The 109486-nt window shown below is 38.6% G+C and overlaps 3 protein-coding genes across 5 annotated transcripts; 1 reads left to right on the plus strand and 2 right to left on the minus strand.

Moving 5' to 3' along the window:
• Positions 1-17800: 17800 nt before the first annotated feature.
• On the minus strand, positions 17801-85065 carry tnfsf10l (TNF superfamily member 10, like). Its single transcript, XM_042512437.2, has 7 exons — positions 84496-85065; positions 50838-50987; positions 24756-24792; positions 24565-24672; positions 22828-22991; positions 21869-21979; positions 17801-21767 (listed from the first exon to the last, which is right to left on the minus strand). Exons 1-7 carry the CDS (start codon positions 84742-84744, stop codon positions 21582-21584), a joined length of 1005 nt encoding a protein of 334 aa, XP_042368371.1. The 5' UTR covers positions 84745-85065; the 3' UTR covers positions 17801-21581.
• Positions 85066-93562: 8497 nt separating this feature from the next.
• LOC121962196 (uncharacterized) lies at positions 93563-97752 on the minus strand. The gene is made up of 2 exons (XM_042512413.2): positions 97713-97752; positions 93563-95331 (listed from the first exon to the last, which is right to left on the minus strand). The coding sequence occupies exon 2, from the start codon at positions 95323-95325 to the stop codon at positions 94465-94467; it is 861 nt and encodes a 286-aa protein (XP_042368347.1). The 5' UTR covers positions 95326-95331; positions 97713-97752; the 3' UTR covers positions 93563-94464.
• Positions 97753-100821: 3069 nt separating this feature from the next.
• Positions 100822-107215, plus strand: ccnb3 (cyclin B3). Of its 3 annotated transcripts, none has more exons than XM_042512443.2 (13): positions 100822-100987; positions 101167-101304; positions 101523-101606; positions 102201-102257; positions 103518-103630; positions 103740-103908; positions 104008-104106; positions 104258-104350; positions 104659-104796; positions 104889-105044; positions 105164-105313; positions 106335-106465; positions 106571-107215. In XM_042512443.2, the coding sequence occupies exons 2-13, from the start codon at positions 101221-101223 to the stop codon at positions 106638-106640; spliced, it is 1344 nt and encodes a 447-aa protein (XP_042368377.1). In that variant the 5' UTR covers positions 100822-100987; positions 101167-101220; the 3' UTR covers positions 106641-107215. The 3 variants fall into 3 exon arrangements, with proteins under 3 accessions (XP_042368377.1, XP_042368378.1, XP_042368380.1); XM_042512444.2 differs by having other exon boundaries at positions 101170-101304; XM_042512446.2 differs by lacking the exon at positions 102201-102257.
• The last annotated feature ends 2271 nt before the right edge of the window (positions 107216-109486 follow it).

Raw genomic sequence — 109486 nt, forward strand, 5'->3', positions numbered from 1 at the left:
GCAGCATTTTGGCTCTATAAAACTGCTCACAACAAGTTCTGTGGATTATCTTGAATAACGGGGTCATGATTTCTGGAAAGAGACATTGCTGAAAAATTTTTCTGAGATTTTTTTTTTTTTTTTGAGCACCACAAGCCGAGTGCCATCCAGTTCCATTATACTGGAGAGAAGGTAGACATTTCTATGGCTGAAATCTCCAATAGTCTGCAACTCACACCAAAACAATGTAGACCGATATATAGCTCTACAGGTAAGAGGAGAAATATGTAGTTTTGATTTTGGGGTGAACTTTCCCTTTAAGTTTTGTAGTTATGTACCTGTGGACAGGTGTGGAGGAGCATGAGAAGTCTGGTAACCCAATAATGTTAATTAGAAGAAGCTACCTAACCAGCACACAATAACAGCCTCATTGCCTGGTAAGCAGATTCTGATTTTGAGGTTAAGAATTTATAACTCTTGTGTTAGTTTAAAACGTATAAAATACAGACAGACGTGTTAAAGCTACCTGCTGCAACTTAGCTGTCAAGCTAAAGTAGCTAACCTTAGGCACGAGCTAAGTGCCACGAGCTAAGTGCTAGCGTTAGCGACGTTAGCTTAGCAGGTGTTCGTGATGTTGTTGGTGGTCATTTATTGAGACAGAAAGACGTTTTCCAACTAATGTACATGTTTCCCACGCAGTATAACGTGTGACTGAGCAAACAAAAGGCGAGTTTGAATATTTTAAACATTGAACTGCATTGTTTTGAAGGTGATAGCATGTTATTTTCCACCATTAAGGATTGTTCAAGCTAAACACTCAAACAGAGCTTTGAGCCAATCTGCAAAATGCTTCCGGAGCTACCTGCAGCTGCCAAGATCAGGGAGACATCTGGTATGTAAATTGAATGTGTTTTCATCCCCTTTATTTTGTTATCACAAAACAGGAGAGGCAGATAGCTACATGATAGAGAGATTACATTAGGAAACGTCTTACTCTTGTTATACAGCATAATAAAATTTAAAAGGTTTCCTTGAATGTTTGACCGGGATAAAGGCCAAATGTGAAACATACTTTACACACACTATGAGCAGAAAAAGAGAAACATCTGCACACTGTAATTCAGTCCAGTGCAAAAACAACTGCAATAATTTAAACTTGTGCAAAACTTTAAATACTACACTTTTGTTGAAATTGTGGTTTACGTTATATGTTTTGATAAATAGCCAATTTATCAAGCATTCACATTCATGGATGATATTTTTACAGCATGAAGTAAAAGAAATTTGCAGAGCACATTATGCACCAGAAGTAACTTACTGTTGTGCGTGTTTAAAGTACATTTGTGCACACTTGTCATATTGCATTGTTAATTAGGTTTCTTATGTGATTTGTGTGCTAACTAAAAAACATTTCATTTATGCTTTTTGTGAGCAAAAAATGCTCTTTAGTTTTATATTTTTATGCTTTAATGTGTATTTGTTAAATGTTGTTGGAGTGAGTTGTTTGGAGTTTGTTTTTGTAGGGTGTTAGTTATTCTGGCTAATTAGATCTCTACTCCAATTAAAGTGTTGGTAGTTATGTGAGACCCACCAGACTCCATGCATATACCAATAAAACCATAAAGGAACAATTTGTACTTCTCTAAAAGTTAAAAGTTTAAAAAAGAAATGTCAGAGAAGTTGAAAAGTTTAATCAGCCACACATCTGTGTGGGCTCCTACTTCAGTTAGAAAGCTGTACATGTGATAATAGTTATTTTGTACACAGTGTTACATGGTAAAAGGATGGGTGGGTTAGGAGTCAGTTTGTGTGTATTTGTAGTTGTTTTGCCACATTTGGTAGTTGTAATGCATCTCCTTGTACTTTTGTGTCTACTGTTGCTTTGCATCGCTTCATAATCATTTTGTGTCACTTTATGGGTATTTTTCGTAGTCGTTTTAAATCTCTGTAGCTATATGTATATTTTTCCCCTTTTTTCTTTGGTGTTGTGAGTCTTTTGCAGCTGTTAAGCATCTTTTTATAGTTGCTTTGTGTCTCTTGTGATTTTGTCTTGCTTTATGTTTTTTTTTTCCATTTTACTCAGGTATCGCAAGTCTCTTTGTGGTCATTCTGTTTTTCTTTTCACCCTTTTCTGTAGTCCTGAGTCTCGTTTTGCCCCCCCTCTTTGTTTTCCTGAGTTTCTCCCTGTCTCTTTGCAGCTGTTTTGCATCTTTCTGTTGTTGCTTTGTGTTTCTTTGAAGCCATTTTGTATCTTTTAGTGGTTGTTTTACCTTTTTCATAGTCATTGTGGTCTTTTTTTCCCTCATTGTAACAGTGTTGCATCTTTGTGTAGTCTTTTTGTGTCTCTTTGTAGTTGTTTTATGTTGTTCTGTGGTCATTTTAGGTCTTGCCCTTGCCAGTACATTTCTCTTTGGATGACATCTTGCAAGGAAAGGCCAGTGGGGGGAAATGGTAAGTAACCATAAGGCAATCTCTTAAAAGAAAAAAAAGTTTCTTTACTCATTCTGTAGCGAAAACTTAATCCACAGACACCCTTAAAATCACATTTAACTTAAAACATCTTTGTTAGCATTTTTAACATTCCTCAGAATTGTGTGATGATAATCAGAGCAGTTCATTTCTTGCAAAAAAAAAAAAATAAATTTTTTTTTACTCAAAAATAATATTGGCCAACTCACTATCCTACTCTTGATTATACTGCCAACTTTATCGCTTGTTTTCATCTTAGTCGAAACACTGTTAAAGTGTTTTGAATGTACCCTGGAATACAGTTACAAAAACAACCACTGGACTTTATTTGTAGCAGGAACCGGTCACGCCTGTCACTCAGTGAATAAACGCTGCCACTGTGATCCACTCTTTCACTCTGCATGCTTCCACATCCATTAAATGTTTGAACACACCCCACATTCATACTGTAATAGCTGTCCATCAGAATATTGACAAGAATTTTAATCACACTTGATTAGTTCCAATATGGCTGAAAGTCTACACTGAAGCCGTTTTCTGTTCGTTAAATATTTTTTTGTATTTTCTCAAACTTTCCATAATGTGGCCCAGATTGCTATCGCAGTGACCTCCAGTCAAGTTTATTTTCATATCCAACGCCATGCTACAGACACTTCAACGCTCCCCACATATTGATCCCATTCTCAGTCTGGCCGTTATTTAGCCTTTCCAAAACCCTCTGCAGATGTGGGTTTTATTAACCCAAAGTCCAGTTGATATTTGACAAAGGATTATTATAGTTGTCATGGATTTATAGAGCCCGTATGGCTGGTTAACTAGAGGCCTGTGCAGGCATGCATATCCAACAAAACTTTGTCCATGTTTCCATCATATTCTTCCATCTCATTCAGCGTTTGATTGTCAGGAAAATCCCTTACTGTCTCTCCCTTCAACCACAAAGATAATGTGATTTAAAGTTTCTCCAGAGAGCTCTTTCTTTGTATAAACAGCACCTGTTATGTATTAAAGTGCTTTTTTTCAGCTTTGTTAACCTTGATATAATACTAGAGCACAAAAGTTATCTTCTTGTGTTGCGTGTGGCAAGCAGCAGTGTGGTGCCCACCTTTCTATACTAAGATAAGATCCTTTATTAGTCCCACGATGGGGAAATTTGCATTTTTACAGCAGCAAGGTGTGTACAAGATAAGCAAGCAAACAAAAAGAATAATATAAATAGTTAAAAAAAAGCAAGGTGCAATAGTCAAAAATAAGGTGCATACTCTACTGTGAAAAAAATTACACCAATTGCAAGTGAAAGATAATTGCACTTATGAAAGATTATATAAATCCAATTGGTATGTGTGTGGTCTACTGACAGCTACTGTGTTTTAAAGAATAACCTCACTTCTCTTTTTATTCACACTTGCTAGAAGCATAATCGAGGAGCGCTCAATTGAGAAAAAATATGTGCCCTGCTTTTCTGTTCTATAGTTTTCCTGAATTAACTAGACAGTGAGACAGTAAGTAAAACAAAGCAAAGTTTCCAACAACGTTTCTCACAATTCTTAATAATAAGATAATAATCTTGTTAATTTAGAAAACAGGTAAAATATTTTTGTTCACTTTTTTTCATAATTTTGAGATAATAATCTTATTAATTTAGAAAAACAGAGCCAGTATTTTTTTTTTTAATTCTTTTTTTCCCAGAATTCTTAGATAATACTCTGGTTAATAAAGGAAAACAGGGTGAATATTTTTTCACATTAAATTTCTTTTGGAGTTATGAGATAATAATTACGTTAGTTCACAAAAACAGAGCAGGAATTTTTGTCCATTATAACTTTTCTCATAATTCTGAGATAATCCTGTTAATCCCTTAGTAACTTTCCTTGTGAATTCAGAAATCTTTTTGCAAGTGATCTGTGTTTGTAAAGCTTTTTTTATTTTGTTTTGTTTTTGTTGAAAACTTCTGCTGCGTCTGGAAATAAGTTTTTTAGGGCAGAAACAGTGAATCAAAACAGTCACATTTTGTGGATAAATCCAAACAAAAAGCACTGAGAGACTACCATGTTCACATTATACACAATCATTTAATCCATTCTTTACACAGAAATATTGATCACTTCAGCTTTAAATTATCCGATAATGATTCACTATTTTTTTAGTTAGTTAGTTTTTGGAATAATAGAATATTGACTTTGATTATGTACTGAGTGGGGCTTTTTGGAGAAATAAACACGTCAGTTCTCTCTGGTGGATAAACTACAATATGTAATAGTTTATTGAATTTTGGCACACTTCATTGTGCGTTGTTAACTGGTAACGTATTTAAAATGTTTGGCATTTCTGTACTGCTATTTCTTGTTGCTTATTGGCCAACATATGCATGCACGCTGATTCAAAAACATCAGCAGCCGTCTGTAAAGGATGATTTATTAGTAGTTCCTCTTGTCATCTCACCTGCTTGATCCTTCTCTGCCTCATACTCCTTTTTCTGATCATTTTTGAGTAGTTATCTCTGCTTTACCTGCCTCTCTTACCAAGATTCATGCAAACAAGTGATAACATTATTCAGCTTCTACAAAAATTCTCAGTTTATAGTGATTTTATTTGACTAGAAAGTGTCCTGTTAATGGAAATAGACATTTTTCAAATAGAATATTTCGTTTCAGTTCAGTGCACAATAAGATCCATTCAGTGAAGCTGATATCTTTGCTCGCCGAACTGTCTCCATTTCCAAATCGACTGTGGAACTTTGATTTCCATGACAACCCTCTTCACGTGTGTGTGAAAAAGCAACAGCTCTGAGCCACACGGCTTTTCATTTTCTCATTCTCCACGGGTTGTTTCCTGCAGCTTCCTGCGACAAACCCTTTGTGTGCCAAGAGGGGGCTGCTTTAAAGACCTTATCAAAGGCTTAATAATGTTTGTTGCTTTATTGTAGGAATAACTGCATTGTTTAGGTGCCCTGCAAGGTATTCTGATCGCACCACTCCCACTGATTCTGAAATTCCCATTCCCAATGGCCGGTAGTTGGGGCCGCAGGGTTTACACAGTAGTATTGTTCTCCTAAAAAAACTGTGTGTGTGTGTCAGGTTGAGCGCTTGTCTGGCCCCACTTAGTCTCTTCAGGATGTTTTGGGTTTTGTGTGTGTGTGTGTGTGTGTGTGTGTGTGTGGGTGTGTGGGTGCGTGCATGCTTGTGTGCGTGCATGCGTGCGTGCGCACGCGTAGTGCAGCTTTATGAAACTAATTTCCTGGCTGGTTCTTAGGAAAACACAAAGTGTGTTTGGTAATAATGCAGGAGACGTGGAGAAAACGGCAGCACTGTTGATATGAAGGGTGTGTGACAGCGCCATGATGGATGGGTTGTGTATGTGTGTGTGTGTTCGTGTCTGTGTGTGTGTGTGCACATGTATGTGAGAAAGGGAGACGGAGGGAAAGCGGGTGCAGTATGAGGAGAATGCTGATATGGAGATAACCACTGTATGTAGGTGGCTGGGTGGTTTGTGTCAGGAAGGGTGGTTCTGTATTTTGGGGGGGGGGCAGGTTAAAAAAACCAATAGGTCTTTTTGTTAACACTCTTATAAAAACACAGCGGGTCAGAGAAAAGTAGATAAAGTGTGTAGTATGACCGATGGCCTCCATTAATCAGAAAGTCCGTCTGGGCCCTGAAAGTAAAGCAGACGTCCTTTGTTAGTTGCATGCAGTGTTTCTGAAGGTGATGGTTGCATTTGATTACAGTGTTATTTGTTTGTTTTGCATCTCAAAATACATGTTGGGTTGTTAAGAGAATAGTTTACCCTAAAGCAATAAAATACTCCCTAGACTCTCTGTGGTCCCAGAAAAGGTTTTCTATCAAATGGCATAAGGAGAGCTGAGTGCCCAAAAAGTGAAAGTATGTCGCAAGTAGTGCAAATACACTACTTTGTCATTAGTTCCACACATAAGATAAATTATGACATATTCAATTTTATGAAAGAAAAGACATTAGTAAGGGTACAAGAAATTTCCTGAAAATTAGAACACAAAAAAGTAAAAAAAGCAAGGAAATTACCTAAAAGTAAGTGCTAAAAATCTTTGTATCGCTGTAACATAATTTTAGATATATAATTATAATGATATAATTTTACTTTTTTCAGGTTATTTTTCTTGTCACCCTTTGGTGATTTCTTGTAAGTTGCTCATTGCCCTTTTACCGTGTTTTTGAAAGAATTTAAACAATTTTCTCAAGTTTCAAATATTTAAAATGCTTGTGAATGCAGCATATGAAAACATGTATCAGACCAGGTTTCACCGTGTTAATAAGTCAACTAATACCAAGAACAGGGCAATAAAATAGTTTCTGTTGATAAATGAGGCCCTTATCAAAGTCTGTACCTCTGTACTAAAAAAGAAAGTATGTTTTTACAAACTTGGCATGTTCAGGGGTCACTTGTGGTCCATTCAGAATGGACCTGCGACCTACTTTTGGACTGCGACCCACCAGTTTGGAACGAAAGGGTGATAAAACGTCTGGAAAAACTTTCTGAAAATCCCTGTGCAGCATTATCCAAGTGTGTCGTATCCATTCACAGACTCATGGCAACACAAACACAACTATTTTTCGCTAAGCTATTGCCAAACAAATTATTTCCCTTGAAGGAATATGCAGGAGGATAATCCAAAAATGCTTTGTTAAGCAGTAGTTTGCATTTGGTTTATAAACTTTTCCGCTATCTTTTGATTGGCCTCTGTGGATTTCTGTTTGCACTGTCAGCTTTCATTTTTACAGATGCTCCTTTCACCTCAACTAACCTGATGAGCCACATGGTTTATTTCACACTACTGGAAACTGTTTGGAAAAGAGCCGGCACTTTCAAAAAAGAGATTGCTGATTGCTCTGTGCAATCAAACGTAGATTAAAACCTTATGTCGGAGAAAGGGAAACAACAGGACAGACAGGAAGGCAATCGAGGCACTCCAGAACTGTAGAAAACGAGGAAGGAAATATTTAAAAGCTTTTATTGTAGTAGTGAAATCATAACAAAAGCAAAAGTTGTTTCGACCATGACAGATCGTCGACGGAGACCGGTTAAAAGTCATGAAAAAAGACCTGCAGTGGGCCAAACATGTTTGTGACTCTCATCAGAGCTGTCCTAACATTAACATTAAATTTTACAGTACACCATATTGAATTAATCTGATTGTGTTTGCTTTTGAACCATGTTTCAAGTTTGTGTTGTGAAAATTGAGTTAATACAACATGCACAAACAGGTTAATTTCATTTAAAAGTAAAATAGATATATGACTTCATCAACTGCCGTGAGTCAAAAATAAAATTGTGAATCATTACTAAGGTTGAAAAAAAAAATCCAGGTTTCATTATTTGTCCACACCGCCCAGCCTTTACTGAGCTTTTGTCTGTGTATTCAACTAGCTACAACCGCAGTATTTGCTTTTTATGATCTAGCAAAGGCAATTCTGAAAAAAACTCTTTCTTGCAAAACTTGTCACCCTCCTTGACATAGTGTTAAAAATAAATAAAAATTGTATAAAAAATAATAATAATTATATAAAATTATGTCTTTCACAATAAAGAATTAGGTATATAATTCAAACCCAACAGTGCCTTAAAATACAAACACATCCATTAACTCCTGTAGTGCTGAGTCAAGATGTAAATTCCTATGATGAGCTATCAGGATCAGAAAAAGGTTTATTGCCAAGTAGTTTCCACTTAAAGAATTGTTTGTGTTTTTGGTGCATAAATTAAATACACATATAAAGATATTATAGATTAGATAAATAAGGCAAAGAACTGCAACACTCGAGAACTTAAATATAAATAGATTTTTTTAGTACTATTACATAAAAAATATGTTAAATATAGTAGTTTCAGAATAGAATTAGCTATACAGTTGTGCAGGATTTGAAAAATAATTAGTCAGTGGGATGTGCAACATAATAACTGCAAGACCTTGACAGAGCAACAGCCACTTTTTCCAATAGTAAAAATCTCATTTATGTATACAGCATGAGTAAAAATAACTTAAGATGCAATCATTCACATGTACACACATCTTCCTCTTCTTGCCACACACACACACACAAACACTTCTCTTGTTCCAGTTTATGTTTAATTCGTGTGACGTTATCATGGATGTATCTACACGCTGCCTGTGCAGCGGAGGACACGCACACGTGCACATACTCTGCTTAAATTACACACATTCTTATCTCCTCTGCAGGATAATAAAACTGAACCTTCTTTACGTACACTGTCCCTTTGTTCACCAAATCACGAGGAAAATCACTTTTTCAGCGTGTTTGTGAGCCCTCTGTATTACTCTCTCAGTTACTTCATCCTGGTATTAATTGTGTTTTGTGGACATGAAAACAAGCCTGTCTCTGCTTGTTTATTTGATAAGTTGCAGTAGTTCTTGTATCTTTTTTATGTGGCTTTGACTTTATCCGAGAGTTGCGTAGATTGCATGGATCTGGTTTATGATAATACCCATTTCAACATCAGCAAGACATTAAGTTAAGCCAGAGCTAATGTTAACTGTATGTCAATCTGCATGTACCAAGTCATCATAAGTCCTTTCTTAACCCCGGCCTTTGGTGTGGATCCACATGTGATTCTTTATTTATTGAAAAATAAAAGCCTGGGTGGGTCATATGAACTGATGATCGATTGGCTACAGGCGTAAGTGTAAGATGTGAAGGGCTTTATATCTTTAACTGCTATTTTGTGTGCATCCAATGAAAAACACATTTCACAGAGAAAAAAATCTGCTGTGTTACAGTTTAGGTTGTATTTTTTTAAGCCTGTATGCCATTGCAAAAGAGTTTTATAAACTTATCATTTTAAAATGTTATCCTTACCATTGAATCAATTATGTTTCTGGGTTTTACATTGTGTGTCCCCTTCTTATTAACACAATATGTGACAAGAATTTTTTCAAATTTGGCGCAAACATCCACTTGGATTTATCAATCAACAGATTAGATTTTGATGGTTAATGGTTATTGTGACCTAGCTATCTCATTCATGATATCACAGGAACGCCATAAGAGAGTTTTTTAAAATGTGGCACAAACGTTCTCTTGGACTTAACAACCAACTGATTAGAGTTTGGTGGTAAGAAGTCAAAGGTAAAGGTCACTGTGACCTGAGTCCATTAGATTCTCTATAACTCTTAACTCTCACAAATGCCTCGAAAGAGTTTTGGCGCAAATGTCCACTTGGATCTCAACAATGAAGTGATCAGAGTTTGATTGTTAATTGGTCACTGTGACCTTGCCAATCTCATCCTCATGAACATGATTTCTCAGGAACAAAATTTAAGGGATTAAACTCACATTTTTACTAGCATGATTTTGATTTTTACATGTTAACGAACATTGTTGTTTTTGCCCCCTCTGTAGAGCTCCTCATTGAAGTCGATCAGAGGGCATCGAATGCAACTGCTGCATCTTAGATAGGAGGTAGGTGGTTATTTTGTGTTGTTGTATACATAACATAACCAACTTACAGATGCTTTGCGATTCATTCACACCCACACACACCCAGAGCGACACGCCTAAGAACACACTGACATTGTTAAGACCACTGACGTGTTTTTGGCTTCGGTCCAGAGAAACACAGCTGCTGGTTCTGTCTCTGACACAGTACCGAATCTGATCCACAGACACTTAAGTTCTGAGTTTGACAGGGAGATGTCGAAGCAGTTTTGGCCCCCAAACCTACTCTCCATCTCTGCTCCCTCCTATTGTTCTGCTTTTAGTCTTTATGATGTTCAACTTTTAGTGAAGATTGAATTTTTTTTAGCAAAGGGATGATTTTTATTAAACATATCAGACACTTTAAGCTTGTCTGTTTCTGGTTTGAATTAGGAGAAATATCACATTCTCTTAATTAAAAGATGAGCTGATAAGCAATAAATGCACCCATGATGCATGCACACTCTGCTGTTACAGTTTTACCTGTTCAGGTACGACTGGTGGCTAATGTTGGCCAGTGTTATCGACTGACTCATTGTGCAGTCTTTTTTTCTTGTGCTATTGGGACATTGTAGTCAGCGGTGGAAGAAGTATTAAAATCATTATCTCAGAAGCAGTAGTAATACTACAGTGTAAAATACTTTGTTATATGTAAAAGTCCTACATTTAAAAGGTTACGTAAAACTACAAAAGACTTAGCATCATATCATCATATCATATACTCAAAAGTGCTAAAAGTAAAAGCAGTCATCAAGCAAAATAGCTCGTTTGAAAAAAACCTGCATTATGATTAATGCATTAGTGTGTAAAGTCAGCATCAAGAAAGCATCAGAAAATGTTGCAGCTGGGGAAGGTGGAGCTAATTTCAGCACCTTTATAAACTGCTGGGTTGTTTGCATTGGGTGATTTGAGGGGGGATGCACCCCCCCTTGATAGCGAAACAACAAAAATGCATCTATCTTGTTGACCTGCCGTCCTTCTACATCCTCTAAGTCCATTATTGATACAGTCCTTATTATATATTTTATATTATTTTATCTCTCATTTACTCTTCTCTGTACTTTTTACCTTCACTTACATGATTCATAATCAACTGTCTTATTATCTTATTGTGCCTTTTGCTTTTGTGTTGCATCTTTATTATGAAGTACTTTGAGCTGCATCTCTTGCATGAAAAGTGCTCTATAAACCGAGTGTATTATAATTATTATAAAGCAGGATTGAAACTGTAGTAACAATACTCGAAACATGTCTGTTCAAATTTAAAAACGATAACAAAAACAAACAAAAAATAAACTCTTCCAGTTTTTTTTAAACAAAACTGCTGAACACTGAAAAATATCCCAATAACATTACTCTTATTTCTAAACACTAAAGACACTCTCCTTTATCCATTAATATTCCAGAATTTGCTGCATGTTGAAAACTCACAAACATGCAAAACAAATTTTTATCTTTACAAAAAAAAGTGCCAGTGAACATGCATAGTACCAGTGACATATCAACTGAAGCCAAGCCATTTATCTATAACCAAACAGTCCTCAATTTATAAATAATTTAATGTATTAATTTATTAAAAGGTGTCTCTTGCTTTGTTAGTATAATGCCAAAGTAAGACATGCAGTGACTGTGTTTTAAGCTTGTAAATAAATGGAGTTAGAAGCAGAGAAAACAGCAGAGGGCTCAAAGGTTTGAGACCTATTTGTAGGGGATATTTATGATGTTACTTTGTATAATAATGATGAACTACCCTCTGAACTGAATGGCAGCGATAGAATAAAGCCAAGTCTGAAATTCACAACACATTTCATAGAAATTGTTTGTTTGTTTGTCACTACAAAACAATGAAACACGTGGATAAAGTGTTCTAACATTTTCTGTTTTTGTTCCTCTTCATTGGTCTCCATGGAGAGGCACACTATTTGTAATATAAAACTTTCCTTTATTTATTTCACTCCTGCATTCACATTACACAGAATTAAAATGAAAAAAAATCCTGCCAAAGCCGAATTATAGCTGCAGTCGATTTGAGCTCAGTTTGCACAAGAGCAGTATTATCATGAGACCTCCATCTTTACAAAATTATCGTTGGCAATTTGCGCTGGAATTTTTACTTGACAAATTACAGACATGGTAGATTCACATGGGGTCAAACGTACTGACAGTTTCTGCATTTTTCACAAATTAGTGGATTTCCCCAGAAACCAAATTTCCTGCAAGACACAGACCAAAGGTGTGCTCCAGTTCTGGATTAACCTTTCAACTAGGCCAATTGATTAAAAACACATTTGTTATTTAAATGGCTTGGGGGACTACTTGTCGATACAGTAACACACGTTAGTGTATGATTATAGTGCCAAACTTTAAGTTGAGAGAGCGCCTGTAGTCGATCACAGCTGCTGCCTGGACTGTTTTGGAAAGTTGGTCCCAAAATAATTTATTTCGAAGGTCCCATGTTGTAAAAAGTCTGATTTCCATTTCTTTTTAATATAAAGCAGGTATAGGTGCTATATAAATACTATGAGAGTATCAAAAGGGTCAGTCCACAGAGAAATACACACCGTATCCGTATTTCATATTCAGAAACTGCTCTTGTGACCCTTTGAGGCATTTTTTTACCCATGTTTTTATAATAAAATAATATATTAATCTGTATGAATACGGCAAGTTTTCAAGCTTAAACACACAGTGCTTACCAGATAAGAAAGTTTTACAGTATAAAAGATCTCAGAAACCCATGTAGCCCCTCCTCTGCCCCCTTATGACATAACCAAAATTAAGTACAATAACAACATTAAAACCCAAATGATACAATAACACTGTATATAACTCAAACCTAACTCAAAGCTCAAAATACAATAAATATGTTAGTAAAATGTGGATAACAGAATTAAGTTCATATTAGCAGATAAAAAATTAAGAGCAAAAAAAATATAATAATAACTGGAAAAAATGTCAAGGAAACGATTCTGAGAATTGAAATCTGAGCATTCAGTTGCTTGTTGAAATCTCTGAAACAGCTGAGAAACTGTCAGCAGCCGAAATTAAATAAAGCAGTAAAACTGCAGCAAACAAGGTATGGATGTTGATGTCTGAGTGGTTTAAAATTGCATTTGTGACATGTGTTACTACTCATTGTGTACTCCATGTGAGTTATTGTCTAAGTTCTTGCCCCCTTTTTGAGTATGTTTATGCTTTAGGCTTTGATTTAACTTTAAGATTAGATTCCCAAGTATGTTTTCACAAAGCCAATTATGTTTTTCTCTTTTATTCTGAAATAAAATGTTCTGGAGGGCTTGAGGTCTGGATTGAATTTTCCGTCCTTCGGTGGTCGAACTTTATAAGTTAGCCAAATGTGATTACGCTGACAAATACTTTGTTTTTCATTTAGTCACACTCTTTAAAAACTGGCGACAGGAACACATTAAAGTGTGAGTAAGTGTTGGTAATCTGGTCCTGATGAGTTAATATGGTGATCCATATCAATGCTAGCAGCATGATGTCACAGCGCTTTTGTCACGGTCCAAGCGTTGAACGCACCACTAACAGTTGGGGGGTGGATTTATCTCTTTTCTTGCTTTCTTGCTTTTTTTCTTGTCATTTTTGCTATTTAGCAACAATAAATTTTATAAGCTGCACATGTTTTTGGAGCATATGTGGAGGCAGAAGAAATGTAATTTTCCAGTTGCACCTGGAGGACCTGTTGATCTGCTTTTATAGCAAAAAAATAGTAAATGGGCAAAGCTGAACAACCAAAAAGGAACAGTAATTGAATTATAAATACAATATCAGAGTGAGATCTTTTTATCCTTTGCTAAGAAATGTAACAATGCACCAGAAAAAGCCGAGACAGTTGAAGGATGTTAGTTGGCAAACATAAATATAAACACCGAAGGTTTAAAATGTATTAAAAAATTGGTTGGATTCTGGAGATGGATTCTGTTTTTGTCTTAAAAGATACACACAATTTACTTTGGTGAGAAACAATAAATGTGAACATAACTTTGTTAATAAAAAAAATCCACAGGGTACGTTTGACAGTTGAATTATTACAGACAAACGTTGGTAGATAAATCTCTGAGCTACATTTTTACCACCAGTAACCAACAGTGGTTGATTGGTGTTTTTTTTCCCCCAGCCTCTCCAAAGCCGAAGCAAAAGAAAGTATTGTTGTTGGACAACCAGTCTGTCAAACTCAAACTGGGATTTTGATGTATTTCCCTTGGAAATATATAATTATGTTCAGCAAGCTGCACTATTATTCAAAATATAAACACAGCAGGGTTCTTGGATTGAACTCTAAACAGCACAGAGCTGGAAACTGCTCTCAGTGCTGATTTATGTACGATTCACAGTAAGTGCTCAGTATCTTTTTCCAGCTCTAATGGAGAACAAATGATGAACAATGTGTGCAACTCGTGGCCTGGCGATTTTTAAGGTAACACAACTGTAGAAATGGAAAACCACCTTTGTGCCGAGCCGCACACAAGACGTATTGACACAAAGAATATTTTACATAAATGTGAAAAACGGGCATTATTCAATAAGACAAACAGAAGTTTAGCAGTATGGGCTGTGACATTGGATTCACAGCAGACCACTAACTGTTAGTTTCAAATATCACTGCACACACATACACACACTTCCTTGCTCACATATATACAATGACACTCCTATAGGCTCTTTTGTCCAGCTGGTCTGATTTTAATTAGCTGTTTTCCTCTCTATCATGCATGTTTCAGTGCACTGCTTACATGAATTAAAATCAAATTTGTTCACCTTGGTTGCAATTTCTTTGGGCCACGCAGTGGTTAGCAAAAAGAAAGGTCCTGGATTTGGATCTGAATGGAAATTTTGGTGCTTGTTTGAATTTTCCTCTTGTTTCTTCATGAGTTTTCATGGAAATTGGAGACTTCAGTGCAGTTTGTTAACTCTGACCTCCAGCACACTGAATCTGAAATAAAACAGTCTTTAATTTGAGGGTGTTTACATCCACATCGGTTGAACACTGTTAGAATTGCAGCCATATTTTTTCACAGTCTCTGAATGTTCAGGGACTGGAAGTAATTGGAGAAGTTAATATAAACTTACATTAAGTTATTTTAGTAAGTATTTTGTTCGTAAATCCTGTCAGTGACTCTGAGGTCTATGACCACTTAGGTGATACATTGCATTGTTGCAAGCGTCTCTCTCACTTGTTTCAGTGGTTTTCTGCCTTCAATCTGGTCTTCCGCAAGTAAATAACTGAGGTTAGATGGTCAGTCGAGATATTCCAGATTGGTTGTAAAAACTCCTATACGGTTCACCAAATATGGATGTGTTAAAGGAGCAGTGTGTAGGATTTACTCATATCCAACGTTAACTCGTTAGAGATCCTTTAGTGTTCATAATCCAGGAGGTTTTCATCAGGCGCCGAATTATCCGCAGAGGTCTCTTCCTCTCCAAAACAAACGCATCTCGCGATTTAACCCTTTAGACCCTGGATTGACATTAGTTTTGTTGCGCTGGGTTCAGACGCATTTAAACCTCCGGAATCTGTGACATTTCTACTGAAAACATGGGAAAAAGGCAATGAGCAACTTTGCAAGAAAATTGGGGGGAAAAAAAGAAAAAAAAATCGTAAAAGGTAACATGAAGGTTACTTGAATATTAGCTGTTGGGAGATTATTCATTATTATAGACAAAATAGGGAAATTTCTGAAAAACTACATTCATAACTCTGATATATACATATATAAAATGATTTTGTTTATTTTTAGCGCTTTTTAATGGTCATTTCGTTAATAGTTTTCATTTTTTTAGGTGATTTTCTTGTAACTTTAATTACTTGTTAGTTTTAGCCAGAGTAGAGAGTCAAAACAATAAAAACTCTGTTTTAGTGCAACACTTTATATTTTAATTGCTGAATTTGCTTGATGATGAACTGTGTTTTTTGCAGCTTTTGATTTACACATCTCCAATTATTTCGATGATTTGGGATGACATGGCCACATACTTAATGTGTTAAAGAGCAAACAGAGCATGGCACTAAAACAGCATGTGTGCCTGTAGCTTATTTATTTACTATCGAACAGAAAACGACATTTTGTGACAGTTCTGCGGGAAGCTCACTCTGCAGGGTGCTCCAGATGACAAACATTTAAAATCCAAAAATTTAATTAACGAAGCAGCTGGAGTCATGAGACGTTAACAAAATGATCTTTGGTCTCAATTCCAGCAGAACTGCCAATTATTTGCAACAGTGGGATACTTTATGGATCTCTGGAGGCATTTTCTTCACGTCTAGGCCAACTGCTGCACAAGGAGGTCAAAGGTCAGGAGTCGGCTGCAGACCAGGAACTGTGGGGTTCTTTCACTGTCTTCAGCAGGGCGTATGCGTCCTTTATGAGCATGAACTTGGGGAAATTGAAGTCTAGTTTAAAATAACATTTAGATCAGTTTGTTCCCTAACGTTTTGGCACATTACCACTTTAAATTAAAGCAGCGTCTGCTTGCAACTGTATTCACAGGTGTATCCAATATTTTACAAAACACAAAGCAAAGAAGAGGGAAGAAGAGGATATCCCCGGAAACAAACACTAATTTATCTAGTATATCTTTGTTTTTTCTATTTCCTTTCCCATTTGTTATTTTGTAATCCCTCAGATTCCTCTTGTGACCAATTTGAGGTGTCCTGACATCCAGTTTAGGAACAACTAGATTATAGATTATATACATCCAATGTTCGTAAAGTGTTGTAAAAGCTACACGACTGTGAAATTCATAACCATATATTTAAAAAAAAGTCATCAAAATGACTTCAAAATAATATTTTTTTACAACTTAGATGTGTAAAAACAGCCCATTCGCAAGGAGAAAATGTTGTCATTGTACGTTTCTGCAAAACATGAATATGTTACGTTTGTTTCATATATATCATCAGTGTTTTGAAAGTGACATTATTATGATTACTTCTGTATGAGCTGACTTTGTCATCATCGAGTGAGGGGTATTGTGAATGGCATGACACCTAAGTGAGATGGATGCCGAGCCTCAGACCACTGCAGACCGACAAACAACAAAAACAGGTGTTTTTTAAGCAAGAAATAAGCATGATCTCCAGCTGTGATCTTGCCACCAAAACTGGGTGTTGTTTAGTGAGACATCAGTGGCATTTTTCAGTCGTGACTGTGGCACCAAAACCAGGTGTTTTCAATCAGAACATCTGCAACAGTGATTGTACCACTAAAACCATGTTTTTAGTGAGACATAGGTGACATATGCTGCTGGAATTGTCCACCAAACCCGGATATTGTTTTGCGAGACGTTGCTGGCATTTCCAGCTGTGGCTGTGTCACAAAACAGAGATTTTTTTTTATCAAGACATTGGTAACATTTCCAGCTGTGATTTTACCACCAAAAACTGGGACATTTGCAGCATTTCCAGGCATGATTTTGGCACCCAAACCATCTGTTGGTTAGCAAGAGATGGCAGTATGCCCAGCTGTGATTGTTAAAATTGTTGTTGTTTAACAAGACATTGGTGGTCTTTCCAGTCCTGATTTTGGCACAAAACCACGTGTTGTTTAGTGAGTTAGCAGTGGCGTTTTCAGCTGAGATCGTGCCACAAAAACCACATTTTTTGTGAGACTTAGCATTTCCACTTGCAATTGTGGTTCCAAAAACTAAGTATTTTAAGCCAAAACAGGATCTATTCCTCACCATAACCAAGTGTTTTTTTGTGCCTTGACATAACCACAAGTTAACCACAAGTGTTGAAATATACAGATCAGATGGTCAAAAACCGTGCTTACTGTAAAGCCTGCACTCCAGACGAGCAAGTTGTATGTTGTTCTCTTTGCTCACTACATCACTACACTGCAATACTGTAAATCTCGACATACACAGAGAAAGTTCAAATATTTGTTTATTTTCTTTGCAACAATGTGCTACACATGTTCACAGCTACAAAACTGTCCAGTACAAACACTCCTCAGACACATTCAATTCAAAAATTTTCCCAGCTGGCCCGGGGATTTACTGTAGGCTGTTGTGATATGAGTGTGTGCGTTGCATTATCATCGTGGCTGGAGCTGCTTCAGTGGTCTGTTTGTGTTGGTCGGAGTGCAAGAAAGAGAAGGCCACATGATTGTTGAAGTTCACCCTGGATAACAAACTGGCTAAGGCTCAAGTTTACAGAGGGAGGGCGAGTTCGGTATGTGTGATGTGATGGAGTGCTGGTGGGCTGAGAAACCGAAACGTGACCAGGTGCATGCCACCCAGCAAAAAAGCAGCTAAAACAGCAATCAAACACAAAATGAAATTTGCCCTCAATTTTTACGCTTTGCACGGAAAAATAACCAGGATGTGTTGTTGTGTTTTCATAGCTTTGCTAACAAACCTCAAAGCATTACGTGGCCTTGCATAGAGTATATACACAGGTGTGTGTGAACCACAGTGTGAGAAGGATGGGCTTAGCCTGGATGTCACCTTATAAATGTGTGTGTCAGTTTATAAATCCTCTTCTCTCAGGGAAAACAAATGAAGGAACACAAACAAAGACAAGTGTATATGTTAGTTTGACCTCATTTTATGAATTGTTAATGTGAACCGAGCCCTTTGAAAAAACACAAGTGCACACAAACACTCCCTGCATGCTTGCCGACTGATCTCTGACAGCTACCAGATGGCACAGGGAGGCTAGACAGTGTGGATAAATGAGTGTGTGTATTTGTGTCTTTACCCTGGACGTGACACTGGATGATGTGTGTGTCTGCAGAGCACAGACTGGCCTGTGGATATGGTGTGAGGTGATGTGTGTATCTCCTTTATAGTGCAAAGATGTGCGTGCCAGAGAAGAAGGCGTGCAGGGGTTAAGTCTGCGCTGGTTGGTGCATGGTTTATGTCTGTGAATATCCGCTCTTGATGCTTTAAAAACTTTCGTGTGTGTCTGTGTTTTGTTACTTAATCTGTTGTGCATCATTCTTAAAGTAACCTTTTTCTGTGCTCGCTTGAGGAACTTGATGAACGGGACTTTGCATCATGTATGTGTTTCCGGCGCAAAAATGTTTGCTTGTGTGTGTATCAGTGTGTCCAGTTGACTGGCAGCCACATTGGAGGGACTCATCTGTTGTGTCTGAAAGTACAAGATGTGCACATATTTAGCAAAAAGTTTTATCTGGCTAACAGGTGGCTAGCGGTTGAATATTAAAGGAATCGTTCAACATTTTGGGAAACAATGCTTCTATGCTGTCATGCAAAGAGCAAAAGGAGGATGTTTACACCAAATGGTTTAGCGTAGCTTAACTTAACAAGACTAGCTGTTGTTTTTTTCTTTGGCACCAGTTTAGCACTCATCCTCATCTAATTCTTGGCAAGAAAGAGAATAAGTATCTTTTCCAAAATGTCAAGCTATTTTTTGTTAGTTAATGGAATACTTCACTCACAAAATGATGATTTGTATATCAGTTATTCACCCCATGTAACGCTGACTCCATGACAAAGACCTTTTTTTACTGCATGCTTTCACAGTAAAAGAAGAATCCAAAATGGGGGAAATTTTCGGAGTAAAAGGGGCCTGTAAAACTATCATCCAAACATCCATTTTCAAACTCTCACACCACTCGTGCAATATAATCCAAGGTTCGTTTATCTAGTTGTATGCTCAGTACTTCCCAAACACGTGCATTTTTGTTCCAACTGTATTTTCTAAAACACTTCAAACATACAAACAATAAGTCTGGCAGGCACATGTCTGAACTCTGCTCCGGCGAACTTCTTTTCCGTGTGTGAGACTGTTTATGCAGAAATGTTTTAATAAGATTTTTAGTGAAAATGCATCTGTTTGGGAAGTACTAAGATCATGACTGGATAGGTTAGACTTAGATTATTATGCACGATTACTGTGCAAAATTGTAAACTGCTGTTTTGATATAATGTTTCCAATTGTTAAATTTGAACCCCTATTACAAAAAAACAATCAACAATTTTCTACATTTCTGGATTCTTTGTGCACCAGAGGCATGCGAGAAAAACAAAGATTTTGTCACAAACTCAACGTAACACAGGGAAAGTAATTCATGACCAATTATCATTTATCAACACAGCAAGTTTGCTCCAATTTCATGTCATTCTCTTTTATTGTCCAGATTTTATTTGTGTGTGTGTGTGTGTGTCTGTGTGTGTGTGCCATCAATTCTCCAGTGGACCAACTTTTATTTTCTGGGTTGTGATAAAACTCTGAAACAACTGGTATCAGTGATTTGCAGGACAAATAATGTCTTAATCAAAATGCTGCACAATTTGGTGCAAAAGTGAAAACTGTTTTAGATATCAAAGTCTTTAAACAACTTGTTAGTGAGTATATGTGTGTGACGCAGGTTGAAACGTGAGAAAACTGTGTTTTATGCAACTTAGACCTTTTTCTTTTGATTTGAAAACCACCAACACTGTGCTCTGCAAGTGTTTTTAGTGTTTTAGTCTGCACGTGTGTGCCTTCGCGTTCCCATGCGTGTTTTCTGGTTGATTGCATAACCATTATCCTTAAATTAAATCTGAATGCAGCTTCACAGGGTTGACAAGAAAGACAAGATATTAAGTTCTTTACGAGACAAAAGATTGCGAGGGAAAGTGAAACAGAGAAGAGAGATCAACAACACAGACAGGTCGGGCTGCATACCACTGTCAGCCCCTTTCGCTCTCTTTCCTTTTATCTTCTGCTGAGCTCACTCTTATTGGCATTTACAAAAGTTTGCCTCGTCCTCCTCCTTGCTTTCATTTCTGCTTTGTTCATAAGGCGTTCTATAATGCTTCTCACAGTCTTATTGCTGTGTCCAGTACAAAGAAACAATCTCCTCTAAAAATGTCTTTGCATAAAATCCGTAGTTCTAGTACTGTAGAGAGGCCTCAGTAAAATCCAAGTGGTTTTAAGTCCAGTCACGGTAAAAAATACATATGAATTACTTTAAAAATTACCACAGTTCATTGTCTACATCTCACTCTCAGCCATTCATATGTACAGTACTCTCATGGCACGCTGTAAAAAAGTTATATTCCACAATTTTTTTGCTTTGGTTTGATCATTTGACTTTCTTCTGCTACCGCTCCACAGTCCTTCCTCACATCTTGGATGCAGAGGATTTATCATTTGTACATTCTTCGGTCTTGAATCCAAATCTGAGGGGTCCAATTGCTTCCCGCAAAAAGGCTGCTGGCATGCGAGATATACTAAGATTCATGTTATTTTGGGGTACAGGCACCAGGGTGGCCTAATTATGTGGGCGATTCTCATCTGACAGGAAGGTTTTAAATGTTTTTCTGTGGTTTACTTCTCTTTTTGACATCCAAAAGGCGATTTCTTCCCCCGAAAGTCAGCAGAAAATTGATATCCTCGCATTTATTTTCGCGTGATTGCACATGTATCTTTGTATATCTTGCCCTCGACAGTTAGGTTTCGCCTAACGGAGAGTGAGGGAGTGAAATCCGCTCTTTTCTCTTTCACTCAAGCGAAGCCTTCAATCTTTTCCATCCTTCAGTGTATCCAAGCAAACTTTGAGGATCCAGGCCCACATCCCACAACTCTGCCTAAATGACACTTTTTCCAATAAACGGATATTCCAAAGGCCCCTAACTCATTGTCTCCAGCCCACCAATTTATTCATCTGTTCCTTTTTTTTCTTCCATATTTTACTCTCAGAGGTCCAGGCGAAAGGCGCCGAAGTAGCTGGAGGAATCGTCCGCATTGACCATCGTCGGGGACGACACGGACACAAAGAGCTCGTCGCCAGCCCTCAGCTCAAACAGTCCTCCCTGGTAGACAGAGTGGAGGGCGTACTCGGCGTCTGGAGCCCAGCACTTTGTTCCCACCCCCTTCAGGAGCTGGACACAAGTGAAAATTAAGGTAAAAAAGTTGTTTAAAAGTCTTTATCAGGCAAAGTAGATGTACTCTGTTTAGTGTGTAGTGCAGAGGGATAACATACCTGTATGGGGCTGGGGTAGGAGGTTTTCTTGTAGACGCACTGCACCAGCTGGTGGCTGACGCTGCGCTGGTCTCCGTCACTGGCTGCTGGGGATGGATAACGAAAATACACCTAGAGGAGGCAGAACAGAGAAATGATCAAAATGAAGCAAAATGTTAAAAAGCATGCATCTAAAACACTGAGAGGTATTTTAAATCAATGCTTTAATGATTATGTGATTAGTTAAGTTGCTGGAAAATTCAAAACATGAATTAATTTAGAACTTTAACAAATGTAACCAAGAAAGCATAGTTTTTCTATATTTGAGCAGTATTTTTCTTCAAGATCTTGTTTGTCATATAAAAACATACAACACATGATTTCTCTAAAAAGACAGTAAACAATATATAGACTCGAACAAGAATGTTCCTATTTTCTTGATATATTTTGGTTTGTTCGGGGTGTTTCTTGGTGTAAACCTTTGGGCAGTTGTGTGCAGCCCCCGGCCAATAACAGTGAATGGTTTGAACTCTGTAAAAATGTAGCAACCAGCCATCTCTCTCCTCTGTTTTGTAGATGTGAGCTGCAGGTTAATGGGTTTGAAAAGGGGCACATTTGCGAACCACACACACAGAGCAGAGAAGCCAAGCGGACAGGATGAAGCATTCGCTTAAGCTGAATTCACACAAATTCCTGCAAAGAAGCACCCTCCTGCAGGGTTGTGCAAAGGTGTGGGCATGTTTTTTGCCTTACGTAACATGAAGTCAAGTTGTAAATTCATCACTATAACTAGCATGACTTCAGCAGTCCTGTAATTTAACAAAAAATATATATGTGCAATTGTAGTAGTGATTCTATAGTAAACAATATTTTTTTTGTTTTATTGTTAAAATCCCTGTGTGGAAAGAGACACAAGTTTGTTTAAAATCTACACAAAAAAATACGAATACTGTCGAATACTGAAATTATAGTATGATCACCTGTGAGTACAGATAGTACCGCCCATCCTGAGGCACTCGTAGCTTCCCGTTGGACAGGGTCATGTTGTGCAGATGAGCTCCAAAGCTCTGATTGGCCCATGTGCGGACAACATGGCGACAGGACTGGTGGAGACCCGGCGTGGGGATTGGGTAGGGAGGGAACCCTGTTGGTGAGGAGGAGAAAAAAGCGGTGAGAAGAAAAATAGGAAGGATGAGTCGCACACCAGCGGCTCTCAGTCTGTCGAGTCATTCACATCCGCAGACGCAACATAGGAAAACCTACAGGATGTTTCAGCTGCAGTACAGTAATTGCTCACATCATAGCTACTTTTCTATCATATTTCAGATTTGTAGACGTGTGTGTGTGTGTGTGTGTGTGTGTGTGTGTGTGTGTGGTTATGCTCTGGCTTGGCAAACACAGTATGTCCCTCACCCAACTTAAAGATTATAGGATTTTTTGGAAAAAAAAAACCCATCAAAAGTCAGCCCTCAAAGTCTCCTGCTGCTGTATTTCCTTATGAGAAATCCAGACTGAATGTGTGAACCTCACCCTTTCTTCCTTCTTCCTCCTTGCCTACACTCACACACACACACACACACACGCACACACACAAACACACACGCACCTACACAACACCATCCTCTCCCTTTGTCAACTCAATGGAAATAACATCAGTTGGCCTTTGCCAGATTGTCAACACCCTTCAGCTCACACGCCAGTCTCAGATGTAATGATACAAAGGTCTGGTCAACACACACACACACATACACACACACGAAAAACACATTTTTCTTACCGGTAACGCTGTCCTAATAAATATCTGTTTAACTGCCGCACACATTGATATACCTTGTGATCGAGCCAGTTCATAGAGCTTATTTTTTTCCCAAGGAAAAGCCTCTGGGAGGAAGTGACATTTATTTGAAGTAGAAGGTCAGATAAAAGGAATCTGAAGCATTTAATGTACAACTAAACACTTCATATTTGAGATTAAGGTGGAATTTGCGCAGATAAATAACTTAATTGATAAATTAACTGAATTGATCCTTTGTACAGCAAACTAAATTTTTACGCTCCTCAGCTTGCCCTTCTATTAATGATTAAGGGGTTTATTTCAGCGAGCAGCCTGTTCCCTAAGGGAAGATAAATTACATTTCAGTTATCTGGCAGATCCTGAGTTTATGTTATAGGGCATGTGCACTGACAGAGAGATGATGCAATTTGAAAAATATTTTGTGCGTTTACCACACCTGCTCCTACTATCCACACTCAAATGTTTGCTGTCATGCATCATCGCTTGAGTCTTACATTTCTCCTCCTAAAGCAGTAATGCAAAGCTTTTTGAGGGAAGTTTTATAACATAATAAATGCCTCACTCCAGCAGTTATTAGTGTTATTTACCAATGCTTCTCCGCATATACACACAAATCAGCACACTTGGTGTTTTACTGTTGTTCCCTCCAGATGTCTGCATCATTCAGACAGACATATATAGGCAAGGAGTGAATACTGTTTATTGCATTCGTTCTTTATGGTTTAATTGCTTCACACACAATAAAAAAAGGTGTATTCCAGCTGTCATAAACCTAAGCTAATAAACATCTAATCCTGAAATACGTGATAACACACAATCAAAAAACAGCCTCTTGGATTTTTCAGTTTACTTTACTTTTGTCTCTTCCTTAAACCCTTGGCCTAAAAATAAACCAGCCGAACCCCTGACAAACATGTCTCACCTTGTGAGCTGGTGTCTCTGAGGGTCAAGTGGGCGGATGGCCTCTGGGCCACCGAGGTCATGAACTTTGACCCCGTGTTGTTGAAGGAGCGAGGCATAGTTCTGGCCTCTGAGAAGGAGAGGAAATGAAGGACTGTCAGACATGTTTGTTGCTTTGTTTTCTTTGTGTGAGAAGTAGAAAGAGAAACTCACCTATGAAGGTTTGTTTGGAGATGATGTTCTCTGTCACCTGAAGGAAAGTGAAAACATGCAGGTCACCAAAAAATAATCACCAGCAGTAAAGTTAGTGGCTCAGATCAGTCAGTACAAGTTAACTGGAGTTGAGAAAAGTTGACTAGAGATTTGTTTGCCCTCCTGTATAGGGCTTTCTTTAACATTTAAGGGAGTGAAGTTAATTATTAACCTGCAATTGTCTTGTTTTGTTCTTCCTGGGGTGATTAAATAGTAGTTGCTAACATTGCTGGTGTTGAAATCATTTCGAAACAAATCTTGTTGTTTTATGTTTTTAGAGGAGACATACAATGGGTGCGACAAATTAAAAACTTTGTATTATGTACAGTTTCTTTCAGTATAATGCATCTAAACTGTACATTTTTACTTTTATGAATACATTTCACAGAGTACTTTTTTGGCAAATAGAAATAATTAAACACACAAACAAGAATTACTTCAGCGCTTTTGTAACATTGTTTTTTCCATTTTCTTGCAGCTGTGAGTAGCTCCTTCCTTTCTGTTATGCTTTGCATTATGGAAAAACAGTGTCTGTCAACACCACTCTCAGTCACTTTAATTTAAAATGTGGCATTCAAAGTCTTTTTTGTCCTTTTTTAGTGTAAATGTGCCAAATGTCACTCTGTACAAGGTTATAATTGAGTGTAGTTTGAAGTTGGAATACAGGCCACCTCCTCTCCTGCCTCCTTCAGTCATCACAGATGTTAACTTTCCCTCTTTTCTTCTCTGCAGCACACATCTCCTCTCCATCCTGTCTCTGTTTTATTTCCTCCCCTGTGTCATCCCTTGTTCTGTTTCATCTTCCCCAGATGTAGACTCATCACAGATATAAACCGACACACATACACACAGATGCATTTTCTTACTCTCACACACTCAATAATTCCCTTTTTCTCACACACTTACATGTTATTCCTCTCTGTGCCAACTGTTGCGCCTTGTTTTTGTCTTTCTCACTTTGTAAATCAAACTTGAGTCATGGCTTTGAATATATTTTCAGCTGTCTTTTATTCTTTTCTAACATCCTGTTTCTCTCTTCTCATCCTTTCATTTTAACTCCAGGGTTTAACCTTTGTCACTTTATTACCCTTTCGTTCATACATATTGTCCAAATCCCAATACAACTCTTAACCCTCAATTTTTCACGTTGTGGTCGAGGGGTAGGGGTCCCTATTCTTGTTGGAATAGATGGATAGGGTGAAGTGTAACAGCTACATGGCCCTCCTAACGGAGGTCTTTCAGAAGCCCCTTTTAGCCCCTTTCATGCTGCCTGTTCAAGGCGGGAATATCATGCCGCCCCACACATATAAGGTACGATTGCAGAATGGGCGGACAGAGTGATCTCAGCCTTAAGCTGTCACGGAGGTAGTAACAGCGGCAAAATGAACAGGACACAGAATGGGTGTGATGCTTTGACGACGTGTTATGTATGTATCATGCTATTGTTTTTAGGTCATTTTATCGTAACTTTTACTAAGTCTTTGCTAATTTTGGGAAATTTTTTGTGACGTTGCTCATTGCCTTGCTCCCATTTGCTCAGGTTTTAAGGTGTTAAGTTGTGAATGAATCCTGAATGTCCTGCCAACAGAAAAAGGCTGCCTGTAGCCCGTGTAAGAGAATCACCACTGTATAAGACAACATATTTGCAATGTCTGGCGACACTTGTCGTCCCATTGGTTGTCCCATTTCATAGAGGAAGTTTTCAACCACTGTCCATTGTAACTGTTTCAAGAGGCAAGGAGACATCCAAATTGAGGTGAAAGGGTAAATTTGAAATGGGATTTGGCCTTATTCCTTACATGCTAACCTTACACATTCTTCACTTTTTCCCTCATTTTCTAACATTTTTTCTGTAATCTGTTTCTCTTATTTTTTATATCTACCTTTCTCTGGGTCTGCTTGCCTTTTGAGCAAAAGGTCACAGGTTTAATCACCTGTTACTGGTCATGAGGCCTGTCCAAAGTCCCTGAAGCAGAGCACTGGAACCCCCTGTGGTATAAATCCCCGATTAATTTGCCGAAATGCCACAAAATCCTGAATATGATTAATTTCACCAGTGTTTTTAATGGTCATCCTGCTCGAACCGTGGTGTTATTCTTGGCAGCTGCGCTCGTTTCTCCTGCATCAAACATTCAACCCAACCTGCAAATTGGACATGATCGCTCTGGGGTTTGGCGTGTGTGTGTGAGTGTGTGTGTCTGTGTGAGTGCAAGCATGGGCCCCCCTCTCGTGTATACCCTATATACTCCAAGGGGAACTCAATACAGTAAAGTACACAGCACAGACTGGGCTGTGTTAGCTCGTCTCACTAGGCGTGCCGGGCCTGCCTCTGCCTCACGTTCCTCAACTCCTAAAAGCAGAAAATTACCCGCACGCACGTGCACACACATTTGAAGAAAGAGAGAAAATTAGCAACAGATTTCTGCCCTGCATGTGGCTGTAGCCGAACAAGAAAAGTAAAAAAGAAAGGGGGAGTTTTTCGACTCCCAGACTCGCTGTGAGCTATCAAGCCTCTGTCAGGGACCTGCAGAAGTGCATGTTTTCAATATACAAGTTCAACATGTCTGCTGTCTTTAAAGCTTAAACACTCACATGGGAAAGCAGTGGATTGCTAATGAGTGAAATCAGCTGTAGAGGCTTCATGCATAATTTATGTTCCACACAGCAGTGGAAGCTTTCTGTGGCATCCTGAGAGACTTCGGACCAGCTGCATGTTTAAAGGTAAATGCGGCTGTCATGGAGTCCATTTACAGTGTTTCTTTACTCACTGTTTTCATCTGGTTTGTATTTAGAGCACATTGCATGTAGTAAGATGTTTGTACATTTAGAGGAAAAGGCATAAAAACCTGCTGGAAAATAATTGCAAGGACATTAATTAGCGAAATCAGTGTGGCAATATGAGAAATAATTTCCTGGAGGAGACTTTCATGGAAACATGATCAAAATAGTACAATTAAATTGAGATAAAACAGAAACTGGCTGTAGTAAATTACAGTTAGCCTTCATTTTAACTGCAATAAATAGTTGTGGTTTTAATAATAATCAAGAACAAATGGCTACAAACAGACAGCCTCTTCTGAAGGGAGGAAAATGGTTCCTGATATTCAAACACAAACATGCTTGTAGTAATCTTAAAACATATTCTCAGCAGCACCACAGCACATGACTCTTTTCATCGGTTGTGTGGAAACGGTGCACTCTTGGCTGCACATATGGCTTCAGTGGGATAAATTCCTAGTTTTGTTAGAAAAAGTAACTCAAACTACGTTGTAAAAAAAATCAAACTGACCATGTACATGTGAAACAAAATTCGAACAAAATATAACAAAAAAAAAGTCATAGCAAAGTTATGCCGTTCAAAAAGTGCCCACTTATTCACAGGTCATACATAAACCAGAAATAAAAATAACTCTTCTATTCATGGGAAAGTGCAAAAAATGTCAACTTTAGCTTTGCATGTAGTGTAGTGGTCAGTGACCCTTGACATCTCAAAACCGATGAAATGAGGCATTTTTTTGACACTCCAGTTGTTGTAGCATGCATACCTGTGGGGCACCAAGATGACCTCTGATAACATTTGCCCCTGACATACGTTTCTTTAACACGTCCTCTTTTTCCTTTTAGCAAGCATGATAAGAAAGCAAAACATAGGTCAGATTTGATGCAACACGCCTTTCTCTCTCTGCTGTGGTTTGATGGAGGCTCCGTCCCCATTATTGACATCAGTTGTTTCATTATTCTTGCCTTCACAAAAAGATTATTTATCGGATTATTAGATAGTACCAAAAAAGGAGGGAAAATGTCCAGGAAACTATTTATAATTCTCTTAATAATATATTTTAAATTATAATATAATAATAATTATCTTACAGAAAAGGGAAAAAAACAAAATTAAATAATAATAATAATAATAATAATAATAATAATAATAATAATAATAATAATAATAATAATAATAATAATGATAATAATAATAATAATAATAATAATAATAATAAAAAAAAGAATAATAACAATATAATTTCTTTTCACACTTTCTTGAGGTAATTTTCTTGTTTTTTTGCTTATTTATTTGTTTGTTGTTTTTTTTTTTACTTTTTTGTTATTTTCTAGTCATTTTCCTATATGTTTTTACTAGTTTTTTGCTTATGTTTGGACCATTTCTTCTTAAGTTGCTCATCACCCTCCCATGTTTTTGAAAGAAATCAAGCTAATTTTCTCAAGTTTTAACAGGTTAAACAGTCATAACATTGCCACTCAGTGAAATGCTTTCTTACTTTTTCAAAAGCAATAAATGCTGTACATCAGACTTTGCCACATGGTTATTCATAGTGTGCTTCCATGTGGACTAAAGGCCTCTGATCTGGCTCTCTGCCACCAGGAATAAGTCATGTTTATGTGTTTTTTGAGCTTTGCCCTTAACGAGAGTTTTAGCGATTGTCACGTGATGGTTTTGTACTGTGAAAAACTACACTCCTGCCCTCGTTAAGTGGGCCACTTTTGTTTCTAGTAAATCAGCCTGTAGCCTCTGATGTGACAAGCTTCGAAGTTTAAGTTCACTGCCATCGTGACCCTCTGAGTGTGCATGTAGGAAAGACCGACACCAAGGCACTGTCAGAGTGTGTGTTTCTGATGGCTTTATGGCAGCCTGTAACACTAGTCCAGCTGCAATAACACCAACAACAAATAAACCCTGAACTTTCCTCTTTCACCCTGTTTAGAGCAACAGACGGAGACAAAAATAGTCTGATGTCTTAATATTTTGTCTGGCCAAAAGCTAAAAAAACAAGCTTAAATGAGAAAAAGAGATGATGTGAGTAAATCCTTAAAAAACCTTGGAACTCCAAAATACTGATGTAACAGCAGGTGTTTTACCTTAAAGATGCACTCTGGAAACTGAGTCACTGCACAGCACACTGACCAGCAAAAAAAACATCCGACTGATGATTCAAATCTTTGACTTTCAGGGGGCAGCCCTAGTGACAGCTTCACAACTTTTTATGTAATTTTTACTTTCTCCTGCAATTTCACTGCAAAAAACCCTAAGAACATTGCAACATGCATCACAATTTTTTAGGAAAATCTGCTGTGAAATTTAAGGCTGCAACAATCCCAAGAACAGCCCGCAAAATTCTGGAGGGACTTGTGATATAATCCTTGACAACTGAAATCAAAGAATCATACATCAAACACCATTGATAGTTCAACATAAACTACCGATATTTCTATTATTCTGCTTTTGTGTCCCAGTACAATATTTAAAATATCTTATAAAGCTTTTTTTGACTGCACAAGTTGCATCAACTCCTAAAGTCATTTGTATAGAGATTAAATGTGAGTCCCAGCATGCAGAGTACGTGAAAGTCCTGTGCCAAAAATCAGAAGTTGGTGGGAAAACCAGAGCGAAAGATGATGGACAATTATGGGAAACAAGAGAAGAAGAGGAATGAGGATAAAAAAAGTTGGGGAAACACAGAAGAGAGTCAGAGTGGACAAGTATGGAGAAAAAAGAACAGGAGGAGGACTGAAAGAGAGGACTGAGAGAGGAAAAGAGGGACAAGTATGCACATGAAGGAGCGTTTCTTCTGCAGATTAGCAGTAGCTGCAACCCAATACTTTAATATGCTGCTCGACCCCGACAGGCCTGGACTAGCCGTGTGTGTGTGTGTGTCTGAGTGTGCAGTTCTTTGAGCTACGGCTACCAACTCTTATCAACACTAATCTGGTCTAAGAGGCTACTCATTCCTCACTGAGTGTGTGTGTGTGTGTGTGTCTGTGTTGTCCAGTTTTGGAGTGCGTGCAAATTTGATTTTTGAGTGGGGGGAAGCAGTCAGTTGAGTCGATGTGTACCAAAGATGGAGACGAAATACCTGCGTGTTTGTGTGTTTAATGGCTAATGGTGCTCCATTTAAAGCTGGACTGATGGCTAATAAGTAACTCAGACTTTGTTTAAAGACAGATTGGTATGTAGATTTGGAGAAAAAGGAATGTACACAAAGTTATTTTTTCTTAAAATTGGCCTTGCTTTTCTTCCTCCTAAGGCCAAGTTCCGTTTCAGAGTGACATCATCATGAAACAAAACCTCAACAGTTGGGTGTTTTGAAGGGTTCCTTGCATATTTGGCGTCTGCATCAACAATCAGTCTTGTTTTTCTTTTTCACTATCTCTTTCCTTTCTAAAATCTCCACTTGAGCCAGACTAGTAATTGATGCTTAGTGGAAAATCTGACCAGAAGTAACTCTCCATGAACACATCTGGAGTGATTAAGTTAGCTGTGTCAAAGTCAGGAAGCATTGTCTACTTTGGCCTTTGAATAATATTCCAGTCCAACAAGGCTTCAGAGACATGTGTTGCAACTAAAGGTGGTTTTCTATATCAGTTTTTGCAGCCCAAAAAATGTTGGCATTGTATGTTTCTGCAAACCACACATATATTAAGTTTGTGCCTTTCGTAAATGTCACAATAACTCTGATTATATGTATATGAGTTGAGTCTCTCATCAAGAGGACACCATGGCATGGCTGAAGCCACAGGTCAACAAAACAGAATAATGGGTATTTTAAATCCCAAAATGATCTTTTCCTTACCATAACTAAGTAGTTTATGCCTAAACATAATTACACATTAAGCATTGTGCTGTTGAAACTTAAATAAACCTAACGCTTCAACATATCTGCTACATAATAATGTACAAACTGTTACATATCTCTGGTTTGCAGAAATGTACAATGCTAACATTTACTCTGGCAACTGAGTTGATTTTTGAGTGTATACAACATCACAAAATACCGTAAAATACCAATTGCAGTTTCCTGGAGCACAAGGTGATGCCTTTGCATTGCTTTATTTGCCTGCACAAAAGTCAAAAACCCAAAGAAATTCAGTTTAGTTGTTGTGCAGGATTTAATGGCATGAAGCATTGAGGTTGAAGAACTGAAACTTCTGTGTGCCAAGCGTATGGAAAAACGGTGGCCAACGTTAAAATGTAAATGGCCCTTTAGAGCCAATGTTTGGTTTGTCTGTTCTGGGCTACTGTAGAGACATATTCAACATATTCGATTCAATTTCTGCTAAAAGATTCCCCTATGCTGCACACTGGACCTTTAAAACAATAGAAACAAAATTTTCCTATTTTAGAAGTTGGAACAAGCAAATGTTGATGTTTTTGCTTAAACAATTAACCAACAAAAGTATTGTTGATTAGTTTAAGGCTCACAGTTTTCAAAGACTACTCTGCCAATGCAGGATTGCAACTTTATATCACTGTCGAACTGAAGATGGACAGTGGAAATAAAAAAGGGCGTGAAGGCCACGAGATACGGCAGAGAATATACAGTAAAAAAACTTTGTGCTAAGAATACAAAACATTGTTTTACTTCTCCATCTCCGTAAATGCGCCATTAATGCCTGGACTGTGGAAAACCTTAACATTTTCTATTATAATCTACAATGAAAAAGAATATTTGTTGTACCAGTGTGTTGGGTGATGGACCTTTTTTGCTCTTGTTTCACTCACATGAGCAGCTCTGAAAAGCATGATTGTCTAAACATATTACAAAATGCAAGAGTTATTTTATATCCCTCTGACGTATCGGTCTTGTACATTAAAGTAAGAGCGATAGTGCCAGTCTTGTGACTGTGATTTACTCTGAGACTAAACAAGAGTCACCCATTAGCAGTTTATCGGTAAGAAACAGCCAGTAAAGGTTTTATGACAGGTAACGCACCAGTGGCTGACTCGATGCCAGTCACTGATAACTGACCTGTTTGCTGTGGGAGTTTCCTGCCAGACAAATGTTGTGTACAGCTGAGGAAGCAGTTGGCTTTACACACATGAGAAAGAGCAGATTGATATCACCCTTTATTGCTTTTCGACTTCAGTTCAGATGAGACTTCAGGTTATTACCTCGGTTCTCTTCCTCGGGCTCTTTTATCGATTTCACCACACAGGATGAAACTGTTTATACACAACAAACAGCACATTATTGAGTCAGTTCTCACATTTACCTTCCTTTACGTGTTTGTTTGTGTTTCTTTCTGTATTGTTCTCTCCGGTTCCTCTGCAGGAGGACAACAAACAAACTTCAGGCAAGGAGGCAGTTTCTACATTGCTGACTACTGCATTAATTCTGTAATTCTCTTCTGTCTCTGTCCCTCTCTGTGTCTCTTTATGTCTCTCTATCTCTGTCTGTCACCCTTAATCTCTTTCACAACATGGTTTTACTCCTAAGAACACAAACAGCATGAAACTAGGCCAGGGGCGGGGTTGTTTTAACGCCTCAGTTTTCTGTTCCTTACACTCTGAGTGTTTTAAGTTTCGTTTCACACAAGCAATATCAATATCAATATCTATACAAATACCTGTATGGGTACGTCATAACTAACACAGCGGTTTCTGTAGACCTTTATGTCAGCCATGATCTCCAGTATGAAAAAAAGATGAGACAATTTAGTTGTTTTTTTTTATTCCCATAATTGATGTTCCCAATTATATTCCTGATGTTGTAATAATTAAAAATATTACTTAAAATATAGTCAGTGAATATGGTTATTTGGATAAATGCTTATTATAACCCTTACATCAAGTTATTGCTGCAAAGTTTGTGTTAAATTGATTGAATCCGTTAAATGAGCTATTCCTATCAGATAATTCTACAATGAAGTGGATGTTGTGATTGAGATATCCCATCAGAATAATAATACATAATCTCGTTGTTCATGCCCCAATCTCATCAAAATATTGTGACTTGAGTCATCAGTGCTGATTTCTGTGTCTTTCTGTTTCTGTGTTCCCAGAAACACTTGCATAAAAACATTTATGATTTCTGCATGATAAGTCACAAAAACAACAGTGTCCCTGATGCTTGCCTCAGCACTTCTCATGTTTGCATGTAAATATAATCATTGGCCTCTTTTGCTATCACTTTTTATTGTTTCCAGTAGTACTTTGGCCGTGTCGGTTGGTGCTGACACACCAAAACTTAAAGCCGTTAGAGGAGTGATGTATGAAAATAAAACCTAGTGCAGGAATAACAAACTACTACTGCATTTAAAGTAGTATACAAGCTTTGCATGTGTATCATTACCCCGTTAATGTGTAAACATGAGTGGCATCATCACAGAGGTTCAGTGGACTGGCTATGTCACATAGATGCATGTTTGTAATCACAGGTCATGCTGTACATATTCTGATGCCAGTGAACTTCACACAGTAGTATTATGTTTATTTTGAATCTTGAATTGTGGGTGCATTGTGCTAAAGTAATGATCATATTTAGTTTTTCATTGCCCTCTTACTATTTTTTTTTTTTAAGAAATAAAGCCATTTCGCTCGAGTTTCAAAGAGTTAACAGTGCAAGGATATTTCCTGTTTCCAAGCATCACCAACTCTCCAGAATAGTAGACATTGTTAATACAATGATTTCCTGGGTCGGCCCACGCTGGCAACTTAACCCTGGCTGCTTTTTGGCTGTAAGTCACGTCCCATGTGGGGCCACAGGTGCTACAGGTGACACAGCGTTACATGATGTGACCAGTGTGTGATGCACATATAGTGCAAGCAAAACTAGACTCTCGTAAAAATATAATACAGTGAGCAAATCAGCTGACAGTGACTCAGTGTTTTAAAATAACTGTCATACCTGGCTGCTAAAGAGAAACCAATACGATGATCAGTGTCCAAACTGTATTAGTCAAAGTGCAAATCAAGAGGGAGCTCTCAGGCAGTTATTATTCATTTCCTTCAGTACCTTACATTTAAGGTACTTTACATTCAGGTGTCTTATGATATTTGCAGTTTAGTTTTATAGAAATACTGTTTTCAAGGCATTTTATTGTAATGTTAATTAGCTTCTTTTGCATGTATACTAGGGTCTGTTTCATTAATATTTTGCTCAGCCTAGCAGTGATTTTGTTTTTGCAGCTTGACTCTGGCAAATGTGCAAAATAAGTGCTTCCATGTGTATGTGGTGTATGCCTATATGCATCCGCAAACCAGTCAAATTGCAGTTACAGTTTGCATCTTTCCCCCGGCAGCACAAAAGAAAGATACAATAAGCAGTTTCAAGAGGCACCCAAGATTTGTGTCACCAATTCAGTCTCTGGCCAAATGTCTCCCTTTCTGTTCCTGGAAATGACTTTGAATATTGGCCAGAAAAGTGTTTTTTATGGATTATTATGATGTCATTTGATGATTGTCATTTGAGTGAAACCTTCTCCTAATTAGTGTATGAATTATTGTTTTACTGCCTAAAACATGTCCCATGAGGTCAAATTTGCTGAAATTTGCTTTTTCTTGATGTATTGCATTCACACAAATCTGTTCATTGCTGAGTCCAAGTGGACGTTTGTGCCAAACCTGATGAAACTCCCTTAAGGTGTTAGATGTGAGATATTGCATTCACAAGAATGAGACAGACGAGTTCACGGTGATCTTGAACTTTGACCTTTTAAAACCAAATCTGATCAGTTTATCCTAGAATCCAAGTGGATGTTTGTGTTGAATGTGAGGAAATTCCCTCAAGGCTTTCTTGAGATATCACATTCACACCAATGAGACGGAGACAAGGTCACATTAACATTTAACATTGTCGACCAAATTCTAATCAGATCATCATTAAGTCCAAGTGTATTCTTATGCCAAATTTGAGCTATTGTGTTAAAAAGAATGGGATGGACGTATGGACCTTCGGACGACCAACCCGAGAACATAATGCCTGTCATGGTTATCGCTAGCGTGTAGGCATAAGAGCACAGATTCATCTGTAACATATGATTCATAAACTTCCAATCCAATGCCTTCATACATCTGCTGCACCTGACAGGTCAAAACAAAGTTTAAGATCTAGTTTGGCCCACACTTGCTTGTCTGTGGTTCACAATAAAACATCTCGTAAGACCACAGCCTCTTTTGAATATGCTCGGGGGGAAAAAAGAGTGCAGCCCTTATGAAAGATCTATTATTAAAAAACAAATTTTGTCAGTCTCTCTAAAGCCTGCAAGGTGGTGAGCCTCAAACGCTTATTGTTTAGACTGTCAAAACCATTTATCACTGGTTTCAGACTTTCTGCTTATAGTCACTGTGATGACTTCATAGGAGTTGTGTGTTTATTCATTTATCTCACAGTCGTGTTTATGCCAGCTTTCCCATTTTTTTTTCATGCTGACAGCAAAAGCAGACTGTGAACCAGGAAGTCAGTGCACATCTAGGGTATGGCTATAAATAAAAAGAGATAAAAGCCCTAGCCAAGGAGACTGTGTGGTCAAGAGATGATATAAGACATGAACACAACAGTTTCAGGACTCACAGAAACACATCCTGCGGCCGGGGGGGTGGGGTGGATGGGACTTTTCCACAGAAACGAATTCAATAAAACTTGAATCAACAAATGCATCCTTGATCGCGTTAATGGGACCATGACTCCATCAGACGCAACCAAAATGTCACATTTTTAAGGTTGCATAAAAGCCTTGTTTAAACGGAGACAATGTCTGGCCTGTTTGTCCCAATAGATCTTCTGTTGATTTTCAACTGAAGCTAGAAGCCAAAAAAAGAAAAAATGTAACAGTATAACAATATTTGGTCTGTAAACCTTTTCCATCCTTATAAGGATTTACTAGAGCTGTGTTGCCTGATTCAACCCATTGAAACCTGAGAAAATCATCTTGATTTCTTAAAAAGAAAAACATGGGAAGAAAGCAATGAACAAGGAAAGAAGAACTGACCCCAAAAATTAGCAAGAAATTGGTTAAAAGTACAAAAAAATTACTTGAAAATTTGTAAAATAAATAAATAAAAAAACCCACAAAAAACCCAGACAACGAAATGACTTTTTAAAAAATGCTAAAAAAAAATCTGGAACATAATTTTAAATATGTAATTATGATAATTATAAATACAGTTTTTTTCCATAGCTTTTTCTTTTTTTTTTGTGTGTACGTATGTTGTACATACGCAAACATTTAGAAATGAGGCCCCTAGTTATTAAAACACTAATGAGGAAGTTTCAAGTTAAATAAATCAGTGTTTTTGAGACAGGCTCTTGCTGCTAACTATGGTGGCTGATGCAAAAACCCAATTGGCTCTATGAAGAGCCAGTGTTTGGTTTGTCCATTCTCAGCTACTGTAGAAACATGGCAGTGCAACATAGTAGATTAGGTGGTTGAGGACCTGCTCTCCATGTAGATATAAACGGCCAATTCTGAGGTAACAACACAACAATTGTTTTTTTTCCAGCTGATATTTACACAAAAGAAAACATCTTATTACATTCCATTCTAAATCCTACACACTGGACTTTTTTTTGGGTGAAAGCCCCTTATTTCAAGAGCCAAAAACTCAACAGGCTAAGATTTATGTTCTAGATAAAACACTGAGCACATGTAGCCTATCCATGTATAAGTCCATGATAATAAAAAGCTTTTGAAAGTTATGCAGAACTTGTCAGTGAGATTAAGATGTAAATGTTAAAGCCAATATGAGCAGTCAGGAGAACTTCATAAATCACAACATGCTGAATGCCAGCGTCTGGCTCCTGTTGGTACATTTCCATCTCTGCCCTGCTTGTTTTCAAACCAGAGGAGGGAAAGTGTTGATGTGGAGAATAAAAGTCACATGAGGCTTCATGCTGGAGTTAGAGTTGTGTAATGTGATGCTTCACAGGTGCATTTATAATGCTGACAGTGAGCTTTATTGTGAGTTTTGAAATACCGCAAGAATGCGCCGTGTGTATAAATAAGATTGAAAACATGCAATAAATTCATCTGATGGGAGCGTTCTGCTTTGTGGAAATTCCCTGAAGATCATATGAGTCCCACATTTAATCAAAGTATCGTGACCGCAGCACTGGTGCTTCTTGTCTTCTGTGTTGAACAGCTGATGCAAAAGAAGCTACAGAAAATATCAGAGTGAAGGAGCAGGGATGCGAAGATGGAGGTAGAGGAGGGATTTTTTGGTACAGGAACTGAGCCTGAGGGATGAATGAGGAGAAGGAGGGTGGTCGACGCCAGACACAGAGGTCTTTTGTGTTTGAGTATCAGCTGGAAATCACTAACAACACTGCAGCCCTCCACCCCTCCCTGTATGTGTGTGTATACACAGCATGTCAATGACTGACATTTGCTTTTGAATAGCCCACTGTAGAAGAGAATAAGATAAGGAATTGTTGCTCAGAGGCCGACTTGTTTCTCCAGCATGTGTTCGTCACTCTGAATAACCATGTTAGTACGGTTACATCATTGCATCTCTTCATCATTAGAGCGCAATAACAGGAGAGTCATACATACAATATTCATTTGTGTCTTTATGCCTGTTAATATTATAAACTTCACCTTGTGCTACCCTCAACCAAAGCACCACGTTTTTATCATTCCTGAAATCTTACAGGATAATGCTGCGTTAGCATGGAATCTGACAGAAACCATTTTAGTGGACAAGAGCAGGACAGTAAAATTATGTGAGGCCGGCAGTAAGTATGGTAATATGGCATCGTCATTCAAAGTTATAATATTTGAACTTTCAGCCATCCTCCACAATCAAATCCACAACTGGAAGTTATGTAGCTCCCTCACAGGAAGAAAACACAGATAATCTGGACAGTTAGTGGACATTACTACAGGGTTCCCACTGTCATGAAACCTGGAAAAAAGTCATGGAATTTCATAATCTCATTTTACAGGCCTTGAAAAGTCATGGAATTAGTAAAAAACATTGAAATACATTTTTACAGTAACCTTTCAGAGATTACCTTCTATGTAATGTAACAGCGAATTTATTTCCTGTAAGATAACTGTTTACGTAACGTAACTCAAATATGCATCAACTTGGGGTCACACAATATGTCACAATTCAGCATCGACACAACGATGTGCAGTAGTTGTATCAAAAGACGTACATGTCAAATAAGGCATATTAACTCAAAAAACTAATTTGCTGATTGATACAAGTGGAAAACTTTCCATGACTAACATGACATCTGCGTGTGTGAAGATAAGATATGGGAAGACACAGTGAAGCACATGCTTTTCCAAAATTTTATCATGCGTCCTTGAAAAGTCACGGAAAAGTTTTGAAATTTTGTTCATGAAAGTGTGTGGGAACCCTGTTACCAGAATAATTTCCTAAAATTATAGACACATAATAATAATTTATATTTTATTCCATTCTTTGTAACAACATCACCATCCCAGCATATCGTCATGTATGTTTCATTTTACTGTTCTGCCATACCGTTACTGTTTTTGTCTGTTTTTGTGTGCCGACCACAAGGTTATTCGTCTGTCATCGATTATCTGTCTGACCGTTAAAACAGAATGTCTCTTAGGTTGTAACTACAGACCTTTATTTCAGGCAACTGACCCCCTCAAAAAACATTGACTGGGTTTTAGAACAAATTCCTGGAGCAATCTATAACAGCAGCCTCATCCTTGAAGTGCACCACTTTGGGGTCATGGTGCACTACTTTCTTTGAAGTCTGCTACGTGTCCATCCACACCCAGACCAGTGATGTCAAAACAGCTGTTTTGCATCAGCAGCCAAAAGCTAGATATTTGCTATGACATCACTGCTTTGACACGAAGCAGATTTAGAGATATGGCACCCACGAAACATCTAGTATGTGAGCTAAAGTAAGTGACCTTTTGTTTGGAAATAACTTACTGGAGCATGAAAGGGCAGAAGCCGAAAGCCCAGATCATCTTCATCTTTAATCATTACCAGCTGCCACAATGTCGCCACAGCTGGTATTGTTTTCACCTCATGAGTCTGTACGTGTTATCATGGCAAAATGTAGTCCTGGTGACGCCTAATGCAGAGGGAAGTACCACAGAAGCTGGTTGAGTAATTTGGTGTTTGTATAACTGTCTTTCTGTGGACAGATTTATGTCAATGCGGTAACGCAATAACCATACAGCAGCCGTCACAACCTGAAGATGCAGTCATGAAAATTTAACAACGTTAAGTTGAGATCGGTATGACGTTTGAAGCCACCCCACTTTAAACATCAGGTTCACATTCACCTCAATTTACGAATTGACTATCGCAGCTAGATTGATCCCATCTCAAGAGGATCTAGTTATTAATATGATTATTATATATTTTTGTAAAAATCACACAACTAAATCTGTTCTCGGATAGAATTGTAAATTTGTACTTTGTTTACTTATATCAAAGTTGATTCCTGAACTTGAATTATAGTTTGACAAAACAGGTGAACCTTTGGTTTGTATTGTCTTATCAAACTACACTTTCCAAGGTTTACTGAGGAAAGGTCATCTGCTGATAAATGTAACTGATACAACTGAAAGCCCTGGATAAGATTTTAGTCCAGTATTGAGCTGGCAGTAGAGAAAAAAGGCTGCAATGTAACCACTCCACTCATGTCCACTAAAAGTACTTGTTTTTGCCACAAACAGGCTCAGAGTATTTGAACTGTCTGACCACTAATGGAAAGGATCCCTACAGAGATACCTCTTCATGTTAAAGAGTAAAATCCTTTCTTTCCTTTCTTTAAACTAAACCTTGAAGTGCCCATGGTGGAAAGCAAACAGTATTTTTCTCCTTTTTGACTAGTCAATTGAGTCGTTAGGAGCCTTTATCTTTGCACATGATCCTCGTCAGCTGTTGCAGTTTTTGTCCCCTCGTAATGGAAATGTAGGCATACAAATTTCGATGATGATGAAGCTCATTTGAAATAGTCACAAGCTTTCTGCACAGCTTCTGATGTTGACCATGTGAAAGGGTGTAATTAAAAAAAAAACTTAAAATTTCAAATGTTCTCATTTTTATATTTTATGACATTCAGTTGATGAAATGTAGAAATTTCAGTACCCTGCACCCAAAATAAGGGTCTCTTTTTCTCTCTTTTCTAAAAGGCAGAAAAAATTTACCTAATAAATCCAAAGAGCGGGCAAGGTTCGAGTTTCAGCTGCTATCTCTAAGCCTTGTCTTACTCTGGCCTCCCTCAAACAAAAAGGTAAATCCCTTTTTAGTACTTGGAAGCCAATTCCCAACCTTTGACCTAAACTGGAGGGAGGAAAAACAGTCTTCTTCAAACAAAATAACTCCTGTTCACTGTGGCATCACGCCATGTGCACAATCCAATACATGTGGTAAAATAGAAAAAATAAAAATCTTGGACAACAATCACAGAAGAATCACTTAGACAAGTCTGCCAAAAAGACAAAAATGTCCTTTCAGTCAGATACATGCATGCAGCCATTATTTACCACATTGATCTGTCAGTACAACAAACCACAGCTGAGACCCTGGAGAGGACGTTTGATCGAGCGATAATATGAATTCCTGCCGTGGATGTTTTAACCCCCACCCTGTCTCTGAGCGTTATCCGTCACGGCAACTGGAAGCTGAGAGTTGATGAATTGGCAATTTGTCTCAGCAGGTGCAGATGTTACGGTGCAGTGTTTTAAACTGTAAAAAAGTTACTCTGGTCTCCACAGGGGCTGAGAGGTCAAGGCTGAATACCTGAGCTTAGTTTCACGCATGCCATCCTAAATCCCCCTGGTGCTATCCCATCACCCTTCCTCTCTCCTGCTGATTTCCAGCCTTTCTTATAGCCTTGTTTGTATGCAGTACAAAACAATTACTGCACGTGTGAAGGGACTGACATAACAAACGTGCTAGTAGAAGATCAAAAGCCTGAGAGGCTGAATTCTCCAGGAGAGCACAGCTTCCTCTTCCTGCCTCTTTCTTCCCTGAAGCCTCACACTGGTCGTTTTCCAGAGTCTGCCCCATTAACTTTAAAATGTTTACACTTTAACAAAGTATATAAGGTGTTTCTAAACCGAGTTTCCACCTCATAGGAAGTCATTATGAGTACAGCTTGAAAGACTGAGACTTATAATCACATATATTGACATTGTTTTCATACAGGAAGCTACTGAAGTCAGAGAAAGTTTTGCACAACTTGTCGACTGGGTCTGATTTTCTGCGTGTGATGCAAGACAGTCTTTAGATTGGTTTTCCTCTAAAAATAAGCGGACTAATGGTCCACCACGACAGCTAAAAATATACCTCAAGAACATTTCATGCTGTCTGCAGTTTGATTTTAATGCTGTAATAAAATAAACTGAAACCAATGGCTTCCTCGATGGGGTGCAAATCATTTTAAATGCATATGATTTGTAGTTAATGAGCTTTAAGTGTGAAAATCATCAGTGCAGTCATTAAAATGTTGTTCGTGCACGTAGTCACATGCACGGACACACAGTGTGTCACATACAGTAAATCAAATTTTAATCTACTTTTTTTGACGTACAGTTTAACTCAGCCAAAAGGACTTTTTTCATCCCTCTTTGCCTTCACACAGTTTATATAATTAAAACCGCATGGTTAAACATTTTATTATTTTGTGGCCAATACCAACTCTTTTTCTCTTGTCATCTCTACTTCTTTTCTACGTCCCTTCAATGTGCCTCATATCCTTTTTTTATGTTTAGTTTTTCAAGGTGCAGTCTGTAATTCTTTAAAAAGATAGTTGATTGTTGAGTCTCATTTCCAGGACCTCAAAGACCAACGCTTTGGGTTGGTGGTTCGGTCCGACTCCCAGCCCAAGGTCTTCATACTGGATGATCTGGGGATGAGACTCAACAACAAACTATCTTTCTCGAGAGCTACATGCTGAACCTTTAACCTAAGATGAAGCTTTTATGAAACCATGTGGAGCATCTTTAAGAGTTGTAGTTGTTTTTGTTGAGGCAGGGTGATATGGAGAAAAACAAATATCACAATATTTTAACAGATACCTTCATATTAATATTTTGCGACAATATTGCAGGGTTGACTGTCAGCAAAATATTATCAGAAAGACATCAAACTTTTTATTCAGACAGAAGTTTAATTTTGGTTGAATTCAGGGTGACATTATTTTAAATGTCTAACATTGCATACAGTAGCTCATTGTGTTGACGTTGACATTATGACGTTTTGCAGATTTTGTGTTTTGTTCTCCCTACCTACCAGATGTTCTTAATCTTAGTCAAGATGATGTTGGCATGAGACGTTTGGAAGACATTGGTATTTGGTTACTTAAACACAACTTAAAACCAACAAAATATCAACATCCCAATCTGTAGTAATCAATTGATGTTGGCCTTAGACGTCATCTTTACATCGAATTTCACAACCTACATTCAACCAAATATCAATGTTGACAGACATTGGTGGTCAGTTTACAGTCTGATGTGTTGAGAAAATGACATCGCTTTACTGTAATGCAGCCTGTAAAACCAGGGGGGAAAAAACGCAATATTACCGAAACCTAAGCCGATATCTAATCTCTAGATTTCTATTTTGGTTTGTTTACCTGGACTCTTTCAAAGTACATATATACATGCGGATGTTATTTTAAGACAGACTTGAAAATGTGAACCTATTCTTAAAAAGCCCACCACACTGAAGATTTATGTCACTTATATTTTTATGATGTTGGCGGACAAACTTTTAACTTTTTCATTAACGTCACACCACTTAATGCCAGTTTGTCGACCGTTTTTCTTTCTTCAGCATCAGTCATATCTCAAAGTGATGGGAGTCTTAAAATGATGCACTTATAATGCAAAAAGAGATTAACTGCACACTGTGATGGATGAAGCATAGTCCATACAATTCTTAAGTGCCTGCAAGTTGGTTTTCTTACACTAATGAAATGGTCTGACACTAATGGCTTAATAAAAGGCAACAAAATAAATCTTAAGTGCTTATATGGTTTGGAAAATACTCAGCACATTTAATACATCTCATGTTTTGGTTGTGATTTATTAGTAATGAGCAAAAACATGCAAAACCGCCATTTAATTCAGTATGAATCACTGAATTTTTTGTTTAATTTTTTTATTAAACAAATATTGCCTGGAGTCGCTGAGTTTCAACTCAGCCAACATTATGTTTTTCTTTTTCTCTTTTTCTCCACTATAATTATGTCCTCATTGTGATATTTTCTCTGCTTTCTTACTCTCATCTCTTTCTTCTCCTGCAGCACCTTTATTTTCCGCTTCCCCCTTTTTTTTTCCCTCCACATCTCTCATTTCTTTCTTTTTTATTTGTTCCTGTCCAGCTGGGCTTCTTTACTTCTCTCTTCCTCCCTCTTTTTTTCTTTCATACACAGTTTCCATTATTCGTCCCTTCTGTTTGGCTTTAAGGTCTTTCGGTACACTCCCATCGATCACTCCAGTCTACATCTTCATTACCACAGCCATCATCATAATCTCCCTTTGTCAGCCTCTCACATGCAACTTTGTCACATCATTATCGGCATCATTCACTCACTGATCCCATTAAGTACAGTTTGTGTGCACCACAGAGGAATCTAAATGCAAAGCCAACATACATTTGATAATAGTTTCCAGGAGATAGCTGCAGCCAAAACTATGCTAATGCTCTTCTCCTATCTTTATCTGTTTTCCATTCTTTTCTCACCACCTCATTCTTAATACCCTCCGTCTCTCACACTCACTGCTTGTCATTCTCAGTTTTTTAAGGAACCGTCACATGGGGGCGAGGCCGAGTGCGCATCCAAACCGCATGGTTTAAGTTTGTTAGTGAAACAAATGCAAGCATCTGTTTTGGACTTGATGGATTGTCTGTTTTGTACCAGAGCTCAAAGGCACAGAGACAGTGTGTGTGAGTGAATTCCCTCATTTATTCCTTAAGTGTGTTATGTGTTTATCACATTAATGTGGGGTAGCTGAACTTAATTTTCAACCTTGGATTCATCAGATATCTTAATCCGAAACCAATGACACATCCATTACAAACTGGTCTTCATACCATTTGTTTTGTTTTTTTTTCCCCTCTGAACTTCAACAGATACGCTCCCCTGTTTCATGATCCTGCCAGCATTGAGGGCATTGCATTTCTATCCAAGTAACACAAGTCAGAAATATTCCAACTTGTTGCAAAAGAGCACTGGATCAAATGGCTTTCAGTAGCTGATTGAGGAGCCGTGATCAGCACGTCCTCCTGGCACCTGTTATAGCCACAACAGCTGCAACGTCGTACACGCTGCAGCAACAGGCTTTTACATGTGGCTTTGGTCAGACTCGACCTATATTTGTCCTCAGGAATGTTGCTACTGTCATCCCACTTACGCTCTAACCACGTTCTGGGATTTTCAGACATCACTAATTGATTATTAGAGAAACCGATGTTTACTTCTGTAACTGAGGGCTAAGACATGGTTAGTGTAGGATAAAATCCATGAAGCAGCCTTAATAAACTTAGTAAATATCCCTGGATTTTTGCATGGATTAACCAAACAAGATATAAAATGTAAGTGAGTTTTGGAGATGCTGGTAGGTCGATCTCGTGTACTTTTGGAAAGAGTCAGGCTAGTTGTCCCCCCTGCTTTTAGCTTTTATGATAACGCCAAAAACACTCCAAGCAGCGCTGGGCCACTGGAGTCTGTTAACCAATTCTATTCTCTGGCTGATTTTTCTCGCCTAAAGTTAAATTATCCACAGTTTCCCCAGAATCAAACTGCCACAGCTCAGAGAGACGACCACAGCTTTTATAGACATTGCATAAAAGTTCACTGCAGGCCGCACTTCACCACTGCTTGGTGTGTTTTTGGCGTAAGCTGAGCTAGCTGTCTCCTGGCTCCATCATACTGAACGAACAGATATGACAATATGTTCTGACTCCAAACTTTTCAAAATACAGCAGCATGGTTACGTTTCACTACGTTTCAAATTATGAAGCTCTAGGTACCCATGCGGCATCAGATTAGGACATTTCAGTTGTCCCTCATTACATCAATGTCTTTTCAGAATAAACTTCCATGTTCACAGGGAACACTGGAAAACATTTTCTTACTCTTTATACAATGCTTGTTGTTTTGAGTATGTTATATTACTGTGGATTGGTTTAAAATTGAACTTAGTTGAAAGCCAGTAAGTCAGCTGCTAAAGGGTGCCTTGCACTGACCAAGCGGCCATATTTGACAACCTTGGTATAAGAGCAGGTTGATATAAAAGTGATTTTGATTGTACTTCTTGGCTAAAAAACAGCTAAATGTTTCTTTTTTCAAACAAATTGGGGATTCGAACATGTGACTAGATTATGTGATTTACACAGTCACTGTCAGACCTGTAGTGGAGTAGCAGCAGGGTCGTTCCCTTTGAATGAGGTTACTCACTTTCCGACAACGGTCAGATGCCAACCATGTACCAGCTGAGGAATGCCAGTTAAAAGCTGAATAGGGAGCCAATCCAGTGAACCAGGCCATGTGAGTTACAAAGCTCAGCCAATCAATAGCTCTGCAGAAATGCCTCTGTGAGATGCCAGCTTATCAGTGGCTGGCAGCCACAGTTGCAAGCTTCAACAAAAGCATATTGTAGGATTAATGGCCTCTTAGAGGTCTGATTTTTTATTTATTTATTTATTTTTATTATTTTGTCATGTTGAGATCCCTCTCAAAAAACTACAAATGCTGCTTTTAGATGAGGTTTTTGTATGAGAAAGCATTACTCTTTCACCTCCATTTATGTCTGATAAATAAGAATAGACGAGTCATAACTAAGCCATGATTGCTACATAGTTTATGCTCCCTTGAACATTATAGAACTGCTGTAATTCAACCTGTGTAATTGTTGTGCAGCCTCAGTATTCATACAGATTGTCACCACGGTTTAAAATCTGGATCCCTGTACTTTCACTGAGCATTTTATAAGGAAAGAAACGGCGTCGGTTTGGTCTGCCAGCTCGATCTAACCACCATTTTGGCTTTTGCGACCCTTTTCCTTCGTCTAAAAACCTTAATCCCCTGACGCAAGTGGACAATTTTTAACAAAACCAGCATGGAAGAATCACTAAAATTACTTTTCAACAGCAAACAGTCCAACCGCGATGTTGATGCTCTATTGGAACAGATAGGGGTTAAGATGCCTTTTTGCCCTCTCTTTTTAAAGCAGCATCAGTTGGAAAAAGAAAAAAAAAACAACAAGGTGCTGACATGGAAATGAATGGGATTTGGATTGGATTGTTAAAACCCCATGTGTGAATGTTTGGAAAAAAAAGCAATTGGATGTAAATTTGTTTGGACGATTTGTCACCAGCGAATGCATTTACAATGAAGGAAAACGAGACATTCCAGTTCCCGTCCACTGAGGACCACAGGGGCATGCAGCAGCGCTCTCCGATTGTATCACACAAGTAGAGCAGAAAGCGAGAGAAGGGTGAGGAGGTGAGGTGGTAAAGGGAAAAAAAAGATTGAGGAAGAGAGGAGTTAGCCAGAGAGAGAGACTTAAAAAGAAAGGACAAGAGAGGGTGAAACAAAGACAGACAGTGGTTTTGGAAGGAAATGAGGGGGCTGAAGATATACTGCCGTAAGCGTCCAGACATTCCGACTAAGCGGGAAAAGTCCTCCTGGCAATGTCTGCAAGAAGATGACTTATATGAATGGAGTGAGTCAGTGGGCGTATGAATGTGTGGGTGTGTGAGAGAGCGATGGGGGCATTCTCGAGCCGGAGTCATCCGTATTTTCATGCTGATTCATTCAACATATACAGTGAGGGCAGTGTGACCTTAATGTGTGTCAATCTGTTCACTTACTGCAGGAGTTTGGGGGTAATAATAACGTGACTTACTTGTGTTTAATTAGTGTTTGTTTTTGAAATTGATTTTTTTTATTGATTTTATAACTTAGCAGAACAGTGGGCTCCACATTCTCAAATACATCTCAGATTAAAATCAAAATAAATTAATAATAGTAATATTCAAAATAGGGAAAATAAAGGGGTAAAGAAATAACAACAAAAAAAACATCATCTTTATCGAAAAAGGCAGATTCGTTAAGAAAAGTTCTCTCGGATCATCGGCCCCCTTCACTCGCGCCGTTAATCTTTCTAAGGGTAAGACACTGTAAATTTCGTGGTGAATGAGGGACATTTGTTAAATTGTGTGTGTGTGTGTGTGTGTGTGTGTGTGTGAGCATTTCGTCAGCCATGTGACACCCTTTGAGCTCAGAGGCCACCAAATACACAAGCGCTATGAATTTTTGTGTCTAAAAACATCTTTATATGAATTCCAGCCTTGGTGCAAAACAAGTCACTTGTCTGATCAGATCCCACTTGTCTATGCCAACTAATACCAGGTGCGTCTAGAGCTGAACAGTTGGAGAAGCAGCCTGAGGCTAGAGAGTTTTGGCACAAACACATCACATTGGCACTTTGGGTGAGATCGGCTTACGTTTTCCCCAAATACAAACACAGTCAGGAGCAATCTGGGGATTCAGTGTCTTGTTCAAGTACACTTGCTAAACGTGCCCCAAAACAGTTTAGCTAAACAAAACTATTATTTTGGACCAGAGGTTTGTAGTTGTAGGGAGGTTCGGAGAGAGAGAGAGAGAGGTGAGGCAGAGATCATTTGGCCTGCTGAAACAGCTCGTGGATGCAATTAAAGGAATACTTAACCCACCAAATAACCATTTGTATATCAATAGCTGTATTTCTACTGCCTGTTAAAAGGCAGAAATTTTGCGCTTTTATTCCACCTCACCATTCTGTATATAAAGTTCGATAGCATAAAGGGGGGGCAGAGTGGTCTCGCTACTGAGCCGGGACCGTTATTTGGTGCTATTTGGTAAAAAAATGCAGGGGCAGTACAAAGGGGGGACTTTGATGCAGCCCTATAGTGCGATCATAGTGTTAAAGCGACTAATTAATCACGCTATGTCACATTAAAGTTGTGGCAGAGAATCCAAAAACAGGGTAAAGAGTTTGTGAATGGATCTTTTGATTGTTGTGAAACATAGACCCCTTTCACATGTTCAATTCATCAAGAATTTCCTTCATTCACCATGAAAGCATGCAAGAAAAACAAAGTTTCCTTCATGAATCCAACACAACACGATGTTCCAAAATGTCATGTAGGTGGTGAATTATTCCTTTGAGGTACTTAAAAAACCCTTAGCACCGTGGCATTTGCGGCAAAACTCCTTGAAGTCATAACTCAGCCAAATGTGACACACATGATAATGGAGAGGGTGTATTGAAAATTGGACACAAACAGGATTCACTCAAAACACGTGCACCGTAGCTCACATTTGTGTTTGTAATAATCCTGCAATGACTCAGGGCCTGTAAATGGGCGTTCACCTTTATTTGAACTGTTTTTTACTGAGGTCTGGCATAGGTTCATGTAGCATCAACTTTACAGATAATGCTGGTGAAAGCCAAACTGGTTCAACTTGGCATGCACACAACAGCTTGTAAATACACACACAGCTAGGAGCTTATAAAAATCTGTGTGTGTCTGTGCCGAGAAGCACCCCGGGGCACAAAACTGTCTTGAGTACTGACTCATGAAATACACAAGTTTGAACACATAAATGTAAACATGCAGCAAAACAAGCTCAGAGGTTTTTTATGATCTGAGGTCACCGGCTGTAATAAATGATTGACTTTTTTATGATAGTTTACAACCTGAAATAGAAAGTTGTATTTATACTTATAAAGTCCCTACAGGCAGTGAGGTCAAAGGTCAAGCTAGGCCACATAGTCATAAATGCTTTAATTCATATCTGCACAATAACTACAGTCCCCAACTATCGCTCCACAAATGCTAGAAATAAACGAAATAACCCAAATTTTTCACAAATTGTTTAATGTTCAGCATTTTAAGCGAGTCACTTTTAAGTAGACTGTTCATTGTAAGGGTTTGTAGTCAGCAGGTAGAGCAGCTGGCAGTTGTCATCAGTGGAGAAAAATGAGGTGTCTCATTCGTAGCTCTCTCATTTCCTACACTTTTAACAATTCTCCTCCACTCAATCCATTATATATAACAATTTCAAGGATAGGTTTACATTTTTATGATTAATACTCACTAATACTGTCTCATTTAGTGTTTTATGAAGTGTTGTCTCAGTGGTACATTGGAGTTCATGGCTAGGAATGTGATGATGGAGCAGACAAAAGAGGCCATGAAGTTAATACTTGAGAGTGGTCCATGGAATTTAATGAAATTTTCAAATGCAATCTTGACATACTTGTGCTTTACTTGAGTCTTTTTTTCTGCTTCTTTAACTTTACATTTATTGACACTAACCCTAACCCTAACCCGCATAAAAAAATGATGATGCACTAATATGACATGATGCTGTGCATTAAAATGCTCTTTCATGCATTCATCAGTGATAAAAACAGAATAATATAACGTTCTATGATGAAATAACACTTAAAAAAGGAGCATCTTGCATAATGAGTACTTGATATTTAAAAGTACTTTTAAATGTAAGTATCATTTAATTCAAGACTTCACTTTTAATGAAGTATTTTTATACTATGGTGTTTTTACTTCTACTCAAATGAAGTGGTAATAAAGTAAAGGGGGTTCCAGAGGCAACACTAATATTATTGAATATATACTATTATTATTGAAAAAAAAATCTGTTGCCATTATTATTGTTATTATTATTGATAATAATAATAATGTTACTGTGTTGTTTTCAATTGTCCATTGCAGATTACATGTGTAATTTAGCACATATGCTGTGCTCTATGTATATATATATACATACATACATACTTATGACGAGTGTTAGTCCTCATGTGAAAGTTTCTCCATTACGATGACAAATACGCCCAATTAGTCCTACCCCGAGAGTTCAGTTCTGCGTCATTCCCAGCTCACTGTAATCGAGCAGATTCCTTCATGCTGCCTCCATCTGTTCTTTAACCTGGGGTCAGCAAAGCTGGCCCCACACACCTCATTAAATATTATAAATATATCATTTAGAGATTAGAAATTATAGTCTGGATTTTATCAGTTGGCATTGCCAAGATATAAAGAAGTTTTTATTGGTATTAGCTTGGCAACAAATGCATTTTATATACCCTTTTCCCTTTATACTGTACAGTTGTTTGAAGTATTTTTTAAATCTGTTCTACAAAAATGTGGTATTTCATCATAAATCAATAGTGATCAAGTAAGATGTTTACTTCTCTAAATCAAATACAGAACATATTAAATGAAACTCTGCACATACTGTACCTTTTCTGAATGTCATGTAGTTTTTGAACATTTGCTCTTACCTTGGAGATGTATGCTTTGATGCCTTCAGCCAGTTTGATGCAGGACTCTCCGAAGAGCTGGGCCAGCTGGTCGGGGATGTCCTGGTCCTTATCCAGAGCGTTCAGTAAACTCAGGCACTTCAGCTCCTCTGTAACACCCTGGCTACGCACCTACACAACAAGCACATGAAAAGCAGGGAGTGAACATTTTTAACTGCCTTGTGGTTAAATTTGACCACATCTTTGCAAGATGTTTAGTGTTGTTGGTCAGTTTCCATGGCTCAATTATTTCAACAACCTCAACAATTTATGTTCTTTGTTTTTGTGCACAGGCTCCAAAACCTTAGGGTGGTTCAAACCTCTTTATATAGTGAATTAAAACTACTCTGAGCTTCGTCTGCTGGCTATCCCTTTATAGCATACATATAGATAAAATGAGCAGCAAATTTAAATTTTATAATCAAATTTGCTTTGTTACAGTATAAATCAGCATCAAATCTTTAGATGCTGGGCAAATGGTGCAAAATGGAAAATAGATAAAGCCCATCTTACCATTCAGTCAAGAAGGTAAAAAATCGTCCTTTTAATATAGGTAAAAAGAGCATTAAAACATCCATACAACAACCCTCAACTGAACACTAAACAGTAAGGGGAATACAATTGAAATGCAAATTCTGCAAATGTTGTTGTTAACAATTACTGTTTTTGCTCTTTCATGATATTAGTTCATGCTGTATATTTATGATAATAACTAGCTAACAGATGACAAGATGGTACAAATTTAAAAACACCATGGATGAAAAATTCATCTGTGTTTGTGGTTTGAGGTGTCCTGTCAACAGTTTTACAGACGTCTTGTTTAAAACGGCGGTCTATGGGAAAGAAGGTTTTTGGGCCGCAAAGGATTTTTTTTGCTGCAGTACTGCCGGAGGCCACTGGGGAAAATCAGTAGCAAGGCTGAGCCGTGTTCCTGGGGACCTGGTTCATGCACGTCATTTATTCTGCCAAGTCAAATTAGTTAACCTCTAATGTGCCATCAGTCTCTCTGCACCTCTCTCATATGGTACGCTGCACTCAGTTTTCAGTACATCAACTCATTTTGCAGTCTGTTTCCTCGCACACGTGTTTCTTATTTTCTCTGTTTTTCTTATTTATTTTCTTTCCTTTTGTCGCATCTGTTTACCTTTTCTGTACATGTTTTGCTGTTTATTTCTGGATTCGGTGCACATTTTACCTCCTTAAAACTTGCTTTCACTCTTGAAGTGTAACTGGCCTTTGGGGAGACACGGCATATTTGTCTTATAGTGAGAAAGAAAATGAGAAACCCGCTGTGGAAATGGGGAGTGAAAGAACCTGAGACCAAATGCGACCAAAATGTTTTGGCACATGAACTGCTGGCTCAGGCAGCTGTAACACAACTCCTTATGTAACACTTGAGTGCATGCAAAGTCTCACTGAAGACTTACACTCTTACTTATGGTACATCCATGCTGATGCACCTAATAAGAGACAATTACATCAACAACTCCTTTGGGGTGAAAGGGAAATTGTTTCCCTTTTGCTACGCCTCCTGTTTGGCAGCGACTTCCATTTGAAATGTTTTCATGTAATTTTGGGGCAGCACGGGTCGAATAAGACATCTTTGGGAACTGAGATGCAGAGGGAGGCTTTTGAGTAAAGTGTGTGTGCGTGTGTGTGTGTGCGTGTGTGTGCGTGTGTGTGTGTGTGTGTCCTTCAGGGAGGTTGTAGCGTCACGGTCTGAAAGCCCTGCTAATGACTCTATAACAAGCCCTGATGAGGAGGGAGAGATTACCGAGCTGCACTCTTTCACCCCTGGTCTTTGTTTTTATTAATTTCTTTCCGCTTGACCTCTGTTTTTAATGAAACCCTCTCCTTTTGTCCTCTTTCTTTGTTCCTTTTCCTTCTCTTGACTTATTTCTTTGTTTGTGATATGAGTGGAATTCCCTGTTCCCAGTGAAGATAGCAGTGTGTCTGAGTGTGTATGTAAATAAGTTCAAACCGAGCGCGAAGGACAGGGCGCTGATGGGAAAAACTGGGTTTCTCAGAACAGAGTGGGGCCACATCTCAGCAGTCTCGACATGTCCTGAAAAGGGTGACTCATGTCTTTAATGGCTTCACGTGTCTATTCAGGGACCAAACGTCATAATGAGTCTAATTAGACACGCATTTAATCGTTCCAGTCGGTGCACAATCTGGTTAGAAGCCTTTGCCCATGTTGGGGTACATGTGTATTGTCAAATAAGGTCAAATATACAAAGTGTGTAAACCTGAGAAGGTGACCTCCTTTACTGTAAAAATCTAATATGTCAGTGAACTACAGAGCTGTATTTGATCCTATTAAACAAAAGAGAGAGATAAAGTATTTAACAATGGAAAGTTTTCTTCCGCTCTGAAGTTTTGATTTGTTTCTTCCTGTTGGCAGAGATATTTTTATAGCTGGGATCATAAATTAAATTTGGGAAAACATAACATCTAAAGCTTTTATTAGTGTTGACAGAACAATCTTCTCCGTTATATATAGCCCCATTTAAAGCCTTATTATAGTCATGTTTCCAGTTCTGTGCGTTCATCAGCATTATTACGCAAAAAACTGCTGGCATGATTTTACTGACACTTTGGGGGTTTAACATGGGTTAAAGAGGAACCCGTTAAATACTGAAGCTGATCCCAATCACTGGGCGGAAACAAATTATTATTGACTAACAAAGGAAACGTTACAAGGAAATTGGCCTTGACTTGATTGCTCTTGTAGTCAATTTGTTAAATTATACATATCATTAATGTTACTAATATAAATTAAACTCTTGGTAGCTGAATAAAATAGTAAAATCTATTGCCTTTTCAGTCCACTAGATATATTTTGCAACAAGGTGCTGACAACAAGTGCTTTATTCTTTTTAAGTCAACAGCGTTTTACTTTGGGGACAAAATATGCAGTTGAAAAACAGTAATAAATCACTATGTATTGCAATATGTTTTGTTGCAATACTCAGAATACTGCAAAATGGTTCAATTGTACCGATATTGTATTGGGACTAAAGTATTGTGATTATATGATATTGCTGGATCTCCGATAATTCCCACCACTAAGTATTTAGATACTTAAGTTGTTGTACCAAAAAAAACAAAAAACATTAAGTTCAGGTAAAAGTCCTACATTCAAAGGATTACTCAAGTAAAAGTTTTTAACTATTTCCAGCAAAAATGTACTTAAAATATCAAAAGTATTTATTTCATATCAGCCCTTTTCATCATGTTAATTTATCATTATTTAACATATAATATTGCGTTGTTATTACTGACAATTAAGCAGTATTTTAATGTTTATATCTGTCTAACATTTTCTATCTATAATAGTGCATCATATTATGTTTTGGATGCACATTTTGATCTGAAATGAAAAGCAGAAAAGTTCAATGTTTCCCCCTTTAAAGTAGTGCAGTCAATTTTTAAAGTAGCATACAACTATTAAAGTGAAACTTAAAAAGCTTAAAAACTCCATTTACTTGTCGTATTTCAGTCTTTCGCTGAGAGAAAAGGAAGCACAGTAGGTCATAATAGTTCATCTGCATACAATCAGGACACATCCTAACAAAAACTGCTGACAGTGGCGTCTGGGCAGAGACAGTTTGTCTATTGTGAGGTGGCTTGTGATTGTGATGACAGCTCCTACTGGCAGAAGTGTTGGAGAGGTTCACACATGGATGAGTGGATCTGAGCCTGTTCACAGCAGCAAACCGAGTGAAAGTAGGCTTCGTTTCTTCCCGGCGCCTCTGCCAAAACACACTCCCTGCTTTGGTGGCTCTGGTTGAAAGATTAATTGTTGTTAAGGAGTGTCTTTTGTATGTGAGAATAGAAGGTTAGACTTTATAGGGCATTTATGTGTGTGTGCATGTGTGTCCATTAAGTTTCGACAGGGCCAGTAGGGAGTGTCTCGTCCATGTTAGTGAGAAGATAAAGCCTGTACAGATCAGTGCACTGAGCTAAAAACAAGATTAGGAGACAACTTTCTGCTCCATTAGTATATGGAGGCGAGGCCAGAGGCTAAACCCAGCTATGCAGAGACGCACTTTCTTTTCTCAGAGTGCAGGAAGAAACTTCTCTCTAAGTAGAGTTATTGTGAGATCGATTAATTTCTGAAAGCCTGAACGTTTATTTGGATTTGTTGTTGGTTTGGATCCAGTTTTGTGTTTTAAAATTGATTTTTCCTGCCAATGACAATAAGTGACATTCAAATAAGACCATTTCATATCAGTTAGGGTATGAGAGCAAATTAGCAAATCAATCACTGACTGAATAAACTCCAAAATACTTGAACTAACTGGACAGGATGTTTGTAGTTCTATATTTTTCATTTAATTGGCAGGTTTTTTTAATTTAATTGGCAGGTATTCATAAACAGTATACAGTCATGCTAGCAGCTTTAAGTTTGAATGTCAATGTCAGCATGCCAACCTGCTCATTTTGAGCAGTTTAGATGTTTATGTTTCCGTCTTAGTTTAGCATGTTAGCATTTGGTAATTGGCGCTAAACACAAACGTGAGGATCACCAAACACTATGAGAATTCATCCCGAGGGGAACATGAATGTTGGCACTAGAGATGGCAGTCCATTCAAGAGATATTGAGACATTTAGCTCAAAACCACAAATATTAAAGGAATACTTCACCACCCAAATGACCATTTTTATATAGGTAAACTCACCCCATGTTACATTGAATTTTACCTCAGTGAACATGGGAGCTGCGCATCTATCGCTGCCTCGATCAGTTAGTTTATTTTACTGTGTGTCTTTTGTGTTTTAATGGGCTAGTTTAGATTCAGCAAAATCACACAATAACAAACTAATTCATGGAGGAAGTGGTAGACTAGCAGCTCCAGTGTTCAGCAAGGTAAAATAACTGTTTTTGTCAATGGAGTCTGGATACATTTTTTTCAGTTGAGTTTACTCTTGTAAAGGTCTGTCTGTCAGGGAGGAACTGAGCATATGACTGGAAAATGAGACTTGGATTATACTGCACGAGTTGTGTGAGAGTTCGTAAATCGTTGTTTTGACAGGGTTTTGCTGTTGACTTAAATTCACTAAGATTTTTCTATGATTGTGGATTCTTTGTTCACCACAGTTATGTGACCAAAACAAAGTTTTCTTCACCAAGTCAACGTTACATGAGATAAGCATTACATTCTGTACGCCAATGGTCATTTGGGGGGGTGAAGTATTTTTTTAACCTCATGGTTATGAGATGAGTCGTTGGTATTCATCCTCTGAGCACCACGGACATGTGTACCAAATTTAATCCAATCCGTCCAATGGTTGTTGACATTTTTCAGTTTAATTTTAAGTGGTAGACCAAACTGACAATCAGACAACACCATCCCTAAAGCCAAACAGCCTGTTTGAGTTTTATCGCACTGAACATATTCCTAAGAGAGTTATGGCTAACAGAAACATGTCAAAACGCATTTGGTTTAGCCCTTCTCAGAAATTTTTTCCGGTATTCAGTAGTAATGTATGTCAAAAAGTCTGGCTCGTGGCCCTAACTGGACGTCAGCAGGAATACTGAGCCAAATGGGTTCTTATTTGATCGCCCTGCAGGATATTTTCTTTCACTTTCTATCCTCCTCTCCGATCCACACCCTGAGAGCACTATTCTGCAGCTCTCTTGGTTTGCTGTGCTGTTGCATCGTCCTGTCATTGATCCTCAGCAGAACTTCTTTTGAGGCCAAGGAACTCAAATTAGATTTCATTTAGTTGATTTTATCCGTTATTTCCTTTACTCATTGTGTTTCTGGTTTAGTGAAACTGTTGGAGAGCAAAGAGGAAAATGTGAGAGGTTCTTTTGGCCAGTAGAGACATGTAAACCTCCAGAGATGGGGGACTCTACATCATTTCCATGCCCTGGGAGCGTGCAACTGGAACTGCTCCACAGGTTTTTTAACAGTTTAAAGAAGACCCACCCCCTGCTCCTGAGTGCTCCTTTGACAGCAGTTTCTCTTTGCCAAGTCCTGTCTCCACTCCCCAAATTGCAAAACTGGCCCCTTTAGCTACAGAATCATATCGGCAACATGTTGCAGCCCAGTGATTCAACATTAACAAATCAATATACTGACATCAGCTCAGCTACGGCTGTTAAAATTTAAGACTTTGTGTTTTATAGGGATTACTTTTGACAAAGGCTTGATGAATTACTTTTAATTCCCAAACATATGTCTTAAGAGGAATCCTAATCTTGCTAGTAACCCATAATCTGCTTTGCAGTTGTGCTTTTTCCATTAAAAAAAACATACATCTCTCTTCACAAAGGGCATATATCCTTTTTTGGCATGAAACTCTTAGATTCTCTTCTCTGTAACGTGTCCCCTGAGCTGCGTATTTTCTCCGAGTGTTGACATGAGTGACCTTCACTTGGCTCTTAAGCAACGAGTCCGTCGGGTCGGTTCAGCAGCCAAACACAGGCTAACACATGCTAAAAACATTCAGCAACATACAAGATCTGATGTAACTCTCTGTTGTGTTATTAAAAGTAGATTAAATGCGTGTGTATGATTTTGGCTCGGATGTCCGAAGAGGGAGTGCTTTTGCAAATATGATTGTAACTGGACATTACCTGTGAGTTTTTATTTTTCAGAAATTCTGCTTTACAGTCCTTTCTCTTTATTCACTGACAGAACAGATGAGTTTTTCGGGTGATTTATTAGCCTACACTGTTGGGCCAATGTTGGTCTTTGAAGTGAAACACCTGGCTAAACATACCTCTTTGTGGTCTTTATCTGACTTATTCAACTCCTCATACCTCCACAATATTATAGTCTGAGTTTCATTATCTTCCACAACAACCATATGACTGTTCCAATGTGTTTTCTGGTCTGCTGTTGATGCGGTCAGGAAAAGATCACCGCTATGGTGAAAAGAAATCAGCCCTGACTGTTGTTAGTAGACATTATGTGAACTTTGGAAGACACACACATATAACCGAGTCTAACCTCCCTTTAAAGGGATAGTTTGGATTTTTTCAAATGGGGTGTTTGGGGTATTTGTGTACCAGTGTATTACCAAGAGTAGATGGCAGTTGGCACAACCCAAGTTTGGAAAAGCAGGCAGTAGTACCGCCATTGAATCTAAGCTATGTGCTGCTGTGGATGGAGGCATCAGAACAATGTATTTTAGCCAATTCACAGAATACATCAACAAAAATGGTAAAAAAATTGGTGGTCTACCCCTGCCTTGATCAACTATTATGTTAGTGTTATTGTGAATTTGGTGTTTTAAAGGGTTAATTTGTATTTATCAAACACACTGATCAAGACAGCGGTAGACCAGCAACACCTGTGCTCTTCAAGGTGAATTTTTTCCAATAGAGTTTGGCTTTGAGGAGAACACTGATTTCAGTTCAGTTTCAGTTCAGTAACTGCAAGTTAAATTGGTGAAAATAGACTTTACTTTTTATTTTTAATGAGACAATGTTTTTGAATTGTGACATAATTTATTATCTCAGTGCATCTGATAAAATTGGGTAATTTTATGAAATGATCAAATGTAGTATATACTGTATAAATGACGTTCACATAATACTAGTAGTATGATACAAGTAGTATGATATCGAAAATGGGCTGGTTTAGGGCATAGATGTATAACATTAACTAGATGGAGCTTATTCAGGTCTATGGAATTGCTTGCTTGGGGTAAATGGCAAAACGAAAATTCCAGTTTCCGGGTTTACATCCACAATATGAGGCCCACTGAGTATCCACAGTCGTGTTTTTCCCACTGGCCCCACCTACAGTTCCTACTTGGCACATAGACTTAAAAAAGTGATAATGTCATGGATTTTAAAATGTTTTTTTTCAGCCGGAGGAAAGTTTTACCAATATAAAACCTCTATGGCTCAAATGTTCAGATTACAAGGATTCATAATTGACCTTGTTTGAGGTTCTAGGTGCCAACAGTTTTACAAACACAGTAGTGGCCTGTGGGGAAAATGCTTTCTGGGTTTGCAGGGGATTTTTTGCTGCAGTGCTGCCAAGTGGCCACCAGGGCAAATTGTAAGTAAGACTGAACTGCTTTCCTGGGGGCCTGATTTAGGGCCACAGAACTTTTTTTCTCACTGCCCAAATGAATTAATATCAATATACCCACCTGTAGTGTTGCCAACTTGGTGGTTTTCTCGCTAGATTTAACAGCTTTTTGACCTTATTAACAGTTTAGTGACTTCCTGCTGCTCAGAGTAAACTCAGTCAGTGGGAAGCAGCACAGTCTCGCTTCTGTGAGCTCATCAGCCTCCATAGACGCGGTCCATGAGCTGACGTTTGCTCTTCTCCAAGCAAAGTAATGCCAAAACACACTACTACGAAACAGCACATGTCCAAAGCAGCCGCCCCATTTATAAAGGTTCTCTTATAAAGTTTTGGTACTCATACATTATGCTGTGACACAACATTAACACATAAAAAAACTGTTTTTCTTGCCAGATTATTTCGCGATGATATGCAGAGCTCCTAAAGCCAGAAGAGTGAAAAATTAGAAAAGGTTTCTCACACTGTCATACTGTTATTTTTGGGCTTTGAACCTGAACTTTAATCATTTATAGTTAACTACTGTTCTCCAAATCCAAGAGCTAAACTGGGATAGTCCCTGTTGGTCTGCTTTTGGAAATCATCAAGAGGAGGAAAGACATTTGAGTGGTCTATGCGCTGAATTTATCCCTTCCCTTCTTAGCCAAAAGACATGTGGTCTCTCATGGCTGTCCGTACTGAACTGGATGACTGAGCTCTAGAGAGAGGAAGGGTCCAGGCTGACAGAGCTCCTGTGATCCTGATGCCGACTCTCTCAGGAAGCAGTGAACAATGCTTCACTGTTCCCTCCCCTGTGTGACTGTACGTGTGTGTGCATGCACATATGTATTACGTGTGTGTATCTGTGTGTGTGGCCTGCCCTTTGTGTGTATGTGTAATGAGAGTGTGTGTGTGTGTTTGGCCGGCTCTCGCTGGACACCAAACCCTGAAAAAGAATATCTCAGAGGGCCACTTGGAAACCCGGCTGTGTGTGTGTGTGTGTGTGTGTGTGTGTGTGTGTGTGTGTGTGTGTGTGTGTGTGTGTGTGTGTGTGGGTGTGTGTGTGTGTGTGTGTGTGTGTGTGTGTCTGTGTGTGTGTGTGTGTGTGTTTGCTGATTTGGGAGTTCCTTGGCAGTCCAAAACTCTCATTTGAAGGGATTAGGAAGAGGAGAAGGTGGCCACGTAACTCAAATCCAGCAAGCCAGAGGTCTGGATCGAAAGTGTGTGTGTGTGTGTGTGTGCGTGCGTGCGTGCGTGCGTGCGTGCGTGCGTGCGTGCGTGCGTGCGTGCGTGCGTGCGTGCGTGCGTGCGTGTGTGTGTGTTTTGGGGGATGAACAGCGAACAGAGGGAGAGAGTTGGCTGTATTTCAGAATACTTTCTGTGCTTTGTGATGAAACTGACAAGACAAGAGAGCAAGGGGTGAAATAACAGCTGAAACTTCGCTAGCAGTGGCACTGCACATAAATCGCGTTACCCAAACACAGAGGCAGAGAGATACACAAGGAGGAGTTAAATAAAACACACTGAATGTACAGCACAGTGGAACCAGCTTTGTCATGTTGAATTACACCCTGATGTTTAACTCATAGCCCATGCCTTACTGTAAGTGTCTAGAAGAGGAAAGCAAGGCAATTACAGAAAAGTAAAGAAAAGGGTCATACCAACGCAAAAAAAACTCCAAAAGACAACCATAATCTTGAGTCTTGACAAAAACATGTATTAACAATTTGGAGTTCTTAGGTAAGATGTCTACTAATGTATTTTTTCTTGGCACATTACAGCACCTGTAGAGGTGCAGCCCATGTTACAAGTGTCTCATATGTATCATATTAACATTTCTAAAGTGATGTAGTTGTGATTATGTGTGTATAAGCTGAGTTTCTCATCAGGAGATGGAGGGAATAGTGTATGGTGTAAAACCTAGGCTGCCAAACAACATATCTACAAACAACAAAAACACTTTTTAACAGTTGTTAGGGACATTTACAGCTGTGGTTGTGGCAACCAAACCAATATTGAACATGTTTTTTGCGACAATTCCAGGTATTTTTAGTGACACTTTTCCAGCCAGGTTGATTGCGACAAAACCTGGTATTTTTTAATGACGCTCGACAAACTGTGAAGTGTTTGTGAAGCAAACCGCACATTTTAAGCCAAAACATGATGTTTTTCTAACCCCATCCATGTGTTTTTTAGCTTAAACCTAACCACATATGAATTGTACAAATCCTACAAAACATTTCTGTGGTTTGCAGAAACATACAATGCCACCAATTATTCTGGCAATTCAATGCAGAATAATTGGAATAATGCAATGAAAAACTTTTTTTTAGGAACCAAAACCAATCTGCTGAACGACATAGTCAGTCTAAGGTGATTTTAAACAGCTGTAAGATTTTATTGTTAACAAAGATGTAACCCTAATACTTGTTCTCATGATGTACATCCATGAGAAAACAACCTCTCAATGAAAGTGCACGAAATGCCAAAATGTTAGAAACTTGTACTTGAGTAAATCTTTGGTTACATTAGCTGGCTAATACTCGATCAGCCTAATAATGTCAGCAACAATACAGATATATTTTGCTTGGATCCGTGCATCCCTACAAGGAAACTTTACACTCAGAAACACTGGGCAGATATTATATGTACATTCCGTCATTTTGAATGAGTTAAAACAGATGTAAGATGGTTTAAGTTTTGTGTTAGATGTATTCATTTGTCAGCAGAATTACAAAAAAAGATTTTCTTGGTGGAAGAGTGCACCATAAGCCAAGGAAAAACCCACTCAATTTTGGAGTACCTCCGAATCACTGGCTGGATACACTGTTTTGTATACATTTACCATCAAATGCGAAGTGACCACAACATGTGTATGTTACTGATACTTTATATATAATAATGCAATGGTAGGCAGATGTTTGTTCCAAACTCCTTTTTGTTAAGTCCAACTGTAGCTGGTTCCAGACCTCTGAATCAGCGCCCAAATATCTGATTTGTTAAGCATTTTTAATGGTTCTGTTGTGGTTGTTTACGGGTGTTTCCCTCAGGTGGAAAAACAATCAACTATTGTAGTTTCAGAGGGTAAAAAAATGTGGCTTTTAATGCAGCTAATGACATCCATTAAAACAAGCGAAACAAAACTGGTCATAAAAATGGCAGCTAGCGTGGATGAGATAAACCGAGCTTTACTGATTGTTTCAAGGTTCAGTTCGATCAGCATATTTCTTTGATGGTTGTGACGAACATAAACTGCTTCAAGCTTTCACTGCAGCAGCTTTTGAGTTGCTATAAAGTGCACTCTCCCACACAGAAAGTTAACTTGCAAACCCTGCCAGGGTGAATGAATGCAGTGAAATTAAACTGCAGTTCAGTTTGATTATTAGGCCCCAAAACCATGCAAAATAAAAATAAGTGCACCACATGTTCGCACTTTAAAAAAACAGCCATAGGTTTCCTTAACATGTTGAAGCAGTGATTAGCAGTTATGTGAAACATGCATGCTGAACAGATTTAGTGAAAGTCATAAACACCGAAACACTGTATTTATTATAAAGTGGGTGTGCTGGTGATTTATGACCCCTGCACTTGAGCTGCAACTATTTGACTATACGATGAGACTTTGGCAAGTCTGTTTGGCTTTTCATCTGCACCCAGACATTTACTCTCTTTTGTAAAAATTGCCCCAAAGCAATCGTTAAAAACGGCACAGCAAGTAGTTTGTTTCACCTTTGCTAGGAAACAACATACAAGTTTCTTGTAATTGTGTGCAGCATGTGTGCAGTTTTTAACGTGTGTATTCATGTACTCCATTTTAAAAGTGCGTGCATCGGAACTATAGCCGTGATTTGTTAAGGTATTTAATGTAAATGCATGTGTGTCTCTCCTAGTTTATTATGCCTTCAGGGCTCCAGTGTATCTGGCAGACAGCCAGCATGGTGCCGGCAGTGATTTATTTGTTAAAGCTGTCCGATTCATCCGTGCTGCACATTTAATGACCAACAGCTTTCTCAGCAATCCATCACATTAAAGAGCGATCAGGCCAAACTTTTTTTGACTGCCAACCATACACAAAGGTATTTACGAGGAAAAAACAAAGCCATTTTGATTATGAACAGTGGATAAACTGTGAGTGTCTACCTCATTTCACAGTGCAGGCCAAGTTTTTGTCTGCAGTGAAAAGACAGACACTCCCCCACAAAAGGCCTGCCAGAGCCCTGCACACATATAGAACAGCTTTCAGGGGAGTATTTTTTGAAAATCTGAGCCAAAGGCACAGTCATTAGAGGATTGGGGAACAGAAACCTCTGTTTTTAACATGAGTTCATGAAACCACATGCGTCCTGGCCTGGTCTCACACGCCAGCATCAGTTTGCTTCAAGGTGCCACATTGTAGACAATGACAGAGACATTATCAACTGAAAAAATGTGAACTAACCTCAGTAATAACAGTGTATACTTTGGGTTTAACTTATTAAACTCCTCACTATCGATTGCTTATGACACAGGGCATAAAGGCCCAGTGTGTAGGATTTAGGGGAATATATTGGCGGAAATGTAATATGATAGAGTAGGTATGTTCTCTTCAGTGTATAATCACCTGAAAATAAGAACTGTTGTGTTTTCTTTAACATAGAATAAGCTGTTTATATCTACGTTGGCAGCAGGTCCTCATCTACAGAGATTGGCATGTTGCATCGCCATGTTTCTACAATAACCCAAAACAGAAAAAAATGGCTGTGGATAGATCCATTCATGCATTTGCACTGGCTGACCAGAAAAACCCAAAAGCACGAAAACGCAAAAACACTAACCATTGTTATAAGTTTTGTACAGGAAGAGACCTTGGTGGATTTTTGTTAGAGTTTTTGATGTTTTTGCATTTTAAGGTAAAAATTTCCTGAGCCTCTGAATCTTGAGTTATCAGAGAAAAAAGGTAAGCACAAAGATTAGCTTGTGCTTGACTAGCAGCTCGTCTTTGACATGCCAAACAGAATTGGAGAAACACTGATTTGTAAAGTAAAACAGCATTATTCAGTGTTTTTACTGGTTTAAATCACCAGGTTTATTAGTTTTGGAGAGGAAGAGACCTCTGCAAATAATTCAGCTCCCAATAAAAACTTCTTGAATTTATGGATCTTAATTTATTAGAAAAAAATGTGAGCACAGATTAGCAAGTGTTACACAAGAGGCCTGTCTCTGACATGCCAAACAGCATCGTAAAAACACTGATTTGAATAAGACCTTTGTGGACAATTTGGCTCCCTATAAAAACCTCTTCATCAATGAACATTCTAACTGGGAGAAGTTTAAGCTGGTTACAGTCCTCACTGCTGGATGCCACTGAATCCCCCCATATCATATAAATCTGATAGTCCGTTGCTGTGGATTGTAAACCAATGTATAAAAAAATGACACTGTGAAAAAGCAGGCTTTGGAAATGTATACTCAAATCACTGTTGATCATGAAACATGAGGACGTCCCGGCCCTGGCCTACAGGTGATTAAAAACCAAAACTGATCCTCAGCTTCCGAACTCTACCTCCTCTTTCCTCTCCTCTCAATGGCTCACTTGTCTTTCTTGGAAAACCCATCATCTGGGAATGTATGTTTGGTCTTTGTAAATTTCCCCAGATAACCGCAGATGCCTTAAAGTGCAGAGATGAGTTGGTTTTGTCAAGAAAACACTGTCAAAAACACTCAATAGTTCTGATTAGTTAAATAAAAAGAAAAACAGCTAAAATGACAAGATCCTGACTCAGTATTGCTTTTTCACTACTCATTTTAGGGATCTAGTTGACCTATGCTGCCAGTCTTTTAGGGAAAGAGCCTTTATATGAACAAAGAATACTGGCTGGATCATTTGTTAGTGTTTTATGTAATGTTTTTCATCATCTATCCGGCTCTGTAGCTGATTTTGATTTTTGCTTCAGGACATTACAGAATAAGGTTGTTGATTAAAACATCATGATTGCCATTAAATTTGAATCACACCGATTTCTCACAATGACCTTCCTCTCTTTGAACTTTGATTTCTGCTCTTTTGATATAAATTATGATGATGGCTTACATGCAGCCCCCAAAAAGCTGCTCTGATTGCAGCTTTAAAGGTCATTTTAAAATGAGGCGGAAAGTCTTTTAATCACCAGGCACAATCAAAGAGAAGTAATTTGTCTGTTTGTAGATTTAAACCCAACTCTCAAACATCAAAAGTCCAGACATATATATATATATATATATATATATATATATATATATATATATATATATATATATATATATATATATATATATATATATATATATATATATATATATATATATATATATATATATATATATATATATATATATATATATATATATATATATATATATATATATATACACACATATCACAGAGCCTCATGTGCACAGCAGACAGACAATATATCCTTGCTTTTACACAGTCAGCGTTTTGTTACTGCACATTTTAGCAGAGGTTGCAGCTGTAGCCGGAGGTGAAGCCTTGTTGGGCGAATTGTTCAAACTTGTTGGTGTTGGGAAAGACATAAAGGGATGTTCTCCGAAAACAGATCCACTTACAAACTGATTTATATCTCAAAAATCAAAACAATGACACAATGAGTGCTCAGAGAAACAAACCCAAATCTTATCAGTCTACAGTAATTACACTGAACAAAAAATATAAACACAATTCTTTATTTATGCTCCCATTTTTCATCAGCATTAGTTAAAGATCTGATTTTTTTATGTACACAAAAGACTTTTAGTTGTAATTTGTTCAAATCTCTGTTAGTGAGCACAAAGACGCTGATTAAGCAGTATCATAATAAGATGTGTTGCCGTGTAATGTGGAGCTTGCTGTGCGTAACGAGTGATCTGCCCAGATTATCATGTTGTATATTAATGGATACAGACGTGCATGTATTTCATCCCATTTACATTCTACAGTAATTATTAATACTTTTTCATTCACATCACCAGTCTGTAGACCTGCGCGCAGTTCCAAGAAGATCGCCCTCGGAAACCTAAGGCGGCTGATGAGCCAGTCGTCTTCGTGTGGTCATAACATCCTCTCGGCCTCTAAAAATGCGTTCTCTTTGCACTGCACAATTTGCAATATATAGCTATAGCTGCCAGTGTTGTTACCATTATTGTCTGCACCATTTTGCGCGCTCCTTTATATACACTCATCTAATTGCCAAGAGGTGGATGTGCTCAAAGTTCATCAGTGTGTCTGTGATGTGCACATCACTCAGAGGAGGAATTGTTTTGACATTATAAAGTTGGCGTGGAGCACCGCACATTTCCAAGGTCATTTCACTCTTGATACATCTGAACATGAGCGTGGAAAAGGGTGTATGCCACCTTTTTGTGCGTACCCACCCTTTGTACATGAGGCCCCTGGTCCCTAACAAGCAGATGACAATGGATGGATGGTCAACACATGCTTTCTTTTTTCACCCAATCCATTTTGAGATCAGTCCAGAAGACAGTCTGCTTCAGCTTAGAGGCATTAATGGCATTACTGGCAAGCACTAACTTCCTAAGCGTCCTGTTTAGTGTGTGTTTCTGTGTGTTTCTGTGTGTGTGTGTGTGTGTGTGTGTGTGTGTGTGTGTGTGTGTGTGTGTGTGTGTGGTAAGGAATGCTGCAGGTAATCTAATGAGTGCATTTGTTTTACCTGCAGTCTGCAGTGCAAATCAGTGCATGCAACTTGTTTTCATTTGCATGATTGCATGTATGCAATCATGCACGCGTTTGCAAGTGGCCATGTTAATAATAGTGCACATGACTCCACAGCAAGGCAGCAGATCACCACTCCCAGACTTTGCGTGTGCAACTCTGACCTCTCTTTGTCAATTTTGCTGTTTTGGATGCCATCCAGTTTAAATAAGGTTTAAAGACATACAAAGGCAGGGTGGACCTGCCTGCTGATATCCTGGTCATTTCTTTCTCTCTCTTTAATTTACTTGTCCTGTGAGACAATTGAAAATAAGACTGTTTAGGTAGAAAAGAGCTGTAAAAACGTATCTCCGTGTTCGTAGTTACTCTGTTTATGAGAGTGTGAGCTGCGTTATCTACGTTAATGGCATTGAGAAATTAAGCATCGCCTTAAACTTTCACTCCCGTCATAAGGGTTAAGTTTCTGGTTCTTGTCATCCAGCTTAGAACGGGGAAGAGAAAAAGAAAAGACGAGAGCAAGAGGAGGTCAGGAATTTCCAGTTTGTCTCAGTCACCTGTGCACACATACCGACGGGAAATGCTTGAGGCATCTTAGCTGAAGTGATAAAGGCAGAGAAAGATTTAAAAGGAAGATTAATGAGCTGCATTCGGAGGCTCAATCTTCTTTGTGTAGTCTATAAAAGTCCAAAAATAACATCTCACAGAAAGCAAAACTGATTGTGCAAAAGTCAAATATTCCCATGTTTATCAAATGGCATCCAAAGTGACAGTGCTTTTTGTTAAAAAGTAAGATCCTTTTTGTTCAAACAGAAACAGCAACTAAATCACTATTGCCAAACCGACCAGACTCCATATAAATAAAAGTGAAATTTTAACATCGTAAAACACACTCCATTCAAAGTCAGCAGAAACAAAATAAAACTAACACAAACCGTATGGGTCTTTTCACAGATCCAACAATCCCCAACTCTGGTTTGGTTGAAATAAACCATTAATTTATATAGTTACATGTGAAAATATGCTGGCTGCATACATGCTAAAATTACTTTTTATTTAAATGGAGTCTAGTGGGTTTGTGGAAAGTGATTTTACCTACTGCTCAACAAATAGGTTTATCTTTGTAGGAATCCTTCACATAAAATGTGAAACATTTAAAATAACAACCTGTGCCTGTCAGTGGCAAAAACAATCACTTTTAGATGCCCCAAGTGGTTACATTGTAGCTTTTTTCACTACTGCCAGCTGCAAACCTCTCTCTATTAATACTGAACTAAAATTGTAAGACAAACAAACAAAAACAAGAAAATTACCTTAAAAAAAAGTACAATTTCTTCCATTTTTTCTGTGACAAATTTCTATTAAATAATTTAGTATAAATATATTTTTCTGGACAGCTAATTGTCAGATTCTTTCCTTGTAACCTTTTACTTACTTTTTGCAGTTTGCATGACATTTTTTGTTGCTCATTAAGTTTTTTTTTTCTGTTTTTGAAAGAAATCAAACCAATTTGCTAAGGTTTCTGAGTTTTAAAATGTTAGTGAAAGGCATCTGAATGCAGCAACAGTGTGGTGTTCGATGGTTCAACACACAGTAGACAATTGGGAAAAAGTGTACCAAATTATATGTAAACATATAGCTATGACTTGTATTTATCTGTAATGCCTTGTAGATAAAAGTATGTCCAGGCTAATATCAAGAACAATCAATGGTGTTTACACCTGGCTTCCATTTGTAGATATTGGAGGGTCCACTGTACCTGAAGAAGCTCAAATCATTTAGCTGTAGTTCTGACAACTGGCAATTACACCCAAATTCAAGATTATATTACATTTGGGACTGCAATAAGGTTAATGAAAGCAAAGAAAATGATTAAAAAGTAAACAGAGTAAGGCTAATAAAAGGCCAACGAACACAGAATGAAGTTGATAAATGAGGCAAAGTCTGGCAGTTTAGGTCAGCATGCAGCTGTGGGGTCCAGTGGGTGCCTGTGGGTGGGTAAAAGGGTCTGTAAATGTTTTTTTGTGTGTCTAGGTGGTGAGCAAGTATGACTCAAGTGAGGCCTAGTGTTATTGTACTGCGCAGATTGTAGCTGATCTGTGTTTTCTCTGTTGGAGTCCAGACATCCCCATAAGAATGAAAAAACAAGGAAAGTGGGCACTTTGAATGGCTGAAAAGGTTATTTATAAGACAAAGGTTAGGATTATTTTTAGGGCAATTGTCAAAAATGATAAGAAAGGCTGAATAAGAAGGGGAGGGAAAACACCAAATGCTAAGCAGCACGTAAAATCAGCTTTATGATCTTTTAATCAATACAATGACATTCCTTCTATTTGTTAAAATGTGTGGTAATGCATGCCTGAGTGCTTGTCTGTGCTAATACTGTTCAGTCAGATGAATAGAGCTACCATATAAAAACTTATGGGAATGCTTTCTCTACACATTTCACCCAAAGCACAACTCTTAAACTTCAGCTCTGATATTTAATAAAATTACAGTGTTGTGCATTTATACTGTAGCTTAGTGGTTCCCAGTTGGTCCAGCCAAGGGGTCCAAATTTCTCCTTAGTCATTAGGTCAAGGTCTACATATTAGATAAATTATCACATATTCAGTTTTATTTAAAAATGTAAATAAATTGGCGTGGAACACAAAGAAATAATACTTCAAACGGTTCATACAGAATGGATCTGGGACCAACCAGGAAACAAATCTACAACGGTAAACTCTTCACTTTGAACAGTTTAAACATTAATTAGTTATGCCAATATTGAGCTCAAAATGACAAACTTTTCCAAGCAACACTTTAACATACCCCCCTGCTTTAGTTATTTCCTTTGCTTGACAACGAGGTCAAAGGTTATCATGGGCTGTCACTACCACCATGACTGATCATGAGGCTCCAAATCCTCAAAATGGAGGCAGGTTACAGGTTTAGATTGCTTAGTGAGAATGACCTCTAAAATCCTAACAGAAGACAATCTTGGTTTATTGATCCAGATAGGGTGGGAATATGATAAACATGATTTGCTTTGAAGTTTTTATTTGCATTACGGAGAGTGAAAACAATGCATAACACAACAAAGACAGTTAATGGGTCATTAAATATGTGGCATGTCGGTTTAGCAGTCATTAGCGGTTCCTGATGTTAGGAAATTCTCTGGAGAATTAAAACCCCTCAAAAATTTTGACTTTTATTTGCAATGTGTTCCTCATTGACTTGGATCAATCAAGCCTTATTTGGTAAAACCAGATTGATTGCATGAAGTGCAATTCAAAGCCTTTCCGGCATAAAACTGCTAAAAGCCCTTTCTGCGGCTGCTATTTGTTGATGGGCTCGAATTTCATCTTTCAATTGAAGCCATCATTGTGCATTTGTGCAGTGTGTCGGGGAACATCTTGAACGTGTCACATTAGGCAGTGAATGTTGCCTCTTCTGCCAGCTCACACATTTGCCAACTCTTAAGTACCAAAGAACCTGTTTGCGATCTAATCCGATGGGATTCTTTGCTACAGTGATGTTGTTTTCAAATACCTTCACCTTTATGAGAATCTGCAGGAGGATGGTGAGGTTATTCCAGTTCTTACCGTCAAACAAACCTCTTTCCTTAAAGTGAGAAGGTCAAGCTTATAGCCATGCTAGCTGCATAGCTCCAGGGATGGCAACAGAAAGGTTGGCTAGTCGGTCCACCACTTTCATCTAGACCAAAACAATCAGTTGAATAACCGTAAAATGTGGTGCAGACATCCATGTCCCCCGCAGGATAAACTGTAACAACTTTAGCATGGCTGTAGACTGTTGTTAAAACTTTTCCAAGAAATTTCAGAGATTGTTTTGTCATGCTATCCCAGGAGAAATAAGAGGGGAAACACTAAAATGTTTAAATTTTAGGGTTAAAGTTATGAAATGTCAATAAGTTAAAAATAACAATTCTTTATTACCTCAGTATATAGCCTTTTCAACCTTTCAAACTTTTATCAGTCACAATCTAGATGTTTATTAACTTGGGTTGAGTATAAAACTTGGTACTTTAAAGGCGATATTACGCTGGTACTACTGAGTACTGATTCAATAAAAATTCATCCATGCCGCCAAATTTCATTATATGGGAGTTCATCTGAGCAAACTGACAGACTTAACTCCACATGTGATAAGAAAAGAGCACGAGATCTCAAGAGAGAGAGCGAGCAAGAGAAAGTCACCCTTGTAGCTTTTTTTTTTTTTAATTTGTAATAGTAAAGTACCAAAGAAAGGTACCATTGGGTACCAGTGCCGAATTCCAGGTACCGGTACAGGCACTGGTACCTGTTAAACTGTGAAGGGTACCCAATCCTATTCTTATCCATCAATATTTTTGATGCAGCCAGACCTGAGACCTGAGAGAAATGCATTCCACAACATTCCTGCAAGATTTTATCTCCTCTGCAAGAGTTCAACACATTCAAGATTCAAGTAGCTATATCTGAAAACAGGACTTCTGTCTTCTGGTCCAAACAAGTACAAAATGTTAGCATTGCTTTTTTGCCTCTGGAAAGTCTGTTGGATTGGATTTTAAGGCATATTAGAGCCAAGGATTGACTTCTGTTAAAATGATGACTCATCATGATGGACATCTAAACATCACCAATTTAATGGTTCATTTGTCCAAAGTTTAATTTCCTAGAGAGCTAAAAGGACAATGCTGTAATCGAGCAATTGAGCCAACATCTGCGCCCCTCCAACTTCTTAGAAAAGACTTCTACCAGAAACATACAACTGTATTTAAAAGTCCCAGCCTGAAGGGAAGCTTTGACCGCCTGCCTGACAGGTTCATGATTTCACCTCTTTTCCTGGAGCTTTTCTCATTAAGGTTTTCCATTCAGCAGCTGCAGAAGAAGCCAAATGCATGCTCAGCGGTTGATTCATTGATTCGTGGATGACCTGGAATCGCAAATGTCCAAGAACCTTACAAGTTTCTCATGAGGCACTTTATGTTGTGAGACAATAAGCCAAACATTAGCTACAGTCTGGAGCACTGCGAAAAGCTGAGGAAGTGGAACATCAGCGATAATGTTTTTGTGGTTTTTTGATCTAAAAAAGAAATAACGATTGGTTAGGACGGGGTTTCATTGAGGGCCAAACACAGTCTTGTTCTTCAGAGTCAGTGAGACGTGACCGAGACAAAGGGAAGGCCAACACTAAGGCTTTTGGAGGAGGTTGTGGAAGTGGGACATGAGTGGGTGGAAAGATAGAGATGATAATTTGGTAGCGATTAGACGACAGTGGAGGAAAGAGTTCACTGGTTGTTTAATTGGTACAGAAATGAAAACTGACAGGGGGACAGGAGGGTCTTGTTACTGAGAGTTCAGAGTCGAAATACTGATATCTGTGTGTGTGTGTGTGTGTCTGTGTGTGTGTGTATTTGAGAGAGGAAATCATTGGAGTAGACAGACTTTCAGCTGACACTAACAAGACCTCCTTCTTTTGCCAGGACAGAGACGTAAGCCCATTCCCAGGGTTAGATCATGGTAGACCAACTTTGAACTTTCTGTGCAATCATCCACTGGCTTATCAGGTAACACACACACACACAGACACACAAGTTCATGCATAGACAAACGTCTTTTTAAGACACAGCCATGCATGACAATACAAAGCATATAAATTTAATTTTCGTTGAGTCCATTATAGTTTCTCACCTTTGTGATGGACTATTGGTTACACACTGGTTTGCCAATATAATTATGACCTAATTATCCCTCGCCACTGCCAAAGTTTTATACAGTCAAATCACTTTCCAGGACATTCTTAATAACTTGTCATAATATGCCGTTTGACTTGAGGAGGTGTATTCAAGAGTTCTCACTTTCCTTTGTCGTTCAAAGCTTTTTGAAACACAACTGACGCCATAAGATCTCAACTAAGTTTGAAATTTAATCGCCGGCTGTTGCGACTACAGCTCTTCATTGATACGAAGTTGTTTGGTCTACATTGTCATAACAGCTAAAAATCACTTAAGCCCAAAATTATTTCTTTTGTTTTTATTGACCAAAGGTCCAAAATCCAGAGATGGAGCCCTGTGGTTTGCTTACTCATAGTGCGGTATTGCAATGTCTCGGTTATTGTGACAGCCGTACCCTGGAGTGAGGCATTCAGTGTTTCCAGGTTTTATGATATGTATGAGAAGTGCATGTTAAATACATCAGGTGTGTTGTCATGGAGCTGCCAAATCTGTAGGAATTTCATTAGACTTTGGTGGAGAGTTTTTAATCTATTTCAGTATCCTATGAAAAATATGTACTGTAACTTTTTGGCTTTTGGTCTTCAATAAAACTTGTAAAGCCTGTAAAAAAATCAGTAATTTCCCTTTTAAATATCCTCACCAACCCCCCGATCACTCTCTCGTCACCCCCACCAGACTTATGTTTTAGCTGCGGTTGGGCTGGACATGTTCCAACAGGGCAAAACAGCGTCTTTTTCCGCCTCTCCTTTGATACGATTCATGTATAGAAAGTATGGAAAGGATTCGGTTTCCAAATGATAGGAGCCATATGGGGCCCTTACATGTGGAGATCGGAAATTAGGAAAGATGGATGGAGGTGAAGAAGGACATTTCGCTGTAGGAGGTCAGCGTGTAGCAGAACTTTCATTCTCCAATTTATATACATTATGACTTAAACCATCTGCTTCGCAGTAACATTATGAAAATGTTTCTGGAGCCTTTTATTTATCCATTCTGCAGAGAAACGGGCATCGTTTTTTTGATTAGCAGACCTCATAAAAGCGTCAGAGTCTGTATCATTTAACAAACACATTCTAAAAACAAATTGGACTCTTATGCAGTGCCAGCAAACCCAGTTTAAGGTAGATAAGGACCACATTGTTGGTCGTTTCTGACTTTGGAGGAGGTATTATATAAATATTGAATTCATTTCATCATATTTTTGGCAAAGTTGTCAGACTGATACATGTATTGTAAGGCTGATACAATACATGCAGAAGGCATGAGTGAATTGAAGTTATTTCTACTTTCTGTGGTTTTATGTACAGCTTAACATTTTCCTTTGTTGCCTTTTCTTTCCTCCTTTTCATGTCTCATTGTTAAACATATTCTTGATTTTTCTTTGACCTTTCTAGAGCTGAAATAACTAGTCTATTGTCTTTTTAATTGATCCACAAAATTTATCTTCAAGAACTTTGATAATTGACCAATCAGTAAAGTATTTTTAAGCAAGAATAGCACATATTTACTGGTTTTGGCCTTTCAAATGGTAATATTTTCTCCGTTTTTTGTTTTTTGTGATAGTAAATTTAATTTCTTTCAGTTTTGGCATGTTGTTCTGACAAACATAAGACATTTTAAAGGTGTCACTAAGGGCTCTTAGAACGTAACCACTATTTTCCCAGGTTATATCAACCAAGCAAGTAATTGATTACATGATAAAACACAAACGTGAAGTTTCCGATAATGTCTTGAATTGCTATTATTTTGGCCAATATAAATGAAATTTTCATTATATCCCATGCTGGGATTAGAGCTCCATTTTTTTCCTTTTAATATTTTTTATGTTCATAAAAAAGATTAAAGATACAGGTATTACTTTTGTATCTCTTTTATCAGAAAAAGAAAAAGCCAATAGTTCCCAAACAGAAAATATCAAAGCCTTCACAAAGTTGATATACAGTACATTAAATCACTGTGTGTCATCAGCCAGAGATGGTGATTGACAAAACTGATATGAATTGTAGAACACCGAAATCCTGCTGAATCAGCAGTCTACATGCCATGAAGATATAAAAACTGAAAACATGTTATTGCTTCCAGGTGTGCAGATGGCTTAGTAGCACTGGTATCAGTTACCAGATGTAGCAAAGGTCTATTAGTGCCTGAAAATCGTAAGAACAGACTTTATCAGTCCTTTATAGCCATATTGACTGAATAAACAAAGTGATAACACACACAGCACCAGCTGTTGGTGCGCTTGCACACACACACACACACACACACACACACACACACACACACACACACACACACACTACAGCTGTAGCCACATCCTAATGAGCATTCCAACATGGGAACATAAATATCCTGTTTTCACATGTAAAGCTGTTAAACCAAGGTCGTGTGTGTGTGTGTGTGTGTGTGTGTGTGTCTGTGTGTGTCTGTGTGTGTTGAGCGTATCTTTACTCCCATCAGATGACATAATGTACAGCAGCAGACTCCTCTTCTGCTCACTTTGAATGTACGAATGATCTCTCTCTTTCTTGTGGCTTTCCATCTTTCATGTCTTTCAGCTTCACTCCAATGATCTATGAGGCTTTTGAGACCTTTTGTATTTTACAGTTTTTGGTAGTCGCAGTGAAGTGAAGGGTTTAGTTTACGGAGGAAAGTTTGGAAGCAAAGACAATAAGCAAAAGGTCACTGATATGGCTAAAACACAAAACCGGCATATTTTTAGAGCACAATTACTTTTACTGTCTTTTTCATTAAAGTTTTAGGTTTTTGTTGACCTCTGAATGCCTGAGTTGTCCGTAATGATAACTTCGAAGTAAGTTATTGTTTCTACTTTGGTGTTTGGTGCGGCTGTGTTTAAAATTACTTCCAATTTAAAATCACAAGGAAAGATATATTGCTAAAAATAAGAGTGCCATTTTAAAACATTGCTGTTACTGGTTTGCCTTCTTGCCAAGAATAAAAAAGATTAATACTCAGATGTCTGCGCAATGAATATGAAACTGTCATCAGTGTTAGCTTAGCATAACATAAACGATTGAACCAATCATAAACAGCTAGCCGGCCCATTTCCAAAGGTAACAAAATCCATCTACTCTAAAACTCAGTAACTAACATGTTATATATTATATAGTGTTAAGTTATGCTTTGCTAAACTGCTTATATTCTTGACTTTCCCTCAAGCTGCACTTTTTTTTAATCTTAGAATATGAACACAATTTTGTATAACATGCTGTATATATTCTGTATCTTCTTGTTCTGTCAAAATATTATTCAATAACTTTTGGAACTTGACTACAATTAAAAATATATGTTTAAACTCTGCTCAGCTTCACAATATGAGTTTATAAAGAAGGAGTCATAGAAGAGGCCAAGATGCTAAAATCTCTGCCCCACCTCTGATTTACTCTTTAAAGGGGCACTTAATTTTACCTATCTTAGTAGAGAGCATTCAGATGTTTGAAAAAATACAAATAAATCCAGTTTAGGCATTTAAAGTCCAATTAAAAATCCTTATCTCCATATATCATCATCACTTCCTGCCGTCCCCCTTCTCGTACCCACTTACTCCTCTTCCCTCTCTTTCCTCTGATCCATGCCTTCCTTTTCATCCTCATCCAAATGACCTGGCCATGAAAACACTGAGCACGCATGCAGGTCCGTGCAAAGACACTACTGTGTCTCATGTGTCTTGCAATACACGTGTGTGTGTGTGCCTGTGAGTATAACCTGACCATCAAAGCATATATCAAGTGAAACAGAACTTTCTTTTAGCAGGAAATCGAATCCTGTTTCTTTTTATCGTTTCAAAAATGACATGTATCATGAATGATCATGGCTAAGACTAACAGAGAGCCCCAATTCTTGACCGAAAAAAGGGCCAGAACTTGTGTGTGCACTCGCCAACCTGTCAGTTATTCTGAAATTACTCAGTTGACGTCATTTTGGCCCTGTCATCTTCACTGAGTCATGAAGACACGGTTGCAGAAAAAAAAGCAAGGCCAAATCTGTCTTTCACCTCCTTCCATTACCATATGTGCGTTTATAATAATGCACATTCAGGATGCTTGTTTTCTCTGTCTTTTGTGTGTGTTACACCATTATAAACACATCACGTAACTCTGGAGACGTGCCCAAGGCCTGTTTAGATGCACGGAGCACACACACACACACACACACACACACACACACACACGTACTGCCAAAGAATCACTTAACGTTTCAACTCTTGCCTCGTAAAAGAAAAAAGAACTGCTTGTGTCACTCCTGAAAAATTTGTCCGTCCCCCCCTCGAGCCCTAAAACTGACTGTAACTCGATTCTCCGACGTGGACTTGAACCATAACACACAGAGACTGCAGGGGGGCCGGAGAGAGAGAGAGAGAGAAGGTGTGATAGACTGAGAGTTGGGGAAAATTGTGTATTTTGGCAGTGGAATCTAGTGTAGGAGGTTTATATTAATGTATTAGTTAGATATGGATTAAATCTAAATATTTGCAGTGCAGGATTTGATTGGTTTGTGACGCTGAACATGTGTCTGAGTGTGCACCTGTGTGTGCATGTGTGTGTGTTTTTGTTTGTGTGAAGGAGGTCAAAGGTCAAATTTATCTCTCTCACACACACACACACACACATAGAAAAACACACTTGCCCACTCAATGACACCAAACCCCCACTAACTTTCACATGTTGCATGATCCCTCTCAAAACACATCACTCATACACACAACCATTGACTCTCTAATGGTGACCTTCTCCCATAAAACCTGATCCAGTCTGAAACACTGCAATACATATACAGCAACTGCGCTATACTGCTCTATACTGCGCTGTAGGAGGGAGCGTCGAAAATGTCTTGGCAACAACAGCTGCGGCCACACAAGGAGGCCGGGCAGTGTGAATGGAAACTATGTGAAACTATTTTAGGATCTTAACCTGTGTGTGTGTGTGTCCATGTTTGTTAGTAAAGTGTAGCGGGAAGCTTTTAGCAGGTGCCGGCCAAATCTCGTTTTCACTTCCCCTCAAATGATGTTATGTCAAGTAGATTCAGTGGCAGAAGGAAACACGTAGACATCAAACCAGGAAAGCGAAGATTATGTAACGCCAACTCTACAATTTAAGAAATATGTGGCCTTGTGGTTAAGACGTGTACCAGATAACCGCAGTGTTTAATTTTGGCTGAGAAAAATCTTACTGCTCTCTCTCTTTCCTCGTGATTTCTTTCTGGCTCTTCCTCGGGCACTATCTTTATTTGCATTGATTACATCTTTGTGACATTTTCAGCATGTATACGGATTATTTTTCTACTTTCAACTGTCAAATCAATTTATGTAAGAAATAGAGAGAACACTGAGGAAAGACAAGGATCCACAGCTGGAATTGAACCTGTGTAGGTGCGATTACAAGGCCTTTGATTACCTGGAATTAGTTTTTATCAAATGTCGTCTGGAAAGACAAGTGGAACTGTAGAGGGGACAAGTGTCTGCTGCATCTGTGGCTACATATAAAGATTATTTTGTTATAAGTGAAAGGTCCAGTGTGTAGGGTTTATTAGCAGTAATTGAATATAATCATAACTATGTTTTCATGATCGGATTATCACCTTAAACTAAGTATTGTTGTGTTTTTGTTACCTTCAAATGAGCCCATTATGTCTACATACTGAGCAGGTCCTCCTCCACGGAGTCCACCAGGTTGTTTCTACAGCAACCCAGAAAAGACAAACACCTTTTACACTGCCTGTTCAAGGTGGGAAAGTCCCTTGTCCTCTTATTGTCCCTTGTCGTTCTTTATTAAAGGCACGATTGTGGAAAGGGGGAACAGCAGAGGTAGTAACAGCGCCAAATTTGACATCCGTGTAAACCAGACAACCAGCAGAACAGGACCATGGGCAGGATGGGTATGACATTTTCATGGCATTTTGTTGTGTGCACCTCACCCCAGAGAGGTTTAAAAAAGCAGATAGCTGCAGTTAGCATCTTACTCAAAGAAGAAGAACAGCAGCTGAAAATGTCCGTGAATTGGGGAGACAATGTCTATAACATTTCAAGCAAAGTCTGTAGTTTTAAGTCATTAAGTTAATACGTTTAAGTATTGAGTCAAATAAGTATTTCACCCTTGCTGCTTTAACAAAGTCCTGGTATTGAATAAGATCATTTTTAGGCACCTTGTAGGAGATATTAGGTGTTTTTCCAGCTTTGAGATTTACATTTAGCTCATCTGGTCTGAAGAGGGGCAAAAGTATCAAGAACATTAGTGCAGGTTGTATAACTGATGTGACCAATTTCTCAGCACTCAGGTGTGGAGGAGATTTTAGGGAGCAAGTACAGGAAGCAGATGCATAAGCTGTTGCCGAAAAGCTTTCAAAGTGTAATGATATGGTTGTCAAATATCTGATGCCCTTCAAAGGGTGCTAAATCACCCTGATTATCTTATCTACCTCTTCAAGGACCTAATCCAGCCTAAATATCTGACTCTGATTATGGACTTTAAGCCGTCTTTTGTAGGGCTCTTTGTCGACCTGGCAAATTTCAATAGTTTGGGGATTTTCCTCATCTGTCTAAGCTTTTAAGGTCATCTGGTCATCACATAGATAACAGCACAGGATCATACATATAAAAACACACACTTATATCACACAAACAGAGAAAGACAAGAAAAAGAAATGACATTTTGGGGGCTAAACAGACCACACACATCTACACACTCTAACAAACATCCACAAGCTCAAACTTCTGTGTGAATCAGACCACACACACACACACACACACACACACACACACACACATTGTGTAGTGTATTGTTGCATTTAAGGGTGAGTCAGAGCCTATCAGTGAACCCAAACAATAATAAAGTGGACCAGTGAAGTGTAAGGAATGGAATGCCAACCACACACATGCACACGCGCGCGCACACACACACGCACACACACACACACACACACACACGCGCGCACACCGCAGAAAATCCCCCAAATTTCACACAAATCAGCAAAATGCCCTGAAAACCAAAAATGTGTTAGTTGCACATGCTAATGTACATCCATACAAACCACTACACATTAAAGCCTGTGCTACAAACACACACACAACACACACAAATATGTGGCCTTGCATGACTTAATGTGTTCTTGTCTTGCCAGCAAACATCAAAGGCCTGATTATGGTTTTAAAAAATAAAAATAAAATAAAATACTGGAACTGTTACAGTCTTGAGGCTCATATGATGAAGGAAGGAAGTCATAAAACATGAAACGAAATTATGAACGGAAATTAATCAAGTGTTTATGCAGATAAAAGATGCAACATTAAAAAAAAATACTGGAACTGCAATTTAAACAAAGCTAATAGAATATTTTTCTGCAGTGACTATGGCGTCTGGCTTTATTTTCTTCTTATTTTCTGTGATTGGGACTATTATGTGAGGTCAGCTCAACTTTATAAAAAGGTAGCGACTAAGTGGCAGACTGTTAACAGCAGGCATCCAAGAGGAACAACATAGAAAAAAAAGCAAATTTGGTGTGGCAAAACACCAAACGAGGGTGAATCTGGGGTTGACTTTTACTTTCACTTCCATTCATTAGCATTTTTACAAACGGTAAATCCTGCATATCATACCTTAAGTTCATTATTAAGTAGCTCATTTCAGTTTGATTCACCAAATCGATTTATTTCTTCCTTTAAGAAATGCCTGTATGTTTCAAACTCCAAATTGTCTGACATTCACTGATGAAGACAATACACACTTTTAAAATATATTTATGTATAAAGTGAAAAACAGGTTTGCATTGAGGGCTTCATCTAGCAGAAAGGGAGACAAAACCAGCAGAGGACAGAGACCCATGAGGCAGGGAGCCTCTGTTTACACGAGTGCATGTGTTTGTTTGTGTGTGAATGCCGGAGCACTGAGGCAACACCGGAGCATTCGTCATTGTGCTGTGTTCATTGTTGCAAGTATCTTTTGTCTTAACCAGGCTGGCATGGGGTGTAACTGCTGCGATTCAAAGAAGGGCCTGTTTCCAGATTAAAAATAGCCGGCCTTCGCATGAGAACCAGGGGATTCCCCATATGCTGATACATAGCTCCGTGTTTTTCATTTTGGTCTCTGTCCAGTGTCATCTCTAAACTATTCCTTATGTGATTTCCTGCCACCTCCGACGTGTCGAGAAAGACAGACTGGAATCAGAGCTGTAGCCAGGGTTTAGAAATGACTGAGGTCTGGATTTTATTTTTTAAATTGAGCTTATTTACTGCATTTCTGGACCAGCTAAGTTTTGAATTACCTCATTTAATTATTATGAAAACATAAACATAAACAAACATAAAAACATTTAAAAAAGCAATACAAAAACAAAAAATAGAACACTTGATTGGCTTTATGGCTCTCAAGTCTTAATTATTATGTATTTATATATTAGCTATGCACACTTAAAACCCTCCATACATGGTGAAGCTATTTCAAGGTACAAATTTAGGACCTTTACTTTGAAAAGATAAAGTGAAAAAGCTTTACTTTGTTTTAGTATGTAGTCAGAGATGTCCTCAGCTCAAATGTATCAGTCATTTTGAGGAACTATTTAATATTATAATTAGCAGCAAAATTAAAAAATGAAGACATTTCCCTCAAATTTTCATGGTACTTTCTTCTTCACTTAGGACGTAGGCAATATGTTATATATTCCTTTTTAATATTATCTAATTAATCTTACTTCGACATATGTGTTTTGTATATACCCTTAACTTTGCCAAAACCAACCATAACAAGCTTTCTCCCATGCGAACTTCTGTTACGATCTCACTGCCAAAAAAATCACATAGGCCAACTGTAGCTTACATCCTATGCTGAAGTTTAACTTGAGGCGGTGCCCTCTAGTAGTCATAGTAATTATTACAGCAGCAGAGGAGGAACTGAAGTGAAAAGGCGACAAAGTCTGCACAATTATCAAAGAAGCCCTTTTTGATGGATGGGTCAAACAAACACAGGACTTTCTCCCAGGAGACCAGTGTTCGTGTCACGAAGCCGATGAAACCTTCCTCTAATGATATTGTAGCCTAGTATGACAGCATCTATGGTATGCAAAGCTTGTGAGGTATATTAGTGAAAAGAACTTACTTAATACCAAACCATGATTCTTTTCCTAAACCTAACCAGATGGTGTTGGGCCAGAACTGCAACTGTTTCAAACTGTTAAGGACATGTTTAAAACTGGGACGGTTAGAATGGTATAATATGCTGACTTGGGTTCTGGTCATATAAGTGATTTTGGAAATCAACCTATTGTAGTTGGGTATGAGAGTGCATAAGTTTCCTAAGATGATTGTATAATACCCGTTGCCAGGTCTGTCATTTGTTGCTTTGGATAGGTTTAGGAAAGAGGAGTTAGAGTGGTTTATGTTTAGGGTGCGAATGTAAGGACAAGCCAGTCAGATAGAGTAGGGCCTTCACCATCCTAGGAAAATAATTTTACCTCCTTGTCAGCTCGGCCTTGGCTGTTTGTCAACACGATTTTCAAACTGTAAATTTGATTTTAACTCACTCATAAATGTACAGCCAATTTTCTATCCATAAAGTATATTAAGATGTTTCTACAGCTGACCTTACTCATACAGAGTTGTTGCTTTTACGCCAGTAAGAGAATTGGAAGCAGACACAGGAGATCTGTCTTTATATCATGTTCCTCTCATGGCAGGAAGACCATAAACCGGAGAGATTAATAGTATTAAAATGTGTATAAAAATGAGAAAGTACAGGGAGTTCTGAAACAAAAGGCCAATGCAGTAATGCATGATTTACATTAAGTTTTAATTTTCTTTCTACATCCACATATTCCTCTGATAAACCAATACAGATATGTTACTTTTGCACAACTTTAAACAAACACAGATAAGTTTATTAATAGAAAATAACATATTTCAGCTATATCTAGATATTTAAGATAGTGTGTCATATACATTATATATCAGTATTTCGCCCGGCGGGGGATTCCCCGTCTTTTAAACAAGATACACAAAGCATCCAGAACTTTTTGACAACCACAATAATGCATCTGCATTGGCATTTTTCATGATTAAAACTAATATGGCAATAGGCAGAAGACACATTGATTGTTTCCACTTGATCCTCCGTAATTGAATGTATGCTGGCTCACCAGAAAGTCACAGTTTTAATCTTTTAAATTTATAAATGCTTGTCCATCAAACTTATTGTCTTGTCTACATTTAAACATGAATAATTCAAATATCTGTTTTGAATGAAAACTAGCAGCAAAAGCATTAAGAAAAACTCATATATCATTTTTCTTCCTCATTCCCCAGAGGAAATTTGAGAGAAAATTAGTCTTTTTTCCACCACCACACAATCCAGGAAAGTCTGTCAGAGAGATGCTCAGATTTTCACTCTCATGCAGAGAAGCACAGTACGCCACCGAAGCCGGTTTCCTCTCTCTGTGAGTTGCATTACAGTTTAAACTGGCCTCTTGCTGGGCTTCAGACACCATCGGGCCCATTCATCAGTCTCATACTTCATCCCAGCAGATTCCTCAAAAGACCAATATATATATTTCTTGTGAAGTTTATCAGAAACCATATGCAACACCTCTTGCCATTGACCTCACCTGAGCATTAAACAGTATGTGAGCCTTTCAGTCATAAGGTATCAGACAGGCGGTACCTTGATACCAAATCCATAACAGATAGAGAAGATGTGACAGTGGATCTCAGCTGTTTTCTGCCTCCCTATGCTGAAACCAGGTTTGAGTGAGTTCAGAACAGGGCTCCAGTTGATTCTTAAGAAGTATTTAAATGCATTGAATTTATTAATCAAGAAATAAGATCTTAATTGGTACCTAAAATGTCTTAAATCTATTAAAAGTACTAAAAATGCTATGATGGGAATTAGGATTTCAATTGATTTCTTCTGAAAATTATTTTAAAAAATTGGGTTGTTAATGTACCAAATACCTCTTGCATTAAGGTCACATGGATCAGGATAGTGGAACAATAAGGAGAAGTGGAAATTCAACAAACAAATGGCTATTTAATCAAGATTTTACAGCATGGCTAGAATCAGTAAAAGTCAATGCATAGGAGGCTTGGGGTGTTTTGAGGAATTAAGGCAGAGGAATACCACATGCAGAGTGAGAAATACAAAATCACCAACAAATCTCAGATTTTTCTGAATTCTGTTCTGCCCTTTTCTGCACCACAATATGAAAAAGTAATGTTTTATTCGACAATTAATATTTTGGCAAAATTTACCCCCACCCCTAAGTATCCAATGTTGGTTCATGTTTGTTTTCTCCAATTAGTTATTGTAAAAGTGGTCTAAAATTTTATTCTGAATGGCATTTAAAAGTCTTAACTTGCCTTAACGCTTCAGGAACTCTGTCAGAAAAGCTTTGAAAATATTTAACTAGTCATTGTGTACTTCCCCCTGCTGAGACTCACTAAACAACATCACAATGACAACACCTGAGTTTCTGGTTCATGCATATCTGCAGCAGCAGACTAATAACCGCTACCTCAAAGATAACTCTTGTCAGTTTACACTAACTGCAGTGACAGCAGCTCTAATGGATTCAGAAAACTGCAGCAAAGGACGCTTGCCCTTAAAATTGCAAGAATATTAGATATTTAAAATACTTTTATGCCTTTAAAGGAGACCTACAGGCACACTACAGTAGTATTATCTGAGGGCAATGTGATTATTTCAGGGGATAAAGTGGCTTAAATGAAACCCCAGTGGGGTTTGCCCACCTTCATCACTGACCTGCATATTTCACCTCTGCTCACAACATCTGTAACCCACTTAAAAGCAATCTACAGCCTGCCTTCTGCCTTCCCCAAATGGCTACAATATGCTCCTTTTACCATGCAATTTAACCCGTTTAGTTCGGTCAGCTTAGACAGACAGACAGACTGCTCATTCCCTCTCGATTGCTTGTAAAATTCCGGATTGCATTGTTTAACAAGTCCAGTCAGGCAATGCTGTTTCCCAAGTCTGAGAGCGGGGGCGAACTGCAGCAGACCTTTCAGAAATGATTTACAATCAAATTATGTTGCAGTTTTTCAGCATTTTTTAGCATCAGAATCATAGTAAAAGTACATTTCTGACAATCAGCGGCAAGTTTGATGTACAATTTCTGTGCGCAACAGTTGATTTGCTGCATTCTGTGCAAGATATAAACAGTAAGTGGTAAGCAGCCCTTACCTGCGATATGGACATGTTCAGGTAGAGAAAGAGCCCCGTGGTGGAGGCGATCTGCAGCACCACCACCACGATCACCACCATGGCCACCCACATCTTGGATGGCGCTTCCCGGCGCCTCGTCCCGCTCGGCCCGCCGGCCGGGACCATCATGTAGGAGGTGGACTCGCTGCTCACCGATCTGAAATAATCCTGGTGCTGCTGCTGTGCGCTCGGAGTGGCCATGGCATTCCCGACGCATGAGCAGACCATAAAATAACCAAGGGAACTGCAAAACAAAAACAAATCTCCACAGACTGGAACCGAAAATTGGAGCAAAATTAGATCTCCGTGCGTCCAATGGAGCCAATAGAGCTTTTCAGCCAGAGCTTAACGGGAGAAGCGAGGGCAGAGAAAGTTTGGGTCTCTTCAGGTCTGCTCAGCGTGCAGCTGCTGCGTTAAGAGGAACTGGAGTTGCTGGAGGAGCCAGCTGTGGACTGGTGGGCTGCAACCGGGAGAGAGCAGCAAAGAGGGGGCTGGCTTAACCTTTTCATCACCCTGGAGCTGCGGAGGAATGCTCTCTCTCTTTCTTCTTCTTTCGTTCTCTCTCTCGCTCTCTCTCTCTCACGCGCGCTCTCTCTCTCGCGCGCGCACACTTCTCTCGCGCTCTCTCACGCGCACGCTTTCAGTCTCACTGGTGCTTTCTAGGCATGGAACATGAAGTCCTATCAGAATAAACAATAGTAAATGGACATGTTCAGCATCATTTACAGCACTGCTCATTATTTACCCACATTTGCTTTGAAAGTGATTAAATTGATAAATGTTGCAAGTGAGATCTCACAATTTATATACTTTTTTGGGAAAAAAAGGTGAATGTGTCACCTCTGTCACTGCAGAATAGAAAGTTTGGCCAACCTGTTTCTATAGAGACTGCCCACTTTAAAATCAGCTCACCACAAGTATTTGATGCATTTATATAGATTCTGTTTAAAGTGAGGTTTTCATATTTTGTTAATTCTATATTTTATGATATTTTTATTCTTTTGAGATATTTTGGTTAGGCTGAGTTGACTGGTTTTGTCCTGAGTGTTAGTTTCGGGATGAGTTGGCAGAGGGCGCTCTCCCTTTGTTTGAGTTTGGGTGAAGTAATGCTGAAAAGCTATGTAAAATGAATCAGCAAAAGGTTATTGATGAATTGTCATTTCTTTAAGTAGACATGACACAAATGCATTTCATTTTTTTATGCATTTTCCACATTATTTTGTATCACTTAATAGCAAAAGTTCACAGAGCCATGTTTAGTTGGTACTTTTGTAGTTACGTAAATAAATAAAAATATTAATAAAAAATCAACAAAAAAAAATGGCAGGGCTACATTTTCCACTTCTTACAAATGTTCTCAAATTTAATTTTCAAATCCTTTATTTAGAAGGTTACTCTTTCTATTGCAAAGACTTCATAAGTAATATCATACCCGTTCGCTATGGATGAGGTGTTTCTTTTTTATTCATTTTAGAAACTACATGCAATATTCCAAAGATGTATTTTGTTTCAATATTTGTAGATGTCAGAAGTGTTCATCCCACTTAAATGTAACTTTGTCCCAAATTTTATGTAAATCTAATGCCAAAAAGTATTTATTTTTGGACAGGCACAAAACAAGTGGTGGTTTTGGCTTCCAGAGAGCCACAATTCCTCCAGCAGCTGGCAAAGCCTGAGTGGTGACACTTCTTTTAGCCTGTTAAATGTGAATATTTCTTTTCTTAGTACTAATAATAAATACATTTGTGTTTTGGACTGGTGGTCCGGCAAAACAAGCAATTTTAAAAGTTTTCTCACATTTTACATAAACTATAGACTATAATTGCCATTTGCTGCAGCACTCGATTAAATCGTTTTATTTTATGATTTGATTTTTTTAACCCCCTCTCTTACTGTTTATGTTCTTTGAGCTGCTCCCTCCAGCGTTTCTCTGCATGTCTGTGATCTATTTTATAGCTCTCTGAGAGCAAATATTTGCCCAACACCCTCCAGTTTCTCTTTGTTAAACAAGTGTAGCTGCAATCAAATATTTAATATTAGTTTCACATTCCCAAAACATTGCAAGGCTGCACACACAAGCCACTGACTTTATTGTTAGTAGGTGAGATAAAAGCTCACGCAGAGATGACAACATCTTCGATTTCATTGCAGCAGACAGCATAATGCTGTCTACCCTGTAAATCCTCCTTCCTGTTTTAAATCACCATAAGACAGAGCTACAAGCATTTGCTTTATCACCTTGGCTCGTCTTTGAACACAAATTCAGATTTTCCCAGACAGACTGTGTTTGCAGTTCAGCTTGACACCAGGAGTTCCCAAATGTTTTTAAAACATGGCATCCCCTCAAAGGAATGTTAGGGCATCAAAAGCTATAAATATGATATATGGTATATTATTTCAATAAAAAAGTTAAATAATATAGGCAGTAACTCAGAATAAAAGCCAACAGGTGCTCTGCAGATTTACAGATTAAAGGGATACTTATTTTCAACCAGGTGTGTGTCACCTGGATGTGCGGAGGCACCCCACCTGCTAAAACTGAAATCCGCCGGATGATGCAGCAGTCCAGCAGATCTTTGCTCACAGCAGGAAGTCTGGCGCTGCAAGCATTAGTCTGCACACACTCCCCACACCTCGTGAACAAACAGGTGGTTAAAATCAGCATCCTATTCATTTAAAAAAAAAAAAAACTTTTTTCACACTTTTCTTTCGTTTTTTTTTTTTAAATTACAGTGAGCTTATACTGTATAACCCTTTAAAACCCGAAGCAACATCACTTTTTTGTGCTGCTCTCAGAAGCCATTCACATTTATTTAAACCTTTGAAGCAAATTAAATTCAAGGTACTCTTTCTTGGTCATTTTCTTTTTTTAACTTTCTTTTTTGTGTTTTTTGTTTCTTTTTCGTGATCTTTTCTATTGTGTTTACACTAATTTTCAGGTATTTCTGTGTACTTTTTATGATTTCTTGATAACTTTGGGTCATTTCTTCTTTCATTGCTCATTGCCTTCTTCCTATGTTTTTGAAAGAAATTTTGCTTAAGGTGCAGGAGGACAAACAAAACAAAAGTTGTGGACATTTTAATGGGAAATGTGTACTCTGGCTCTGAGTAGTGTTGAGTCAGATTTTTGGTTTTGTTGGTTGGTTTATGTTATTAAAAATTAATGCAATTGGCAGAATAAATGTTGGCATTGTACATTTTTGTACGTAAATGTGTCACTGATATATTAAAAAGTTACATTTCACTTGGTTAATGTTAGGAAAAGTTAATGTTTTGGCTTAAAATATCCAGTTTTGGTAGCACAATCATGTCTGGAACGCCTTGATGTCTCAGTAAAATTAACCACATTTGTTGTTTGTTGGTGTGTAGCTTGGCAGCCATCTCCCCGAGGTGTCACGACATCCACCATGCCCTCCATATCCTAATAACAAGGTCAGCTCATATACATTTAATCAAAATGACACCCATTTAGAAACATTGAAATGATACATATGAAATATGCAATGTGCAAATGTAACATAATGTGTGGTTTACACAATGCAAACTTTTTTCCCTTGGCAACTGAGCTGTAAAAACACACAAACAAACAGTTATGTGATATATCTTGTGGCATCCCTGGCTCGTCCTCAAGGCGCCCTCTGTGAGAACCACTGGTCTAAACAACAGCCTGTCCTTTGTGTCCTTAACATCACCACAAACACTGGAAAGGGCTCTGTGTGTGCCCAGCAGTCAAAGCTGTTTATCAAGGTTGGGAGGCAGACGGTGTCGATGTTAGTCAAACAGCTGTGGACCATCAGAGGGCTGCGAGACTTTTCTCCTGTTCAGACTTTGGTTAGAAGGTTCAAAGACAGTTGGAGCCAAGTCAAAAGAGAGAGGAAAAAAGAGTCCAATTCAATACCAAGATATTTAGAACTAGAAGGACACTTTGACAGTACAGACCTTTGCCAAGGCCAGTAGTCCAAGTTTCTATGATATGAAAATCTACAAGCTCAACCACAATGTATGTATTTCCAAAACTATCGTTATTATGTCAGACAAGTGCTCCATAACAAATGCTTTCTGTATGAAGTCTGAGCAACTACAGGCTATCCCAGGGGATCACTGGAACCTGTGGATGTGGATTGTGATATGAAGACGTCTACAACTGGCTGTGTTTTATTACCACTGAACATTACTATCAATCACTGTGTTTTAAGATATATGGTATTCTACAACTGCCAAATGCTTTATCTCAGTGTTATTGAAAGTGAAAAATAATGCATGTATCCACCCAGTGATTCAGATCTGTTCCAATTTTTTTTCCTTGGTCCATGATACATCCTTCTGCCAAGTTTCATGAAAACTGGGTAGTAGTTTTTCCTAAATCCTGCTGATAAACAAACTGAACCTAAAGCATAACCTCCTTGGCAGAGGTAATATATGATACTTTTTTTAGGTACCAGGTACCTAAAAGGTACATTTTTCTGAAGTAAATTCTACTTGTCCTGAGAATCAGGCACTTTTTGATCCAAGTAAGCCAGTGTGGTCCAGACAGGGTTGGTGCTTGTCAAAAATGGTCCCCACATTAAGATTTGCTCAAGCAAACTCCATTGAAATCCATCTGTTGCTTGCACCAGATGTGAAAGCCATCTGTTCCACCTGACATGCACATACAAATCTAGGTGGCAGAGGGACGCTATGGTCTGCAGGTAATACGGAATAAAATTTGAACTGAAAGAAATATCAAAAACCAGATGGTTTAATCCCCAACAGGTGAAAGAAGAGTCAAATACTTTCCGCGTCTACAGAAACAGTTGTTTTGATGGATGTGATGATGTTTTGGTTTTGAAGTGGAATCACTGACGGCAGATTCTGCCATAACCGTGCAAGGTCTTTGTCTAGATGCTATTTCAGCACCTCAAGGTCATAAAAAGCCAAATCTCTGACAAAAGATTGCAAGAGGATGATACTTAGCACCTGCACTGATGTGTGTGGCCAGAAGCTTGTTTGTACAAGTATATATTTAAATCTCTTGCGGTGGGTCACACACATTAACACCCATGTTGCCAATGGTCACGTCTTTCTGGCTTTACGTTTCAGACAGACTTTGTTTCCGTGCTGTAACTATGTCCGTTCCAGCTCAGAGGTGAGACTAGTCTGTCCTCCCTCTACACGATCGGATGTTAGAACGGCGAAGCAGCAGAACGACGTGATATTCCTGCCTTGAACAAGCAGTGTAAATGCGGCTTATGTTTTCATGAACATACTGACGTCCACTGGTCATAACTTGCACATCAACCTAACAACAGCAGTTATCTCAATTATCTACCACAGTTTAGAATATAATTGCTTAAAATGACTTTCACTCACCTGGAAGAAAAAATAAAAGAAGAAATGAGATTGATGGTCCCTTACAAACATGTGTCAGCCAACATATAAACAGTGACCTTTTCCTACAACAGTGTTTGTTCTTTGGTGTTGCAATTTTAATCAGATGCCTGCAGTGCACCATAGGAGCATCGATTTCAGTCCTTAAAATGAGTCAGCTGTTTGCTTTCAGTGCATTTGGGCCTTGGCCACTATTCCAGGGTTACACATTCAGTAGAAGCATAACAACATTTAATCATTGTGCTTTACGCTGAGGGACCAAGGTAGAGAAATAAAGCACAGCCTCTTGTGGCTCATTCCTAAAAGAAGAATGTAGAGGCTGCATTCTCCACTAATCCCACATCTTCCAGATGTATGAATTTAGAGCCAGTGGCCAATGGTACACTCATAAAATAGACAGTGATAACTGACTTGAAATTGTAGTTATATACACTCACGCCAAAGATAGATAGGTATCAGACCTGGATCGAACAGTAGTTCCAAATGTCTTTTTTTTTAGTTTACGCGGCTATTTTATTACACAGAGGAATTTAGGCAAACACACATTCTTCTTTTCTGCCAACGGTTCCCTTCAGATTCAAAAGTGGAAGCTGCAACAGGACATTTGTTGAAAGAAGGTCACCACTTTCCCAGACAATCAAAGCACTGGAACCAGCAGTCCTGTAGTTACAGGCCAATTTCTTTAACCTTAAGGCTACTGCTACTCCGAGATCAGGTCAACATAGTATTCTATGAAGACCTTAAAACTTTCAGAGGTTCAGTGTTTGTAAAAGCAACTTAATCCGGACACTGTTTTTCAATCAAACTTATTTAGAAAAGAAAATAGAGATGCTACAAATGTTTGCAGTAATGTTAACCAAATACTGATAAAACTTTGTTTCGGCCAAAAAAAAAAAGGGAAAAAAACCCACATATATGAGTTGTGTGCTCCTGGCACAGCACTGAGATTCAGTCAAACAAGATGTTGTGGAGAGTTGGTGAAATATGGCTGCAGGGAGCAGTGCTGTCAGGAATGAAGAGAAGAAACGAATTTGCAAAAACTTCAGTGATGCAAGAAATGTTCAAATCCTCCAGAGGAATATTATGAAAGTATTTTGCAATCAAAGGAACTTGAAATTGCTCTTTTATAGGAACAACGTATGAAAAGATTGCTAAAGTTAAAAGGAGCTCTAGAGCTGTAGTGTATTTCAACTCAGCGTCTTTAATTGTTTTTTGGCCTACAGCTTTACTTTTTTGATTCACTCTTATGGCTCATAACGTATTTTGGCAGTTGTTTTTAGCTCTCATAACCCCGCTTGACACTACAAGACCAACACCAAACAGCAGAAGGACAAAGTTAGGTACTAGCTGGTTAACAATAGTGACATATTTAGCGGCTTAAGAAACAATTAGTCCCCTGGAGGAGTTGTTTAGACCAAAACAGAGATACAAGAGGAATGAAAATTACACTTCCATTCATGTGGTGGCTAAAACTAGCACTTTCATTAAACACTAATGTTGCTACATCTCTTGTGGATACGTTTGTTTTAAGCAAGAGCCGTAATCACCTCTTTAACAATATCGGGAAAGGGTTGTGACCCAACCTTCCAGGGGTGTCTGGAAATTTTTAAAAAAACTTGACAGCCTTAACTGACCGTTATAGAGCATTTTGAAACAAAAGTCTTAGATCAGGGGTTCCAAAAATTGTGCCATTTTAGAGTTCAAGCATATGATTAAGGGTTACACAGAAAAAGCGCACTCACTATAACTCTTTATGACTTATGATGACCGACTTTTTTATGACCGTTTTTATGGCATTTTATGACATAAAGACTTTTTACATTTTTATCACATACTACACAATGACATTTTTTCATGACAGACCAACGCTACAACAACAATAACTGCATAGAAGTAAATAGCCCACTGTTTCCAACAACTTCGCTGTAAAAACTTTGCAAAATGAAACTTTGCTAAGTGTGTTCACAGTTTGTTTGCTTCCCCCTAGTGGCCAAAAATACCAACACACACACACACACACACACACACACATATATGTTTTTGATATATATGCACTCCTCCCACTGGCCGCCTATTGCAACTGCTGCACATTTTCTTTCAGGATAAGTTGTTTGATCTCATCTTAGCTTCTTTGGTGATAAATGCTGTTAACTTAGAAACAGTCTTTACACCTAGGGTGGACACACTAGATTTCTAAATTTAGGAGCAGAGAAAGAGATAAAGTACCTCTGCCATTTATTTTCTATTATTCTATATGGACCCCCCCCCCCCGCTCCTCAGTGTGTCATCATGTCTCCTACCTCGGTTTCTCTCTCTTTCTGGCAGCCACCCACCTAAAAACACAAAAACCATTTCTCCAGATGTGTGTGTGTGTGTGTGTGTGTGTGTGTGTGTGTGTGTGTGTGTGTGTGTGTGTGTGTGTGTGTGTGTGTGTGTGTGTGTGTGTGTCCTCTGACACCACAGCTGTCCACCCAGCACTGTGGCTAATCTGTGTGTGTGACCATGTGTGAGTGTGTCAGTCTGTTGGCGACCCGTGGTGAGAAAACATAATGGTGATCAGCGGTGGGGGTTGAAAGTTCATACTAAGCATTCCATGAACTATAATGTATCACAGCCAAGGGAGTGACGCACTCTGCAGCCAGGTCAGCCTGTGTGTACTGTGCTCTGTTTGTGTCCATAATGTGGCTCATTTTAACGGCTAAGTTCTGCAGCATTTAGCTTCAAAAAACGTTCACGAATTCACAAAGCATGGATCGTAGCTGCTGAAAGCACCATTAATCAGTCGCAGCCACTTTCTGTCTCATATCTAGGTCGAATTCACAGGAAATATTGGGTTATGATAATAATGTGCCACCACGCCTATAAAGTTTTGCAGCTGAGTTCTTTTCCCTTTTTTTTAATGTCTGATTACAAGTATTCATGTGGCGAAGTATAAATGTTGCCTATGCAACACAGAAAGCTTAACAATGATCTGTCCTCATCTGTCAGTGCACTTAAATTACCACCAACTCTCTGAAGATGCTAATAATTTTACTGTAAATGCATGTGGCTATTAGTGCTAATTTTTTTTTCTTTTCTTTTTTTTAGAGAGTGCTTTGGAGGTGCAGCTTTTTTTCAGCTGAGAAGCTTTGGTTGCGTCTGACAAGAAGGGGATGACTGAAATGCTGAGTGTGAAACTTCAAAACTTCAGTCCACAAACCAGTGGGTGACGTCATGGTAGCTATGTTCATTATTTCTGCTGTCTATAATTTACCTGCTTTAGAGAGAATTAGAACGAGTTTTTTTTGTCTTATTTGTGATGGTTTTGCTTCCGCAACAGCCACAAAATCCTTTTGTGAATTTGCATGAGAATATTTTAGAATAAAATCTGCAAATCTTTTAGTGTGCACTCGAGTGAGAGATAAGTACTTTTGTGTTTGCATGTTCCTGCACATATTCAAACACAAGAGAGCAAACATTAGTCAATCAGTAAACCAGGATTATAAAACCATTCTCTTTAGTCTAAGAAGTTTGTGTGTGTGTGTGTGTGTGTGTGTGTGTGTGTAATAGATGACTAGGACATAAACACTTTATTCACAACTGCTTGTTCAAGGTTCATATACTTTTCTTTCAGTGAATTACCGTTTTCTGTCTCTGTTATAAGTGGCAAACTTAAATTCAATATAAGGAGAAAAGCAAGGAAAGAAAAACATTTTTTTTATTATTCTGCAGGATCACATCTCTATTTTGGTTAAGCACCATGGCTCCTTCTTCTCTCGGGTCTGACTTCAGTAAGTGAGTGAGTATGAAAATGAGCCAGAACACAACTTCATCCCAAATGCCACTATTCAGCTCAGTCCAGGGGATAAATGAATCACTGAATCTATAAAGATTTTTAGGTCGATTGCGAGCGGAAATAACCAAATAACTTCCCGGCACCACACTTGTAAAGCGGTGTAGTGCACCATTTACTTGTGGTGGGATATTGATTGTTGAAGCAAAATCAAGACAAATAAAGCAAGTTATTAAAAATGCCAGTAAGAAAAGTAAAGCTTTAACCATTTGTCATTCATATTTATAGAAAAACCACTTCGGTCAGGTTAACCTCACTGATCGCATGCTGAAGATCATTGCTCCTGTGATGCTATCTACAGGACATTTATGGTTTTGCAGTTGGATCCCAGTCAAAATTGCCATCAGAATCATAAGTTTTCCAGCCAATGTACATTTTATCCATCTTGGACAAAACCCAGTACCTCATTTTCATCATCCAGGATCCAGAATATACAGCTTCCAGCATATATGTGTCATTAAAAGTGCCAGATTTTGTCTGTCTTATTGTTGGATCTCTGATCAGTTTTTGCAATAAATAGTTAATATTTCACAACCGTACTCATCTGGATAAGCTTTAACTGAACTTTACTGAGGAAGAAACTCAGACTATAGAGCAATATTATTGCAGTAAACCACACCTCAGTGAGAATGTGAGGCGGCAGCAGTCAGCCTGGAGGTAACGTGTGTGGATATCAATATTTTTGTTCTTATGTGTTTGTGCCTAAAAGCCAGTCATCACAAATTTGATCCCACTGATCACATAAAATGCTAGACAAGCATTTTAGCTTCATCGAGGGAGGATGAGATGATGGTTGCAGCCAGTTGGTGAGCCAGTAGATGAAGATCGTCACCCATCTGCTCTCCGTTTTTTTCCTTCAAGACCCAGTCAATGATTTCACATGAAAGAGCCTCTGCAAAAGCCTCCATCTTGGCTCCAATATGAGGTTCAAAATAGTCTCTTGCCAAATCATCTGTGGACAGTGAGCGCATCAGATGCTCCATTAACTCCACTTGGGGGTCGCCTCCATCCAAATCGTCCTCTTTGTCCTTTGGGGTTGGTGGAGGAGGTGAAGGCAAGAAAACCTTGGCCAAGCCTCCTTTTAGCTTTCTGGCAAAACTGTGTCTGCTCCTCTCAAGCTCGGGGAAGAGAGGCGTGGTCGGGGGAGCATCTGGGTAGTCGAGGGATCCCACGACTGGGAACCCTGACTGGGACAGAGGTGGAGGACAAGGTTGGGTGTCTTTGGAGGTCTGGATTTCTTTGCCTAGATCTATCTCTGTGGGTCTCTCGCTGTCAGATTCATTCAGAAAAGGCTGAGTTTTTGCCCGTCCACCACCCATCTTTGTCTCAGCTGATCCCTCTTTGTGATCCCCAACATTTTGACCTCTACACACTTCCTTCAGAGCGACCTCAACCACTGCGGAGGCTAACTCTTCAGCCAACATCTCCTGATTCTGATTAAATCTGGATGCCTGGTTGTCCACCTTACGTTCCACCATTTCCATTTGACTTAGTAATGACTGGATTATGTTCTTGGCCATATTTTGGGCAAACTCCTCAAGAACCCCAATGTTTAGGTGACTTCTCTTCAGGCCCTCTGGCACCTTTGTATCTGCGTTTGCTGCCTGCATCGGATCCTGTGAGGACAAAAGCAATAATCTTAGTAAAAGTGAAGGAAATATTGCCTTTCCCCGAGCCTATTTTTTTTTTTACATCAAGAATATGGTGTAGGCCAGTATAAGCACAGAAAAGAGTCCAAAGATGGTTTGAACCGCTGCCTCAATCCTATAATTAGTTCACTTTTTATTTTTATTAGAATATTGCTTGCCAGCAAGTTCAGTTGAAGCCAGGCTGGACATAAATTTTCCCCCTAAAAGGTGCAGTGTTTTGCTTTTGGTCCTACATTATTTGCCTGTTTCAGATTAGAGAAGATATAGATAAGCTACAAATTGAAGGAATCTAATACTGTATTTATAAGAAATGGCAAAAGAGAGAATAATTAGGGCTGATGTAAAAGTAGAGAAAGAAAACAGTGACAGAACAGAAAGTCCCCTCTTAGATAGAAAGTAAGATTGCAGCCTCCACCACAGTCTGACACCATAAACAGTCAGTCAGCCAGGATGTGACAAGCAGGAAGTCTTCGCTTTTAGATTAGCACAGACAAAAAATGTGCTGGCATCCACAGCAGTAACCTGACATTTTCTCTTAACTTGCATCTGTAGTTAATGGAAATAGAGCGGTGTTTGAAAACTTATATTCCAAGTTGAGAAAATAGAAATGGAGCAAAGCAAATGTTACACGAAAAGTGTTATGTTGTTGATATTTGACGCTTATATGAAAAGTTCTGTATTAATTTCAACACAATGGGGGAAAAAAAAGCTTGGGACAGATACAGGGATGTTGGAAATAGTCTTTGTTGGTTGAGTGTTGGTTTTTGGAGTGAAAGACTGAGCATACAAGTGTGCTTACTGCAAACAGCTGTTAATATGTAACTAGTCCATAGAGATATGTGCACCACATATATTAACATGTTTTGATTAATTAAATTGTTATTTCAATGTCACAATAGTTGTATTTACAGCATGGCGGGCTACATTTTCAGTTTAACATTTGCTAGCTAGCTAGCATTAGGTAACAGTAGTTGGCTAACGTAATAGCAGTTAGCACTTGCTAGCAACCTTTTCATTGTTATTTTTTTTTTTGTCTTATAATAGTTGTGAATTTTCGTGTAGCTTGTGGACTAAATGTATCATTTCTCAAATATTAACCACTGAAAATATATATTTCCCCTATTTTAAACCTTACCTTGCTGATGCAGCTAACGTTAGCTTTATTTTTCAGTTCATAAGTAGCCTGTGATGCATTTGAAGTTTTCTGATTGTGGAATTACGTTGGACAGACTGTAAGAAAAACCTCCTCTTTATTACTTTACCACTACTATTACTATATTACAACGGCTGGATTTCAAGGTTAGCATTTCCACCAACATGAAATCAAAATGACACTTTAATTTTAGTCTGAATAATTTGATATATAGGCCCGTGTGATATTAATTTTAAAAAAATTCTCTTAAATCACGTTCAAAGCAATTTTTGAACACACTCCATGTGATAATGTGTCTTTGTCCAAATGCACACACACTCGAGAGTTTTTTTTCCCCTCCTAAAGCTCGAATGTCTCTCTGAGCGACACCAAAGATAATTTTACCAAACGATAGTCTCTCAGTGTGCGTTATGAAATTTATAAGATGTGTCACAGTATTATCCTGCCATTACTCATTCAGTGGACCACAGCCTGAATTTTATGTGGCCAGATCCCAGAGAAAAGGACAAGATAGAGAATGAAGCACAGATGTGAAACAAATTACAGCAAAACGAAGAATGTTTTCTCTTGGCAGTCTGACTTGGACACCCTGATGGGCAAAAAAACATTTATAAGATGAGGATGCTAGCCTGTTCTCTGTCCTCTGACAAACTTTCTACATGGTGCTCCCAGTACTAGCACAAAGGCCAGTCAGTGCCTTGCAAAATATAGTTTGAAATGCAATGTTAACCTTTCACTGAAACTGGGTATCTTCCACATTTATTTCCACTGTTTGTGATGAAATCCAACAAGATAGCCTTCTGCAAGCCAGTATTTACAGTTTTAAAATCCACTTTTACTGATAAATTACCTAAAATATCTTCACAATCCATTATCTTTTGTTTTCCATAAGTTAACCTTTCTTACCCCAAGAAAAACCGGACAGAAAAGACCAGAGACTACAAAAAGCAGATTAAACGAGGATACCCTCTTGGCCATGAGGAGGCAAACAAACTTGCTTTACTTTACTCAACTTTAAGATTTATGAAGTATAGTAGATAAAAAGGGCAGCTCCGGATTTACTGTGATGCCTGGAGAGATGCAGAAGGCATCTCAAGGGCCAGTTGAATAAGATTAAAGCCAGAAGTTACAACAAAATATGAAAACAAGATACAGGAAACATCAAATGGCATACTTGGCCTGTAGACCAGCTTACCGGTTAGTTACAGGGTGATTGTTCACTGCTCTGTGTCTCCGGTACGAATGAGTTCACACGGAAATGGTTTGACAAATGAGTTCAGACGTTTCACCCACATCCTGTGTGTGTGTGTGAGAGAGATAGTGTCTGTGCATGAGTGTTATTTGCAGAATCTCATTCTCAGCTTCTCTAAACTTGTGCAAAATTTAAGCTCTTATGTCTATTTCGCTGCTGCTAGCTCGCCAGGTCAAGGTTTTCAAATGTAAATATCAGTAAACATTGAGGAAAGATGGAAAAGATGGACTTGACAATTTGCTGAGGTTTTAAATGGTTTAAAGAGCTGATGGGATCACATTTCACTGGGGTTGGACATTGTATAACTCCATATGACAACTGAATGATTGATTGATTGACTGACAAATTGTTAAACGCAAACCTGAACTGAGTTTATAGGAAATCATCCTGCCAGTTATATTCTTTTCTTTTTCATGATGTCAAAAAAATGAAGAGATTGTTACAAGAAGACGTAGACAAGGAGGTGAATGGCGAGGGAGGCGGAGAGGGTGCAAAGGAGGTAAAGCACCATAGATCCAGACCAGTAAATACAGTATTTTTGTGGTTGATTTTGTGCACAACAGCCAGACAATTAGACAATCCACAAAAAATGATGGTGTGTGTCTAATTTTCTGTATTTCATTACATTGATGACACCCCCTTATTTAGTGTCCAAACCCCACCCAATGCAGATTTCTTAGCAGCTTCAACAAAATCCTAAGAATTGTAAATCTGTTCAACTCTGACAGAGACACAGAGACGCAATCTGGTTAGAAACTGCGATCGCGTGAAGGCATTTTTGTTTTGGATGAGGACAACAGGGTGGGGAGATGAAATAAAAGCAGTGTTGTAAGATAATATCTCTCTGCAGACTTCATTAGATCCCAGATTGCATTGCGTGACCTGCAGGCCTTGAAGCTGTGTTATTAAGAGATACCCTGCTCGCATCAAGTGAACGTGGGGTGAATTTTTAAACTGACTGGGCCTAAGGACGTGTTTGATTTTATTGTTGAGCCTGTTTTGTACTTAAAGTGAAACTATAACCAAGGGATTTTTGTCAGTTTGGAGTTTAATAAGACTTGATAGTGCTTTTAAAGGGCGTATTCAGAGATTACATCACTCTGTGAGGTATTTATGGTGCTCTTCAGGTCAGAGGAGGATTGGAATGAATTCCTCTATTTCTCTAACAAGACTGAGATACACTTAATAGCCTCTTTTCCCTGTGATTCAAACAAGAAGATGAAACCCCCAAACTCCTGGCAGCTGGGTGGATGTTAGTTGCCAGCTTTCATCCTGAACTTGCCCTCTGGGTGCACAAATGGGATGTTATGACCCTCTATTATCCAAACTGTTGCTGCAGTAACTCTGTGTTGTTCGGCCCCAAAAGGCCCACTGTGTGCTGTTTCTGCTCCAGTTCAGGAAATACTTCTGCGTGTCAGTGAGCTCATTGCTCAACATGATAATTTAAATCGGTCAGTTCAGTCCTGTGTGACTGCCTAAAGGGAAATCATTGCATGTCAGACTTGCATTACACAATCGAACGAAAAGACAACTCAAATATTTTAGAGGAATATATATTCTCTGCATTGTGCATTTTTGTGAGGATTTTATGTCACATAATGTCTTATTTATTGTAACTATCGGTACTGGTTAAAATTGGATGCCTTGTTGACTTCTTTCTCGAAATCACAAAATTGGTATTAATTAATTAATTGGCATTATTAAAAATGCAAATGTACCTAAAAGAGGCACAAAATGACAACAAAGATATAAAAAGGAACTACAAAGAGTCACAAAAAGACCAAAAAAAGACAAAAATATACCTCTAATAGATGTAAAATTATAACAAAGAAACACAAAATTCACAGGACAAACAAAATGACCACAAAGACCTAAAAAACAGAAAAAAAATGCTAACCACAAAGACACAACAACAACAACAAACAGAGGCAAAGCCAGTACAAACTGTGTGTCCAGTGAAAGAAAGGTGGTGGGGCCTTTTGCATACCTGCCCCCAGGGGCCCATTGTCTCATCCACCCATGTAGGTTTGTAAATGTGGGTAAAAAATTGGAAACAAATCAACAAATGAAGAATCAGACATAAAATCATATGAAGTATAATCAGGTAATCTCGCAAAAAGTGCTTGAGAAATATTCTTAACTCACTTCTTAGCTCATTCTGAGCTTTCAGCTGCATCTAATGGTCTTCATCAGCAGATGGAGTTTGCTCAGTTGTCACAACTGATAAATATAATGTAATTAAAGCTGTAAAACACCACATCAGTTACCATAATTTCAATTGCAGATTATTGAGTAGCCTTTCTTTAGTTGTAAAATTTATTTTGTGAAAAACATTTGTGGGTCTACATTGGTTACATAAATATTTCCATGTCTGAAAAGCAGCATTATCAAAACAGTGCATGTATTAGTGTGCCATAGTGTAGATTTCTTTTTTTCTTGCACATATTTAAGACAGAAATCAGTCCCGGCATAGCTAAATAAATATTATATTATATACAGCTATGTGATCTATACACATACATAATAATTACAATATGCATACACAAAATAAAAGTTTTAAAAAATGTAAACAAGCACACACATACAGGATATGAATGAAAAACATGTTTGACAGACCACTTGTGTATGACCATGTGCACTAATGTACATAATCTAGTCACATGTGTGTCTAACTTGTCATGCAACTCAATATCAATAAAATCGCTGCCGTTTAAACTGCTGTTGGTTGTTTGGATGTTTGAAAATCCCTACATGCTCCTCCTCTAGGGTTCGTTGGATTTATACCCAAGGGAGCAAGGTGGGCGGGGTTTACTTATAAACTCACCTCAAAGATTAAATTTTTCAAAATCCCCTGACTAACATATGATAAAGATAAATGAAAAATATAAGAAAATACATTATTATTGTATAAACCTTTAAACGCCACTGCTTTGGTGATCAACAATTGTCCCGGGCGGAGCCGTTACATAGAAACTAACGCATCCTGGCAACGGCATCCGTAACAACGTTCTGATTGGTCCGCCCGGCTCAAATTCCAGCCAATGAGAGAGAGGCGCAGCAGATTTGGATCCGCAGCTAAAACACTTTGTTTGAGCTCTCGTCTACGAAGCAACACAGAAAACCGGGACTGTTTACAACTGTTAAAAAGGCTTCAAGCGCTTTTTTTTTTGCCTCTAAACCAAGCGACTGGATATAACGAGCAACAACTGTAATACACGGTAAGATAAAACTAAAGTTTGCGTATTTTTTTAACCTGATAATATCAATACAGAACAAGCTCACGTGTGGAAACCCCACTCGGTAAAAACAAATATTCATAAACTGAAGCTACTCGGTTTTTGTATCTTACTTGCAGATAATCCTTTTCAAAAAACGACCCGCCTTTTTTTGTATTCAGCAGACTAAAGTGCAGCCGCTGCAGAGTTTGTTTCGGAGGATAAAGGAGCCAGCCATGCCTGTGACGAGGGGGAAGAAACCCACAGGGTCCGCTGGGAGCAAGATACCCAAGCTAAATGCAACAAAGAATGAAAACCAGGTAAAATATGCACTTTTGTTAGTTTAAATACCCGACTTGCTTGCAGAGGAAGAGACTGTAAACAAAGCACACATGCAGCAGCTGCTCCTCGAGGCTGCAGCATGACACCCCGCAGTGCAACGTTTAAAAGGATCAAGATAACAGACTGAAAATGCAGTTTTGCAGCCTGTGCATGCACGTGATTGGTGTGTTTCTCATTTTCCTGTTTTGTGTTGCAGGATGAAGGCCCTCAGGTGAAGAGGTCCTCCTCCCCTCCCAATGGAGCCCCAAAGAAGAGGCCTGCTTTTATTGACATCACCAATGTAAGTCTTGTCTTACAGGTTTGCAGTTTTGGTACAGAGAGCGGCATTCACGTTCAGGGTTAGGGCTCAGTAACAGACAGACAAACAGTCTTCAAGTCCACTTTATTTACTAAGTGTTCTGAAATGAATACAGCTATAACCAAAAAAATGCAATCTGCAGAGATAACATTCCTCCCTGCATATTTATATAGCTTATGTTCTCTGACTTTATGGTAAGAAAATCACAGTTTGATGAACATAATATGCATAATATATATTCTACTTTTAGTTATAGAAATGTCCTTCTGGCTGCTCTTTATTGTCATTTTATAATAGGAAAATAATAAAGAATTGCCAGAATGTGGATTTTTTTTAATGTGCATGAGGATAAAGGGCCCTTTAGTCAACATTTTGGGGATTTTATTAATTTAATTTCACCCTGTGTGGTCCTTTTTATACATTACAAGACAAAACTGTGCATGTGCCTTGATAATGAACACCACTGATGTCCCAAAGAACACTCTTCCAAGGTTTGATTTATTAAGATATGAGTGTGAGAATGTCACGCCATCAGCTGTGTTATTTGTCTTAACTGTTCGCTCCTCTTGACGCCAGGCTGTCGGTCAGTGTCTGTCAGATTATCGGCCCAACAGTGACGGCAGCTTCAGGACAGTAAGTGGGATGCTGGGTGTATCCAGATCTTTGATGGTGGTCACCATGAGTGGTAGTGAGAGGGGCACGGTGTTGAATATCTGTCATAATTGTGTAATGCCACATTTATAGTATCTCAGAAAAACAGCATACCTTTTTATTTATTTGTATAAATTTACTTCTACACAGAGCCTATACAGGTAGCCTAAACAAATTGTTTTGTGCACTTCAAACAGTGGCTAATAAATGTTGAACAAAAGTTACATTTGCTCAACTTACTCCAACGCAGAAAGGAGAGAAGAAGGAAGTGACGTTGTGTACAACCATTTCATTTTTGATTAGGCCCATGTTCACAAGAAAAGGATTAGCTGAGATGATGTTATCAGGCGGACCAATAACTGTTGTTGGGACTGCGACGTGTAGTCACGCTTCTGAGGAGGTGCATGTCAGGTCATAGCTTCGGCTGCACATGTTTAATTCAACATAAACTGGTTTTTAGGTGGACAGTTGTTTCTCTGCATACATGCCCTGAATTGTGTTTTGTCGGATTTCTCACACGTAGTTTGTGCAGGACAGCAGAGAGAAAGTTTTGTGTGTAGGATTTAGTGGCATGTAGTGCCAAGCATGTAGGAGAGCTACGATGGCAGATTCACAAAAACGTGAATGGCCGTGTTGAGAGCCAGCAGAGCCAGGATAGATGGCCCGTAAATCCTACACCACTCATTAAACTACATACTTCAAACATTAACTCTGACTCTTATTTAATGACACATGAGCTGCAGTGTGTGTGCGTGTGTGTGTGTGAGAGAGAGCATATGGATAACAGACTCAGTGCCTCCCTGGGTTTTCGTGGGACGGTGTTTCTGGGCTCACAGTAGTTCTCCACTGTGGTGTGAATTGATGCACTCTACTACCTCACTTTGGTGTGAAACGAGCGCCGTGTTTGTTTGCCACCTTGTTGGCTTCACAGCAGCAGTTTAGGCAACTGTGAGGTGAACAGAGGCTGGAGTCGATGTGAGTGATGTGATGATGCCAAAATCGTGATGTTCAAGGTCTTTTTTTATTCAGTTTTGTACTTATTGTTTTCCTAAAAGACTTCTGGCTCTCATATCCCAGTTATTATCACTTATGAAGCACGACAGTTAATAAATGTCAGATTTTGGGCATCGTCATTGTATTTTACTTATTGTAAAGGGCTAAACGTTTGATATTAGATAATAGACAAAAAGGGAATGAGAGGATGATTTAATAATCCTGATCTCACTTTGATTTTATTCACAGGCTCATAAGGTTCAGATCTGTCTTCCAGGGAGGAAGAAGGAGGCAGTGAAGAAGCAGGTGAAGAAACCAAGCGCCGCCTCAGTGTCTGCGAAAAATCAGGCCAACCTGCAAAAGTAAACAAACATGTTTTTACTCTGCTTAGGTTTCAGTTCTTGCTGTCTCTCCTTTAGTTGTCTCCTCAGCAGCAGATGTCTATAATTCGCAGCACATCTTCCTCCGCAGGTCTTCGTCTGTGAGCTCAGAGGAGGCACTCCCTGAGAAAGAGAAGACCGATGCAGAGGAGGAGAAGGAAGAGGAGGTGCAGAAGGATGAGGCAGCTCCAGTGGAAGAGCTGGTGGCTGCTGCGCCCTCTGCTGCCCGGGAAGTGCCAGCACACCTTCAGAGGCAAAAAGTAAAGAAAATGATCCAACCCAGAGAAGCTCCTGACCCAAATGTTCTGGAAAACTTCATCGTTTCATCATATTTTCTCATTTTCTCTCCATCCTTGTAGATCCCAGAGGAGTTTGACATCGACTCTGAGAACTCTGAGGACTGTTACATGTGTCCGGAGTATGCAAAGGACATCTTCGACTACCTGAAAAAGAGAGAGGTGAGCCAAACCAAAACAGTGAAACCAAATGGCAAAAGAAGTTTGAAGCACATTCTCAGGATCTAAAGTAGCTTTGGTTTCTGAAAAGGCTACTCAAGGGGCAAAATCTGTCTGTTTTCATGTGGTCTCTCTTCTGTTTTACTGTGTGCAGGAGAAGTTTGTCCTCTGTAACTACATGCCCAAACAGCCCAGCCTCAATGCAGAGATGAGAGCAATCCTGATTGACTGGCTGGTGGAAGTGCAGGTCAGTTTTCCTGGTTGCGTGCAGTAAACTTTTGTTAATACGATACATGTGAAGTGGGTACATTTAAAGTAAAATCATTGCTACTTTCAACTTTGAGGGGTTAAATTAAACTTAAACTTTGAAGCACATAATTACAAAAATCAAAAGAACACACATGTTGCCTCTCAGGGTGCCAGAAAACAACATTTTAGCAAAACAAAAGTTGTGTGTCGCTGACATGCCAGCTAACGTTACTGTAATGTTGCCTCTCCGTTTGTTTGTTTGTTTTTTTGCAGCATGTTGACGAGATTCTGTTTGTGTTCATTTAGGAAAACTTTGAGCTGTACCATGAGACGCTGTACCTGGCTGTAAAGATGGCAGACCACTACCTCTCCAAGACTCCGGTCCACAGGGAGATGCTGCAGCTCGTCGGCTCCACCGCCATGCTCATAGCCTCCAAATTTGAGGTGAGGAGAACACTGAATCTCAAATACAGTAAATGATGGAATTTTTTCTGGCCCCTAACACCGTTTCATGTTTTATTTTGACGATCCTGCAGGAGCGGAGTCCGCCTTGTGTTGACGACTTTCTTTATATTTGTGATGATGCGTACAAGAGGGAGGAGCTCATCTCCATGGAGGCCAACATCCTGCAGGCTCTTTCCTTTGACATCAACATCCCCATTCCCTATCGGTTCCTCAGGCGCTATGCCAAGGTGTGTGTGTGCGTGCGTGCGTGTGTGTGTGTGTGCGCGCCACAGAGAGCCCTTTGCTCGTCACAGTCTCTGGACGTCCGTATTTCGTCCTCTGAGTGTGTGCTGTGCTGTCTCTGCAGTGTGTGAGTGCTGGCATGGACACGCTGACTCTGGCTCGGTACTACTGCGAGATGAGTCTCATGGAGATGGAGCTGGTTCCTGAGAGAGGCTCGCTGCTCGCCTCAGCCTGCCTGCTGATGGCGCTGGTCACCAAAGACCTGGGAGGATGGGTAGGTCCTTCTTCAGCTCAGCAGCTCTTCTTCAAGAACAACAGCACCAACAGTTCTGGCACGAAACGTTAAACTTTGGCCGCTATTTGGTGTTTTTTTCACTGTTCAACATTTTAAAACGCAGACTTTTGAAACAGGGTTCCAGAATGGAAACTTAAAAATAAGACTTTTTAAGCGATGCAGTGTCGGTCGTTAGCACGAGGTTGAGCTTTGTCAGTCACATACCTGAATACTAGTAACCTATTAATTAATTATTAGTCAGTTTTATGTCCTGGTAGCATGTATGCTCCATTAATAACTTTGCACAGTTTTTTTGCAACCAATGGTTGCAAAGAGAAAACAACTTCATCCTTGAAAGTAAGTGCTTAATTTGAAAGACCTTGAATTTCTGTATGAACCCTGTCTTAAGCACTCTGTGTTTTTTTTGTTTTGTTTTAAGATTACTTTTGTTATTGTGCCAAGTTTTTGATTTGGTACTATTGGATTTTGATGTCAAAATTGGCAGCGATGTAAAGCAGGGAAGTGAGATCTGAGGACAAGTGGTCGCAGGAGATGCAGGTGGAGACACATTCTAATGCCGGGTGTGGACAGACGGACCCAGAGCTGCGTGCTTGTGATCGTATCTAAAGATAAAACCAGCTGTTAGGCTCTGACTCCTCTGCTGTCCGCCAGTTGAGTTTACAGTTAAAATGTCAACTGTGTGATTTGGCTGAATTTTCACTGCTGGACAAAGACTCTGTCCGGACAGAACAATCCTCCTCCTTTCAATTACAATGCAAATAGTTTTTCAATGTAAGTGTGAGTTATCATACAGCAGTAGTTAAAGGGATGTTGGGGAATTTCTTTTGTTCCTGGGCTCGCTCCAGAATCAGCTCTCATTTAGCAATGGTAATGTTTATGCAACATATTGGAAACTGCAGAGGCCGAGTAATGAAAGCCAAGTGATGATGATTGTGTTATATTTTTGCAGCTTTAAGGATTCAGCATGGCTAATGTCCATCTTGTTTCTGTTGTGCCGCAGAGTCCCATCCTGCAGTTCCACTCCGGCTATCAGACGTCAGATTTGGCGCCCGTTGTCAGAAAGCTCTACGAGATGCTTTTAGCTCCTCCGGACGACAAACTGAGAGCCATCAGAAACAAATACTCACACAAGTAAGTCTGGTTTTCAAAATAAAATGGTTAATGTAGATGAAAAACAGAAGTGGCTTAATATCTTCAACATTTCAGAACATTGATCAATTATTTGATTTGTTTCAGGGTGTTTTTCGAAGTTGCATCCCTGCCATTGGTCAACGCTGACATTTTGGAAAAAGCTTTATCTCAGTGAGTTGTTGCCTTCCCCCCCAAAATAAATTCTTTCTCATCTAAATTGAGTGGAAATATTAAAAAAAAAAAAAAACTCAAATGTGTATATAGTTTGTTAATATGTTTAATATTTATACATGTAGTCTGGCTGCTTTTTTTTTATATTATTGGAAATAAATCTTTAAGTCAAATTTGAAGAATTTTAATGTGGGCATTTGTTAAATTTTGCCATTGTATTATGTTGAGGTTTATTATGACTTTTAGTGTTACATTTGAGTTAACAAGACATTTTTTTTAAATTCATAATTTGTAAGCCCTGTCTTTGTGTTTAAATTGAAAAGTAAGTTTTAAGATAATGTTGAGTTGGGAAAATGCTGACTTTTACTGATAAATTACTCACCTGCCCACAAGCTTTTATAGGTTTCCTCACAGTGTTAAAGTTAGCAGGCATGCATGTGTGTTTTCCAAATGTTGTACAGCGTTTATCATGTTAATATTACTATGCTAATTATTTGTATAAAAGACGACCGGATGAAGCGGTGCTATTTTTAAATGGCTGTCATGTGTACTCTTAAAATAAAGATGTGTTTTTTTTATGTGTTTGGTAAAACGGCTGTAAATCATTTGGGTTATATGATTTTATTTTTTTTTTAAATTGTGTGGGTGTAACTTATTTTCATTTGGCATCAATGAAACCTGATATGCTCAGGATGTGATTATGATGTGTGGCCACTAGATGTCAGTATTGAAGCATGTTTCTGCCTGTGTCAAACTGAGGCTTCACAGTTTTATATCCAGGCTCAGATGCTTCTCTGCTGGTGCTGCTGAGCCCAAAATTAGATGGTTTTGACATGAGATCAGTTTCTCTTGAAAGTCTCAGACAGAATAACTGAAGTCTTTTTGGGTTAATTGATTCTGCAACTTATATAATCATGCCTTGTTGAGCTTTAAGGTTCATTCTTAACTTTTGAAACATTTGCCATAAAAACCAGATTTGGTGATTGTTGGGACAGTGGAAAGACTAATCGGGAAGGGCTTTGTGAGTTTCATTTTGTTTCTGTTTACTTTGAATGAAGTGTGTTTTACGAGGATAAAATGACCGTTTATGTAGATGCAGTCTGGTGGGTAACAGGTACCAACTGTTAATCTAAGTGTCTGGCAATGTTATAGGAAGGATCCATGCAGAGATAGCCTTTTGTTAAAGAGTAAGATCCTCCCAGAAATCAATATTAACAAAGCCACGAGACCATTTAAATAAACAGGAATTTTAACACTGTGAAACACTTAATTCAAAGTCGTCTGACACAAAAATAAATCTCACAAAAAACATCTCTGTCTTTCCTGTGTTGCAACGATCACAGACTTTGGTTGCAATAAACTCTTAATCCACCCAGTTAGATGTGAAAATATGCTGGCTCTACGGATGCTAAAGTTACTTTTTATTTTCATGGAGTTTGATGTGTTTGGCAATGGCAATTTTGGGGATGTTTTTAGTGAAACAAATTGGATTTTGTGCTTTAACAAACAGGTCTATGTAGGAATCCTTTCCATAATGATCTGAGCCTGTCAGCTGCTAAAACAAGCACTTTCTGGAGGGGCGTAAATTTACGGTGCACGAGCATTTACATTGCAGCCTGTTTTGTTGCTATGGGCTGTAATGCTAATGCTCAATTCAGGACAAATTAAAAAAAAATCTGTTTCATGACAGTGCAATTTATTTTCATTGTCTGCAATAGGTTCATCTGTCATGTAATTTTTACATTTAAATCTTGGGCCTGCAGCCAAACTTTGACTCCTAGTAGCAGTTTCTGCAGTCAAACTCTCTCAGGAGGCTTTCCCCCCAAAATCCTCAGATGGCAATCAGCAGTGTAGCAGTTGGCCGGCTCCTGCTCTTTAGAGATTTGTGCAGATCAATAAGTTGACCAGATGACAGCTCTGATTCTTAAATCCCCCCTTCTGCTGCCTCGTTCTACAGAAACCTGCTGTGGCCGAGTGACAGTCTGGGAGAGGGAGGTAAAAGGTGTGGAAATTGATTTTGTGTCGTCAGATGGAACTGGGACAGACCGCTCAAAGTTTCACCCCTGACCGCGACAAAGTATAAAACTATCTTGTTTGGCAATTATCCAGAGAGGAGACATGCGAAATATCATGTTTGCTGACATTTATTCACAGACATTTTCTTTTAGCCACCTGGGTTTCTGCTCAGTTTTCCCCTAACTCATTCTCTTGTCTTCTTCTTCAATTAGTGGTTTCCCACATTTCCCAGAACAGCTTTCAACAGTGAACTTGGCACTTGAATGGTAATGCATTCAGCTATGGATTTCACATCTAAGTGGCCCCGGTGGAGGAGGTTTCTCCAGGCGACAAACAGCGAGTCTTGATCCTTGCACAACAACATCCTGACGTTGCGTTGCATCATGGTTCTCTTCCTCTGAATGATGCATTTCTCACTTTATAACTTTTGAACTGCAAAGTCGTGAGTCTTTGAAGCACTTCTTGCTCTGAAATTCCAATGATGTAAAGGTTCTACATGTAACTTTAGTTTCCCTTTTTAGCCAAGTCCCCCCAAAAATGATACATCTGCCTCACGAACGCCAAACAGGCATCTTTATCCCTGAAAAATTCTCACTTTGAGCAGTTATTGTCACTAAAGCAAAGATTCTCAACCTATTCTTCTAGGATTTTAGGACATTTCTGGGATTTAGGAAGTTTGTAGGATTTAGGATGTTTTTAGGATTTTAGGACATTTTCAGGATTCAAGGCTATTTCTTGGATTTCAGGACATTTCTCTGATTTTGGAAAATTTCTTGGATTTTAAGACATTTCCAGGATTTTAGGACATCAGGGGCTTACCTGCGACCTCTGCCC

Source organism: Plectropomus leopardus, chromosome 23, assembly GCF_026936395.1.
Source record: "Plectropomus leopardus strain MGB_pleo_1.0 chromosome 23, ASM2693639v1, whole genome shotgun sequence".
NCBI lineage: Eukaryota > Metazoa > Chordata > Actinopteri > Perciformes > Serranidae > Plectropomus > Plectropomus leopardus.

What these genes read in the sequence shown, in the direction of transcription:
- tnfsf10l (XM_042512437.2), bottom strand. Translation starts at nt 84,744, where the DNA reads ATGGTCTGCTCATGCGTCGGGAATGCCATGGCCACTCCGAGCGCACAG. An exon ending in TGAACATGTCCATATCGCAG is followed by an intron (nt 50,988 to 84,495) that starts GTAAGGGCTGCT and finishes CTTGTTGTGTAG; the next exon opens with GTGCGTAGCCAGGGTGTTAC. An exon ending in CTCCAAACAAACCTTCATAG is followed by an intron (nt 24,673 to 24,755) that starts GTGAGTTTCTCT and finishes TCTCCTTCTCAG; the next exon opens with AGGCCAGAACTATGCCTCGC.
- LOC121962196 (XM_042512413.2), bottom strand. Translation starts at nt 95,325, where the DNA reads ATGCAGGCAGCAAACGCAGATACAAAGGTGCCAGAGGGCCTGAAGAGA.
- ccnb3 (XM_042512443.2), top strand. Translation starts at nt 101,221, where the DNA reads ATGCCTGTGACGAGGGGGAAGAAACCCACAGGGTCCGCTGGGAGCAAG. An exon ending in ACTACCTGAAAAAGAGAGAG is followed by an intron (nt 104,107 to 104,257) that starts GTGAGCCAAACC and finishes TACTGTGTGCAG; the next exon opens with GAGAAGTTTGTCCTCTGTAA. An exon ending in AGAAACAAATACTCACACAA is followed by an intron (nt 106,466 to 106,570) that starts GTAAGTCTGGTT and finishes GATTTGTTTCAG; the next exon opens with GGTGTTTTTCGAAGTTGCAT.